The sequence below is a fragment of the Drosophila obscura genome, unplaced genomic scaffold, assembly GCF_018151105.1.
Source record: "Drosophila obscura isolate BZ-5 IFL unplaced genomic scaffold, ASM1815110v1 contig_214, whole genome shotgun sequence".
Taxonomy (NCBI): domain Eukaryota; kingdom Metazoa; phylum Arthropoda; class Insecta; order Diptera; family Drosophilidae; genus Drosophila; species Drosophila obscura.
In genome coordinates this window covers 292,431-409,171 of record NW_024542806.1, presented here as the reverse complement: position 1 = coordinate 409,171, position 116,741 = coordinate 292,431, and the positions used below count along the sequence as shown (strand labels likewise).

Sequence of the window (116,741 nt, the reverse complement as noted above, 5' to 3'; positions counted from 1 at the left end):
TGTAATTTCGACCCTGGCGTGACTGAGAGTTGTACCCCGGCTCTTCCCCTCCCTACAAGCTTGAAGAGTCCCTTTCTTTAATATTTGCTAAATTAACATTATCTAGAATATGAGAAATGCAAAAGTTTTTAATTTCCTCAATTTCATTTGGCTGCATACTTAACGCTGGTGGGTATAAAAAAATGCAGCTTTATGCTACAAACTTAAATTAGCTATCCATATATCCTCAATGTTTTGAATAATAGTATACTTTAAAATGGATATTGCAGATATATCTTCAGTGTTTGTCGTACAAAGGCTTTTAATTTTTAGAATAGATGGCAAAACATAGCAAAGCGATGGAGAACTACAAAGTTGCAATTTCTTAAAAATAATTTCAAAATTCTCGCACAAATCTACAAGGGCTTTGACAGTGGTTATATTTATATGTAGCAATCGTTGGCTTTGCTCATTATTTTTCAAAATATTATTTATTTCTCCCCAATTATCAATTATGGACTTTAACATTCTATATTGCGAGTTCCAGCGTGTTGGACATTCGCTTTTTAGAGAAGTTTGTAGGAGATGCTGCAAATTAGCCTTTTTAAAATATTTGACAATTTTTTTTGACGACTCTAAAACATCTGTAAGCTCTGGGGTGGTAGCAAACGATTTCTCCAAAACGTTGGAAAATAAATGGCTACTACAGTTAAGGCGTGTGTTCCCTTCTAATGCCTTAATCATATTAGTTCCCCGGTCAGTAATAAATTTAATTTTTTCAATAGAATGCACTCCAAACTCATTAAAAACACTTTTCAGCTTTTCAGAAATGTTTTTACCGGTGGACCTTGTAAAATCCATTGATTTCATTCCCAAAACCATGTCAACAAATTTTGTGTCTTTTTGGTAGTGGAATGTAACTCCTAAGAAGTTGCGCTTCACGTAGTTGTCCGTCCACATGTCGATTGTAGCTGATGCTCCACCGCTGCTAACAATGCCACTTATTTCGTCTTTAAGCTCCTGTTTTTTTTCATTTGCGTACTTTTTGATTTTTCGGGAAATTTTTGTTGGATCCGGCAACAAATCTTCCACATCGACGTGTTCACCATAAGTTGACCCAATCTTGATAAAAAACTGCACCATTTTAATGAAGCCAGGACCCTGGACAGCCGAAAATGGGCAGCAGATGTGTCTGTTTAAATTCGATGTCTGACTTGCTGTGTATTTTAACACACTTGCACACGTGCGGCAGAATACGAAGCTCCGCAGTACAGAATTGTCCGGCATTAGAATTTCGGATATAATATTCCAATATTCCAAACAAAACTTCGGCCCTTGCGACGACCAGTCAGAGTGTAGGTGCCATTCGCAATTTGTTCAGACACAGTTTTTGAACTAATTTCCATTATGAATCGTATATTTTAATAAAAATCCACCACCGAAAATTTATGCAGGTGTTGACACAAAAAATGTTCACTCCAATGCAAAATGGAGCCGTACATGAACCCGAAGCGTCGCTTTGGCTGGTTTAACCCGACGTTGGGTGGCGTTGGGTGGCGCACGAGCACAAACGGACAGTCAGTCTCGAACAAGCTTGATTGTGGAAAGCATGTTCGATCAGACGTTCAGACTGAACCAAAACGAACGCTCATATGCAATTACGTATGATAATTCCTTGAGTGATTGGGCTTTACCCGTTCGTGTCAAACCGGCGCAAACCAATCACTTCATGCTGCTGAACCAAATTGTTTGACTCACAAAAACTCTGAGTAAGTGTTCGAGTTTGCCCGAAAAACAATTACTCGTTGCAGGTCTCTGATAACTACATAGCAATAAAGCTATCCATAAAGGAGAAACTAGGAGGAGATCTGAACGCTAGCATATTGACGCCGGATCACCACCCGCCGCCAGTGCGGTCATCGTTGCCGAGGTTGTCGCCGCCTACGTTTGACGGCACTTATGCGAATTATAAGAATTTCATAAATTCGTTCGATCAACTTATTGTGCGTGAGTCTGGACTGTCTAACATAGAAAGGTTTAATTATTTGCTGACCTGCCTAAAGGGGCCGGCGTTAGACACAGTTCAGGCATTCCAGGTTACCAGCGAAAACTATCCGAAGGCTCTTGAAAAACTCAAAGAACGTTATGACAATTCTACTCTTATTTTTCTAGAAGGAATCGAATCATTGTTTGCACTACAACAGGGCTAAAAGGGCTAACAGTCAGCAGCTTCGTAGTGTAGTGGATAAAGCCTCCTCTATCTTCAGCTCCTTGGAATCCATCGGCAAACCTGAGAATATTGCTCAAGCTATGCTCATAGTTATGGAGAAGTGTGATCAGCCAACTCGGATTAAGTGGAAGGAATCGCTGGACTACAAGACTCTTCCGACCTAGCTAAAATGCACACAGTTGTTGGAACGCCACTGTCAGTTTCTCCATTCGTCTGGAACCTCGGCTGGTACTTCGTCGCAACGAAAGGCTGAAACCACACAACCTCATCGTTTGCCATTACTAATTTGTCTTGTACCCTTTGTTCTAGTTCTGGTCATAAAATTACGAACTGTTCGCAGTTCAAGGCTATGAACAGCAATCAACGGTTCGATAATGTGAAACGCCTCGGTCTCTGCATCGTGGTCGTACCTGTAAACAGACTCATCATTCAACCTTGCATCACTCTCAGCCGCAACAAACACCACAATCGTCAGAAGGGCAAAGCTCAACTCCAGCACAACTCCAGTCTCATCACGCTGCCTCTCATTCGCACATGGAAGTAGCAGCAGATGATCAGATACTGTTAGCGACAGCGATGGTATTGGTCAAGGATGCCTCAGGTGAATAAAAACTTAGTAGAGCATTGCTTGATTCGTGTTCTCAGGCTAATTTTGTTACTTCGCTCAAAACCTTAGCCTTCATCGTGAAAAATACCACATCGGAATCCGCAGTATCGGAGAGTCCCTTACTAACCTTAAGGCTCGTACGACGACTTTTATTAAGTCGCGCACATCTGGCTATCAGCTAACTCTCCAGTTCGGAATAACCTCTCAGATTGCCTACCAGCCAGATAGTGAGATCGACATATCAATTTGGAACCTACCTGCCAATACTCCACTGGCAGATGAATCGTTCTTTAGGTCTAAGCGCATTGATTTGTTATTGGGAACCGAAGCCTTCTATGGAGCTCTTGCTGTTGGCCAGATTCGCATTGGTCCCAAACTTCCCACGTTGCAGAAGACTCTGTTCGGTTGGGTTGTTGCTGGGAGGTACCAACACCAACAGAATATACAGCCATCGTTGTGCTTGGTGACTGTAAAAGAGTCGATCGACAAAAACTTACAGCAGTTATGGAAGGTTGACTCAATCGGCGATTCAAGAGCTAAAAGTCTCCCAAGTCATCGTCGCTGTGAGGAACACTATAGGGATACAACACAGAAGGATGCCAGTGGGCGAATTGTCGTGCGCTTGCCATTCCAAGAAGACCCAAACTGTCTTGGAAATTCAGTCGATACAGCTCGTAATCGATTTTATGCCATTGAGAGACGTCTTGCTCGTTTACCGGAGATTCGCTCGCAGTATCTATCGTTAATACAGGAATATGAAAGTCTTGGTCACATGTCCATAGTACCGAAGCGAAACTTAGAGGAACCACATTATTACATTCCTCACCATTTCGTTCTCAAGCAAAGCAGCACCTCGACGAAGCTCAGAGTCGTATTTGAAGCTCCTTGCCGTACAACATCGCAGAAGTCACTTAACGATATTCTGTTAGTCGGTCCGACCATTCAGGATGATTTGTACCTGCAATTGCTACGATTCCGCATGCATAGGTTCGGCATCACTGCTGACGTCACTAAGATGTATAGACAGGTGCTTGTGGGGGAGAAGGATAGAAAATTACAGTATATTTTGTGGCGAACGTCCCCAAAAAAACAATTCCACGATTCCCCGCCACGAGACCCACTCTCCGCCCCGTTGGTGGCTCAAGACTCGGAGACCCGGCAAATTATAAATATTTCTGTAATTTCGACCCTGGCGTGACTGAGAGTTGTACCCCGGCCTAGATCGCTTCCTTACAAGCTTGAAGAGTCCCTTTCTTTAATATTTGCTAAATTAAAATTATCTAGAATATGAGAAATGCAAAAGTTTTTAATTTCCTCAATTTCATTTGGCTGCATACTTAACGCTGGTGGGTATAAAAAAATGCAGCTTTATGCTACAAACTTAAATTAGCTATCCATATATCCTCAATGTTTTGAATAATAGTATACTTTAAAATGGATATTGCAGATATATCTTCAGTGTTTGTCGTACAAAGGCTTTTAATTTTTAGAATAGATGGCAAAACATAGCAAAGCGATGGAGAACTACAAAGTTTCAATTTCTTAAAAATAATTTCAAAATTCTCGCACAAATCTACAAGGGCTTTGACAGTGGTTATTTTTATATGTAGCAATCGTTGGCTTTGCTCATTATTTTTCAAAATATTATTTATTTCTCCCCAATTATCAATTATGGACTTTAACATTCTATATTGCGAGTTCCAGCGTGTTGGACATTCGCTTTTTAGAGAAGTTTGTAGGAGATGCTGCAAATTAGCCTTTTTAAAATATTTGACAATTTTTTTTGACGACTCTAAAACATCTGTAAGCTCTGGGGTGGTAGCAAACGATTTCTCCAAAACGTTGGAAAATAAATGGCTACTACAGTTAAGGCGTGTGTTCCCTTCTAATGCCTTAATCATATTAGTTCCCCGGTCAGTAATAAATTTAATTTTTTCAATAGAATGCACTCCAAACTCATTAAAAACACTTTTCAGCTTTTCAGAAATGTTTTTACCGGTGGACCTTGTAAAATCCATTGATTTCATTCCCAAAACCATGTCAACAAATTTTGTGTCTTTTTGGTAGTGGAATGTAACTCCTAAGAAGTTGCGCTTCACGTAGTTGTCCGTCCACATGTCGATTGTAGCTGATGCTCCACCGCTGCTAACAATGCCACTTATTTCGTCTTTAAGCTCCTGTTTTTTTTCATTTGCGTACTTTTTGATTTTTCGGGAAATTTTTGTTGGATCCGGCAACAAATCTTCCACATCGACGTGTTCACCATAAGTTGACCCAATCTTGATAAAAAACTGCACCATTTTAATGAAGCCAGGACCCTGGACAGCCGAAAATGGGCAGCAGATGTGTCTGTTTGAATTCGATGTCTGACTTGCTGTGTATTTTAACACACTTGCACACGTGCGGCAGAATACGAAGCTCCGCAGTACAGAATTGTCCGGCATTAGAATTTCGGATATAATATTCCAATATTCCAAACAAAACTTCGGCCCTTGCGACGACCAGTCAGAGTGTAGGTGCCATTCGCAATTTGTTCAGACACAGTTTTTGAACTAATTTCCATTATGAATCGTATATTTTAATAAAAATCCACCACCGAAAATTTATGCAGGTGTTGACACAAAAAATGTTCACTCCAATGCAAAATGGAGCCGTACATGAACCCGAAGCGTCGCTTTGGCTGGTTTAACCCGACGTTGGGTGGCGTTGGGTGGCGCACGAGCACAAACGGACAGTCAGTCTCGAACAAGCTTGATTGTGGAAAGCATGTTCGATCAGACGTTCAGACTGAACCAAAACGAACGCTCATATGCAATTACGTATGATAATTCCTTGAGTGATTGGGCTTTACCCGTTCGTGTCAAACCGGCGCAAACCAATCACTTCATGCTGCTGAACCAAATTGTTTGACTCACAAAAACTCTGAGTAAGTGTTCGAGTTTGCCCGAAAAACAATTACTCGTTGCAGGTCTCTGATAACTACATAGCAATAAAGCTATCCATAAAGGAGAAACTAGGAGGAGATCTGAACGCTAGCATATTGACGCCGGATCACCACCCGCCGCCAGTGCGGTCATCGTTGCCGAGGTTGTCGCCGCCTACGTTTGACGGCACTTATGCGAATTATAAGAATTTCATAAATTCGTTCGATCAACTTATTGTGCGTGAGTCTGGACTGTCTAACATAGAAAGGTTTAATTATTTGCTGACCTGCCTAAAGGGGCCGGCGTTAGACACAGTTCAGGCATTCCAGGTTACCAGCGAAAACTATCCGAAGGCTCTTGAAAAACTCAAAGAACGTTATGACAATTCTACTCTTATTTTTCTAGAAGGAATCGAATCATTGTTTGCACTACAACAGGGCTAAAAGGGCTAACAGTCAGCAGCTTCGTAGTGTAGTGGATAAAGCCTCCTCTATCTTCAGCTCCTTGGAATCCATCGGCAAACCTGAGAATATTGCTCAAGCTATGCTCATAGTTATGGAGAAGTGTGATCAGCCAACTCGGATTAAGTGGAAGGAATCGCTGGACTACAAGACTCTTCCGACCTAGCTAAAATGCACACAGTTGTTGGAACGCCACTGTCAGTTTCTCCATTCGTCTGGAACCTCGGCTGGTAGTTCGTCGCAACGAAAGGCTGAAACCACACAACCTCATCGTTTGCCATTACTAATTTGTCTTGTACCCTTTGTTCTAGTTCTGGTCATAAAATTACGAACTGTTAGCAGTTCAAGGCTATGAACAGCAATCAACGGTTCGATAATGTGAAACGCCTCGGTCTCTGCATCGTGGTCGTACCTGTAAACAGACTCATCATTCAACCTTGCATCACTCTCAGCCGCAACAAACACCACAATCGTCAGAAGGGCAAAGCTCAACTCCAGCACAACTCCAGTCTCATCACGCTGCCTCTCATTCGCACATGGAAGTAGCAGCAGATGATCAGATACTGTTAGCGACAGCGATGGTATTGGTCAAGGATGCCTCAGGTGAATAAAAACTTAGTAGAGCATTGCTTGATTCGTGTTCTCAGGCTAATTTTGTTACTTCGCTCAAAACCTTAGCCTTCATCGTGAAAAATACCACATCGGAATCCGCAGTATCGGAGAGTCCCTTACTAACCTTAAGGCTCGTACGACGACTTTTATTAAGTCGCGCACATCTGGCTATCAGCTAACTCTCCAGTTCGGAATAACCTCTCAGATTGCCTACCAGCCAGATAGTGAGATCGACATATCAATTTGGAACCTACCTGCCAATACTCCACTGGCAGATGAATCGTTCTTTAGGTCTAAGCGCATTGATTTGTTATTGGGAACCGAAGCCTTCTATGGAGCTCTTGCTGTTGGCCAGATTCGCATTGGTCCCAAACTTCCCACGTTGCAGAAGACTCTGTTCGGTTGGGTTGTTGCTGGGAGGTACCAACACCAACAGAATATACAGCCATCGTTGTGCTTGGTGACTGTAAAAGAGTCGATCGACAAAAACTTACAGCAGTTATGGAAGGTTGACTCAATCGGCGATTCAAGAGCTAAAAGTCTCCAAGTCATCGTCGCTGTGAGGAACACTATAGGGATACAACACAGAAGGATGCCAGTGGGCGAATTGTCGTGCGCTTGCCATTCCAAGAAGACCCAAACTGTCTTGGAAATTCAGTCGATACAGCTCGTAATCGATTTTATGCCATTGAGAGACGTCTTGCTCGTTTACCGGAGATTCGCTCGCAGTATCTATCGTTAATACAGGAATATGAAAGTCTTGGTCACATGTCCATAGTACCGAAGCGAAACTTAGAGGAACCACATTATTACATTCCTCACCATTTCGTTCTCAAGCAAAGCAGCACCTCGACGAAGCTCAGAGTCGTATTTGAAGCTCCTTGCCGTACAACATCGCAGAAGTCACTTAACGATATTCTGTTAGTCGGTCCGACCATTCAGGATGATTTGTACCTGCAATTGCTACGATTCCGCATGCATAGGTTCGGCATCACTGCTGACGTCACTAAGATGTATAGACAGGTGCTTGTGGGGGAGAAGGATAGAAAATTACAGTATATTTTGTGGCGAACTCCCCCAAAGCCGAGCTTCAAACCTATCAACTCAATACCGTAACATATGGGCCGCCCCCCCATACCTCGCAACTCGTTGTTTGCATCACATGGCGGATGATTGTAAGGATATGTGGCCCTTAGGAGCTGCGGCTGTTAAAAAGGCGTTTTATGTTGATGATCTTCTGGGAGGGGCTGATGAAATAGAAACTCTTCTCAAACTCAAAACAGAAATCACAGCTACCCTTGCTTATGGTCAGTTTCCCTTATGCAAATGGCATTCCAATCATCCAGGCGTGATGGAAGATGACTCTATTAAGAAACTAAACACATCAGAGAATGAGAGTAGTAGCACACTCGGCGTAACGTGGCATCAACAAATTGATGTATTTAGCTTTACCTTCACTCCCTAGGAAATCTTTGCCACCACCACAAAACGAACAATCTTATCCACTGCATCATCGCTATTCGATCCAATCGGTCTGCTGTCGCCGCTAGTCATCGTTGCTAAGATTATTCTCCCAACTGGATTGGGACAAGTCTATTTCACAGACTCTAAGCAATGCATGGAGCAACTGTTTGGAGTCATTGAATTCACTCTCGTCACTATCGGTACCGCGGTTTTGTTTGCAGCCCGACGCCAGGACAATTCAACTGCATGGATTTTGCGACGCCTCGATTCGGGCATACGGCTGCTGTATTTATGTGCGCACTGAGAATTCGCTAGGACAGGTCGCAGTGAAATTGTTCACGTCTAAGTCGAGAGTAGCACCAGTGAAGAAACAGTCTCTTTCGAAGCTTGAACTGTGCGGCGCACATTTGCTGTCTCAGCTGTTCTACAAAATCAAGGATATTTTCTCTGAACACAACATCACGTCATATTTTTGGAGCGACTCACAGCTCGTATTGCATTGGCTGCAACAACACTCAATCACTTTATCGACCTTTGTTGGGAATAGGGTTTCTGACATTCAGGAGATGACGTCTGGTGGGAAGTGGCGCTACGTTCCAACATATCCAAATCCAGCTGATCTTCTGTCGCGAGGCTGCAACGTTAGCGAGCTTATCAAATCGACATGGTTTTCTGGTCCCTTATTTCTGCTGGAAGATTCGTTGAAATGGCCCACCAGCAGTAAACAGCTTGTCATTAACATGGACGTGGTCAACTCGGAGAAGCGGAAAAGCATGTCCACCGCGGTACAGGAGAGAAATTATATCCTCGAGATAGTCGATAATGTCAGCTCGTACAGTCATAGTCTTCGTCTCATTGCCTTAATGGTAAGGTTCATAAAGAGATGTCCGAAGCAATCGACGCCTACTACATCCTCACCGACACCAAATGAGCTTCGTTTTGCTTCGCACTGCCTTATTTGGAATATTCAACAAACTCATTTCACAAAAGACATTCGTTTACTTCAGAAGCAAAAACCATTGAAGAGTAGTTTGAAGTTTCTAACTCCCTTTTTAGAACTCGTAAATGGATTCGAGCTTGTCAAGGTTGGTGGACAATTGGAATATTTAGACCTACCAGACGGTCAAAAACATCCGTTGCTGCTGCCTAGCCAGTCTAAACTTGTTTGGAATATTCGTCACTTGCATATTCGCAACTATCACGCTGGCCCTAAGGCCTTATTTATTTATTGAAAACTAGCAACTATCTGCTAACATACATTATGATTAAAATTAAAGGAAGAAAAAACGTGGATATAGGAAATAATTAAAAATTAGTGGATTGTAAGAACAGGTATATCTTACTGGCTATAATTTTAAGGGATAATTCAGGGGATAGGGTGTGATAAAGATTATTATAATTAGAGCATAAGATTCGAAAAGGGTCGTGTTGAGCGTAATTAGACCTACAGAAGGGTAAACGAAACGGACGATAGGTACGGGTAGGTCTAAGGGGAACAGAAATGTCAAGCAGGCCAAGAAGTGCTTCTGAGTCAACAAGCCCAACTAGGAGCTTGTGTACAAATATAACGCCGTTACAAATTCTGCGATGGCGCAAAGAAGGGAGGTCTAAAAGATGTAGCCTCGATTGATAAGGTGGCAAGATTCTATCCGAGTCCCAGTTAAAACTACGTAAGACAAAAATTAAAAATTGTTTTTGGACCGACCTTTTTCTGGAAAAGTTTCTGGTTTCCCGATAAAGTCCTCGTGAATTAGAAATATCTTGTAATTCAGGACCCTGGACAGGCTGATGCATACCTCAGCCTGAAATAGGACATTACAAGTGGCGCCCGAGCAGGGACTTTAAAGGATTTTTCGTGGAAACTTCAAGAAAACCGAAATCGGGGACTTCGTGGATTAAAGACCCACTGCCATCAAAAAGAAAATTGAATCAATAACAAGTCCGCGCACTTACATAATCCGGGCGCGAAAAGAAACGCGAAAGTATACGCAGTGCCGATCCTAAAAGTGCCGTTTAACAGAGACATTGCCAAAAATCAACAGAAATCAACATGGAACATAACGACGATGAAAAACCAGAGGAGGCATACCTTGCGGGACACTTTTCCAATCCAGGGGTCAGCACCGGCTGGATCCACAAACTCCGTCGGGACGAACTAGAAGTCCTCGCCGAAGAATTCGGATTCGGCAGCGAAGGAACGGTCGATGAACGCCGAAGGAAATTTGCCGCTCTAGTCGCCGGGCCACTCGCGCAAGAAGCCTGGGTCCGCCTAGGAGAGTTCGAGAGGCACTATGCCAAACCAGCCTCACGCTCTCGCTCCAAGTCACCACTGCCCACTACTCCTGGACCATCCGACACTCGCCAAATGGATCCTAAGACCGGACTACGAGTCCCCGCAGCCACCGAATACCGCACTCCTGCCGCCCCGTTTCCAAGGCCCCTAGCTACCGAGACCCACCCAGCACCCGTACCGAGGGTCTTGCCAGCGATCGACCGACCCATGGAAGGGCACCACTACAACCACGCTGCACCAATGGCGGAACGCATCCGGAATTGGGGAATCCAGTTTGACGGCCAAGATGACCCTCTATCATTCATCGAACTGCTCGAAGAACGCGCGCTCTCGTATGGGGTAGACACAAACCATCTGCCGCGGGCCATGGCCGAACTTCTCACAGACCGTGCCAGTCGTTGGTTCCGCACCAGCCGCCTACAAAGTTCCTCATGGGAAAATTTCCGCCAGGAATTCTTAACGTTCTTCTTGCCACCACGGTATTTTGAACAATTGGAAGACCGGATCCGAGCCCGCAAGCAAGTGGCTGGGGAACTGTTCAAATATTTCCTCATCGAGATACGTCTACTTATGCACCACGCTGGGTACGACACAACCAAGGAGCTAACCAGGATCTACGACAACGCCCTCCCAGCCTACCAGATGTACGTGCGCCGCCACGAACTGCAGGACTTGTCACAGCTAACACTGCTGGCCACAGAGTTTGAGAGTGTTCAAGAGCGGACCATCCCGAGCACTCTCGCACCACCACGACACACGCCCAGATGCGCACGGCCTATTACAGATCAGAGGAGCGACGATTCCAATCGGACACCATTCCGGAAGCCTCATTGGGACTCGGCAGACTCACCAAGAAGACAGCCATCCAACCCAGTGAGTACGGCAAAGCCCGAGGTAGCACATCGCATAATTACGACCCCCATCGCCAACCCACGCGCAGCCTGTCGCCGGTGTGGTGAAGCAGGGCATGCGGCATATGAATGCCAAAATCCTTCGATCCTGTTCTGTTGGGAATGTGGCAAGCGCGGCACCCGGACCATCGATTGTTGTCGCCAGAACACGTCGGGAAACGACTCGCGTCCTCGACTGACACGGGATCAGCCGGGAACGACGTCTGCCCCGACCCACGAATAAAAACCCCGCTACACATGAACGAGAACCGGATAGTGGCAATGGTAACCATAGGAGGACAGGCAACGGAAGCCACCGTCGACACAGGGGCATCCCGAAGCTTTATCAGTGCAAACCTCGCCCGGCAACTAGACAACAACACCAACCTACAAGATGCATGCGTCCGCATACGCCTGGCCGACGGCTCGGTCAGAGAGATCACCCAGATTCTACTGGCGCACATCAGACTGGATCAAAGAGAAGTTCCAATACCCCTCCGGGTCCTACCAAACATGTTGGATCAAGTTATCGTCGGCATGGACTTCCTATGCGCCATTGAAACAACGATCCAGTGCGGCACCACACTTCTACAATTACGAGATCAGTGCCACACACCACATATCCACACCGTTCCGACCAACAGAGTACAAGGCAACGAACCCCGACACCAGAAACTGAAGCCAACGGCGGCCGTCATACGTCCGCAACCTATCCCAACAATTTCGGCACCCAGCCACGCCAACATGACACCCATACAAACCTCAGCGAACACACGACCACGACCTACCCCAATGAACAAAACGACCCAGATCGCCACGAAGAACACGACACCCAGCCCAGCCCCAGCAGAGGAAAAGCGCCGGCCCACGAACATGAAGCCGAAACCAACAACACAAAACAACAATCAAGCAAACGGGAAAACGAGTCCCACGGTCACTACGGAGCAACCGCGTCCTAGGCCAACCACAGGGGACACATACCCCAAAGAAACTACGAGAATCTCACCCACGAGACAAGCACTAACGCACTGGAACCCGGCGCTCGACACAGGAAGCCCAGGTCCAAGTCCAGCAACAGAATATGTAAGTACCCTCTCCTCCCAGGAGAAAGTGAACATAAAAACACCCTCAGAGACGACAATCAGCCCTGAACCAAGACAACAACATCGACACCGACAACGGCAGCAACAGATCAACAGCCCAGCAACAAGGGAAACAGCCACGCTGGCCCCACCCTGGTCGGGGCCCATAATTGAACTGATATCCACAGAGCCCCTCAACGCGGGCCCGGAAACCAGTACGATGGCCCCACGATACACCGACCGCAGCCCTGTCGTACCCACGGCCGACGCCACACCGATCCTCGCCCACACAATGGAGTACCTTCCGCGTACTGACATGATTTTTAGCGTCATGCACCGAGCCATGCCTAGAGCCATATCCGAGATCTTCGTCGCCCATACAAGTCGTTGTTGTGATACCAGAGGCGTCATCGCGACTCACCTGTTCACGTACCAATCTGGCTGTAGTATAACACGAGTACTACACCCGGCGTACCAAAACATCATACCCATGGTCGACACCACACCCATCGTCGCCCACATAAGCGACTACCAACGGAGGATCGAACCGCCCAGCGCCTACGATACAACCCTCTTACCCGAAGACCCACGCCAACCACTTGACTCCGAAGCCGACCCAACAGAACATGAGCCTGAACCAGTCCCGGAGCCGTGGCCGCCAGACTTGCCCCCGCAGATCCAGGCATTTCTAGATGAAGAGCTACCAAAATTTGATGGCCTCCACGGGACATCGGACATCGCCAAGCACACTATTGTCATGAGGGATAACCGGCCCATAAAACAGCGGTACTATCCTAAGAACCCAGCAATGATGCGAATAATTGATGAACAAGTGGACCAATTGATTTCGGAAGGCCTCATCGAGCCCTCCCGGAGCCCCCACAGCGCCAAAATTGTACTCGTCCGTAAAAAGAATAGAAAATGGCGCATGTGCGTGGACTACCGGCAACTCAACACGCATTCCATCCCCGACGCATACCCGCTGCCGAGGATCAACTATATTCTGGAACGGTTACAAAACGCGCAGTTCATCACCACCCTCGACCTGAAAAACGGATACTGGCAGATCCCCATGGCCGACGGAAGTAGAGAAGCAACAGCTTTCACCGTACCGGGCCGGGGCCTCTACCAATGGAAGGTTATGCCCTTTGGACTGCACTCGGCACCGGCAACATTTCAGCGGGCTCTCGACACCGTGATTGGTACAGACATGGAGCCATATGCATTCGCGTACCTAGATGACATTGTCATCGTGGGGCGAGATTTCAACGAACATCTACGCAACTTGAAAGTGGTTTTGTCCCGACTCCGGAAAGCAAACATAAGGATAAATGCGGAAAAATGCGCGTTCTTTCAAACCCAAATCAAGTATCTCGGCCATATGATCAGCAATGAGGGAATCCACACCGACCCCGACAAAATTGCCGCCGTCAAAGAACTCCGGCCGCCCACCAACCTAAAAGAGCTTCGTCAATGCAAACTTCGCGACGGTCGTCCAACCGATGTCTCGCCTAATCAAGAAGGACCAACCATGGGTACACAACACAACGAAACACAACAGGCTGCTTTTGACCAACTGAAGACACTTCTCACGACCGCCCCCGTCCTTGCGTGCCCCGATTTCAACGTCAAGTTATCGCTGCAAACAGATGCGAGCAATCTAGGAGTTGGCGCAGTTCTCACCCAAGAAATCGAAGGCAAAGAACGAGTCATAGCATATGTCAGCCGACGACTGAACCAGGCGGAAGAAAACTACTCCGCTATTCGAAAACTACGCTGCTACCTGGAAGGGTACCGATTCGATGTAATCACCGATCATCTCGCGCTAAAATGGCTAAATACGCTTGACAGCCCATACGGTAGAGTGGCGAGATGGGCCCTCGAACTTCAGCAATACCAATATGACGTGCATTATCGAGCGGGCAAACAGAACGTAGTCGCAGATGCACTATCCAGGCAGCCATTAGGAACACTCGCACGGATCGAAGAGGAGAAGACAGCCTGCCCCTGGCTCCAGCACCGGATAAAACAAGTCCAGGACGAGCCTCAGAAATACCCCGACTACACCTATGCTAACGGGGAACTATATCGACATCTGGGCCATGGCGCCGACGACGACGACCATATGGTTCCCCATGGTTCGTCACAACTAAGTAAAACCTCTTTAAATATCTCTACAATTATAATCGCATAACTGAATACTAAGTAAAACCTCTTTAAATATCTCTACAATTATAATCGCATAACTGAATACTAAGTAAAACCTCTTTAAATATCTCTACATGTATAATCGAATAACTGAACACTAAGTAAAACCTCTTTAAATATCTCTACATGTATAACCATATAAATAAAAGCCAAGTAAGAATCTTAAATTTCCCTAAAGTTACATTCATTTCCCACGTTACCGGTGCATATCGATCACCTCACCGGGGACATTGGACACCTATTGGGAGGCGATTGCTTAGGTAAATCTCGACTACCAAGCAAAACCCTCCACATGCGCAAGCCAGTCAGCAGTCTCCAACTCGGACATTGACTGCAGGGCAAATGATTAGGTAACCTTCTGTTACCGATCAGCCCGTCTACACGCGCAGACTATACCTCGTAGCACAATTAAAACATAAAATAACCGGGTAGAACAATCATACGGAAGAAGACGGAAGAATAATAAAGAACCAAAAAGTGTTGTGATTTCTATTTCAGTTTCTGGCAAAGTTCCTGGTTCCCCGATAAAGTCCTCGTGAATTAGAAATATCTTGTAATTCAGGACCCTGGACAGGCTGATGCATACCTCAGCCTGAAATAGGACATAACAACATTAGTAAACAAAACACGTTGTGTGCGGTTAGAAAGATATGACGAAATCCAGTTTAGAAGATTAGTGGGGAAACCAATTAGAGAAAGCTTGTGAATGAGAAGAGAATGGTTCACGGAGTCGAAAGCCTTGCTAAAATCCGTGAAAATTACGTCTGTTTGCAGGGAGCTTTGAAGTCCTCGGTTAATTGCAGAAGAGATCTCGAGAAGGTTTGTCAATGTTGATCGATGTTTAAAAAATCCGTGTTGCGATGGAGATATCAGACTCCTGCATAGGTGTTGCAATTGCCTGGTAATAAGGAACTCAAGCAGCTTTGGAATGGCGGAAAGCTTAGCAATACCTCGGTAGTTCTCAATGTGAGATCTTGAACCCTTTTTGTGAAGCGGAATGATATAGGATTCGTTCCAAATCACTGGAAGACAGGACCGTTCCAATGATAGGTTGAAAAGATATGTCAACGGTTTGCATAAGGACTGGGCACAGTGTTTTAAAATACAACTTGGTACCTTGTCTGGACCCGCCGAGAATGATATGTCAATCGTGGACAAACCTTCTAGAACATCACTTTCCTCAAAGAAAGGCAGAAAAATGCTGTTGGCATAAGGTAAATGCTAGGGATATGGAGTAGATGCATGGTAGATATGTGACGAGTACGTTGATTGGAAGAAGGTGGCAAATAAATTTGCAATACCAGCAGCAGAAGATTCAGATTTGTTTTGATAATGGAGGGATGGAGGAAATGCATTGGACTTAAGTTTAGAATTAACGAACGAATAGAATTTTTTTGGATCACTACGAAAATGTTTACTACATCGGGAAAGGTATTGATTATAACTAAGACTATTGACAGTGAGGAATTGAGAACGAGCGGAGGAATATTGGGCGAAGACAATCATAGATCCAGTATTCTGATACTTTTTATAGAGCCTAGTTTTTCTATTCTTTAAATAAGACAGATTCTTGGAGAACCAAGGAGGTTTTGACGACAAAGATTTGATGACAGGAACATATATATTAAGGGCGTCGTTAATAGTTTCATTGAACGAGTTGACTGTTTCGTCAATGTTCGGGAACACGTGGAGAAAAGACCAGTCAATGTGCGAGAGGTGATTTAGCTCAGCAAAATTAGTTTTCCGAAAACACTGTATGCGGCTGGGTGCCATGGGATTGGCAGCGCAACTGGATCGGACACACTCAAGGGATATGGCTAAAGTTGGATGGTAGGGGTCTTCAGGAAGTGATACTGGACTTACTCTGGAGACCGTAGCAAGAGCAGCATCACAAACAAACATAAGGTCAAGTAGTCTATCCCTACTATTTCGTATGGAATTAATTTGAACTAGGGAGACATCGGTAAGCCCGTCAATAAAATCGTTGTGGTAATTTGGTAGCAACAGGTTAGACTCATCACTAGGCAGCCAAGAAAGAAGTGGTAAGTTAAAATCACCCATGACAATAATATGATCGTTGCAACCTAAAGTAGATACAATAGTCTGAATTGCAGAAAGGTGATAAGAGTAAAGTCGCTCTCATTCGTTTGGAATACTGGATCGTTAACGCCAGAGACTTGGCACGTCGAATTGTCCGCTCCTGTGTACACTGTGTTCGCTACAGACCAAAGCTGCTACACCAACTTATGGGCTCATTACCACCATCTCGACTCTCTCCTGCCCGACCGTTTGAACGCTGTGGAGTGGATTTTTGTGGACCCATTAATACCTATCTACGGATTCGTGGAAAGGGGCCTACAAAATCATACTTGGCCGTGTTCGTTTGCCTTCTCACCAAAGCCGTTCACATTGAAGTAGTTTCGGACTTATCAACGAAGGCGTTCTTGCATGCATTGAAGCGGATGGGAGGTCATCGAAAATTTCCAGCGGACATTTTCTGCGATAATGCCACTAATTTTGTCGGGGCATCAAATCAACTGTTTGAACTCAAAAGGTTTTTGTTCAAAAAGGAGACCCAAGATGAAATTTATAGATTTTGCACCACAGATTTTATTAATTTCCACTTTATTCCTCCCAGGGCACCTCACTTCGGAGGCCTTTGGGAAGCGGCCGTCAAGAGTGCGAAAGGGCTCTTGAATCGAACATTGGCAAACACAAGGTTTACGTTTGAAGAACTGAGCACCGTCGTAGTGGAGATAGAAGCCATCCTTAACTCGCGCCCGATATCACCACTCTCGTCAGACCCGAACGACTTTAACGCTCTTACGGCTGGTCACCTCTTGGTTGGCGAATCATTGCGTTCGTTGCCTGAGAGATCCCTCGAAAACGTCAAGTTGTCGAATTTGGACCGCTACGACATGATCACCGCCGTCAAGCAACGGCTTTGGCAGCAATGGTCGATGGATTACGTCAACGAATTGCGATCTCGCACGAAATGGACAGCACCCTCAACAAATCTCACTGAGGGCACAATGCATTGCAATGGTCATCATTCATGAGGACAACCTGCCCCCACTACGCTGGAAACTAGGCCGAGTGCAGTCTACAGTACTCGGAAGGGATGGTCGTGTACGTGTGGTGCACCTCCGCACCGCGAATGGAACTTGCTGCAGGCCAGTACACAAGTTGGCAATTCTTCCTGTAGTTTGAAAGCAATCCTTTCAACGGGGCCTGGATTTTCGATCAAACTCTTAATGCCATAATATAATATAATAATCACTTAAATGACCCTCGCCTTGTAGTACTGTTATGTTACAGCTCAGCGAAATAACACCGCTCTGCTTGGTGGCTTAATTCAGAATGTTTATTGAATATCTTTTTGTTCTTATCCTAGGGTACAATCGTTCTTATGTATAACGGAGAGCGAGAGTTCTCCCATGCATTATATGAAAAGAGTACCACCGCATAAGTATTAGTGCGCGTGGTCTCTGCCTGAGTCTAATGGAAATGCAAGATCAGCGTTAAGGAGCTTTTGAGAGAGAGACCCATCGCCTCAGTGTAAGGGCGTTTGGGTTCTGCCTGAGTTCGGGTAAATGCCTGCTCAGCAGTTTAGGTAGATGACCAATCTTCGTTCAAGTCTTAGGTCGTTGCTGTGCAAAAGGAATGTGTAACATAAGCATAAGTTGTTTATGTCACTGCTCATATGTACGCGCTTATATATGTATTTATATATATAACAGAGTGTTAAATATGTACATGCATGGGTTCACTACACCTCCCTTTTTAAAAAAATAACGTAATATATGAAGTTATCTAAAACAATACTTGAATTTTGTGAACTAAAATGTATGTTTATGTATAAAAAATATATATATTTTTTTTTTGTTTTGTTTTATTTATTTATATTATTTATTTATTTATTATTATTTTTTTATTATTATTATTTTTTTATTTTTTATTTCCGATGAACTATGTATGTATGTATGTATGTATGTATGTATGTATCATATACGTGTGCTTACTTAAATCATGGCTATTTACGTATGCCTACCTAAGTCATGGTTATTTTACGTATGCCTACCTAAGTCATGGTTATTTTACGTATGCCTACCTAAGTCATGGCCATGACAGGATAAAATGAAATTATTATGAAATGAAAAGTTTTAATCTATCCTTATGTTCTTTTTGTTTTTTGTCTTTTATATTTGAAATTGTTATATTATCATTTTCTCCTATACTATCTACCTTATATGGTCCAGTATATTTAAAATCTAACTTATGACCTGTTTCATTTTTCAATAAAACCTGATCTCCTGTTTTTAATTTGAAATCTAAACAGTTTTTATCATAATTAATTTTTTGTTTCTAGATTAGTTTATAGTTTCTAAATTCTATCAGTAATCTTGCTCTTTTAAAAGCTTGTTCTAGTCTAAATTTTGATTCTTTAGCGTAATCATCTATATTATAAAGAGGATCTATTCTATCTATGCTATTAAAATGTATTGGTAAGTTCGAAGGCTTACCGAAAACTAATTCATATGGACAATAATCATGTGCCATAGAGGGGGTTGTGTTGAAGCAATATACGAAGTATTGTAGCCATACATCCCAATCTGTTTTGTCAGTTGAGATGTATGAGCGTATGAACTCATTAAAAGTTCTGTGGCTTCGCTCCACGGTTTCTACAGTCTGGTGATGATGTGCAGTTGATGTTATGTTTTGAATATTTAAGTTTTTACATAAATCTTCAATTATTGAATTTTTGTATTCCGTTCCCATGTCCGTAATGAACGTCTTCATTGGACCGTACTTTAGAATAAAATCTTCAAATATAGCTTTAGCTACTGTTTTTGCACTTTTGTTCTTGATTGGTATGGCTACAAGGTATTTTGTCAAGTCACAGATTAAAGTGACTGCATATTCGTTTCCTTGTTCTGATTTAGGAAGAGGACCGATCGTATCCACAATTACCCTATCAAACGCCATTTGTGGTGTTTCAGTTATAGTCAATGGGGTCTTGATATGTTTAGTCGTTTTGGACTTTTGGCATTTGGGACACTTTCTCACATAATTTGTAATTTGATGTGCCATGTTTTCCAATAATAATGCCTTCTTATTTTCGCTAATGTTTTAGCTATACCTGTGTGACCTCCTTGGATTGGATCATCATGGAATGTAGACAGTATCTCTTCTTTTTCTTTATTTTCTTTTATTGTGGACACCGGCTTGAGTAGCGCTACTCTTAAATTCTTTAATATTTTATTGCCCTTGTTCTTAAAAGAATCTATTGAAATGTTCTCAAAGATTTCTTCGCTCGGTGCCATTTTAAGTTGGCTGATGTTATTTATACCGGCTTCTTTTTCAAGCCTTTGGAAAAATTGATCTAAGTCGAAGGTTCCATTAGTATAAAGGTCGCTAACTTTAATTCTCACAAATATCTTTTTCACATGTTTAAAGAAACATTTAGTCGAAGATAAATGTAAGGTCACTACTTTTTTAACATCATCATTTTGTATGACGTTGTATATATTGGGCTTTGAAGAGATCGATTGCTTTTGCATCTGTCCATTCGAAGTTAACATTCTTTTTACATAATCTTGTTATGTGACATGAATAACCGGAAAAATTTTTAATGTAACGTCTATAATAATTGCAAAATGCAACGAATTTTCTAGCGCTATCTGCGTCCGTTGGGACTGGGTATTTCTCTATAACGTCATACTTCTTGTCGCCTGGCAAAATACCTTTAGCAGTAAACTTATGACCTAGAAAGGTTACTTCGTGTCTGAAGAATGAGCACTTTTTAGGGTGCAAAATTAAGGTTGTGTTTCCTACACATATAAAAAACGCTGGTGAGGTTTTTAATCATGTGTTTCTCGGAACAACCGATGACAATTAGGTCATCCATATACAAGAATGCCTGAGAAGGTTCGATACCTGAAAATGCAATTGTCATCATTCTTTGAAAAGAGTTGGGCGCTATTTTTAAACCATAATCGCGTGAAGCGATAGGAGCCATTGCTCGTTGAAAACGACGTTATATTTCTTGAACTTTCTTCAAGTTCTATTTGATGAAAACCTGACATCAGATCTAGGCATGAAAAGTATTTAGCTCTACCTAATTGATCAAGAATATCATCTATTCTGGGAAGTGGAAATTTGTCTGATAAAACTTTTTTTGTTTATTTGGCGGTAGTCAATCACTAGGCGCCATCTTTTACTATCTGAATTCGGTAATGATTTTTTCGGGACAATTAATAATGGACTGTTGTATTCAGAGACTGAGGGTTCTACTATTTTGTCTTTTATTAGCTTTTCTACTTGCTTTGTTACTTCCTCTTTTTGACTGTGGGGAATTCTGTAGTTTTTTATATTGTAATGTCCTATTTCAGACTGAGGTATGCATCAGCCTGTCCAGGGTCCTGAATTACAAGATATTTCTAATTCACGAGGACTTTATCGGGAAAACCAGGAACTTTGCCAGAAACTGAAATAGAAATCACAAATCTTTTTGGTTCTTTTAATTTTAATGGTTTTCTTTATTCTTCCGTATGATTATTCTACCCCGTCTTTCCCGATGGTGGATTTGAATCTTTTTGGTTCTTTTAATTTTAATGGTTTTCTTTATTCTTCCGTATTCTTCCGTATGATTATTCTACCCGGTTATGTTATGTTTTAATTGTGCTACGACGCGTATGGTAGTTTGATTCGACTGCCGCCCGCGATGGCTGATTGACTGCTTCCCCGATGGCTGGTGGACTGGCTTTTTATAGATCGGCCGGCCTTCCATGAATGTCTTACAGATATATTATTTCTACTCCAGACCGTGGGAAGGGTTCTTACATAAATCTCTCTGGCCGAATTATAGTCTGCGCGTGCAGACGGGCTGATCGGTAACAGAAGGTTACCAAATCATTAGCCTTGCAGTCAGTGTCCAATATCCCCGGTAAGGAGAGTCGGAGACCGCTGACTGGCTCGCGCATGTGGGGGTTTTGCCCGGTAATCGAGGGTTACCTAAGCAATCGCCTCCCAACAAGGGTCCAATGTCCCAGGTAAGGTGATCGGTGTGCACCGGTACCGTGGGAAAGGAATGTAACTTTAGGGAGATTTGAGATTCTTACTTGGCTTTTATTTATATGATTATACATTTAAAGATATTTAAAGAGGTTAAGAGGTTTTTCTTAGTTGTGACGAACCATGGGGAACCATGGTTCGTTCCCCCCCCCCCCTTTCTTCCGGTAGGAGGTGGTGTTGTAGGGCGCCGCGTTTAGTCGTAGCGGCGCCTTTTCCGGCTGGGGCCAGGACTTTTACCTTTCTCCTCCGACTCTGTCCCAAATTGTTTCCGGTACAGCCCGCAGTACTTCTTTGCACTCTGTCCTGGGGGGACGAGTACATCCACCGCAGTGAGGTGGATCCGGGTCACCCGGATGCCCCAGGACGTCCTGGTGTAGTGGTACTTTTCCACTTCCTTGTAGACGCGGCGGGCATATGGTTCCTCGTCACCGGTCGGCTCCGTTTCGGGGCTCCTCTTGGGCTCAGCTGGTCGGGGCGGCGTGCGGGGGTCGCCTTGGTAGCGGTGTCCCGCCGGTCTACGGGTGAATAGCGGAGGGCTCTTCCGCCCGGGTGGTGCTGTCTCCGTTGGCGGGGCTGCTGGCCACTCCTTGGCGTCGTACGGCCTTGGCGAGTATGAAGGCGTGGTCGGCCTTGGGGAGCGGTTGGCGGTTGGTGTCCTCGGTCGTGGTGGGGGGGACCATAGAGAATATATGCGGTAGCACTTCTGATCGTCAGCACTTCTTGCAGGTGGCCGATGTGCTTAAGGTTTTTCAGGCTGAGTTCCCTCAAGAAGGGTAGACTCAGCCGTTCTCGATGGGACGTCACATTTACCTGGGTCATCGTGGACACCACGGCTTTTCGTCTCGAGTCTCCTAGGTGATTTACATACCAGGTCCCATTGAGCGCGATCCGGTTGGAATATGTCACCAGATAGGTCCCAGAGATGTTCTGTTTAGCTCCGGTCTCCTCCAGAATGGTCACTTGTGCGTCGTTCACTATGATAGTTCCATGATCTACGTGGCTGATCGCTGCTACCATCTGCTGGGCGTAGGTGGTCCCATGATGTTGTTGGCAAAATGTCGCGCCGACGGTAGCCTCGCAGTTGCCAACATTGACGGCTTCTGTTCCACATTCGGCTACAATGTTTCCCTCGCCGAAGTCCAGTATCTTCCGGTGGTGTTGTACTGGGAATATCATTAGTTTTCGGCACGATCGTTTTGGTTGGGGGAACTTTATCAGGAACGTGAGTAGGTCGCGGCTCTGAAAGACGCTCACTTTTGATACTCCTAAAAGTTCCACCAAGCTGATGTTTGTGAGATGTTGGGCCTCAAATTCTTGGATGTCGGCGCCGTCTAGTAGGGATGGGCTGATTATATGTATCCGTGCCAACGTTAGTCCGAGGATGAGGTTTTCCAGATCGGTGATAATAATCCTATTTTTAGAAAGGATTATCTCCACCAGTTGGTTGCTCTCGGCGTCGTCGGATTTGCTTATGGTGTTCATATAATGCGTCAGTTCGTTTAGCCGTCCCTGGATCTTGGTGTTGATCTCCATTTGGTTCGCTTCTGCTTCCACCAGTTGGCCTTGTTTAAAGCGAACTTGCTCCCAATCGTTGAAGTCAGGCGTGCCGGCGATGACTTTAAGGGCCGTCCCAAGTAGATTGATGCTTCGTCTTTCCCGATGGTGGATTTTCAGGGTAGCTATCAAGTTGCGAATGTGGCCTAAGTCTGTGGTGATTACCTCGGCCATCCGGTCAACGGCGAATAGTTCGGCGGCCTTCTCCGTCTGAACCACATACTCCTCGTAAGATGTTATGTTTGTTGTGTGGCGTAGGTATCCGTAGCTGTCCCAGATGACGGCTTCTCCATCCACGAGGGGAATGTAGTCGGCGTTCGTATAGTCGTGTAACTTGACTAGTGCCTGGGCCGTCGTGATCATGGTGAAAAGGATCAATGTAGTGTCCATCCTGTGGGATGTTGATGGGCTCGTTGAATTTAGTGGTGGGTGTCTCGAATATTAACTTTCACTCAAATCAAGAAGCGAACTGATTTAGTAACTGGAGAACTCAGCTATATATAGCGTTTTCCCTTTCTTGATAGGGCCGTTGCATTAGCGGGTTGAGCGACACTTTTCCAGGTAATTGGTGGTATTTCGCTGCGGGGGTGATCGCCGTTCGATGTCACGTGTGCTGAGTCCTCGACTTTTTCAGTCTGTTGGCCGCGCGTGTGCCGAGGTTGATATTTCTTTTTCTTTGTCTTGTCTCTTGCTGTGGATTTTGGTGGCGCATGTGCTGAGTGTTCATTTCTTTGGTTGTTGAACTCGTCATTTGAGAGCGTTCGTTACTTCCGTTGTAGTGGGGTTTGGTTACATATTCTGAGCCCGCGGGTTTTTGGTTCTTGGCTGCGCGTGTGCTGCGTTCTCGTCTTTAGGTTCGTTGGCTTTGGCTGGTCAGCTGCCACTATATGGAAACCAAAGTCGGGGCTAGGGGGATTGCGGGGGGCTAGTGGTAGTATTTGCCTCGTCGGTGGCATCCCTGTCCTCGTGGAATTCCTTCAGGTCGTTGATGTTAGCAACCTTCGCTTTTCGGCTGCCCGGATGCTGTAGTTTTACAATGTTCGGTGATGCAAAACCTTTGACTCGGTATGGTCCATCGTATTTCGGTGCCAGCTTAGCGGCGAATCCGTTGGCCGCGTTGGAGAGGTGGTGTTGTCGTAGAAGTACTAGGGATCCAATAGTGGGGCGCCATTGCCGCGGCGGAGGTTGTAATGCCTTCCTTGTTCTTGGCTTGCCCTCTGGATGTTATTTCTGACAATGGTGAATACTTCGCTGAGTTTGGTTGCCTTGCCGAGAGCGGTCTCTGGGGGCTTCCGGTGCCTGTCGTGACTTCGTCATAGAGGGCTCCAGGCAAACGGGGCTCTCTTCCATGCAGTAGAAAAGCTGGGCTGAATCCCGTTGTCTCCGAGACGCTGGAATTTATTGCGAGGGATATTTCCGGTAGAAGCTCATCCCAGGTATTTTGACGATCCCCTACGAATTGGGCAATCATGGTCTTGACCGTCCGATTTGCCCGTTAGGTTGGATTTTCCTGGGGGCAGTATGGTGCGGTATGTTGCAGTTCTACTCCTGCTGTCTGTAGAAATTACCGAAACGATCGACTTGTGAATTGCGTGCCGTTGTCGCACACAAAGCGTTTGGGTATGCCGAAATGGCTCAGGATTCGTTCTCGGAAAGCCAGTTCCAGGGTAGCGGTGGTGGCCTTTTTGAGTGGTACCAATTCGACCCATTTCGTGAAAGTGTCAAAGAAGACGAGCAGTATCGTGTTTCCTTTCTTTGATCGAGGTAGTGGTCCAACGAAGTCAGCGCATAGTGTAGCGAATGGCTCTTCGGCTTTGCGAGTGAGCATCTGGCCCACCGGCTTGCGTTGTTGAGCTTTGAACTTCTGGCAGCTTACGCAGCCACGGACATATTTCCTCACGTTCGGTAGAAACCTGGCCAAAACTTGGGATATTCGGGTGATGGTTTTCCTGACCCCTAGGTGGCCGGCTGTGGGTTGGTCGTGGCATTCGTGAAGTATTCTGGCTCGTTGATCTTTTGTTACGCAGAGTTTCCATGCTATATGGTCGTCGTCGTCGGCGCCATGGCCCAGATGTCGATATAGTTCCCCGTTACATAGGTGTAGTCGGGGTATTTCTGAGGCTCGTCCTGGACTTGTTTTATCCGGTGCTGGAGCCAGGGGCAGGCTGTCTTCTCCTCTTCGATCCGTGCGAGTGTTCCTAATGGCTGCCTGGATAGTGCATCTGCGACTACGTTCTGTTTGCCCGCTCGATAATGCACGTCATATTGGTATTGCTGAAGTTCGAGGGCCCATCTCGCCACTCTACCGTATGGGCTGTCAAGCGTATTTAGCCATTTTAGCGCGAGATGATCGGTGATTACATCGAATCGGTACCCTTCCAGGTAGCAGCGTAGTTTTCGAATGGCCCAAATGACCGCTAGGCACTCCTTGTCAGTAGCGGAGTAGTTTTCTTCCGCCTGGTTCAGTCGTCGGCTGACATATGCTATGACTCGTTCTTTGCCTTCGATTTCTTGGGTGAGAACTGCGCCAACTCCTAGATTGCTCGCATCTGTTTGCAGCGAGAACTTGACGTTGAAATCGGGGCACGCAAGGACGGGGGCGGTCGTGAGAAGTGTCTTCAGTTGGTCAAAAGCAGCCTGTTGTGCTTCGGACCATACCCCATGGTTGGTCCTTCTTAGTAGGCGAGACATCGGTTGGACGACCGTCGCGAAGTTTGGTACAAATCTTCGGTACCAGGACGCCATCCCGATGCAGTGACGAAGCTCTTTTAGGTTGGTGGGCGGCCGGAGTTCTTTGACGGCGGCAATTTTGTCGGGGTCGGTGTGGATTCCCTCATTGTTGATCATATGGCCGAGATACTTGATTTGGGTTTGAAAGAACGCGCATTTTTCCGCATTTATCCTTAGGTTCGCTTTCCGGAGTCGTGACAAAACCACTTTCAAGTTGCGTAGATGTTCGTTGAAATCTCGCCCCGTGATGACAATGTCATCTAGGTACGCGAATGCATATGGCTCCACGTCTGTACCAATCACTGTGTCGAGAGCCCGCTGAAATGTTGCCGGTGCCGAGTGCAGTCCAAAGGGCATAACCTTCCATTGGTAGAGGCCCCGGCCCGGTACGGTGAAAGCTGTTGCTTCTCTACTTCCGTCGGCCATGGGGATCTGCCAGTATCCGTTTTTCAGGTCGAGGGTGGTGATGATCCGCGCGTTTTGTAACCGTTCCAGAATATAGTTGATCCTCGGCAGCGGGTATGCGTCGGGGATGGAATGCGTGTTGAGTTTCCGGTAGTCCACGCACATGCGCCATGTGCGCCCTCCGGGAGGGCTCGATGAGGCCTTCCGAAATCAATTCCGGTCCACTTGTTGATCAATTATTCGCATCATTGCTGGGTTCTTAGGATAGTACCGCTGTTTTATGTTTCGGTTATCCCTCATGACAATAGTGTGCTTGGCGATGTCCGACGACCCGTGGAGGCCATCAAATTTTGGTAGCTCCTCATCTAGAAATGCTTGGATCTGCGGGGCTAAATCTGGCGGCCACGGCCCCGGACTGGTTCAGGCTCATGTTCTGTTGGGTCGGCGGCTTTGGAGTCAAGTGGTTGGCGTGGGTCTTCGGGTAAGAGGGTTGTATCGAAGGCGCTGGGCGGTTCGATCCTCCGTTGGTAGTCGCTTATGTGGGCGACGATGGGTGAGGTGTCGACCATGGGTATGATGTTTTGGTACGCCGGGTGTAGTACTCGTGTTATACTACAGCCAGACTGGTACGTGAACAGGTGAGTCGCGATGACGCCTCTGGTATCACAACAACGACTTGTATGGGCGACGAAGATCTCGGACATGGCTCTAGGCATGGCTCGGTGCATGACGCTAAAAATCATGTCAGTACGCGGGTATGTTGTGATGTGTATCTTGGTTAGGTGATGGTCTTGGGTTTTATGTTCATCTCCTGGGGGGGGTCTTACGCTGTTGCTGGATTGACTGGGTTCCGCAGGCGGGTTCCAGGGTTAGGCTGTCGTGGGTGGATCAGTTTCTTTGGGGTAGGTCCCGGGTTGCCTAGGAGGGTTGTCGTGGTGTTCCCAGTTGCTTGATTGTGTTTCGTGTTGTTGGCTTCGGCTTCATGTTCGTGGGGGGTTTGCCTCTAGCTGGGCTGGGGGGTCTTCGTGGGATCTGGGTGTTTTGTTCATTGTAGGCGTGGTGTGTGTGTGGGTTTGTATGGGGTGTTGGCTGCTGGGTGGTTGGAGGTTGGTATGACGGCCGCCGTTGGCTTCAGTTTCTGGTGTCGGGGTTCGTTGCCTTGTACTCTGTTGGTCGGAACGGTGTGGATATGTGGTGTGTGGCACTGATCTCGTAATTGTAGAAGTGTGGTACCGCACTGGATCGTTGTTTCAATGGCGCCGAAGTCCATGCGGACGATAACTTGATCCAACATGTTTGGTAGGACCCGGAGGGGTATTTGATCTTCTCTTTGATCCAGTCTGATATGCGCCAGTAGAATCTGGGTGATCTCTCTGACCGAGCCGTCGGCCAGGCGTATGCGGACGCATGCATCTTGTAGGTTGGTGTTGTTGTCTCAGTTGCCGGGCGAGGTTTGCACTGATAAAGCTTCGGGATGCCCCTGTGTCGACGGTGGCTTCCGTTGCCTGTCCTCCTATGGTTACCATTGCCACTATCCGGTTCTCGTTCATGTGTAGCGGGGTTTTTATTCGTGGGTCGGGGCAGACGTCGTTCCCGGCTGATCCCGTGTCAGTCGAGGACGCGAGTCGTTTCCCGACGTGTTCTGGCGACAACAATCGAGGGTCCGGGTGCCGCACTTGCCACATTCCCAACAGAACAGGATCGAGGGATTTTGGCATTCATATGCCGCATGCCCTGCTTCACCACACCGGCGACAGGCTGCGCGTGGGTTGGCGATGGGGGTCGTAACCATGCGATGTGCTACCTCGGGCTTTGCCGTACTCACTGGGTTGGATGGCTGTCTTCTTGGTGAGTCTGCCGAGTCCCAATGAGGCTTCCGGAATGGTGTCCGATTGGAATCGTCGCTCCTCTGATCTGTAATAGGCCGTGCGCATCTGGGCGTGTGTCGTGGTGGTGCGAGAGTGCTCGGGATGGTCCGCTCTTGAATACTCTCAAACTCTGTGGCCAGCAGTGTTAGCTGTGACAAGTCCTGCAGTTCGTGGCGGCGCACGTACATCTGGTAGGCTGGGAGGGCGTTGTCGTAGATCCTGGTTAGCTCCTTGGTTGTGTCGTACCCAGCGTGGTGCATAAGTAGACGTATCTCGATGAGGAAATCTTTGAACAGTTCCCCAGCCACTTGCTTGCGGGCTCAGATCCGGTCTTCCAATTGTTCAAAATACCGTGGTGGCAAGAAGAACGTTAAGAATTCCTGGCGGAAATTTTCCCATGAGGAACTTTGTAGGCGGCTGGTGCGGAACCAACGACTGGCACGGTCTGTGAGAAGTTCGGCCATGGCCCGCGGCAGATGGTTGGTGTCCACCCCATACGAGAGCGCGCGTTCTTCGAGCAGTTCGATGAATGATAGAGGGTCATCTTGGCCGTCAAACTGGATTCCCCACTTTCGGATGCGTTCCGCCATTGGTGCAGCGTGGTTGTAGTGGTGCCCTTCCATGGGTCGGTCGATCGCTGGCAAGACCCTCGGTACGGGTGCTGGGTGGGTCTCTGTAGCTAGGGGCCTTGGAAACGGGGCGGCAGGAGTGCGGTATTCGGTGGCTGCGGGGACTCGTAGTCCGGTCTTAGGATCCATTTGGCGAGTGTCGGATGGTCCAGGAGTAGTGGGCAGTGGTGACTTGGAACGAGAGCGTGAGGCTGGCTTGGCATAGTGCCTCTCGAACTCTCCTAGGCGGACCCAGGCTTCTTGCGCGAGTGGCCCGGCGACTAGAGCGGCAAATTTCCTTCGGCGTTCATCGACCGTTCCTTCGCTGCCGAATCCGAATTCTTCGGCGAGGACTTCTAGTTCGTCCCGAAGGGGTTTGTGGATCCAGCCGGTGCTGACCCCTGGATTGGAAAAGTGTCCCGTAGGTACTGCCTCCTCTGGTTGTTCATCGTCGTGATGTTCCATGTTGATTTCTGTTGATTTTTGGCAATGAGTCACTGTTAAACGGCACTTTTAGGATCGGCACTGCGTATACTTTCGTAAGTAAGTGTAAGTGCGCGGACTTGTTATCGATTCAATTTTCTTTTTGATGGCAGTGGGTCTTTAATCCACGAAGTCCCTGATTTCGGTTTTCTTTAAGTTTCCACGAAAAATCCTTTAAAGTCCCTGCTCGGGCGCCACTTGTAATGTCCTATTTCAGGCTGAGGTATGCATCAGCCTGTCCAGGGTCCTGAATTACAAGATATTTCTAATTCACGAGGACTTTATCGGGAAAACCAGGAACTTTGCCAGAAACTGAAATAGAAATCACAAATCTTTTTGGTTCTTTTAATTTTAATGGTTTTCTTTATTCTTCCGTATTCTTCCGTATGATTATTCTACCCCGTCTTCCCGAGATGGATTTGAATCTTTTTGGTTCTTTTAATTTTAATGGTTTTCTTTATTCTTCCGTATTCTTCCGTATGATTATTCTACCCGGTTATGTTATGTTTTAATTGTGCTACGACGCGTATGGTAGTTTGATTCGACTGCCGCCCGCGATGGCTGATTGACTGCTTCCCCGATGGCTGGTGGACTGCCTTTTTATAGATCGGCCGGCCTTCCATGAATGTCTTACAGATATCTTATTTCTACTCCAGACCGTGGGAAGGGTTCTTACATAAATCTCTCTGGCCGAATTATAGTCTGCGCGTGCAGACGGGCTGATCGGTAACAGAAGGTTACCAAATCATTAGCCTTGCAGTCAGTGTCCAATATCCCCGGTAAGGAGAGTCGGAGACCGCTGACTGGCTCGTGCATGTGGGGGTTTTGCCCGGTAATCGAGGGTTACCTAAGCAATCGCCTCCCAACAAGGGTCCAATGTCCCAGGTAAGGTGATCGGTGTGCACCGGTACCGTGGGAAAGGAATGCAACTTTAGGGAGATTTGAGATTCTTACTTGGCTTTTATTTATATGATTATACATTTAAAGATATTTAAAGAGGTTTAGAGGTTTTTCTTAGTTGTGACGAACCATGGGGAACCATGGTTCGTTACAATATATATTGGTTCATCATCTTTCATTCTTATCTTTTGTTTAGAAAAATTACACTAGTCAACACGATTTTTCCTCAAGGAACAAAACGAACTTTTTCTTAAAGATTTGGGGCTTAGAAATGGTTTGATGATATTTTTTTTTTTTCTATGGCAGAACTTTTTTTTGAAGAATTTTTGAAAACTGGTATTTTTTTTTTAAGCTTTTTTCAGAGGTAGCGCTTGTTTTTTTCACATAGCTCTAGTATCTTACGTCTGGTTGTAAAGAACTTTGCTATTTTGAAAAGATAATTAAAACAGCTAGAACTTAAGCCCAAACACTTTGTGATTACAGCTGACTTTAAAAACTCAGGAAAAGTCGAAAAGTTAGCTCCAAAGTCTCTCCATAGATTTTAATGAGCGATACCTTAAAATACGCTAAATTAACGCACCTACACAAAAAAAAATAGAGGACACAAGATATAATTTTTTTTCGAGTTTTCGTGAGTTTTTAAAGTCAAAATTGCGTAAAAAATACCGCACAAAAATCATCATTTTTGCATTTCAATGCTTTATATTTCCCAGACGGTAAGCTGTCCTGACGGACCATTCGCCTCGGATGGGTCTAGCCAAGACTTCATATACTCTGAAACTGTAGAAGTCTTATAGGGTCCCTCAGTATCTCCAATCTTCTCGACTTCGTACCTTCCATGATTCTTTACCTTGGTAACTTTATACGGCCCTAGGTACTTTCCTTTTAGTTTTAGCCCAGTAACATACTGAGTACGCTTTATAGCTGCCAAGTCATTTTCCTTATACTGTCTAACTATCTTCCTGTTTGAGTCAAAACTCTTCTTATTCTCCTGCTGTATCCGTGCTATGTTCTCTAATACTTCCTCTCTAATCTTTTCACGCTCTTTATCAAACTCTTCTATTAGCGATTGTTCTAGTATTTCTTTTATGTTCGGATCAATAGGTATGCGCATGTCTAATCCAGTTAGTATCTTAAACGGCGTTGTCTTGGTACTTCGTGGCTCAACACTATTGATAATCTGCTGTACCTTTCCTAGGTGTTTGTACCAACTCCCGGAACTACCCTGACACAATTTCGACAACATAGGAATCACTATCTTGTGCATCCTTTCAACTTGCCCATTTCCTCTTGGAACTCCTGTGGCGATCATTAAATGCTGAATTTTCTGCCCCTCACAGTACTCACGGAACAAATTGGAAGTAAATGCTGCACCTCTATCCGTCACTATTCTGTTCGGATTACCAAAGTTAGTTGCCTGAACTTCTAAACACTTGACGACCTCTTCAACGCCTGTACTACGAGTACCATACAACCAAACAAACTTGGAAAAACCATCAACGACTACCAGTATATAATTATACTGCTTTTTGGTCATTTCCATCGGTCCAACGTGATCGACGTGATAAGTTAATAGTGGCCTGTCGCCCTTGTCTATCGGTTGCAAATAACCTTCACGTTTCCCTGACTTTTCATTAACGATGATACATTGAACACAATTATTTACTACCTGCGCTACTTTATCCTTCAATTTTGGAATAAAATACGACTTTTCGATTATATCCTGTGTCTTTTTGGCTGAAAAATGCCCTTGGTTATGAGCTATCGATATAATCTCTTTTTCCATTAGAGCTGGCACTACAATAAGCTCCCTGTCTGGATCCTTAAACAAAATCTGATTCTGAATATAATAATCCTCATATTCTTTGTCCTCAACAATACCTTTAACAGCCTTCACCCAATCGTCGGTTAGCTGAGCTTCTTTGAGACGATGACTAATGCTTTCTTCCAACATAAAACAAGCTACACGACTTAACGCGTCAACGTGCCTCATCTTCGTGCCTGAGCGATGTTCAATAACATAATTGAAATCTTGCAGGTACATGGCCCAACGTGCTACTCTCAAAGAAACATCTTTCTTTTTTATCGTCATTGTAAACGCATTACAGTCTGTGACGATTTTGAACTGTATACCCAAAACATATACCATTTTACTAACGCTTTGATAATTGCCGGAACCTCGAGATCATACGAAGGATATTTTTCTTCACACGGCTTAGTCCTACGACTCATGTACTGAACAGGATGGAATTGGCCGTCTTCCAAACTCTTTTGCAATAACACGGCTCCGTATCCCCATTTTGAAGCATCAGTGTGGATTTCTGTCTCCAATTTCGGGTTGTACATTTCTAAAACAGGCCTACTAGTCAATGCTAACTTTAGCTGTTCAAACGCAACTTGATGGATCTTTTTAAACTCAAATTTAACATCCTTCCTCAACAGATCTGTCAACGGCTTTGCAATAGCAGCATAACTCTCAATAAACTTTCGGAAATAAGAAGTCAATCCTATGAAACGCTGTACTGCCTTCTTATCACCTGGCACTGGGAACTTTTCGACAGCCCATGTCTTCTCATCGCTTGGTCTTATCGTATTATTTTCTACTATATACCCTAGAAAATTAACCTTTTGTTGTAACAGCTGACACTTGTCCAATTTATACGTAGCCCATTCAATTCAGCTACCTTCAAAACTTTTCTCAGCTTTAACAAACCCTCTTCTATGTCTTGACTCGAAATGATTACGTCATCCATATAGACTGCTGCTTCGTCATTCTTCACCAAATCTCTCAAAACTGCCATTATAAATCTGGTAAATACCACTGGGGAGTTCGAAATTCCAAATGGTACATATAAAAATTCGAACTGGCCCTTTTGAGTCACAAAAGACGTATACTTTTGAGACTCCACTTCTAGTGGTACATGGAAAAAACCATTCGTTAAATCCAATGTAGTAAAAAACTTTGCACCCTGCAGCTTCTCCAACACTGTATCCATATGTGACATTGGAAAGTTATCGCGAATTATTTTCTCGTTAAGCTTTCTGTAGTCACAGCATAACCTTTTGCTGCCATTCTTTTTTCCTACCAACACTACTGGTGATGCGTACTCCGATGTACTTGGCTTTATAATCTTCTGAGCCAACCACTCTTCCACCTGCTTATCTACGATTTCTTGCTCACACATCGCTAAGCGTCTTGGATGCTGAAAAACTGGAATCTCATCCGCTAATATGATTTTCATTTTGACAGGTGCATCAACATTCCTCTGAGGCTGGTACTCTTTGACCATACTCAAAACTGATCTGGCATCTGACTCACTGAGATGCGATACGTCCACTGAGAACTCCTTCTCCACTTCATCAATACTTGACATGCAAATGCCTCCAAACTCATCAAACAATTCCTCACAAGACGACGATTCTACATTATTTGGTTTCTGATCCTTTTCCTCAATAAAAACTCTACGAACAAACTTTGTTCCTGCCTTAGAAACTTGCATATCAACATGATCAAGAATAGTCCTTCCTAAAATGGCTTCAAAACCAATATCCTCGTCAGGTATGACATGAAATTCCACCTCCATTTCAATCTCATCCACTTTCACTGGTATCGAAAAGCTACCGAAAGTCACAACTTGACTATCTCCAATACCTGTTAAACATTTCTCGCGGAAATCAGTTTAACATTTGCGAATTTCAAGAATACACCTCTACGAATTAAACACAAATCTGCTCCCGTATCAATTAAACCTTGGAATACAAATGTAGCATACTTTACATTCTTTAATTCCAAACCTGATGGAGTGAAAATACCTGTCGGCTTAGCAACGACTTCCTTATCTCGAATAATGTTCGTATTCATCCTCCTATCTTGTCCGGTTTCGACCTTAACTTCACAATTAGCAGCTCGGTGCCCTGGCTTACCACACTTAAAACAACAAAAATCATTTTTGGGACAGTCTTTCCTTAAATGTGATTTTTCCCCACACTTAAAGCATTTCTTGAAATTCTCTGCTATCGAATCTTTCGCCGAACTCTCAATTTTGATACCCTGCGACCAATTCTTGCTTACTAGCTTGGATCCGCCTCTTGATTTCTGGTATACGTCAATCTGAAATTTAAGCTCCTTTATGTTTCTAGCATGGTACAGCATTGCCTTATTTGTCCTTGCGTCTGGGATACCATCCACAAAATATTCGATCAAGCTAGAATCATCTAGTTTAATGGGCTTGGCTATCTCCATTAACGCGTACAAAAACTCATGCAACGACTCTCCCTTTTTCTGCTGACGCTTCTGCAACATCCTATGTACTTCCACTGACGATAGTTTTACACTAAACTCTTCCAACAGAGCTGCCTTCAACGAACTCCAATCACGAATATCACGCAAACTACGAGAAAACGATTTTGCGGCACCAGCCAACAACTGCTTGGCATATATGAATATTTGTAATTGACTCCACTGAACAGTAGATGCGCATTCCTCCAATTCCTCTATCCATTGATTAATGTCGGGGTTATTAGAACCAGAAAATTGTGACACGCTACCTTCCACGTCTTTCAGCGTAAACCATGATCTATTCTCTAACTGTCGTGCACCTCGTTGGTCTGCCACGGTATCGTCGATTGCTGTAACTACAGACTCATCATCTGAACCTTCATTTTCATCTTCCTCAACTTGGTAACCGAAATGAACTAACAGTCTATCTTGCAAATCGCGTTTCCGACCCGTCGTCTGTAACGCAAGCTCTCTCAACTTAACTCGCAAATCTGCGACTCTCAGTGTCATAATCTCTTCAACTTGCATCGTGACGATTTAAATACAATTTGATTAATATTAGCTTATATCTAAGAAATTTAGTTACATCAAACAATATAAATCAAACGATATAAATCAGACAATTAAGGTCTTAACGTTGGCCTGTTAACAATCTTCTATGTAAACACAGCTTCGCCTTTACAGCCTCTGGTAACGGTCGCTTCTCTGTTAACACTCACCTCCCCTTACTAGGGCTTTACCCTTGTTTCGCTCGTAGAACTTTCCAGACTCCAAATACGACGCACACACACTGCCACATCCAGATCTCGCTTGACTGTCGATGTTGCTTTGGTCGTCCTCTCTTTGTTGCCTTGCTTCTCCTCACGAATACAAGCGCGCTCGGATGGTCGTCTCTTCGCCGCTTGCTTTGCTTCGCTGTTCGTTGTTCGTCGTTGCTTATGCTCACGAATACAAGCGCGCTCGGATGGTCGTCTCTTTGCCGCTTGCCTTACTTCGCTGTTCGTTGTTCGTCGTTGCTTATGCTCACGAATACAAGCGCGCTCGGATGGTCGTCTCTTTGCCGCTTGCCTTTCGTAGCTCACGCCTCTCCTAGACGCAATGCACAACAACAACCAATGTTCTTTGATTTTTGCTGTGTCCTCTGCCGTCTCTCGTCGCTTTGTCGCTTCTGCTCTCGTTGGAACGAACGCGCTCAGATTGTCGTCTCTGTGCCGCTTGTCTCCCTGTAGCTCTAGCGTCCTCTGCCGTTTCTCGTCGCTTTGTCGCTTCTGCTTTCGTTGGAACGAACGCGCTCAGATTGTCGTCTCTGTGCCGCTTGACTCCCTGTAGCTCTAGCGTCCTTTGCTGTCTCTCGTCGCTTTGTCGCTTCTGCTTTCGTTGGAACGAACGCGCTCAGATTGTCGTCTCTGTGCCGCTTGTCTCCCTGTAGCTCTAGCGTCCTTTGCTGTCTCTCGTCGCTTTGTCGCTTCTCGTGCCCTTGAACATCTGCATACACTCTTGCGTTTTTCTTTCCGACAATTGTGGTGTTGTCTCTCTCGCACTTGTACGCCAGACTCCGCTTCAATTTCGCACAGCGACCGATTTCCAGTGCACACTGTCTCGTGTTCGCCAAATTGCTCCAAAACACACACAAACCACAGATTTAGATGTAGTCTTGGGCTTATTTCTCGGACGAGCCCCCAATTTGTAGATAGTTTGTTTGCTTAATGGCAATTTATTTATAAGTATGGATGTTGAACTTATTATATATATTTCTTAGCTCCAAGTACAATTTGTGGTACAGTTATGTTCTTAACTTATGTGTGTGATTTTCGTACGATGCGTGGCTGAATTACGACTGACTGTCTCTGACTCTCGACTTCGACTGATCTCGCTTCTTTGCTCTCGGCTCTCTCAGAGCCGAAGGCTGCCTATACAGACGACGCGACGAAACTACGGCCGCTTCGTGTCTCTCTCGGTCCTCCATATCCTACATCTATGTTACGAAATGTGTCTGTATTTTCTTTTATTAAAGATATGTCCGCACCTGTATCTACCAATAATGTATACATGTTGTGTGTTTTTTCATTTTGTAATGAAACAAAAAGGTTGAAATTAAGATTGATAGTGTGAACCGTTACTGTTTTTGTTTTCTTAAGGGGGCTTACTGGTTTTCCGGTGTGGTTTGCACCTGTCGGACATTATTATTTTGCCTTTTGGAGTTGGCTTTATTACCACTATAGAATCCACCGTTCTGACGGTTGTTTCCTCTATAGTTTGTATTGTTGTTATTACTATTGTTGTAACGTCGAAAATTTCCTCTGAAATTTCCGCGTCCTCGGCTTTGGCTACTTTGGTAACTACCTCGGTAATTACCTTGGTATCCACCTCGGCTTTCGCCTCGGTATGAGTTTCCTCTATATGAGTTATTACTCTGCCGATTATAGTACAGTACGGTATCAGTTTTACCGGTTGCATCTGTGCAACTGTTTACGAACTTGGAGACAGCTTCGTTCATGTTATTGAACTGTCCCGCTTCCATGGTAAGTTTAACTTTTTCGATGGAGCAATTCTTTGTCATATTTATATTTTGAATATTTAGTGGCAAGGGAAAGAGAAATTCCGTCTGCAATATAGGCGCTTTCTAGAGCCTTTGTCAATTGTTGAATTTCTTGAGTATAGACGTTTGCAGTTTTATTTTTCTGTTGGACGTTCAACATTTTAGCGTTTAGTACTTCAACTGACTCGCCTTTTACGTCATTTTTAAGCTTACGAATGACGTCTGCTATTGTTGTTTCTGATTCTATTAAGTTCCTGGCATGTCCTTTAAGTTTTGATTTAAGGACGGATACAGCTAAAACTTCATGAGTTCCTTTAACGGAATCTACTATTTCTAGTGCGTCTAGGAAACTTCTCAGATTTTCGTGTTTACCATCGAAATCTGGTATAAGCCTGGAGGCTGAGCTGAGAAATTCTATATTTGTTTGTGCCATTGTTGTTTCTATTTCTTGGTCAGTTTCTAGTATTACTTGTTCTGCTATATGTCTTGTATCGGGCAGAAATGATTTATTAAAGCTGGCTAGACTGGTGTAATTGCTTGGTAAGGAAAGTTGCAAGCTATGTATTGTACTGATTTTAATAAGTTTTTCTTATAGGTTTGCTAATACTTCTATAATTTGGGTTTCATGTACATCTGAAAGTCTTTCTTGGCAATTTTGATAGATAAGTACTATTTTATTATATTGTGCAATAAGTATTTCTGTATCCTTTATTATAGTTTGTATTGTGATATGCACATTTTTATTTAAACATTTAAAAGATCTATCAAATTCTGTTCTAATTCTTACAATTGCTTTTGTTATCGGTATCCAACCATTGTCCATAGATAATCGGATATTTTGAAATAATTTTATTTAAAAAATTTTGTTTTTTTTTATATTTTTTTTTGTGTTTATAAAGTGGTTGTTGCGTACTTTTTCTTTAATATCTTATTGTGCATTGCATACAATTTTAGCAAAAGCATTGTGGATAGCAAAATAATTATTATTAGTATTAGTGTCCACAGTGATCCTATGTCTTCTGTGTGATCTATTATTTCAAGTTTATTGACGACATTTTCCGTCGGATTTTCGATCTTTGATTCTGTTTTACCCATGATTGAATTATTGGGTTTTTCTGGCTGGTCATCTCGCAGGCTGATGGGGTGCCGGCGCTGGTCATCTCTTTCCGTTTCGGAAACACCCATATGCAAGTGTTGTTGCACGTCGGGCTGTAGAGTGGCCCTTGGCAGTCTCCAGGGCACTTCTTTTGTTGTTTTGGTATGGCTTTGGGGGCAGGACGGTGATTAATAAGTTGTCTATTTTGTTTTTGTGTTGTGGCACAGGGTGAGCTTTTACTTTTTAAACTCGGAAACTCGGTTTTTTTGTAACTTCATTTAGAAAAACTATTCTAAAATTTCATGGCGCCCCCGGGTGAAATTTTAGAATAGTTTTTCTAAATGAAGTTTAACAAAAAAACCGAGTTTCAGGAAGAGATCGAAAGGTTTCGTAAAGGCACCAGGTTAGGCCCCAGTCTTCAGCGATTGAATCCCTTCATCAACGAAGAAATGGGGACTTGGTGCTCCTTTTCGTTGTTGCGAGTTGGGGGGCGACTAGTTAACGCTCCTATGTCATACCATGCCAAGTTTCCTTTGCTGTTGACAAAACGCTCGCAGTTTTTGGATCAGCTCGACAATTTTGAAGTCAGTCCGTCACCAGTAGATACGATGAGGCTTTTCACAAATTGCAAGCTGACCAAAAAACAAGTATCAGAAGAGATCGAAAGGGTTCGTAAAGGCACCAGGTTAGCCCCAGTCTTCAAGTCCCCATTTCTTCGTTGATGAAGGGATTCAATCGCTGAAGACTGGGGCCTAACCTGGTGCCATTACGAACCCTTTCGATCTCTTCCTGATACTCGTTTTTTTGGATCAGCTCGATAATTTTGTGAAAAGCCTCATCGTACACTACTGGTGACGGACTGACTTCAAATTTAAGACTTTTGTCTTTACATTTTCGGATGAAGCGGAACACGTAAACGAACAATCTTAGCAGCTTGAGGTGTGACGAGTATCCCTCGATAATTTCCACTAAATCATTTGATTTAGCGGCCACGGTCAGTCCGACCGCTGTCTTCCTGGTTTCCAGCTTCAGCTCTTCGAAGTCCTCGAAGTGGGGATTTCTGGGCCAGCTCTCTTCTTCTTCCTTCAAAAACGCTGGTCCACTAAACCAGATCGACTGCGAAATCTCCTCAATGTCACAACCTCTCGAAACTATGTCTGCTGGGTTCTGTTTAGTTGGAACATGCCGCCACGTAGCATCATCTGACCACTCCTGAATCTCAGCTACTCGGTTCGCAACGAATGTTGATAACGACGAAGGGTGGGATCGGATCCAATGAAGGGTCACTTCCGAATCCGACCATACCATTCGTTCAATCGGCACCTCGAGTAGCGATTTGAGTCGGTGACAGAGATCTGCGAGAAGGTGAGCGGCACATAACTCAAGCTTTGGAAGCGTTTTCGTCTTGAGCGGCGCTACTTTCGACTTTGCGGTCAACAACGAGACCTTGAAACCTTCTGCAGTCTTACTACGGATATAGACGCATGCTCCATAAGCTCTCATGGAGGCGTCGGCAAAGGCATGTACTTGTATCGGTGACATGGGATCAGTATGCACAAAGCGAGGTATGGCAATCTTCTCCAGCTGACCCAAGGATTCTTTTAGAAAGTTCCAAGATGTTTCCAGATTCATTGGAATTGACTCATCCCAATCTAGTTTGTTAAGCCACAGCTCCTGCAGTAGGATCTTTCCCTTGATTACCAAGGGGCTTAACAAACCAAGGGGGTCAAACAGCTTTTATGTCACCGATAATATGTTCCGTTTTGTCCCTCGGAGACCCATGACTGAACTCTCAATTTGAAACCTAAAGACGTCTTCATGCGGTAGCCACGATATTCCCAACGCCTTGGTTGACTCCGAGTCCGAGATCGTTATCGGTTTAACTGTGCTCTCGGATGCTGAGACTTCAGGTGAGTTCGAGAACCACTTGATCAGCTCAAACCCTGCGGTTTGAAGAACCTGAGCCACATCAGACTTAATTGTCTTTAACTCCTCCACGCAACCAGCACAAGTCAACATATAATCGACATAAAAGTCGGACCCGATAACTTTAGCAGCCTTTGGGAATGAGAGCTTTGCAGACTCACTCAACCTTTTCAAACACCGAATAGCCAAAAATGGGGCAGGTCCAGTCCCATATGTTACAGTGTTGAGCTGGTACATTCTCAAGTACTCAGATGGGTCTCTTCTCCACACGATCAACTGAAACTGCCTGTCCGCTTCATTCACCACCACTTGGCGATACATCTTTTTTACATCGGCAGTCAGGGCGAACCTGTGCAGACGGAAGCGAAGCAGCGTTGAGTATAACTCCTCTTGAATAGTCGGTCCGACCATCAGAATGTCATTCAAGGCCACCTGAGATGACGTCTTCGACGACGCATCGAACACGACGCGAAGCTTCGTGGACGTACTTTGGGGCCGAAGGACACGCTGATGTGGAATTACGTAGTGTTCGTAGTGTGGAGCAGAAGGATAAGTATTGTCAGTCGGCGACATATGACCTAAGGAGAGGTACTCTTCCATGAATTCCAAGTACATTTTCTTCAACTCAGGGTCGCGGGACAATCTTCTTTCGAGCGACAAATCTCGAAGGAATTGCCTAAGCAATTTGGATCGGATTTAAACGGCAGCCGTACTTCAAACCGACCTGAAGGCAAGACTTGAGTAGTCTTTCTATAATGCTCCTCACATAACTTGTGTTCAGGAGTTAAAGGCTTTTTAGAAGATGGCAATTCTTCTAGTGACCAAAACTTTTGTAGTGTGTTGTCGATAGACACCACTGACTCTTCTGGACAACTCAGACAGTTCCTCGCTTCCTGGGTGACAGTCACCTTTGGACTGTATCTTCCAGACACAATCCAACCGAGAAGTGTTTTCTGCAGAGTTGGATAGTCAGGACCTTGTCTAATTTGACCAACCGATAAGAGTTCGAAAAATGACTCTGCACCTATCAACATATCTATTCTTTGTGGCTTGTAGAAATATGGGTCTGCAAGAGGTAGGTTCTTCGGGATTTTCCAGTCACTCACATTAAGTGCGTGATCAGGGTGGTATCCCGAGATTGACTTCAGAATCCAGAAATCGACCGAGAACTCACTACCATTGATTCGCGACTTCACCACCGTGTGTATCTTTTTCTTGACTTGTGAATTAGATTCTCCAATTCCAAGCAAGTTGATGCACGACTCCTCCTACGGATCTGTAAGCGCTGTACCAGGTCCTCAGTTATGAAGTTAGTTTGTGACCCAGAGTCAAGCAGTGCTCGGGCCAAAACATACTCTCCATTTTAAGTTCGGACGCTTACGATCGACGTTGCCAGAATTACTCTATCCAAAGCTGTCGCATGGAGTGCATGCGAAGTGGAAGGGCTACTCTGACTAGGAGGGGGAGAAGAATTCTCTGGGGGTGATGGTAACGCTAAACTTTTATCCACAACTGTGTACCTATGCAATAAGGCATGATGTGAGCGGCCACACACTCGACACTTGCCAGCTTTGCATCGTACCACAGTGTGTCCTTGTTGCAGACAGTTGATGCAGAGCGATGCCGATTTGACAAACTCGAACCTTTGCATCACTGCAAGCCGCGCAAATGGACTGCAAGTAGTCAACAGATGGTCTTTTGCATTGCAGTAACTACATTGTTGGTTTTTAGCATTCGCAGTAGAGCACGCGAATGAGCTCCGATTGTGAGGCTTGCTTGGCACAGCTTTCTGCTCCTGCTTTGGTTTTGCCGATTCTTCGGCCGAAAGATGCTGATATCTGCGATTAAGCATTTTTTCGCAGTCAGCCCAAAGCGGCAGCTTCTCATAATCGAGCTGTTCTTCCCATTTTTGTTTGGTCACAGGATCGACTCTGTTCAAGACGAGATGAATAAGCATTGCATTCGAGATCTTTTGGTCATCGCCTTATCGACAACAAGGAACCATATATCGATGAAGTGGTATCGATTAGGTTCCTTAAGGACGATGCAGATTGCTGGGTCATTTTGGGAAGACTAAATAGGGCAGCAATATGGTTCATAAAGATCAGACATTCGTTATCATAGACCCGTTTTAAGCTAGCCATGGCTTTCTCATAATTGCTCTCGGTTACTTGGAACGCCCTTACCGTTCCCAACGCTTCACCAGAGAGGCATGAAAGCAAATGGTTAAACTTTTCGATAACTGGAATGCTTTCGTCATTGTGAACAAGAGTCTCAAATAAAGTAATGAAGCCTTTGAATTCCGAATATTTTCCGCTGAAGTTTGGCAGGGCTAACTTCGGAAGTCGAGCACGAGTTGGGGCTACAGAAGCTGATACTGAAGGTATTGTATCACTGGCTGTCTTCAAGGCGTCGATAAGCGACATTATCTTTGCCTTGGTTACAATCGATAGTTCTTCCAACTCGGCTCCAAAGTCATCGTCACTATCTATTTCTTCGATTGATTCTTGAACTTGGCTTGCCTTGGCTATAGTTGCTTTCAGTACGTCGAGTCTGCACTCGAGCTCTGTCAACTGCAGCGGAATCTGACACGGGAGCTGAGCTTCTTTTTTAGCTCTTCAAGAATAGGCTTATGATCTGATTTGGGATTCATCTTGACTCTCGATACTTAAGTGAATCACTAATCAGGGCTGTTCTCACGATAATATTATTTGCTGCGGCGCAAAGTGTCGAAACAGGAAGGTGTACCCAAATTAGGTCGAAAGAAATATACCCGGCGACTAGAGGGTATCGCACCACTTAGCGATCGGTTTAATACGGACCTAGGGTGTTGAAGCCAAATGAGGCGAACAATCGATATACCCGACGATTAAAGGGTATCGAGGCAATTGGCGATCTGTTTAAGATGGACCTAGGGTGTCGATGCCAAATGAGGCGAAAAATCGATATACCCGACGATTAAAGGGTATCGAGGCACTTGGCGATCTGTTTACGCAGGCGTGCCAACACAAAACACACAAGAACAACAAACAGCATCGGTGACAAGCGAAAGCGAAAACGAAAAATTCACCGCTGAAGCTGTGAACATATGCACATGTGTGTGTGTCCAAGCGGTGTTGGCGATTACAGGGTAGCGCGTCGCTTGGCGAACGGTTTGACTTAAACGCGCCAAACGCAAGAAAACACCAACAACAACGACGGTCAGCAACGGTGACGAGCAAAAGCGAGAACGAAAATTCACCGCTGCAGCTGCTACGTTGGTATGCGTGCGCTTGGCCAATGACCCAACTATATATTTGCGCAACGAAAACGAGAAAGGGGGAAAGGGGCGACAGTGATTGCAGTTATAAATTATATGTATATGTTCTGCGTCCAAGATGGTATGATGTATGTGAATATGTGATATATGTAATATATGTACAAACTCTACTAAATACATGCAATCTAGCTCTACTATGTCATATGGATGTGCCAAGAATTGAAAGCGAGGTGCACTTATTTTAGCACAAGACAGTAACTACGAGATTTTAATGATTTTGTCTTTACTCGAGCTTTCAATTTTTTGCACAAATACCTCTAGTATGTTGTGAGGTCCTATATCAGGCTTAGGTATGCTTCAGTCTGTCCAGGGTCCGCTGCAAGACAATTTGTAGATCGCAGGTGACTTTTAGGTTCGGAGCGGCCGAAAGAGAGGTAGGACGCAGGGGGAGCGTTTTGTTGCTGACGAAGAATACTTCAAGAAAATCGTGGTTGTCGGTTTTGCTGGTGTTTATTATTTTTATTACTTAATTCTTTGTGGGTTTGTGTACGATGGATTACTTGCGGATCTTGTTACTTGGCCTTGGAGCCGTTGGACTGGGGTGCCGACTTTGGCCGTGCTTGGCCCTTTTATGTAGCTGGCACCCGGAAATAATTGCTAACTTATGATTATTGGATAATAATTGTAGGGTGTGGTAACTAGGTCGAAGCTGGGTGCTTCGTTGACAATTGCTTAGTGGGTCAGTGTGTTTTGATGAGAGTGTTTTTAGCTGAGGCTGCATCGCAGTAGGTGCGGGCTGCAGTTGGGAATTGGGTTTTTGCTACCTCCGCATCGCGAAGGTGATATCTGAATTTGGGTCGATGTTTCGAGGCCGAGTGGTTGCGAAATATCGCCAAGAAGTGGGTGACCGAGGATTTCGTGCTGTGGTTTTCGCTGATCGTAATTGCGTGCGTTGCTTAGAAGTATTTTTATTTCCTGGGTGCTGACACACAATATTGGTGAAGAACCGTGGCTAGAGCCATGGTTCTTCTGTTCTGCATATCTTAGTTTGCTGCCTACCGTGGAGTTGTTTGCAACGAACCATGGGTAGAACCATGGTTCGTTACACCCCCCCCTTTCTTCCGGGTGGGTGTTAGTGGCGACGGGGGCGCTTAGAGGCGAAGTTTCCGTCGTCGGCTGCCTTCCTGTTGACCGTCCTTTTGCTATCGACGACCCGCGTGTGGGTCATCGTAGTCCGGACCCCCCATGGGGTATGGACGTAGCTGGTGGTCTGGGTGTCCATGACCGGTTGGTGGATGAAGACGGTTTCTCCTTCTGACGAGGCTTCCTCCTCCTTCTCTGAGGGTGATTCCTCCCCCTCTCTGGGGAGGGTTCCTCTTCAGAGTTAAAGTCCTGATAGACCCCGTGGTGGTGTCGGGGGTCCCGCCGATAGTGGGTCGATGGTTGGCTTGACGGGGTGGAGTCTTCGTCCTCACTGGTGGGGGGCGCTTCTCCGAAGGATCCCCACGGCTGCGGTGAGTATGAGGGTGTTGGTGGCGACCATAGGTTGGCCCGCGTGAAGCGTGATGGGCGTTGCGTTGCGTCTTCCTCTTGATCCGTGTCCTGAGCGGACGCTGTTTCGGCGTCGCTCCCGGACCTTGCTCCTGATGTGGAGTCGAAAGACTCGCTGTCGGATATTCCAGTGTCCTGCGCGGACGCTGTTTCGGCGTCGCTCCAGGTCTTTGCTCCTGGTGTGGAGTCGCAAGACTCGTCGTCGGATATAAAAATGATGGTTGTCGAGTTCATGTTGTATCTGGTTGGGTTGGTGGTGTCTTCTGTTCGTTGTGCGCCCGGCGCTTACTGACGATACCTCGGGTCCACGGCTGGGTATGTTGGCGACGTGGGCAGAGGTCGTTGTCAGCTCTTTTTCTTTTCGGTGGAGTCGGCGTTCCTTAGTCGTCCCGGGTGGGCCGATGCGCCGGGCCAGCGGGGCTTTCAGAGCTGGGTCGGTTTGGCAATGTCTAGCAAATTTTTGCTTGTTGTGGTTGCCTCGTCAGCGCTACTTCGGGGCCGGTGGTGGTTGTAGGTGGGTTGTTGATGGATGGTTCTGGTGCCGCTGCTTCACAATCCGTTGCGTCGTTGTTGGTAGCTCGGTTGTAGAATCGCCGGCGTAAGCACCATATGCTTACGCAGAGTATCACGGCGACGACCCAGGTGAGGAGGTGTGAGGTGGCGCTATGGATCGTCAGCATTTCAATGTTCCTCAAGTTCTCCATGCTCAGCTCTTTCAGGAACGGCAGGCTTAGTTTGTCATGGTGCCCCGTGACGTTTACTGTTGTCATCGAGGCGACCATTGCCCTCTTCTGGGATTCCCCCAGGGGGTTCACATACCATGTCCCGTTGAGAGAGATTCGGCTGGTGTAGGCCACGAGGTATGTGCCGGAGATGGTTTGTATTTCGCCTGCTGTGTTCCCCATGGTCACGAAGGCGTCATTGATGATGAGCGTGCCATGATCCACGACGGTGATCGCGTCCAGGTGCCCGGGTAAGGTGGTGCAGTGGGCGGTTGTTCCGGCCACTAGCTGTTGGGCGCAGGTGGGTTCCCGTCGTTCTTTGCAGAACGTGACGCCGATGGTGGTTTCGCATGTCCCCAAGCTGACGACTTGGCTTCCGCATTCCGCTACGGCGTTCCCTTTGTTGAAATCCAAGATCTTGTGCTGGTGTTGCACGGGGAAGATCGTCATCCTCCGGCAGATCCGCTTAGGTTGGGGGAATTTGATGAGGAAAGTTAACAAATCAGGGCTCTGGAATACGCTAATGCAGGAAACTCCCAGTAGATCGACCAGCCTGATATCTGTCAGTTGTTGTTCCTCACATTCTTGGAGGTCGGCTCCGTCCAGTAGCGTCGGGCTGATGACGTTCATTTTGGCCAGTGTCAGACCCAGAATCAGGTTCTGTAGGTCGTTGAGGATGACGCGGTTCTTTACCAGTATCGCCTCCGTCAGCTGTAGTCGTTCGGTGTCCTCTCCTTTTACCAGGCTGTTCATGTAGCCAGTCATTGAATCGAATTTGCTCCCAGTCGTCAAAGTCCTGGGTTCCGGCGACGACCTTTAGCGCGCTTCCGAGGATGTTGAGACTCCTGGCTCGTCGGTGGTGGGTTTTTAACGTTCCCACGAGGGTCCTGACGTGCTCCAGGTCGACAGCCAGGATGGTGGCGATTCGGCTCCCAGGGAATAATGCGGCAGACTCCTCCGCCTGTGCCAAATATGCCTCGTAGGAGGTTACGTTGGTTATATGGTGAAGGTATCCCTATTTCTCCCACAGGACGGCGTCTCCGTCCACCATGGGCACATAGTTGGCGTGGGTGTAGTTGTTAACCTTTATCGTGGCCTGTGTGGTGGCGGTGAGGATGAGGACTATCAGGAGTGGTGACATCGTGGTGTTAGCTCTTTGGGTGAATACTTGGTGGGGCGTTGGCTTGTTGACCGGTGCGTCGGTGGTTAGTTAAGATGTGTTGTTTGGCTATCGTCATGGTCCAGCTATATATATAGTGTATCTTGCGCGGTGGTTTTTAGGTCATTTTTTTTCTTCCGGGATGGTTTGTCCGCGCGTGGCGTGCGGAGCTTGCATTTTAGGGGTCGGTTTTCGTTGTGGGTCCGCCGATCGTTTGTGCTCCGTCAGCCATATTTTGTGACCGGTCATGCCCCACTTACCGCTCTGTTTGTTTATAGTTCAGCCGTGGTGTCTGCTTCGTTCGCAGTTTCTCCCGCGTCGTGTTCGTGGTATTCTTTCAGATCATTGATGTTAGCGATTTTCTGCTTCCGGGTGCTGAGGTGTTGTATTTTTATGATGTTGGCTGACCTAAATCCTCGAACTTTGTAGGGCCCGTCATATTTCGGTGCCAGTTTTGCAGCGAAGCCGTCAACGGCGTTGGACAGATGATGTTGTCGCATCAGTACCAATGTGCCCACCGTAGGGTGCCATTGTCTTCGACGGAGATTATAGTGTCTTGCCTGCTCGTGGCTGGCTCGCTGGATGTTATTTTTCACTATCGCGAATACATCCTTGAGTCGCGCTGTTTTCTGGAGCGCGGTGTCTGGCGGGCTTCCTGTGCCAGGTGTAACTTCATCATACAGGGCTCCAGGTAAGCGTGGCTCCCTCCCGTATAGTAGGAAAGCTGGGCTGAATCCCGTTGTCTCCGAGACGCTGGAATTTATTGCGAGGGATATTTCCGGTAGTAGCTCATCCCAGGTATTTTGACGATCCCCTACGAATTGGGCAATCATGGTCTTGACCGTCCGATTTGCCCGTTCCGTTGGATTTTCCTGGGGGCAGTATGGTGCGGTATGTTGCAGTTCTACTCCTGCTGTCTGTAGAAATGACCGAAACGATCGACTTGTAAATTGCGCGCCGTTGTCGAAGTCAGCGCATAGTGTGGCGAATGGCTCTTCGGCTTTGCGAGTGAGCATCTGGCCCACCGGCTTGCGTTGTTGAGCTTTGAACTTCTGGCAGCTTACGCAGCCACGGACATATTTCCTCACGTCTCGGTAGAAACCTGGCCAATAGTACCGTTGGGATATTCGGGTGATGGTTTTCCTGACCCCTAGGTGGCCGGCTGTGGGTTGGTCGTGGCATTCGTGAAGTATTCTGGCTCGTTGATCTTTTGCTACGCAGAGTTTCCATGCTATATGGTCGTCGTCGTCGGCGCCATGGCCCAGATGTCGATATAGTTCCCCGTTAGCATAGGTGTAGTCGGGGTATTTCTGAGGCTCGTTCTGGACTTGTTTTATCCGGTGCTGGAGCCAGGGGCAGGCTGTCTTCTCCTCTTCGATCCGTGCGAGTGTTCCTAATGGCTGCCTGGATAGTGCATCTGCGACTACGTTCTGTTTTCCCGCTCGATAATGCACGTCATATTGGTATTGCTGAAGTTCGAGGGCCCATCTCGCCACTCTACCGTATGGGCTGTCAAGCGTATTTAACCATTTTATCGCGAGATGATCGGTGATTACGTCGAATCGGTACCCTTCCAGGTAGCAGCGTAGTTTTCGAATGGCCCAAATGACCGCTAGGCACTCCTTGTCAGTAGCGGAGTAGTTTTCTTCCGCCTGGTTCAGTCGTCGGCTGACATATGCTATGACTCGTTCTTTGCCTTCGATTTCTTGGGTGAGAACTGCGCCAACTCCTAGATTGCTCGCATCTGTTTGCAGCGAGAACTTGACGTTGAAATCGGGGCACGCAAGGACGGGGGCGGTCGTGAGAAGTGTCTTCAGTTGGTCATAAGCAGCCCGTTGTGCTTCGGACCATACCCATGGTTGGTCCTTCTTGAGTAGGCGAGACATCGGTTGGACGACCGTCGCGAAGTTTGGTACAAATCTTCGGTACCAGGACGCCATCCCGATGCATTGACGAAGCTCTTTTAGGTTGGTGGGCGGTCGGAGTTCTTTGACGGCGGCAATTTTGTCGGGGTCGGTGTGGATTCCCTCATTGCTGATGATATGGCCGGGATACCTGATTTGGGTTTGAAAGAACGCGCATTTTTCCGCATTTATCCTTAGGTTCGCTTCCCGGAGTCGGGACAAAACCACTTTCAAGTTGCGCAGATGCTCGTTGAAATCTCGCCCCACGATGACAATGTCATCTAGGTACGCGAATGCATATGGCTCCATGTCTGTACCAATCACGGTGTCGAGAGCCCGCTGAAATGTTGCCGGTGCCGAGTGCAGTCCAAAGGGCATAACCTTCCATTGGTAGAGGCCCCGGCCCGGTACGGTGAAAGCTGTTGCTTCTCTACTTCCGTCGGCCATGGGGATCTGCCAGTATCCGTTTTTCAGGTCGAGGGTGGTGATGAACCGCGCGTTTTGTAACTGTTCCAGAATATAGTTGATCCTCGGCAGCGGGTATGCGTCGGGGATGGAGTGCGTGTTGAGTTGCCGGTAGTCCACGCACATGCGCCATTTCCCATTCTTTTTACAGACGAGTACAATTGGGGCGCTGTGGGGGCTCCGGGAGGGCTCGATGAGGCCTTCCGAAATCAATTGGTCTACTTGCTCATTGATTATTCGCATCATCGCTGGATTCTTTGGATAGTACCGCTGTTTTATGGGCCGGCTATCCCGCATGACAATAGTGTGCTTGGCGATATCCGATGTCCCGTGGAGGCCATCAAATTTTGGTAGCTCTTCATCTAGAAATGCCTGGATCTGCGGGGCCAAGTCTGGCGGCCACGGCTCCGGGACTGGTTCGGGCTCATGTTCGGTCGGATCGGCGGTTTCGGAGTCAGTTGGCTGGCTGGGGTCTTCGGGTAAGAGGGTTGTATCGAAGGCGCTAGGCGGTTCGATCCTCCGTTGGTAGTCGCTTATGTGGGCGACGATGTGTGTGGTGTCGACCGTGGGTAGATATGTTTTATATCTCTGGTGTAATACGTGGGTGGTACTGGTGGTCGTTTGGCGCATGAACAGGTGAGTCTCTGTGATGCCTCTTGTGTCGCAGCGACGACTGGCGTGGGCGACGAAGATCTCGGACATGGCTCTAGGCATGGCTCGTTGCATGGCGCTAGGAATCATGTCAGTACGCGGAAGGTACTCCATTGTGTTGGCGAGGATCGGTGTGGCGTCGGCCGTGGGGAGGACCGGACGGCTGTCTGGGCATCGTGGTGGTATCGTGCTGGTTTCCGGGCCCTCGTTGAGGGGCTCTGTGGAGATCAGTTCGATTATGGGCCCCGTCCAGCGTGGGGTTAGCGTGGCTGTTTCCCGTGTGGCTGGGCTGTCGGATGGTGGTGGCCGTTGTCCTTTTTCGCTGCTGGCGGTCGGTTTTGAGGGTGTCCGTGCGTTCTCTGCTTCCGATGCGGTTTCTCTGCGTGCTTGCTCTGTTGCTTGTCTTGGACCTGGGCTTCCTGTGTCGAGCGCCGGGTTCAAGTGTGTTTGTCTCGTGTGTGAGATCCACGTGGTTTGTTTGGGGTGTGTGTCCCCTGTGGTTGGCCTAGGACGCGGTTGCTCCGTAGTGACCGTGGGACTCGTTTTCCCGATTGCTTGATTATGGTTGGCTTGTGTTGGCCTCGGATTCGTGTTCTCCGTTGTGGGCCGGCGTTTCGTTTTCGTTGTCATTGGTTTGGGTGTCGAGTACTGCGTTGCATTATTGGGTTTCGTGAGCGTTGGGGTAGGTTGGGTACGTGGTGGCGTTGTGGTTGGCGTACGTTTCTGGCTTCTGGGCGCGGTGTCTGGTATGTGATTGGTCGGATCTTCGGGTGCGGTTGGCGTGGCCGACTGATTGCTTAGTTGCAGTTGTGTGCTGCCGCATTTGATCGTGGCTTCGATGGCGCATAGGAAATCCATGCCGACAATGACTTGCTTCAACATGTTAGGCAAAACTAGGAGCGGTATTTGTACCTCTCGTTGGTCCAGCTTGATGGGCTTTATAAAGCTTTTGGAGGCCCCGGTGTCTAGGGTAGCCTCCGTTACGTGTCCTCCTATGGTTACCGTTGCCACTATCCGACCGTTGTTCACATGTAGCAAGTTTTTTAGTCGCGGTTCGGGAAAGGCGTCGTTCCCGGCTGATCCCGTGTCAGCTGGGGACGCGTGTCGTTTCCCGACGTGTTCTGGCGGCAGCATTTGAAGGTCCGTACGCCGCGCTTGCCACATTCCCAGCAAAATAGGATCGAAGGGTTCTGGCAGTCGTATTCCACATGCCCCGCTTCACCACACCGGCGACAGGCTGCGCGTGGGTTGGCGATAGGGGTGGTGATCATGCGGTGCGCCACCTCGGGCGTTGTCTGGCTGCTGGAGGGGGCTTGCTGCCTCCTTGGCGAGTCTGCCGCCTCCCAGTGGGGTTGCCGAAATGGTGGCCGGGGTGGGCCGCCGTTCCTTGGCTCGGTGGCCGGCCTTGGGTATCTTGGGGCGCTTCGTGGCGGTGCGAAAGTGGGCTGGATGGTACGCTCTTGGATGCTCTCGAACTCGGTGGCCAACATTGTAAGCTGTGCCAAGCTTTGTAGTTCGTGTCGCCGCACGTACATCTGGTATGCTTGCAGGGCGTTATCGTAGATCCTGTTCAGTTCCTTGGCTGCGTCGTACCTGGCGTGGTGCATGAGTAGACGTATCTCGATGAGGTAATCCTTGAACAATTCTCCTACCGCTTGCTTGCGGGCTCGGACCTGGTCTTCCAATTGTTCAAAATACCGTGGCGGCAAGAAGAAAGTCAAGAATTCTTGGCGGAAATATGCCCATGAGCTGCCTTGTAGTTGGCTGGTGCGGTACCAGCGACTGGCCCGATCGGTGAGAAGCTCTGTCATGGCCCGAGGTAGCTGATTTGTGTCCACCCCATATGAGAGAGCACGTTCCTCGAGTAGTTCCAGAAACGCTAGTGGATCGTCCTGTCCGTCGAACCTGATCCCCCATTTCCGAATCTGTTCCGCGATGTGGGCGGTGGAAGAGTCCATGGCTGGCACGATCCTCTGGATGGGCGAGCGGCTGGTCTCCGTAACTGGAGGTCTGGGCAGATCGGCTGGCGTTACGATGCGTGGTGGGCAGGGTGTGCTGTATTCGGCCGCTGTGGGGACTTGTAACCCGGCTTTTGGGTCGGTTTTCCGCTGGTCCGACGGCCCAGGAGTGGTGGGCATGGGCGACTTGGAGCGTCCTGCTGGTCTGGCGTATTGCCGTTCGAGGTCGGCCAATCGAACCCAGGCATCCTGCGAGAGTGTTCCGGCGACTAGTGTGGCGAATCTCTTTCGTCGTTCCTCGACTGTTCCGTCGTTTCCGAATCCGAATTCCTCGGCCAGGGTTTCCAGCTCGTCCCGCCGGAGTTTGTAGATCCAGCCGGTTGTGACTCCTGGATTGGTATGGAGTCCCTCCGGGTAAAATTCGTCGGGTTGACCGGCTCCGTGGGCTTCCATGGTGTGTTTCGGCGGTTAGTAGCACTGACTTACGTGTTGTTTGTGGTATTTCTGCTTGTAGCACTTTTGCTCGCGACTGGATTTTGCGTTTTGGGCTTGACGGTTATTGATCCTTGCTAGCCTAGTCTCTTTCAGTGGCTGTGGGTCTTTACTCCACAAAGCTCCGTATTAAGGTGTTTGTCTCCTTAAAGTCACCAAAAAGTCCCTGCTCGGGCGCCACTTGTGAGGTCCTATTTCAGGCTGAGGTATGCTTCAGTCTGTCCAGGGTCCGCTACAAGACAATTTGTAGATCGCAGGTGACTTTTAGGTTCGGAGCGGCCGAAAGAGAGGTAGGACGCAGGGGGAGCGTTTTGTTGCTGACGAAGAATACTTCAAGAAAATCGTGGTTGTCGGTTTTGCTGGTGTTTATTATTTTTATTACTTAATTCTTTGTGGGTTTGTGTACGATGGATTACTTGCGGATCTTGTTACTTGGCCTTGGAGCCGTTGGACTGGGGTGCCGACTTTGGCCGTGCTTGGCCCTTTTATGTAGCTGGCACCCGGAAATAATTGCTAACTTATGATTATTGGATAATAATTGTAGGGTGTGGTAACTAGGTCGAAGCTGGGTGCTTCGTTGACAATTGCTTAGTGGGTCAGTGTGTTTTGATGAGAGTGTTTTTAGCTGAGGCTGCATCGCAGTAGGTGCGGGCTGCAGTTGGGAATTGGGTTTTTGCTACCTCCGCATCGCGAAGGTGATATCTGAATTTGGGTCGATGTTTCGAGGCCGAGTGGTTGCGAAATATCGCCAAGAAGTGGGTGACCGAGAATTTCGTGCTGTGGTTTTCGCTGATCGAGAGTTCTTAATTTTAGTAATTGCGTGCGTTGCTTAGAAGTATTTTTATTTCCTGGGTGCTGACACACAATATTGGTGAAGAACCGTGGCTAGAGCCATGGTTCTTCTGTTCTGCATATCTTAGTTTGCTGCCTACCGTGGAGTTGTTTGCAACGAACCATGGGTAGAACCATGGTTCGTTACAATGTATGTAAGAGATCCTGGGAATTCCACTATCCTTGGCAGGTGGCAAATGTCTTTTGGAATGGATATCCCTCGGTGGTTGAGATCGCTAGGTATTTGTGTTGTATGTTTGTTAGCCGTCCGTCGCGGTAGTTTTAGGTGTGTTATTTGGGGGTTGATCTTGCACACACACGCGACTCGGGCAGGTGTATATTATATACACTTAATATTCAATATGATTTACATATATTTTGTTCACCACTCGTGTCACTGTCACTTTCTGCCTTTTTTGCGAGTCCACCCGGGGGCGCCATGAAATTTTAGAATAGTTTTTCTAAATGAAGTTTAACAAAAAAACCGAGTTTGGTGGCTGCAAATTTTATATATTTAACGAAATACGGAGGGAGACTAAAAAGGGACGTGCGCTCGAATTCAATAATCTTTATCGACTCTTTTTTCCTTCTCGTTATAAAATATTCTTAAGCCTAACTTATCTAGGGCGGCGAAGCGGGGCGAATTCGCCAAGAGCGAGAGAGAGCTTTATTGCGCTCCCGCTTCGCCCTAAACTATCTTACACTAGACTTCAAATTTTCTCCAAATAAAAACATTGCGTCTTGACACGACACCGGCCCCGTTGAAGGCCTGTGGGACTTCAACACATCGGCAGAAGCGCCAATTTATGGATCGGCCTCCTGTAGACCGCTCCGCTGCTCGTCCTGAGGTCGACCACCCTGACCTTTCCGTCCTGCCCGGCGTGTGTTGCGACGACCCTTCCGAGGAGCCACTGTTGGGGCGGAAGGTTGTCCTCTGCGACGATGACGAGGTCGCCTTCCTCGACGTTGGGCTGCTCCTGGTGCCACTTGCATCTTATTTGCAAGCCCAGCACACACTCCCGGGACCATTGCTGCCAAAACATTTGCCTGGCTGACGAGACAAGCCGCCATCGCCTTAAGCAACTCAGACCCTCCTGGTCCGTGGTCCGGGGTGCTGGGGGTGCGATTAACGGCCCGCCTGTCAGCAGGTGCCCGGGAGTCAGGGCGTCTGGCGCCCTGCTAAGAGTGTTCGTTTACGTGTTCCGCTTCATCCGAAAATGTAAAGACAAAAGTCTTAAATTTGAAGTCAGTCCGTCACCAGTAGAGTACGATGAGGCTTTTCACAAAATTGTCGAGCTGATCCAAAAAAACGAGTATCAGGAAGAGATCGAAAGGGTTCGTAAAGGCACCAGGTTAGGCCCCAGTCTTCAGCGATTGAATCCCTTCATCAACGAAGAAATGGGGACTTGGTGCTCCTTTTCGTTGTTGCGAGTTGGGGGGCGACTAGTTAACGCTCCTATGTCATACCATGCCAAGTTTCCTTTGCTGTTGACAAAACGGTCGCAGTTTGTGACCTATGTTCGCTATCTGCATCAAACGAATTTTCATGCCGGCCCACGAGCACTTGTGAGCATCCTTAGGCAGCGTGTTTGGATAGTAAACGCTCAGGAGGTCTGCAGGGCAATGGTCAGGTCGTGCATTCGCTGCTTTAAATGCAAGCCTGGACTCCAGACCCAAATGATGGGAAATCTACCCGCAGACCGGCTCCGTGCTCTCCGCCCATTCGCAGTATGTGGCGTTGATTTTTGTGGCCCAGTCTATACGACACTAAAAATTCGTGGTAGGCCCCCTTATAAGACCTACATAGCGTTATTTGTCTGTTTTGCGTCCAAGGCGGTTCATCTAGAAATTGTCTCCGATCTAACGACTAACTCCTTCTTATTGGCTTTTCAAAGTTTCGTTGGTCGTCGAGGATGTCCGCTCCGCGTGAACTGCGACAACGCGACAAATTTCGTCGGAGCAAGTCGCCACTTCGACGAACTGAGGAGGACGCTGGAGACGGAAGCGGACTCAATTCGAGAGTTCGTCAAGACGCAATGTTGTTATTTGGAGAAAGTTTGAAGTCTAGTGTAAGATAGTTTAGGGCGAAGCGGGAGCGCAATAAAGCTCTCTCTCGCTCTTGGCGAATTCGCCCCGCTTCGCCGCCCTAGATAAGTTAGGCTTAAGAATATTTTATAACGAGAAGGAAAAAAAAGTCGATAAGATTATTGAATTCGAGCGCACGTCCCTTTTTAGTCTCCCTCCGTATTTCGTTAAATATATAAAATTTGCAGCCACCAAACTCGGTTTTTTTGTTAAAGTTCAAGTTAAAGTTAATGTTTAGTTAAAGAAAAACTATTCTAAAATTTCACATAGCACGGAACACAATAATGCAATCACGCAATTTAACTGTTCCTTTGGCATGGCCACAACCTTTAATATGATTTGATTAGGTTGTTGAAATTATTAAGTTGTTTTAATCGAGCAGTGTCCAATTTGTCACGGTCGCCATGTTATGTTACAGCTCAGCGAAACAATACCGCTGTGCTTGGTGGCTTAATTCAGAATGTTTATTGAATATCTTTTTGTTCTTATCCTAGGGTACAATCGTTCTTATGTATAACGGAGAGCGAGAGTTCTCCCATGCATTATATGAAAAGAGTACCACCGCATAAGTATTAGTGCGCGTGGTCTCTGCCTGAGTCTAATGGAAATGCAAGATCAGCGTTAAGGAGCTTTTGAGAGAGAGACCCATCGCCTCAGTGTTAGGGCGTTTGGGTTCTGCCAGAGTTCGGGTAAATGCATGCTCAGCAGTTGTGGTAGATGACCGATCTGCGTTCAAGTCTTAGATCGTTGCTGTGCAAAAGGAATGTGTAACATAAACATAAGTTGTTTATGTCACTGCTCATATGTACGCGCTTATATATGTATTTATATGTATAACAGAGTGTTACATATGTACATGCATGGGTTCACTACAGTACCTTACGCTCATTTTTACTCACTTTGTTACGCTCTTGCACTAAATTTGTAATTGAATTCACCACACTAGAAGCCCGCTTATGCTCAGTGCTCATGCACTTAGAAACCAAATGAATAGTCTTTGGCTAGTACTCAACTGAACCCCCTCGACTTTTCAGATTATTATTGGATTCCAGCAAAATTCTTCGCATCGAGTTTAATTAGCTCACTTGGAGATTGACACACCCCCATCCTTGAACAACTATATTGAGGAAAACGCTCCTCGATCAAACAGCCGAATTATAGTCTGCGCGTGTAGACAGTAAGAGAAGGTTACCTAATCATTAGCCCTGCAGTGAGTGTCCAATATTCCCGGTAAGGAAAGTCGGAGATTGCTGACTGGCTCGCGTATTTCGGGGGTTTGGTAATCGAGGGTTACCTAAGCAATCCCCTGCCAACAAGTGTCCAATGTCCCAGGTAAGGTGATCTGTGAACCCCCCCCCCCCCCCTCCCACCAACCCTTTCTTCCGGGTGGGTGATGGAGAGATTTGTGGCGTGGCTTGGCAGGTGCTGAGGTTCGCCTTTTTCCGGGCTATCCTGTCCTTTGGCTTGTGCCGAGTCTCCGGATTCGTCGCTGTTAATCTCGTCACTTTAGCGTGGCGTCGGTAACGTTATATTTTCTACTGCTGCTGTGATCGTGGCCTTTCTGCTGTTCTGGGTGCTTTATAGTTGATGTACTTGATGCTTGGTGGGTCGATTATCCCATATGACGATGGTTTTCTCGGCAGTTTTCTTTGGTAGTTATTTGTCCAGGCATTCTCGAATCTGAGGTGCTCCGGGGTCAAAGGTTTGATTCAGGTTTTTCGGAAGGATGGGTTTGTCGAATGTGCTTGACGGATCGATGCTCCGGTGGTGCGAAAGTGGTCGGAATGGTCCGCCCTTGGATGCTCTCGAACTCTGTGGCCAACAGTGTGAGCTGTGCTAAGCTTTGTAGTTCGTGTCGCCGCACGTACATCTGGTATGCTGGCAGGGCGTTATCGTAGATCCTGTTCAGTTCCTTGGCTGCGTCGTACCTGGCGTGGTGCATGAGTAGACGTATCTCGATGAGGAAATCTTTGAACATTTCCCCCGCCACTTGCTGGCGGGATCGGATCTGGTCTTCCAATTGTTCAAAATACCGTGGTGGCAAGAAGAACGTTAAAAATTCCTGGCGAAATTGTCCCATGAGGAACTTTGTAGGCGGCTGGTGCGGAACCAAGGACTGGCACGGTCTGTGAGAAGTTCGGCCATGGCCCGCGGCAGATGGTTTGTGTCCACCCCATACGAGAGCGCGCGTTCTTCGAGCAGTTCGATGAATGATAGAGGGTCATCTTGGCCGTCAAACTGGATTGCCCACTTTCGGATGCGTTCCGCCATTGGTGCAGCGTGGTTGTAGTGGTGCCCTTCCATGGGTCGGTCGATCGCTGGCAAGACCCTCGGTACGGGTGCTGGGTGGGTCTCGGTAGCTAGGGGCCTTGGAAACGGGGCTGCAGGAGTGCGGTATTCGCGGCTGCGGGGACTCGTAATCCGGTCTTAGGATCCATTTGGCGAGTGTCGGATGGTCCAGGAGTAGTGGGCAGTGGTGACTTGGAGCGAGAGCGTGAGGCTGGTTTGGCATAGTGCCTCTCGAACTCTCCAAGGCGAACCCAGGCTTCTTGCGCGAGTGGCCCGGCGACTAGTGCGGCAAATTTCTTTCGGCGTTCATCGACCGTTCCTTCGCTGCCGAATCCGAATTCTTCGGCGAAGACTTCTAGTTCGTCCCGACGGAGTTTGTGGATCCAGCCGGTGCTGACCCCTGGATTGGTAAAGTGTCCCGCAGGGTATGCCTCCTCTGGTTGTTCATCGTCGTGATGTTCCATGTTGATTTCTGTTGATTTTTGGCACTGAGTCACTGTTGAACGGCACTTTTAGGATCGGCACTGCGTATACTTTTGCGATTGTTTTCGCGCACGGATTATGTAAGTGCACGGACTTGTTATTGATTCAATTTGCTTTTTGATGGCAGTGGGTCTTTAATCCACGAAGTAACTGATTTCGGTTTTCTTAAAGTTTCCACGAAAAATCCTTTAAAGTCCCTGCTCGGGCGCCACTTGTAATGTCCTATCTCAGGCTGAGGTATGTATCAGTCTGTCCAGGGTCCTGAATTACAAGTTATTTATAATTCACGAGGACTTTATCGGGAAAACCAGGAACTTTGCCAACAACTGAAATAGAAATCACAACACTTTTTGGTTCTTTTAATTTTAATGGATTTCTTTATTCTTCCGTATTATTATTCTACCCGGTTATGTTATGTTTCATTGTTTGACGACGCGTATGGTGGTTTGACTGCCCTCTACGATGGCTGGTGGACTGCCTCCGACGATGGCTCGTGGACTGCCTCCTACGATGGCTGGTGGACTGCCCTTTTTCTTCATGCAAGGCAGTGCCTTTTCTAGATCGGGCGGCCTTCCATTTTCCCATGAATGTCTTACAGATATCTTATTTCTACTCCAGAATGTGGGAAGGGTTCTTACATAAATATATATTGCCGAATTATAGTCTGCGCGTGCAGACGGGCTGATCGGTAACAGAAGGTTACCTAATCATTAACCCTGCAGTCAGTGTCCAATATTCCCGGTAAGGTGATCGGAGACTGCTGACTGGCTCGCGTATTTCGGTGGTTTGGGGGGTTTGGTAATCGAGGGTTACCTAAGCAAGCGCCTGCCAACAAGTGTCCAATGTCCCAGGTAAGGTGATCGGTGTGCACCGGTACCGTGGGAAAGGAATTTCGTTGGCACTTCGGGAATATATATTGTTAGGACGATTTATTTATTTAATATTATTTTAGCCCCTTGTGCTGGTCTCCTGTCTTTTGGCGTGTGCTGAGTTTGCATTTTTGCTGGGTGTTGATCGCTTCACCTGGGAGTAGCGTTGGCTGCGTCGTCTGCTTGTGACGAGCTATGGGATCCATGGTTCGTTACAAAAGCCAAAGTATTTTATTTAAATTACTCTTCTGCTTTTCCTTTGGATCCCAGCATATGCTGGCTTGCTGGTTGGGTTTGTGTCTGCTTTCAGTTAAGGATTTTCATTTTGCTGGTAGTATTTCTGAAAAGCCAGCAAATACTTCCGACGAGAAATTATTGTGCCGGAGGCTGTTTAACCTATTGAAAGTTTAAGCCACTAAAACACCCTGACCCCTGACCCTCACCTCACTCTTACACCTCGACCTAGACCTCGAGCTCTTTTTCAACCTTCCTCTAACGTTCTGATGCCCCCAAACATATTGCGTACCAGTCAGTCAACAGGCAGCATTTAAGAAGTGCATACATTACAGGTCACAGCCAACTTCCATGAGTATTTAGCAAGAAAGAGAATTAATTAAGTATGTGATCAAAAATCGCATTTTATATTTTTTCAATTTTAGTTTTAGATTCCGATTGCTCCAATTTTGAAGTCCATGGACATCATAAAATGTACATAGTCTACAAAAAAAAAGAGAAAAAAGCATTCTGTCTCATAAGGCCCATCTTAAAAAAAACAGACATTCGAACTTTAACTTGCAAAGTAATATGTACGCATTGTTTTCTATTGATTTTGCGAAATGGAGCAGGAAACATCGGGACACATCCTTTGTGAATGTCCTGCACTTTGCAGGAGATCTAAACATTTTTTGGGTGAAACCGTATTATGGCAATAATACTTACCAAAGTACTTCATTTTATGAAAGCCTAAACAAGCGATGCCCAGGCCCATTGCCCTGCGAGCCATTTTGTTTTTGTAATTGCCCTCAGCATAGGAAACCAATTCTTGTATGCATACACAGTTTGTGCTGTGTACCAGCATACCGAAAGCCCAACACATGCAAACAACTTTGTGTGTGTGCGATTCGTCCAGAAAAAAACGGTTTTGTCTTTTATCTGATTGGTGTAACACAACTTTTGTTATGATTTTGTTGTTGTCTTTTCTTCGAGATTGCACTGTTCCCTATTCGTATTTTTGTTTTTGTTTGAGAGTATTGGTGAGTGCTCTGCCGTAAGCTGACTTTGGGCACCCCTGGCCTAAACAGACAACATACGGTACAAAAGAGGAACTTATGGTTTTGGAATAAATTGTAAAAAAAAGGCAAATAAAATGTTCTTTGAACTAGATAGAAAAATCTAAATTGCAGTTTAAAGTAGGTTTAGTGAAAATATGGCATATAGTTTCGAGCTCTACTCCAATACAGAATTACAAAATTTCTCGTATAAATATTTTTGATGTTACAATTTTTTGTTTGTGTTTAGAATGCTCTAAAACATAAAGGGTTAGGTTAGGTTTATAGGGCTGCTCGACTGAAGTCGAGGTCACTCGGAGGCAAGTCTGCCCATTGTGATGCCCACACTCGTCACGGGATATTGTCCGGTGCCTAGGGAGGTTTCGCGAACCATCCCGAGGCCTCTATAAGAGCACCAGTTTCTCTAGAGGCATGTTTGCCAGGCTGTCCAGATCTTCGTAGAAGGCGCCACCGAGTATTCGGTGACGCCTCCCCATGAGTGCAGGACAGTTGCAGAGAAGGTGCTGGATGCTCTCTATTTCCTCCTCGTCCGTGCAGCTGCGGCAGAAGTCATGGTGGGGCAGTCTGTACCTTGTGGCCATGCGGCCGATGACACAGTGCCCCGTTATAACTCCCGTCAGTGTTCGCACCCGACTCTTCCTGAAGCTTAGGAGAGTCTTGGTGCGTTTAAGGTCATAGTGGGGCCAGAGCGAGCGAGAGATCTCACAGTTGGGTGTGGTGTTCCACCTCCTGTCCGATCTCGTTCTGGCTCGGCCCATCATCTGCGAGATGATGTCTCGTAGTGGTCTCCTTATGTCGCTGACTGCGTCCGCCATTGGTTTGGCCGATCCAGTTCTGGCACACTCGTCCGCACTCTCGTTGCCCGCTATGTCGGTGTGACCCGGAACCCACGTGAGTGTGATTGAGTGCGCGCTGATCTGGTTTAGTGCGTCCACCGTATCACGTACGAGTCTGCTTGTGGTCTTGCAGGATACTAGGGCTTTGAAGGCAGCTTGACTGTCAACGCAGATTGCTATGTTCCTCGGAGGTATCTCCAAGGTGTATACCAACTTTGCCGCTTGCCATACTGCATATATCTCCGCCTGGAATACACTGCACCAGTCTGGTAGTCTTAGGGATATGTTGGTTGCTAGTTCTTCGGAGAAGATTCCAGCTCCTGTCCCTTCGGCCGTCTTTGACCCGTCGGTGAAAATGGAGAGCTCGTTCTGCCCCAGGACAGTGTTACTCTTCCATTTCTCCCTATCCGGTATGTGTCCTTTAAAGTTTCTTTTCCATGAGAACTCTGAGACACAGTAGTCACTCCACCTGGCCGTGCCACTATCTTCCATACGGAGTATAGTGGCGTGGCCATAAGGCGATGGCTTGAAGAACTGCGCGGCTAATAGCTTAGCGGCACTTGTCTCAGCCTTGCACTTAAGATGAAGGTCTATCGGTTCCAGGCCTAACATGGTATCCAGAGCTGCCTGTGGGGTGGATTTGAGAGATCCGGTGACCCCAAGGCATGCTGTCCGTTGGACTCTTCGGAGGTTCTCCAGGTGGGATTTGGTGTTAACCGCTTCCCACCATACCATGCCTCCGTATGTCAGGATGGGTCTTATTACCGCTGTATACATCCAATGGATGATGTGCGGCTGTAAGCCCCATGTTCGTCCAAAAGTCTTCCTACAGGTGTAGAAAGCTGCCATTGCCTTTTTCTTCCTTTCCTCCGTGTTTCTCTTCCAGGAGAGTTTGGAGTCAAGGATGACACCAAGATACTTGGCTTCGCTCGATAGCTCGAGTGTCGTTCCACCGATTGCTGGTAGTTTGAAACTCGGTATTTTATCTTCGTGAGAACAGCACCAGTTCTGTTTTTTGAGGATTGACCCGCAAACCGTTCTGGCGTGCCCAGCTGGCGGTAGTGCCCAGTGCAGATTCTAGAAGGTCACTGATTGTGGGCAGAAATTTACCCATTACCAGTATTACTAGATCGTCTGCATAGGCCGTAACCTTATATCCGCTCCTCCCCAGCTGAAGAAGGAGGTCGTTGAGGACCAGGTTCCACAGGAGAGGGGATATAACTCCCCCTTGCGGAGTACCTCATGTGACCGTCTTTCTTGACGAGGAGGAGCCTAGATTGGCGCTTATCGTTCTGCTCCTGAGAACGCTGTCTAGCCATCCGGTTACCGTCGGATGTGTACCAATCTTGGCCAGTGCGGCCGTTATTGACTCGATCCTGACGTTGTTGAAGGCCCCTTCTATATCTAGAAAGGTCGCCAAGGCATATTCCTTATAGCTTAGATTCTTTTCGAAATGCCCAACAACTTCGTTTAGTGCGGTCTCAACTGATCTACCTTTGAGGTAGGCGTGCTGAGCTCCACTGAACACTTGTTTGTCTAGCTTGGTTCTTATATATAGATCCATTAGTCGCTCCATCGTTTTAAGCAAAAATGACGACAGACTGATGGGTCTGTAGTCCTTTGGGGAGATGTGGTTTATCTTCCCGGCCTTGGGGATGAAGACCACTCTCACCTCCCCTCCACCCATGGGGGACGTACCCAGTTAGGAGGCATCCTTCGAATATTTTTCTTCAGCCATGGTAGTAGGTGCAGGCAAGTTGCTTGCAGCATGGCTGGTCGGATATCATCCGGTCCCGGTGACTTGTAGGGACTGAATGATTTAATGGCCCAGATAATCTTGTCTGGTGCCATTATATTTCGGATGAGATCCTCGATTTCCTCTCCTGGATGATCCTCAGTGTCGTTGGTGGCGTTGGATTCGTCACCGGTGACATCTGAGCAACCCGGGAAGTGAGTACTCATGAGGAGCTCCAGGGATTCTTGGCTGCTCTCTGCGAAGGTACCGTCCTGGCTGCGGAGCAGGCCTGGTGTGGTGGGTGCCTTCGACAGTACGCGTCGAAGCCTTGAGGCCTCAGTGGTACCATCTATGGCATCGCAGAAGGCTGCCCATGATTCCCTTTTCGCCCTCCTACAGGTGTTTTTGTAGGTATTGAAGCTGCGGCGATACTCGTCCCAACTTTCCTGTGTGTTTGTCACTTTTGCTTTATTGAAGAGTTTCCTCGATTCCTTTCTGACTTCGCTCAACTCCCGTGTCCACCACGGGTTGTGATTGGACTTTGGGGGTCGGCTGATCGGGCAGGATTTGAGAAACGCCATCTGTAGAGCATTAGTGACGGTCTGCGTAGCTTTCTCTAGTGCTTCCGTTTGAATTATGTCCCCTTCCGGTGGGTTAGGCAGCACCTTCTGTACGGTTGCGGAGAAGCGGTTCCAGTCTGTCCGCTTGGGATTGCGGTAGGCCTTGGGCCTCTCCTTGTTCCATTTGATGCTGTACACTATCCTGTAGTGGTCCGAAAAGGAACACTCACTGGACACGTGCCAGTCATCGATGGTAAGGGAGTCGCTATTCGAGGCCAGTGTTATATCTATAACCTCTGCACGGTTCCTGTTGCGGAAGGTGGGGTGGTCTCCCCGGTTGCACACAACAAGATTTGTGGACAGAATGTACTCGAACAGCGACTCTCCTCTAGAATTTGTGCACGTACTTCCCCAGAGGGAGTGATGGGCATTCGCGTCACAGCCTAAGACAATATCAAGTCCCTCCCTCCGCGCTTGGTGGATCAGGGCCCTGACATCCTCCGATGGTGGGTCTTCCTCTTCGTACGGCAGGTATGCAGAGGCTAGGTATAGGTTTTTCCCGTCCTCCCTCTCACATAGTGCCACCGTTAGGTCCGGAGTGCTGTACCTGGAAGAAAACAGAACATTAAGCTCGTTCCTTACCACGATACAGGTTCTTGGCTTACCCGCGGGGTGTGGCGTGAGAAGGCGGTATCCGCGACCGTTCAGTCCCCGAACCCTTTCACTTACGATCCAGGGCTCTTGGATGAGGGCCACGTCCACCGCTTTCTCCTCCATAAACCGCAGCAGGTCCGCCGATGGTACACTTGAGTGATGCAGATTAATCTGCACCACCTTCATGCTATTCAGCAGACCTGGGGTGTCGCGGTACTGCTACCGCCAGGGTGCCCATACCAAAGGATATGCGGCAGTCCGTTGCAAGGAGTTTGGCCAGGCTTTCTTGACCAATGCTGATCCAGAGTTCCTTGCCGTTCCCTTTGTCTCGCGCTATCGCTCTTGTGATGGTCCAGTCCGATGTCTCCAGGATCCGGTTCTGTGCCTTGATCAGAACGAGTGTGTCCTCATCCGCCTTAATCGGGGGAGGAATCCATACCTTCATGATCGTTCTCCTGGAAATCTGATCCGTCGGGACCACGCGGAGTGCCGCTCCTGGCCAAAGTTCACCAAAACCTTGGACCGTGGTTTTGAGAAACTCAAGAGTTTCTGCATTGCCACAGGCCACTGCTTTGGCTCCCTTATACCACTTGATACCCTTGAACTCGCAGACAAACGGGTTATCTGCGCGCACAATGGCATCCTTCATGGCGGTCAGGATCTCCGATTCTGCCTTCAGCCAATTGACGTCCGATATCTTCCCCTCGGGGTGACTTTGGTCGATGATGTCTACCTGCAGCTCGGCCGGCGATCCTAGGCTGGCCAGAATGTCCTCTGGTTTCGCCTTCTTCGACTCGGAAGCTTTTGTGGAGTCGTCCGTTCTCTGTCGCTTGAACCTTGGCTTTCGACCAGTCGGTTCCACCGGTGCCTTCTGTACAGAGGGCGTTGGTGGTGCCTTGGCACTCGCCGTGTTCTGCGTCAGAGGTGTGGTCTTCCCCCTCTGCTTCCCGGACAACTTTTTCCCCTTTCTCCCTCGCGCGTTCGCAGACGATGACTTTGAGGGTTGGTCCACCTTCGTCTTCGTGCCAGCTGATGCTGACGCTGAAGTCGACGGTTTGGGGTCCTCAGTCACCGCCGCGTGTGCGCTTGGGGGGCTTTGTCTCCGTTGGTAGGAGCGACTCCGTTAAGCCGCTCGTACCTCCGCACGTTTTGCTCGTGCTTCTTCTTGAGGCTCCTTTCCCTCGCCGTCAGCGTATCGGGGGGTCTTTGGCTAATACCACGGAGGTATTTTGCCGATGCCCTGTATCCCGACGGCCGTTTGCGTAGGGTCTCAGCCTCCGTCTTCTCATCCGGCACAGGTAGTGGACCCGAGTCGACCTGGATATTGGGAGCCGTGACTTGTGGCTCCGCCTTCTGCGGCTCCTCGTTGTATCCGAGTCGAGAGAAGGCGGTAGCCAACTCTGCCTCCGACACTGAGGGACCAGTGAAGACGAAGCTTCCGTCTGTGGTTCCCGGTTCCAGATCCTCTATCGTCCCTTTCTGTCTGCGGATCCTTCTGTTGCTTGTGGCATTACACGATTTGGCAGCCAAGCACTCCACTGCCATCTCGGGTTTCCTGCAGTCACAGGGTATCGACGCCGGGGGGCCTGCGCTCGCACTCCCAATCACCGCCGGTACTGGGTCTCCGACTCCCTGCACCTTAACTGTTTTTACGTTATTGGACATTCCCCCTAAGGGATGCGTTTTATCCCTACCGCCAGGGTGAACTACTTTTAGCTTCGGCGCTCCCCCAAGACCTGCCCGGCTTGGGTGGCCCTTCTGGCAGCATTACGCTACCGCCGGTAAAGCTCTTGGGTTCCTTACGCTTACTAAGCCCCCTCATCGCGGCAAGATGGTAGTTCTCCGAGGGGGTGGGCCAGTCAGTTATAACTTCTTGAATTTCTTTGCTTGCTCTTTTAAAATTTGTTCCATTATCCGAATACATTTCAATTGGAAAACCACGTCGACAACCAAACTGACGAAATAAATGCATAAATGCGTTGCATGAAAGGTCTTCGGCTACCTCAAGATGTACTGCGCGAGAGGCCATACATGTAAATATTACACCATATCGCTTGACATGACTCCCCTTTTACTGTTATTTCTATCGGACCAAAATAATCTACGCCCACTTGCTCTCTCCGTTGGTTCTATCCTACATTTTGGAAGTTGCCCTATTATAGCTTTGTGTGGCTGTCCTCTTTTGTTTTTGCAATACTGGCAATTACGTATAATTTTTTTTAGTGTATTTCGACACTTTGTGATCCAAAATTTATGTCTAAGATTTGATAAAACTGTCTCTACCCCAATATGACAATTTTTTTGATGATAATGGTATACTAAAAGATTTGTGATCGGGTGATCTTTGCTTAGAACAATGGGATTTTTCGAGTTGAAGTCATAGTCGCTGTCATTAAGATTGTCCAGTCTACCTTTGAGTCTAATTAAGCCGTCATCTGACATTTTTAAGAGTAGTGATTTTAAACTACTTGAATTATCAACAGATTCACCTTTGGTCAATTTTTCAACTTCACGTTGATAACTATCAAGTTGCATTTTTTTAAATATTAAAATTTCTGCCCTATATATTTCCTTGGCTGTCAGTTCCTTACAATTTTGTCTCTTGAGCTTTAAATGGTCTACATAACGTAGTGTCCAAGCTGTGGTTCTTAAGAACCGCAACCAGTTCGAGAATCGAAGAACGTCTGGTAAGTCAATATCATTTCTCAGAAGCGAAGTGACATTAACATAGCCTTTGTCAATTGGATCGATATCCTGTGACCCAACTGAAATCTTTCCTACTGGCCAGTGATCACTATTATTATGCAAAAACTGTGGAACTGTCAACCACAAATTGTTGTTTGTAAAATCTATTTTAGTGATTTTGGTTGCCTCATCGGCTGGGTTTAATTTCGATGGAACATACTTCCAATCTCCTACATTTGATATCTCCTGTATTTCTCCTAAGCGTTGGGAAACAAAGGTTTTGAAGCGTTTGCTGCTCGACTTGAGCCAATACAAAACAATTTCCGAGTCTGTCCATAAATGCGTTCTGCCTATTTTTAAATTTAAAGTTTCTTTAATCATTTTACTCATTCTTGGAGTAAAGGATGACACCAAGATACTTGGCTTCGCTCGATAGCTCGAGTGTCGTTCCACCGATTGCTGGTAGTTTGAAACTCGGTATCTTATATCTTCGTGAGAACAGCACCAGTTCTGTTTTTTGAGGATTGACCCCCAAACCGTTCTGGCGTGCCCAGCTGACGGTAGTGCCCAGTGCAGATTCTAGAAGGTCACTGATTGTGGGCAGAAATTTACCCATTACCAGTATTACTAGATCGTCTGCATAGGCCGTAACCTTATATCCGCTCCTCCCCAGCTGAAGAAGGAGGTCGTTGAGGACCAGGTTCCACAGGAGAGGGGATATAACTCCCCCTTGCGGAGTACCTCGTGTGACCGTCTTTCTTGACGAGGAGGAGCCTAGATTGGCGCTTATCGTTCTGCTCCTGAGAACGCTGTCTAGCCATCCGGTTACCGTCGGATGTGTACCAATCTTGGCCAGTGCGGCCGTTATTGACTCGATCCTGACGTTGTTGAAGGCCCCTTCTATATCTAGAAAGGTCGCCAAGGCATATTCCTTATAGCTTAGATTCTTTTCGAAATGCCCAACAACTTCGTTTAGTGCGGTCTCAACTGATCTACCTTTGAGGTAGGCGTGCTGAGCTCCACTGAACACTTGTTTGTCTAGCTTGGTTCTTATATATAGATCCATTAGTCGCTCCATCGTTTTAAGCAAAAATGACGACAGACTGATGGGTCTGTAGTCCTTTGGGGAGATGTGGTTTATCTTCCCGGCCTTTGGGGATGAAGACCACTCTCACCTCCCTCCACCCATGGGGGACGTACCCAGTTAGGAGGCATCCTTCGAATATTTTCTTCAGCCATGGTAGTAGGTGCAGGCAAGTTGCTTGCAGCATGGCTGGTCGGATATCATCCGGTCCCGGTGACTTGTAGGGACTGAATGATTTAATGGCCCAGATAATCTTGTCTGGTGCCATTATATTTCGGATGAGATCCTCGATTTCCTCTCCTGGATGATCCTCAGTGTCGTTGGTGGCGTTGGATTCGTCACCGGTGACATCTGAGCAACCCGGGAAGTGAGTACTCATGAGGAGCTCCAGGGATTCTTGGCTGCTCTCTGCGAAGGTACCGTCCTGGCTGCGGAGCAGGCCTGGTGTGGTGGGTGCCTTCGACAGTACGCGTCGAAGCCTTGAGGCCTCAGTGGTACCATCTATGGCATCGCAGAAGGCTGCCCATGATTCCCTTTTCGCCCTCCTACAGGTGTTTTTGTAGGTATTGAAGCTGCGGCGATACTCGTCCCAACTTTCCTGTGTGTTTGTCACTTTTGCTTTATTGAAGAGTTTCCTCGATTCCTTTCTGACTTCGCTCAACTCCCGTGTCCACCACGGGTTGTGATTGGACTTTGGGGGTCGGCTGATCGGGCAGGATTTGAGAAACGCCATCTGTAGAGCATTAGTGACGGTCTGCGTAGCTTTCTCTAGTGCTTCCGTTTGAATTATGTCCCCTTCCGGTGGGTTAGGCAGCACCTTCTGTACGGTTGCGGAGAAGCGGTTCCAGTCTGTCCGCTTGGGATTGCGGTAGGCCTTGGGCCTCTCCTTGTTCCATTTGATGCTGTACACTATCCTGTAGTGGTCCGAAAAGGAACACTCACTGGACACGTGCCAGTCATCGATGGTAAGGGAGTCGCTATTCGAGGCCAGTGTTATATCTATAACCTCTGCACGGTTCCTGTTGCGGAAGGTGGGGTGGTCTCCCCGGTTGCACACAACAAGATTTGTGGACAGAATGTACTCGAACAGCGACTCTCCTCTAGAATTTGTGCACGTACTTCCCCAGAGGGAGTGATGGGCATTCGCGTCACAGCCTAAGACAATATCAAGTCCCTCCCTCCGCGCTTGGTGGATCAGGGACCTGACATCCTCCGAGGGTGGGTCTTCCTCTTCGTACGGCAGGTATGCAGAGGCTAGGTATAGGTTTTTCCCGTCCTCCCTCTCACATAGTGCCACCGTTAGGTCCGGAGTGCTGTACCTGGAAGAAAACAGAACATTAAGCTCGTTCCTTACCACGATACAGGTTCTTGGCTTACCCGCGGGGTGTGGCGTGAGAAGGCGGTATCCGCGACCGTTCAGTCCCCGAACCCTTTCACTTACGATCCAGGGCTCTTGGATGAGGGCCACGTCCACCGCTTTCTCCTCCATAAACCGCAGCAGGTCCGCCGATGGTACACTTGAGTGATGCAGATTAATCTGCACCACCTTCATGCTATTCAGCAGACCTGGGGTGTCGCGGTACTGCTACCGCCAGGGTGCCCATACCAAAGGATATGCGGCAGTCCGTTGCAAGGAGTTTGGCCAGGCTTTCTTGGCCAATGCTGATCCAGAGTTCCTTGCCGTTCCCCTTGTCTCGCGCTATCGCTCTTGTGATGTTCTAGTCAGATTTCTCCAGGATCCGGTTCTGTGCCTTGATCAGAACGAGTGTGTCCTCATCCGCCTTAATCGGGGGAGGAACATGAAGGGTAATAATAACCAATTTAACATGAAGGGTAATAATAACCAATTTAACGACCGCACTTGTACATCAATGTAAATTTATATTTAGACACAAACTCATAAATTGTCTAGTTCTTAAGTGCACAGCCGAGAAATCTCTTAAAAAGGTCCCACGCTGACAGATGTCTGCGATGCGTTGGTCGCCGATGTCACACAAATTGTACACACATGTGTTATCTTATTTTGTTACCAGAGCTCCAGTGTGCTCACACACAAACACATACCACTGCGTTGGCACTAGACCTAAGCCTAGTGTTGCTTCACAGTAGAGCTACCTAATCTCATACAATTTTAATAAAGAACCAGTTTTAATATTAAACTCAATAAATGTGGATGTCTTTTCATCTTGGTTTGGTCAAGGCATTTACATTTTGGTCCTTCGACATCTTTGCAGTTGCAGACTCTATGGTAACGCAACTCAGAGAATAAACCAGCACCTTAAAGATTCTGTCAAGTACAAGTGCTTACAGCTACAGGTTGCCAAATAAGTAACTCTTGTATCCCCCCTTGTTGGTAAGGTACAGAGTATAAAAAAAAGCAAAAAGATATACAAGATTCTTTTATGTTTTTGTGTAAAAAAAAAAAAAATATAATACAATTTTTTTGTGAAATAACAGTCGAGAAATCGACAAATTTAAATAATAATTTGCCACCGTGCAAAATATTCTTAAAGTGGCGCGTTCAAGGCCGAAACATCGTATACAAATTGTGACATTGTGGTCGAGAAATCGGCAATTAAAATAAAAGTGAACTTACAGAGAACCCCGTCAACAAAAAATTAAAAGAAAAAGTCATCATCATTCGTTTACAAAAATAAAATCATCAGTGACAGAAAAGAAATCAACCAACACCAAAATAACAAAGTTAAAAAAGAAAACAGTGTAACAATAAATTGCAGCCGCAACTACACCATCTGCAACACCGAAAAAAAAAACTAAGATCTGCAACCCCCCAGCGACGACTTCAATCTGCAGCCACAGAAACTACAGCAACAACTACAAACTGCAGCCCCATCGACTACAAACTGCAGTCAGCATCGACTTCCGACTAGAACCTCAGATTCTTCAGCTAAGTTTCATTTAAGATTCAAAAAAAATATATCTTATATATATAAAAGAAAGTCGTGTTTGTTACAACACTTATAACTCGAGAACGGCTGGACCGATTGCCATGGTTTTTGATTTGTTGTATTTGTTTCCGAATAGCAGAATACATCTTAAAAACAATGAAAACTCGATATGTGTAATGAATAGATGCATTTCAATAGATGCTGATTTGTTTATTACACATATCGAGTTTTCAGTGTTTTTCTTTCTCCATGTCAAAAATTTGTTGTCCAATCCTGTCAAATAGTCAAATTCCCGAAAATAATACCTAAGATTTATTCTACAGTAAAAACATAAAATCATCGGAAAGGAACGGATCTGATGGAGAACGAGAAATTGCACGAGAACAGCGCCGTGTTAGTATGGAGCAAAGAAGGGCCTTAATTCGTGCTTCTCAAACACAAGAGCAAAGAGAGGCAGCCCGTGAAACGGCTAGGTTAGAAAGGAGAAATCGTCGAGCTTATCGTACAGATGAACAGAGGAATAATCTTCGAAGTGCAAGAAGAAATGGTTCAAGTATTGATTTGAATCGAGCAGCGTTTCTGTATGATTGCACCATCGACTACAGCTTGCATCGTCTATCAAGTTGGTAGATATGTGAACTGCAATGAAGCAATTTGGCGTATATTTTCATTCCCTATTCACGAACGTCATCCCACTGTTTTACATTTGGGGGCGCATCTAGAGAACGGTCAGAGATATATTTCACAGCGTCGAATGCTGCTCAACGTGCCGACAATACTGACCAGTTTCTTTGCGATTTGTCAAAGCGATCCGTTCGCACGAACTTTGCTTTACTCAGAAATGCCACGTTATTACACTTGGAACGCTACATCGAAGAAATTTCAACGTCGGAAGCAAGGCGATGCAGTTCCTGGTCATCCAGATATGCGTTCTACTGATGCTCTTGGTCGTATTTACACAGTTCATCCGAAGAATGATGAATTCACAAACGGCGGAGAGTCAGCATATCCACGCTGGCATGAGACAATAATCAAACTGATATCCACAGAGCTAACGAACCCTGGCTCTAGCCACGGTTTTCCACAAAATAGCGGTGTGAGCACCTCCGGGAAATAAAATAGTCTTAAGCAACGCACACAATTAATTAAGAACTCTCGATCAACAACTCTACACATTCTTGTCCACACAACAATTTAAAACACCCCACCTCTTGAGACATTTCGCAATCGACGGCCTACATAAGAAATATCATTTGCGTTATTTCACAATAAGTCAAGCTAGCATAAAATTACCGACCTACCGGCCCAAATTCAGCCAGCACCCTCCGCCTGGTCAAGTTCGCAAAAGCTAATTTCGGAACCCAATTTCCAACTGCAGCCCGTACCTTCTGCGATGCAGTCTCAGCAAAACACTCTCATAAAACACACTGACCCACTAACAATTGTCAACGAAGCACCAAGCTTCGACCCACTTACCACGCCCCACAATTATTGTCAAAAATAATCATAAGTTAGCAATAAGCAATTATTTCCGGGTCTCAGGTGCGATCGCCAGCTGCATAAAAGGGCCAAGATCGGCCGAATGAGTAGGCAGTCCATCAGCCCGAATACAAGAGAGAGGCAGTCCATCAGCCCGAACACAAGACACTGCACTAGGCAGTCCATCAGCCCGAACACAAGACACTGCACCAGGTAGTCCATCAGCCCGAACACAAGACACTGCACTAGGCAGTCCATCAGACCAAACACAAGACACTGCACAAGGCAGTCCCTCAGTCACACACCCAAGACACTGTACTACGCATTCAACTACGAGTCAAAGAAGTAACCTAAAAGAATTTAAGTGAATGAAAAAAAAGAATACAGAATAAAACCAAGAAACCAGCAAACAAAAACTCTCGATTCATCATTTCTCGCTTGCCTACTGCATATTTCAAGCCAGCCCGACACCTGAAAACCGGCACCCTCGCAACATCCGGTCGCAAGCAGAAATACCACAAACAACACGTAAGTCAGTGCTACTAACCACAGAAACACACCATGGAAGCCCACGAAGCCGGTCAACCCGACGAATTTTACCCGGAGGGACACCATACCACTCCAGGAGTCACCACCGGCTGGATTTACAAACTCCGGCGGGATGAGCTGGAAGCCCTTGCCGAGGAATTCGGATTTGGCAACGAAGGAACAGTCGAAGAACGACGAAAGAGATTCGCCGCACTAGTCGCCGGAACACTCTCGCAGGACGCTTGGGTTCGACTGGGAGACCTCGAACGGCAATACGCCAAACCAGCAGGACGATCTAAGTCCCCCATGCCCACCACTCCTGGGCCATCTGACCAGCGGAAAACGGACCCAAAAGCTGGGTTACAAGTCCCCACCGCGTCCGAATACAGCACACCCGGCCCACCACGCATCGTAACGCCAGCCGATTTGCCCAGACCTCCAGTTACGGAGAGCAGTCGCTCGCCAACACAGAGGATCGTGCCAGCCATGGACCCTTCCATAGATGGACGACACCACAGCCACACCGCCCACATCGCGGAACAGATTCGGAAATGAAGAATCAGGTTCGACGGACATTTCTTACATTTCTGGAACTACTCGAAGAACGTGCGCTCTCATATGGGGTGGACACAAATCAGCTACCTCGGGCCATGACGGAGCTTCTCACCGATAGGGCCAGTCTTTGGTACCGCACCAGCCAACTACAAGGCAGCTCATGGGCATATTTCCGCCAAGAATGCTTGATTTTCTTCTTGCCGCCAAGGTATTTTAAACAATTGGAAGACCGGTTCAAGGATTACCTCATCGAGATACGTCTACTCATGCACCACGCCAGGTACGACGCAGCCAAGGAGCTGAACAGGATCTACGATAACTGCCAGCATACCAGATGTACGTGCGGCGACACGAACTACAGAGCTTAGCACAGCTTACAATGTTGGCCACCGAGTTCGAGAGCATCCAAGAGCGGACCATCCAGCCCACTTTCGCACCACCACGAAGCACCCCAAGATACCCAAGGCCGGCCACCGAGCCAAGGAACGGCGGCCCACCCCGGCCACCATTTCGGCAACCCCACTGGGAGGCGGCAGACTCGCCAAGGAGGCAGCAAGCCCCCTCCAGCAGCCAGACAACGCCCGAGGTGGCGCACCGCATGATCACCACCCCTATCGCCAACCCACGCGCAGCCTGTCGCCGGTATGGTGAAGCGGGGCATGCGGCATACGACTGCCATAATCCCTCCATCCTATTCTGCTGGGAATGTGGAAAACGCTGCACACGGACCGTAAATTGCTGCCGTCAAAACACGACGGGAAACGACATCCGTCCCCAACTGACACGGGATCAGCCGGGAACGACGCCTCCTCCAACCCGCGACTAAGTAACTCTCTACACGTACGAAACGGCCGGATAGTGGCGATGGTGACCATAGGAGGACACGCAACGGAAGCCACAATCGACACCGGGGCATCCAGAAGCTTCATCAGCGCAAACCTCGCCCGACTACCAGAAAACAACACCAACCTGTAAGATGCATGCGTCCGCATACGCCTGGCCGATGGCACGGTCAGAGAGATCTCACAAGTCCTACTGGCGCACATCAAGCTGGATCAATGAGAGGTTCAAATCCCGCTCCTGGTCCTGCCAAACATGTTGGGACAAGTCATTGTCCGCATGGACTTCCTAGGTGCCACCGAAACGACGATCCAATGCGGATCCACGCTGCTACAGCTACGAGACCGTCACCCCATGCCCACTGAACCCGTGCTTACTACCATCCACGTACAAGACGCCGAACCCCGATACCAGAAACCCCAACAAATCGCAACGCACCTACGTCCACGACCTACCACAACGCACACGGCACCCAATAACGCAACGCAGCACTTGACACCCAAACCAATCGCAACGAATACGAAGCAACGGCACACTACGGAGAACACGAATCCAAGGTCAACACCAGCAAACCGCAATCAAGCAATCGGGAAAACGAGTTCCATGGTCACTACGGAGCAACCGCGTCCTAGGCCAACCACAGGTTACACATACCCCAAAGAACCTACGAGAATCTCACCCTCGAGACAAGCACTAACGCACTTGAACCCTGCGCTCGACACAGGAAGCCCAGGTCCAAGACAAGCAACAGAGCAAGCACGCACAGAATCCGCAACGGAAGAATTGAACACACGGACACCCTCAAAGCCAACCAGCAGCATCGAACAAGGACAACGGCAGCCACCATCCGACAGCCCAGCAACACGGGAAACAGCCACGCTAACCCCACGCTGGTCGGGGCCCATAATTGAACTGATATCCACAGAGCCCCTCAACGCGGGCCCGGAAACCAGGACGATACCCCCACGATGCACCGACCGCCGCCCTGTCGTACCAACGGCCGACGCCACACCGATCCTCGCCAACACAATGGAGTACCTTCCGCGTACTGACATGATTCTTAGCGCCATGTCCGAGATCTTCGTCGCCCCCACAAGTCGTTGCTGCGATACCAGAGGCGTCATCGCGACTCACCTGTTCACGTACCAGTCTGGCTGTAGTATAACACGGGTACTACCCCCGGCATACCAAAATATAGTACCCATGGTCGACACCACACCGGAGCCGTGGCCGCCGGACTTGGCCCCACAGACCCAAGCATCCGTCGCCCAAACAAGCCATTGGTCCAACAAAAGAGACATCGTCGAGACCAGCCAGTTCATGCACCAGTCTGGAGACAATACCACCCAAGTGTTCCGCCAGAGCTACAAAACTACTCTACCCACGTCCAACGCCATCCCGATCATCGCCCACATAAGCGGTTACCACCGGAGCATCGATCCGTCAAGCACATTTGACAAACCCATCCTTCCGAAAAACCCGAATCAAACCTTTGACCCCGGAGCCACCGAAGACGACCCAGAACTACCGACGGATCCTTGGCCACCCGACATAGCACCGCAGATTCGAGAATGCCTGGACAAATAACTACCAAAGAAAACTGCCGAGAAAACCATCGTCATATGGGAAAATCGACCCACCAAGCACCAACTACACCAACTACAAAGCACCCAGAACAGCAGAAAGGCCACGATCACAACAGCAGTAGAAAATATAACGTTACCGACGCCACGCTAAGGGGACGAGATTAACAGCGACGAATTCGGAGAAAGGATAGGATAAACCGGAAAAGCCTCAGCACCCGCCAAGCGCCACAAATCTCTCCATCACCCACCCGGAAGAAATGGGGGGGGTTGTAACGAATCCCATGTTCGTTACAAGCAGACGACGCAGCCAACGCTACTCCCAGGTGAAGCGATCAACACCCAGCAAAAATGCAAACTCAGCACACGCCAAAAGACAGGAGACCAGCACAAGGGGCTTACGCAATAAGTACCTAAAATAATATTTAATAAATAAATATTCCTAACAAAATATATTCCCGAAGTGCCAACGAAATTCCTTTCCCACGGTACCGGTGCACACCGATCACCTTACCTGGGACATTGGACACTTGTTGGGAGGCGATTGCATCGGTAACCCTCGATTACCGGGCAAATCCCCCACATGCGCGAGCCAGTCAGCAGTCTCCGACTTTCCTTACCGGGAATATTGGACACTGACTGCAGGGCTAATGATTAGGTAACCTTCTGTTACCGATCAGCCCGTCTGCACGCGCAGACTATAATTCGGCAATATATATTTATGTAAGAACCTTTCCCACATTCTGGAGTAGAAATAAGATATCTGTAAGACATTCATGGGAAAATGGAAGGCCGCCCGATCTATAAAAGGCACTGCCTTGCATGAAGAAACGGGCAGTCCATCGGCCATCGGGAGGCAGTCCACCAGCCATCGTCGGAGGCAGTCCACCAGCCATCGTAGAGGGCAGTCAAACCACCATACCCGTCGTCAAACAATCAAACATAACATAACCGGGTAGAATAATAATACGGAAGAATAAAGATGTCCATTAAAATTAAAAGAACCAAAAAGTGTTGTGATTTCTATTTCAGTTGTTGGCAAAGTTTCTGGTTTTCCCGATAAAGTCCTCGTGAATTATAAATAACTTGTAATTCAGGACCCTGGACAGACTGATACATACCTCAGCCTGAGATAGGACATTACAGCATCTCATTGCATATTTTGGTTTATCAACCTTAGGTGATGCGTTAGAAAATTGACAACTTAATATAAATAACAACATGGCCATTATAAACCCGAGTTTTGACATTATCGATGAATTTCTAGTCTGCCTTTTTTGCTGGATCTCTTCAGTATCAGCCTCAACCTTGGCGACAGACTTAATTCCGTCTAAGGGACAAATTTTGCCGAATCTGAATCAGATCGGGTCATAATTATAGCCAGAATGAAGAAATTAATTTTCAGTGGCTTCCCCTGCCCCCTCCAGCAAACGACATCGCGACTCATTTTCCTTCTCGCTCGCACACTCTGCCGCGTTCAGTGCGCGAGCAACCAATAGCGGGACGATGTAGAATCAAAATGAAACATGTACAATCTACATGTTAGATGTAAAATATACATTGTAGCAAAAAAAAATAAAATTTTTTTTTTATTTCTCAAACTCTAAAAAATCATATGCTCAATAATATGTATACTGACTGAGTACGGGTATAAGTAGAGTCGCGTCCCGAAAAGCGACTCACACGTTCCTTCTCGTTATCTTTTGGATTAGTTTCCACCTATCTAGATTTCCAATTTTTTCATCTGTCATTGGCTCCACTATATCTAATGGTGGTCTTCCAATCAAAAAATGACCTGGGGTAAGAACCTCTTGTTGATCAACTCCATTTTCTGCAGAATATAAAGGTCTTGAGTTCAAACATGCCTCTATTTGACACAAGAGCGTTGACATCTCTTCGTATGTTAGGCTGTTGTCCCCGATAACCCTTTTAAGATGATACTTCATGGATTTTACTCCAGCCTCCCAGATACCTCCGAAGTTTGGTCCTGCCGGGGGGATAAAATGCCAATCAATTCTATCTTTTTCAAGTTGCGCAGCAATCATAGTATTTTCTTGGATTGCTTTAACGACATCTTGATCTAACATTCTTGAAGCTCCTACGAAATTGGTTCCGTTGTCGGAATAGATGTTGGCCTAGCGATAAATCTTCTAAGTGCTGCTAAAAATGCATCAGAAGTTAAGCCACTGACCATTTCTAAATGTATTGCTTTGGTAGCCATACAAACAAATACAGCTATATGTTATATGTTAGCAACATAAGTATTATTTCACCATCCATTGAAATGTATTCACATACACACTAACACTACCTCACCCGAATGTATGTATGCTCAGAGAGCGCTTGAGAGAGTAATAAAGTCAGTTCGATTTTAGTTCTCACCCTGAACACAACGTTTTCTCCATACCGAAACACAACATTTTGGCGACGAGGATAAAACAACAACAATGGATAGAAATTCCACAGACATAAGTGCATTGTTGGCTCAACAGCAACAATTCACAGAAAAGTTAATGCAACAGCAACAACAATGGATGGAAGCCATGCTCGCACAAAACAATGGTGTTAATAGATCAGCAGAATTAACAGCTTGTCCGATCGTTCCCAAGTTTTAATAAGGATCAACAAAATTGGGAGACGTATTTACAACAAATTTCGCAGCATTTCGCCGCGTATTCCGTTACCTCCGTCGAGAAACAAAAAGCATATCTTCTATCGTGGGTAGGCTGAAAAGTTTTTGAACTTGTAAAAAATCTGTTTGGTAGCGAACATTTGGACCAGCAGTCATATACACAAATCACAGACAAATTATCGGAGCACTTCAAACAGAAGCGTCACATTGTTGCTGTTCGATATGAATTTTTTAAACGTCAGATGCGGGACTCACAATCACATAAGGAATGGGTAGCTGATCTACGTGGTATAGCTCGTGAGTGTCAGTTTGCTTGCAACGCCAATGGGTGTACATACAATTATGTTGACGAAATGATACGCGATCAAATAATTGTACACACGCCATTCGAAGCCGTACGCACAGCCGCTTTGCAAAAGCTTCAGCCTTCCCTCGCTGACGTACTCGCAATTGCCGAAACGTACGAGGCAACAACGAAAACAGTCGCGGTCATAAAGGAGAGAGAGAACAAAGCACTGGACATGAACGCTGTACACACACATAAGCAACATCAACAGAAACGAAGTGGTATGGAAACAAAAGAAGGCAAGAACACTCTCAAATCTTACTCCGGTTGTGGAAACACGCACACTCGTGAAAATTGTAAATTTCGCGAGGCTACTTGCCATAAATGTGGAAGAAAGGGACACATAGCTATCGGTTGCATGTCAAAGCAGTGCAAAGATATGAAAGAAAAAACCTGGAAAGAGAATGATCACCAAAAATACCAAAACAAAGCAAAACATGCAGAATCAGTTCAAACAATTCACATCGTGTCAAACCTGGTGCAGTTGGATGGAAATAAAAATTTAATCGACCTGCAAATCTTCAACGAAATCATTCCTTTCCAAATGGATTCTGGCGCAACTGTGTCTGTTATGAATTTGAAAACTTACAAACAACTCAAAAGTCCAAAGCTGCGGAAGTGTGATCGCATTTTGCATGCGTTTGGCCAACAACAATTCCCCGTGCTGGGTGAATTGCACACTGTGGCAAAGTGTGGCAATAAATTGGCAAATGTTGTCATAATCGTGACAAATGTAGAAAACTCAAACAATCTGTTCGGAATGGATTTGTTTCAGACATTCAATTTCGAAATTCAACAAATTTCAAATGTGAGTCAAGTGCAGGGTTCTCAAATGACTGATCTTTGTAACAAGTACAAAGAAGTATTTGAACCGGCTATCGGTACAATAAAAAACTTTAAGGCAAGCATCTACTTAAAGCAAAATTTCGTGCCGAAATTCTACAAAAGCAGACCAATTCCATTTGCTCAAATGGAAAAGTTCAAGGAGGAAGTTAAGCGTCTCACAGATGCCGGTATTTGGAAAGCAGTCAAATTCAGCAACTGGGCATCACCAATAGTACTAGCACCCAAGCCAGGTGGAGCACTACGGATCTGTGGCGACTTCAAACAAGGTGTCAATTCACAATTGGACATCGAGCAATATCCACTGCCAACACGTGAGTTTTATTACATACGATCCGTCACGGCACCCATTTCTCCAAAATCGACTTGAGAGACGCATATCTTCAAATGGAGTTAGATGATGCGGCAAAAGAACTTATGGTCGTCAGCACGCCATTGGGTCTCTTCCAATACCAACGTTTACCATATGGAATAGCGAGCGCTCCAGCTATATTCCAGCGTCATCTTGAACAACTTCTGAGTGGCATAGAAGGTTGTGGAAATTACCTAGACGACATAATAATCTCAGCTCCAACAGTTGAGCAGGACCTTGCCCGCCTCGATAAACGAAATTGAGTATCTCGGAAAAAGAGTAAGCATCAAGGGCATCCTTCCGGATACCTCGGGACTAGAAGCTGTCAAGCAATTAAAACCCCCCATTAATCTACAGCAGCTGGATGCTTTCATGGGAAAAGTTAACTACTACTGCAATTTCATCCCCAATTTTTCTCAGCTAGCGTCTCCGCTCAATCAGCTTCGAAGGAAGAACGTAGTCTTCAAATTCGGTCGGAGTCAGCAGCAGGCTTTTACAGCTTTAAAAGCACACATTCTCAACGCTACAGAACTAGCACATTTCAACGAGCATCTACCGCTTGTTCTAGCCACCGATGCATCTTCATATGGCATTGGTGCGGTCTTGTCACACACTCAAGCAGATGGTAAGGAAAGACCAATAGCATTTGCATCTAAAACCTTAGATGTCCACCAGGTTCGATACAGCCAAATAGAAAAGGAAGCACTTTCGATTGTATTTGGGGTAAAGAAATTCCATCAGTACCTTTACGGCAGAAAGTTTATTCTCATTACGGATCACAAGCCATTGGTCACGATATTCAACCCAAGCAAGCATCTGCCTACGATGACTTCGAACAGGCTTCAACGTTGGGCTATAATCTTGATGGCATACAACTTTGAAATAAGGTATCGCAGCACCACAGCTCATGGAAATGCAGACGCGCTCTCACGTCTTCCTATCAGCTCGGATGAAAAGTTCGACACAGAAGAGGCATGCTACAATGTCGTCGAGATGTCATGTCCAATAAATGCCGACATAATCTTGCAACATCTTCAAAACGACCGTACTCTAAAAAAGGTCTATCAATTCGTATCTACTGGTTGGCCAGAACAACAGCAGGATCTCGAAATGTTGCCATATTATAATCGTAGATTCGCCCTGACGATTAACAACAAGCTACTATGTCTCCATTCTGACGTAAATAGAATCATCATTCCTCAAACACTACGGAATAAGATTGTAAATATCCTCCACGAGGGTCATTGGGGAATAGTACGCATGAAACAACTGGCACGACAACACGTGTGGTGGCCAGGTATCGACGATGATATCGCAACAATTGCAAAGGATTGTAGCGTTTGCAAGATAGGCAATCCAGCCCCAGTAAAGGAATTCCAGAGCTGGCCAAAAACGACATCCGCCTGGGAAAGAATACACATCGACTTTGCCGGTCCTATATTTGACTCCATGTGGTTAATTTGCGTCGATGCACATTCTCAGTTTCCGTTCGTAGTACAAATGACAGCGACAACAACAGAAAACACTATAGCCGCACTTATAGCCATTTTTGCCATTGAGGGTTATCCTAAAACTTTAGTCAGTGATAACGGGCCTCAACTTACATCCGGCTCGTTTAATCAGTTCTGTCAGCTACATGGAATAAGCCACTTCACAACCGCCCCATTTCATCCAGCATCAAATGGACTTGCTGAGCGCTTCGTCCAAACATTCAAAACGTCCGTCAGCAAAAATATAAAGGATGGATATCGAGTCAACACAGCCGTAACAAAGTACCTCAGCACGTATCGTTTCACACCTAACTCTGAAGGAAAAACACCTGCAGAACTTCTTCATGGTCGTCCGGTTCGAACGATCTTAAGTCAACTCTTCGAGAAGAGATCTGAAAGCAAGCAGACGCAGCAAACAAAGTATTCTCCTAATCAGAAAGTTTTTGCCAGAAACTATGCAAGGGGAGAAAAGTGGATAAAAGCTATCATTGATCGGCCTATAGGTCGTATGTTATTTATCCTTCGTTCATCCACAGGTTTCATCAAGCGCCACATAAACCAGATAATGCCAAGATCTGACCCTGATAACTGCAGCTCCAGCTACAACGAGGACAACAATAAGTTTTGGTGGGCTCCTGAAGTCTCAAGTTCGCCCGCAACTCCGACGACACTAACCCAAGAATAAGAACCGTCATCCGATCCAGTACAGAATTCTCAATCTTTTGCCGGCTCCAACGAAGTGCCTGCAGCATCTACACAAAACGTTCTACAACAACCCTAACAACGACGTTCGGGTATCCCCATCCGTAGCAGCACTCGCCAACGCAGAGTCCCCAGCCGCTACTCTTCTTAGACTTAGAGGAAACGAAAAAATCATTAACAAACCGTAATTTAAGGGGAGAGATGTGTTATATGTTAGCAACATAAGTATTATTTCATTATTATATGTTAGCAACATAAGTATTATTTCACCATCCATTGAAATGTATTCACATACACACTAACACTACCTCACCCGAATGTATGTATGCTCAGAGAGCGCTTGAGAGAGTAATAAAGTCAGTTCGATTTTAGTTCTCACCCTGAACACAACGTTTTCTCCATACCGAAACACAACACTATATATCCTTTATATGTCTTTTGCCCTCGAGTTTTGGAACATTTGACGTAATAAGGACCTGCATAATCTATTCCAGTATTTAAGAACGGGTATGTCATTGTAACTCTGTATTGAGGCAAATTTCCCATTATTTGATGAGCTGTCTGTTGAGATATTGAGATTTTTCAATAGCGTAGAGTTAAATCGACAATTTGTACTTTGATTAATTCACAACACAGTTTGTTTGATTATGTTAGTTTCTTTATTTTCCATGCAAGGCGAGTGGGAATTAGAGGTGGAAAAACATCGATGTTTGGAGACATCGATGTTTTCGATGTTTTAGTGAAAAACATCGATGAAACATCGATGTTTTGCAAGATAACAAAAAAAATTTTAAAAAATACATACAATACTGCAAAGCATATGATTAAAATTATAAAAAATAACAGTTTTATTTCATTTGAGATCAAAATCCATTCAGAACAATATACAAAAAAAAAAAGGTAATTTTCCCAGATTTTAAAACAAGTCCTGATTCTTGTTTAGAAATAATAACTGGTCCACCACTTCCGGCTTAAGGCGACTATGACGTTCGGAAATAATTTGTCCAGCCTTGCTGAACATCTTCTCTGACTCGCAGGATGTTGCCGGGATGCAAAAATATTTTCGGGCTGCAGCTTTAAATGGCATCATGCCGCCTGTATTCATCCACTAAAAATGTAACTATGAATTTAAAAGTATTTCAATTGAAATATTAGTATTACCTTCCAATATAAGAGAGGATCAGTTTCCTTGGGCTCGTTAAGGTTTTCCAGATGTTGTCTTAAAGTCATAATGGCATCCGCGCGAGTTGATTTAACTTTAACCTTTACTTTGTTTTGCAGAAAAGAAAATGTTGGATTCGGTGGAGGTTCGGATAGTGTTTGAAGTTCCTGTGGAGTTTTCGACAAGAAATTATCAATTTCCTTCTCCAAAGCAGTAGCTGCTTGATCTGCATTCGTAATCGTTAAAAATCCCTCCTTTTTAAAGCGTGGATCAATTATTGTTGCTATTTGAGTAACAGTTCGTGTTTCGTAGTGAAGGAACCTTGTGTTTAAACGAGTACATAAGAATTTTAAGGCACTCAGAACTTCTACAGTTTTTAGTTTCGATTTTAAGTTGTTCAGCTTTTGCTGTATTTCGCAAGTAAGTGGAATAACCAGAGATATGGTTACATACTTGCTGCCGGAAATTGCGACAGTTGCTTCTTGGAACGAAGAAAGGAGTTCAGCTAATTCCTTCATAATATCAATTTCCTCTACGGAAAATGGTAGTGGCGCCTTAGGCAAACTAAGCAAGACGGTTGATAATGTGTCGTTAGTATCTAAGAGCCTTTTAACCATGGCGAACGCACTGTTCCAACGAGTAGCCACTTCTTGAATTAAACCCATCGGATTTTCAACATCCTGTGCCTGTTTAAATTTTGCCATTCCAATAGGGCTGCGTTTCATAAAAGTAACAATAGCTTTACATTTTGACAAAACTGGATCAAGAATGTCTATTTTTAGCACATCTTGAATCAGCAAGTTAAGTGTATGGGCAAAACAAGGGAAATGTGTAATTCCGAGACGCTCACAAGCCTTTTTCATCGAAGCGTCATTGTCTGTCACAATGCAAACAACTTCTCCACTAGACCCCACTCTACTAAAACCACTCGAATCGATTCTGCGATATTGGCAGCCGTGTGGTTAGTTTGGTTTATCAGAGTCGTTGTGGACAGTACGGCTGAATTTAGCTGGAATTCCGAATTTATAAAATGGCAAGTTATGGTTAAGTAGCCCTCATTTGCCATGGACGTCCATCCGTCGGCTGTGATCGCCACATTTTCCACGCAATCCAAGGCAAATTTAAGTTTTGTTTTCAAATCTGCATATGCGTTTGGAATCGCTACGTTACGGAGATGGGTTTTGCTTGGTAACTTGTAGCGGGGGTCCATTTCTGCTAACAACTCACGAAATCCTCTATCATTGACAACACTAAACGGTTGCACGTCAATTGCGATCATTCGCAATCATTGAGTATTCACGTTTGCTTTTCAAAGGTCCAGCCTCACAGTTTTCCTTTGAAGTTCCTATGATATAGAAATAATATATTTATTAATATTTTATGCATACATATGTATGTATGTGTGTGCATGTGAAAAAGCACATGTGCGTTTACTCTATTGTTGAATAACGTGAATAACTTACTCTTAAGATTTTTTTCCATCGCTCAATAATTGCACACTGCACAGGCTACTTCCAATCCAAACGAAGACAATTTATAAGCTATATATAAAAGAGGGTTTTAATATAAATAACAAATAGCTCCATTAACGACATACATTTTGCGCTTAATCTTCTTCTCTCTTTATGTTTTTCTTTCATAGAGACGGCAAAAACATAACAACAAAACATCGATGTTTAGACAAAAAACATCGATGCTTATAAAAATTTTAAAAACATCGATGCATCGATGGTCTCATCGATGTTTTTCCACCTCTAGTGGGAATAGTATGGGCAGGAGTTAGCAACAGGCGGACCCGTAGTGGACTGTGTTGAAGCGAGAACAATAATGGGTTTTTGTATAAAGGGTAATAACGATGTAGCAGGTCACTGTGCCAACCGACGATATGTTGTACGTTTGATGATGCTAGATTTCGAAGTGTCTCTGCTGCGCAGACGAGCCTCCCTCACAGCCTTCGTCGGCTGACGATTTTCGGGAAGGGGAAAATGACTCAAGAGCGCAGAGTCAGGTAGGCAATGTTGTGCATAAGAGCTTAGCTCTGCTCTCTTTGCGCTGCCATGGGCCGGCGCTTAGCCGAACATTCTCCCCCCGTTGAAGAGCACGGGTCGTCGACATCCTTCTTTGGCAGCATACACAGCTTTGCGATAGCCCTCGTGGTGCTCCCAGTAGCCGTTTTGAGCTCAGCTACCCTGGAAACGCCATCTCTGCCGGCGATCAGTTTCGTCACCCTTCCCAGCGGCCACTTAAGTGGAGGCAAGTTCTCGTTCTTTACGAGGACCACGTCGCCGACGCTGAGGTTAGGCTGCTCAGTCCTCCATTTTGCCCTCTCCTGCAGAAGCGTGAGGTACTCCTCTCGCCAGCGGGACCAGAAAGTCTGCTGCAGGAAGTTGACCTGCTGCCAGCGATCAAGACGATTGAAGTTGAGTCCGGTCACATCTGGTTCTGCGAAGGTACGGATTGGAGCAGTACCTAAGAAATGCGCAGGTGTTAGCATGTCTAAATCGTCAGGATGCTCTGAAATGGGAAGCAATGGCCTTGAGTTTATTATGGCAGTGATATGGCACACAAGCGTTCTCAGGTCATCAAAGCACAGCAAGGAGCTGGAAGCGGAACGGTAGAAATGATGTTTGGCTGTTTTAACCGCAGCCTCCCAGAGTCCGCCAAAGTGGGGAGAGCGAGGGGGAATAAACCGCCAGTCAATATGATCCGCAACGCAAAACTCCTGAACTTCCTTCATATGCCTTTCTGCCAGGAACAGCTTCTTCAACTCTGCCAACTCGTTCTTTGCTCCCACAAAGTTGGTTGCGTTATCGGACCAAATTTTCCTGGGCCGACCGCGAGTTAAAATGAATCGCTTTAGAGCGCTTATGAACGCTGGCATCGATAGATCCTGCACAAGCTCCAAGTGAACGGCCTTGGTGGCAAAGCATATGAAGAGGCATATGTAGCATTTGATGGGTGGTCTGGTCCGCACCTCACTCTTATAAAAGAACGGACCACAAAAATCTACACCGGTGACTGCAAAAACGTACGACGCATTCACACGATCCTTCGGCAAGTCGGCCATAATATGCTGCAGCAGGCGCGGCTTGGCCTTAAAACATCTGGTGCAGCGATTTACGACGCTGGCCACTGTCTTGCGCCCTCCAATCGGCCAATATTCATGCCGAATTAGTGCGAGCAATGACCGAGGCCCAGCGTGCAAATTCTGCTCATGGACATGCACAATTACAGCAGATGTGACGGGATGACGCCTTGGAAGAATGACTGGGTGCCGTGCGTTGAAATCAAGTGATGAATTTTCCAACCGCCCACCGACGCGTAACAAGCCATGGTCATCCAGGAATGGCGCGAGTGACGAGATAGAGCTCGACGACTGCACCTGCTGTTCGTCACGCAGAGTCTTGTAGTCAGGCCACAAATGCACTCGCTGAATCGAACGAAGAAGTATCCGCCAAACACCAACGATGTCAGCTACTGTTAATCCGGACGACTTTATGCGCTGCACAAACTTGAAGACGTATCCAAATGTGCGCTGGATCTTTCCGAAGGAATTGGAGAACTTTCGGCCGTCAGATAAGTCTACGAATGGACAAACTGCAATCAGGACTCTCTTGCGCAACTCAAGTGTTGGCGCGGATTGAATAGACGCTGCTGGCCACAGGGGTTGCTCATCTTGAAGAAAGGGTGGCCCGTGGGCCTAAAGATGCGATTGTCTGGACGTTGATATGCAATGACTGCACCATCAAGTGGCCCATGCGACACCAAGCCGAAGACTGTTACGCGCGGAACCCAGGCAGAAACGCAGCCCTCCTCCCGCCCAACCGACCGAGGGGCGCTGCCGCCGACGCGCGACGCGTGTTACCGAACCGATCGCGAGCATGCAGGAAAGATAGGTGTTAGACTAAAATTCGAGGAAAATTAGAGCTAAACACAACTCAAAGAGCTAAGCATGCAAAGATAGCTAAAAAATATAACTAATTACGGGAAAGGTATGTTAGTATTAGTGATTTAAGAAGAGGAAGGGAATTAGTAGTTGATATTATGTGGTAAAGGGAATTGAAGTCCGAGCAAAGTACCCTAAATGGTTCGTGCAAGGAATAATTCGATCTACAAAGCGGAAGGAAAAGAGGAATGAAGTTTCTAGTGGATCTAATAGGAATCGTAAAGTTTATGCGGCTCAACAAGTCAGGGCTATCTACGTCACCCTTGATCAGGTTGTGCATAAAAATCACACCAAGCATTTTTCTACGACTAACTAAGGTTGGAAGGTTTATTAAAAGCAATCTACGAGGATAAGATGGCAGTCTCACACCTGCATCCCAGTTAAGGCCACGCAGAGCAAAAAGTAAAAAGTTTTTCTGGACTGATTCTATACGGTCCTGGTGTACTTTGTACTGGGGGCACCATACACAAGAGCCGTATTCTAAAATCGGACGAACAAGCGAGATATAGAGAGTCTTCGTTATATAGGGGTCGTCAAATTCCTTTGACCACCTCTTTATAAACCCAAGCACACCCATGGCCTTATTTACCATGGTAGAAATGTGTTCAGAAAACTTCAACTTTGGGTCTAATTTAACACCAAGATCATCAACCAAGGTAATTCTCTCAAGAGAACCACCGCAGAGACTATAAGGAGCCAATAGGGGGCTGGAGCGATGAAATGTCATTACTTTGCATTTCGAGGCATTTAGGTGTAACATATTTGCACAACACCATGATTGAAAGTTATTGAGATCGGATTGCAAGCGAGAGTGAAATGAAATGTCCTTATACTGGACACAAAGTTTTAACATCATCCGCATACATGAGTACTCGAGAGTTTGTTAATACTGAAGGCAGATCATTAATAAAGAGTGTGAATAGTAGGGGGCCTAGATGGCTGCCCTGTGGTACTCCAGAAGTAACCTTAACAGGTGAAGAGAAGGAGTTTTTGAAGAGGACTCTTTGAGACCTAGAACAAAGGTAGCTAGAAATCCATCTCAAGAGATTAGGCGGAAACCCTAAAAGGTCAAGTTTTTGTGCTAAAAGGGAATGGTTTACAGAATCAAATGCTTTACTAAAATCAGTGTAAATGACATCCGTCTGCAAGTTACCTTGAAAGCCTTTAATGATAAAAGAGGTAAACTCTAATAAATTTTTGGTCGTTGATCGTCGCCTTATAAATCCGTGCTGGGACGGAGATATAAGTGATTTGCAGAGATGTTGCAAGTGCGGAGTTAAAATTTTTTCAAACATTTTAGGAATAGCGGATAACTTAGATATACCCCTATAATTATTTGCATCAGACTTGCTACCTTTCTTATGGAGCGGAATAATAAAAGATTCCTTCCAGATGGGGGGGAAGCATGAAGAGTTAATAGATAGGGTGAATAGTTTAAGCAAGGGTCCACACAGAGCGTCGGAACAGTACCTGAGTACACAGCCGGGAACTCCGTCGGGACGATTCCAGAAGCTCTGACGGCAAAGCGCCTCTGGACAATATATCAGCAGGGTTCTGGGCGGTGGGCACGTAGCGTCACTTCATCTGAGCAGTCCGCTCATGAATGGCTGAGCCCCGATTTGCAACGAATACGTTAAAACTGATGAGTCATGGCGCACACAAGACAAGGCAGTTGTGGAATCGGACCAGCAATAGAAGATTCCAGTGAACAATTTAAGTTGCTGTATCTCACTGATCAATTGAGAAAGCAAGTCAGCGCCACATAACTCCAACTTGGGCATCGTCAATACCTTAAGAGAGGCGACACGAGACTTCGCACACAGAAGTTGAACGTGCGCGCGATTATTTGTCCTTGACACAACGTAAATACATGCGCCATAGGCGTCTAGGCTGGCGTCACAAAACCCGTGAACTTCCACTGTTGAATTGGGGAGCACTGCCAGACGAGGAAATCTAAACAGCTAAGGGGTGGACAAACTCTCGCAGAAAATGGTCACCGCTGATGAATGGGACTCTGGCAGACTCTCATTCCATTGGAGCTGCTCCTTCCATACCAACTGAAGGAAAATCTTTGCCTTTGCGATGACAGGCCCAATCAGTCCCAATAAAGGATCATAAAAACGGGCAATCGTTGACAACATTGAACATTTCGTCGAATGCACACGAAGTTGGTTCTTTGCCGATGCGACAGCCGAGCCGAGTCATCGCGACGACTGTATGTGTGCACATGCATACGTTTTTTACAGCGCTGTCGAAATATACCCTTCACTTTATAAGTGTAAGTTAATTTTGCAAGACGCTTACCACCCCAATATTAAAAAACTGTTATATTGTATATATCCCCCCAACGATAATTTATTTTAAGATGGTATATTCGATAATAATGATCGGAAATACATATATAAAAATACTTAATATATTTAATACATGAAATTTCATGAATCAGATTGGAATAATTGCCATTAGGGTATTCAGGATGCGACGTATTCAACGCCTGTATATAATTTCGTTTCTCAACTCATAAAAAGGTTTCCGTCTCGAAAATCGTCCGCTTCGCACAAGTACGCACACATACGCACTTGCTGTTCTGTGTGTACTCACACATGCAAGCGGATTCTATTTTTAGATTCGTACGCTCTCAAATTTGTGCGAGCGAGATGGCGCGAATTTCGTCGCTGGCCGAAAAATTGTCTTGCATATGGCAATTGAAATGTATGAGCGTTACGCATCTTATACTTATATTGTCTTTGGTCGAACCTTAGCAGCGTTTCCTTATCCTTGTCAGGAATCCCCTCAAGTACGTCAGGGACGTTGGAGCACCATTTCCGAATTGGGAACCTTCCCCGAGCCAATAACTGAGCAGTCTTCTCTTCTTCTGCCAATTGGAGCATGGAACGAATTGCAAGATAGGAAGCCGGTTTGGTTCCATATGTTACTGTGTCGAGCTTGAACGCCTTCACATCCTCGTGAGGGGAATCCCTCCATAAGATGCACTGCAGGTAATTGTCCGGCTCAGATACTCGGACACACCTGTACATCTTGCAAATGTCACCAGTCAGCGCAATGAGGAACGTACGAAAACGAAGCAGCGTATGTAGCAGATTTGGCTGGATAGTAGGCCCCGCCATTAGGACCTCGTTTAACGAAAAACCTGTTGATGTTGTGGCAGATCCATCGAACACGACCCGCAATTTGGTGGTCGTGCTGTCCTCCTTAAACACGCAATGATGCGGTAGAAAATAGCGACAACGACTGAGCAGTTCTGATTCCACCAACGACATATGATTAAGCTCTTGGTACTCCCTAACGAAAGATGCGTACTGAGCCTTCAGCTGCGGACGACGCTCAAGTTTCCGCTCCAAGTTGAGGAACCGCCGATATGCTTGCGTTATGAGTCGCCCAAGATCTCCAAACTTTTCTTGATGGGCAGCTTCACGGCAAACTCTCCAGATGACAGGCGCGAGAAATTTGCTTTGAAGTGATCTTCACAATCGACATCCTCCTGCTTGACCATTACCGAATCTTCAGTGGAACTTTCAACCTCCCAGAAACGCCTCAGTAACAGTTCCACTTGATCAAGAGACTCCTGCCTGGCGTCAGATGAGGCCTGAGCCCCAAGTAAGGCTGTCCTACGCGTTTGCTGACCACCTCCTGAAACCACCCATCCAAGGCGAGTCTTCTGAACCGATGGCAAGCCAACATCCAATTTGATTTGGCCAATGCACAGCAGCTCGAAGAATAGGCTAGCCCCAATGAGCAGGTCAATACGCTGTGGCCTGAAGAACTGCGGATCTGCCGATGGTAAATTCGGCGGAATTTTCCAACCAGAAACGTCAACTGAAAAGCTGGGCTGCTGCTTGGTGATTGTGGGAGCTACCAACGCGACGAAACTGGTACTGTAGTCAGAGGCTTGGGACTGCAAGTTGAGTCCCACAGTATAGCCCTCCCATACAAAACTGGAATCCCCAAGACCCGATACTGCGGCCGACGACATGGTCCTTTTCAGTCTAAGTTGTTGGGCGAGGCTGGAGGTTATAAGGTGCATTTGTGATCCGGAGTCCAAGAGTGCCCGACATGGTACGAGCGATCCAGCACGATCCCTCAGCAGAACAACTGCAGTGGCTAAGAGCACAACATCCCTGCAAGAGTTCTGTGCAACCAGAGAGGCAGCTGAGGACTGTGGCTGCGCTTCAGGGTGCGGGAATGAAGATACAACGGGTTCGTTGGCGAGGGTCTGGCGTTTAAATGCAATAAGGTGTGATGTTTGCTACCACAGTGACGACAAGTTGATGACCTGCAAGTGCGCAATTGATGGCCAGCCTTCAGGCAATTCAGGCAAAGACCAAGCTTTTTCACCTCAATTAGGCGAAGGGACGGCGAAAGATTCCCAAACAGCGCGCATGTATATATGCTATGGCCAGCAGTATTGCAAAATAGACACTCAAGAGAAACAGACTCAGTGGCTACAAATGAACTTCTAGGGTTGCTCTGTACTTTTTTTATCTTTCCCACCTGAATGCCAGGCGTATACATTGCCATAGCGGGCTCCCGATTCTCCAACTTCTGACATCTTTGCTCCAGAAAAGCGGTGAATTGTTGGCTTGTGGGTATGCTGTCCAGCGATGACGTTTCCTCCCACTTGGCTTGCGTAGCGCTGTCCACCTTCTGCAGCAGGCTGTGTATCAAGATACAGTCTGCAATCTGCTCCGTTGTTCCCATACTCTGCAAAGCCCGAAGATTAGCATTCACAGTGTCCGACAAAGACCGAAGTTGCGACACAGACGAAGCCTCTACGCGCGGAACACCCAGAATGTCCGTGACATGCGCCTGAAAAATTAAACGTTTGTTATTAAAACGCTTATCAAGGAGGTCTAGCGCGATGGGATAGCTGGCGTGCGTGAACTCTAGAGACGAAATAGTGTCTAGTGCTGGTCCTTTCAGGCAGGAACGCAGGTGCTGCAGCTTCTCCACATTTGACAAATCAGTATCCTTGTCTATTATGGAGGAAAACATGCTCCAAAACGAGGAATACTGAGCGTAGCCACCACTGAACTCAGGAAGCTTCAACTCCGGCAGGCGTGGCCGACTTTGCACTACGACCGTAGTTGGGGCTTCTCCTACATGGTCCGTCCGCATTGTTGAGCATGGTAGCATTGTGGGCTGCCGCTTATTTAACTCCCGTTTCATGCGAATCTCCAGCATGACCACGCACTCGTCAATTTCCTCCCTCAAGGGACTACCGATCTCATCGAGATCAATCCTTTCCAGAGCATTATGGTGCTCGTTGAATGAAACTACAAGCTCCGCTAGCAATTTCAGCCTCACGTTCAGCTCCTCCTCACTGAGCTCGCCAATTCTCTCCTTGCCAACGGCAGTTTCGATTCTCCGGGCTGCCCCTACCATGGATTGCACCTTGCGCTTGTAGAATGCAGCTTCCGAATCGACGAACAATGGTGAGGGGGGCAAGAGTGAGGGGGTGCTATTAGAAGCCATTGGGTATGTTTACGACGCACAGGGTTACAGTTTCTGAAGCACGGAGAGGTTAATAACCGGTGAATAACCTCGAACAGTTTGATAGGAACAGTACACTCGATCGCAGCGCTCAATCACACGGGCTCACAGTTCTACAGGCCAGCAGCGAAAGTTCACAGTTTTAAAAGAACTGAGTAGGTGCAGCTGACAACAACAATGGCATGCACACTTCGAGACCAAAACCGAAAACGAAACAACCGCAAGACAAACCGCAAAGCAGATGACGCGAGAACCGTTTATGTTGCTTGTGCACAAACGCCGAATCGCAAAACCGTGGTACAAAGCGAATTAAACAACCGACAAGTGTTATTTGCGAGGCATATATAGGTGTATTGTGAGGTCCTATTTCAGGCTGAGGTAAGCATCAGTCTGTCCAAGGTCCGCTACAAGACAATTTGTAGTTTGTAGGTGACTTCAGGTGTCGGGCTGGCTCGTAAAAGAATGTAGTAGGCAGCGAGAAATGATGAGGCGACGGTTTTGTTGGATTGTTCTTGGTTTTTATTTAGTATTCTGGTTTCTTTTCATTCACTTTCCTCATTCACTTAAATTCTGCTGCTTCAACTCGTGGTTGAATGGTGCGCTGGTGGACTGCGTAGTACAGTGTCTTGGGTGGGTGACTGAGGGACTGTGTAGTACAGTGTCTTGGGTGTGTGACTGAGGGACTGCGTAGTACAGTGTCTTGGGTGTGTGACTGAGGGACTGCGTAGTACAGTGTCTTGGGTGTGTGACTGAGGGACTGCCTTGTGCAGTGTCTTGTGTTTGGGCTGATGGACTGCCTGTACTTGGTGGGCTGATGGACTGCCTGCTCTTTCAGCCGATCTTGGCCCTTTTATGCAGCTGGCGATAGCACCTGAGACCCGGAAATAATTAATTCTTGCTGACTTAAGGTTATTGGATAACAATAATTGTGGAGCGCGGTAAGTGGGTCGAAGCTTTGTGCTTCGTTGACAATTGTTAGTGGGTCAGGGTGGTTTTGCTGAGGCTGCATCCCGGAAGGTGCAGGCTGCAGTTGGGAAAGGTGATATCTGAATTTGGGTCGGTAGGTCGATAATTTTATGCTAGCTTGACTTATTGTGAAATAACGCCAATGATATCTCTTATTGCGAAATTGTGTCGGCTTGGCTTATTGCGACATTGTAGGCTGCTGATTTCACAATTGTCTCAAGAGGTGAGGTGTTGTTGATCGAGAGTTCTTAATTAATTGTGCGCTGAAGACTATTTTATTTCCGGGGTGCTGACACACCGCTATTTGTGGAGAACCGTGGCTAGAGCCATGGTTCGCTAGCTCTGTGTATATCAGTTAGATTACTGTCTCCCGCCAGCGTGGATGCGCCGACCCTTCGCCGTTTGTGACGAGCCATGGCTAGAACCATGGTTCGTTACACCCCCCCCTTTCTTCTGGGAGGGTGATGGAGAGATTAGTGGCGTTGCTTGGCGGGTGCTTAGGTTCGCCTTTTTCCTGTCCTTTGGCTTGTGCCGAGTCTTTGGATTCGTCGGTGTTAATCTAGTCACTTTAGCGTGGCGTCGGTAACGTTATATTTTCTACTGCTGCTGTGATCGTGGCCTTTCTGCTGTTCTGGGTGCTTTGTAGTTGGTGTCTGCTTGGTGGGTCGATTACCCATATGACGATGGTTTTCTCGGCAGTTTTCTTTGGTAGTTCTTTGTCCAGGCATTCTTGAATCGGCGGTGCTATGTCGGGTGGCCAAGGATCCGTCGGTAGTTCTGGGTCGTCTTTGGTAGGTTCGGTGGCTCCGGGGTCAAACGTTTGATTCGGGTCTTTCGGTAGGATGGGTCTGTCGAATGTAAATGCTTGGATCTGCGGGGCCAAGTCCGGCGGCCACGGCTCCGGGACTGGTTCGGGCTCATGTTCGGTTGGATCGGCGGCTTCGGAGTCAAATGGCTGGCTGGGGTCTTCGGGTAAGAGGGTTGTGTCGAAGGCGCTGGGCGTTTCGATCCTCCGTTGGTAGTCGCTTATGTGGGCGACGATGGGTGTGGTGTCGACCATGGGTATGATGTTTTGGTACGCCTGGTGTAGTACTCGTGTTATACTACAGCCAGACTGGTACGTGAACAGGTGAGTCGCGATGACCCCTCTGGTATCGCAGCAACGACTTGTGTGGGCGACGAAGATCTCTGACAAGGTTCTAGGCATGGCTCGCTGCATGGCGCTAAGAATCATGTCAGTACGCGGAAGGTACTCCGTTGTGTTGGCGAGGATCGGTGTGGCGTCGGCCGTGGGTCGGACAGGACGGCTGTCTGGGCATCGTGGGGGCATCGTGCTGGTTTCCGGGCCCTCGTTGAGGGGCTCTGTGGAGATCAGTTCGATTATGGGCCCCGTCCAGCGTGGGGTTAGCGTGGCTGTTTCCCGTGTGGCTGGGCTGTCGGATGGTGGTGGCCGTTGTCCTTTTTCGCTGCTGGCGGTCGGTTTTGAGGGTGTCCGTGCGTTCCCTGCTTCCGATGCGGTTTCTCTGCGTGCTTGCTCTGTTGCTTGTCTTGGACCTGGGCTTCCTGTGTCGAGCGCCGGGTTCAAGTGTGTTTGTCTCGTGTGTGAGATCCTCGTGGTTTGTTTGGGGGTGTGTCCCCTGTGGTTGGCCTAGGACGCGGTTGCTCCGTAGTGACCGTGGGACTCGTTTTCCCGATTGCTTGGTTGTGGTTGGCTTGTGTTGGCCTCGGATTTGTGTTCTCCGTTGTGGGCCGGCGTTTCGTATTCGTTGCGATTGGTTTGGGTGTCAAGTGCTGCGTTGCGTTATTGGGTGCCGTGTGCGTTGTGGTAGGTCGTGGACGTAGGTTCGTTGCGATTTGTTGGGGTTTCTGGTATCGGGGTTCGGCGTCTTGTACGTGGATGGTAGCAAGCACGGGTTCAGTGGGCATGGTGTGACGGTCTCGTAGCTGTAGCAGCGTGAATCCGCATTGGATCGTCGTTTCGGTGGCACCTAGGAAGTCCATGCCGACAATGACTTGTTCCAACATGTTTGGCAGGACCAGGAGCGGGATTTGAACCTCTCGTTGATCCAGCTTGATGTGCGCCAGTAGAACTTGTGAGATCTCTCTGACCGAGCCATCGGCCAGGCGTATGCGGACGCATGCATCTTGCAGGTTGGTGTTGTTGTCTAGTTGTCGGGCGAGGTTTGCGCTGATGAAGCTTCTGGATGCCCCGGTGTCGATTGTGGCTTCCGTTGCGTGTCCTCCTATGGTCACCATCGCCACTATCCGGCCGTTGCTTACGTGTAGAGAGTTATTTAGTCGCGGGTTGGAGGAGGCGTCGTTCCCGGCTGATCCCGTGTCAGTTGGGGACGCATGTCGTTTCCCGACGTGTTTTGGCGGCAGCAATTTACGGTCCGTGTGCCGCGTTTGCCACATTCCCAGCAGAATAGGATGGAGGGATTATGGCAGTCGTATGCCGCATGCCCTTCTTCACCACACCGGCGACAGGCTGCGCGTGGGTTGGTGATGGGGGTCGTGATCATGTGATGGGCTACGTCGGGATTCGCCGTACTGTTTGGATGAGCTGGTGGTCTCCCTGGTGTGTCTGTCGATTGCCAATGAGGACTCAGAAATGGCGTCTGGTGCGAGTCGCAATTCCTCGGCTCTGAAGCCGGCCTTGCGTATCTTGGAGTGTTACGCGGGGGTGCGAAAGTGGTCGGGATAGTCCGCTCTTGGATGCTCTCGAACTCGGTGGCCAACATTGTGAGCTGTGCTAAGCTTTGTAGTTCGTGTCGCCGCACGTACATCTGGTATGCTGGCAGGGCGTTATCGTAGATCCTGTTCAGTTCCTTGGCAGCGTCATACCTGGCGTGGTGCATGAGTAGACGTATCTCGATGAGGTAATCCTTGAACAATTCTCCTACCGCTTGCTTGCGGGCTCGGATCTGGTCTTCCAATTGTTCAAAATACCGTGGCGGCAAGAAGAAAGTCAAGAATTCTTGGCGGAAATATGCTCATGAGCTGCCTTGTAGTTGGCTGGTGCGGTACCAGCGACTGGCCCGATCGGTGAGAAGCTCTGTCATGGCCCGAGGTAGCTGATTTGTGTCCACCCCATATGAGAGAGCACGTTCCTCGAGTAGTTCCAGAAACGCGAGTGGATCGTCCTGTCCGTCGAACCTGATCCCCTATTTCCGAATCTGTTCCGCGATGTGGGCGGTGGAAGAGTCCATGGCTGGCACGATCCTCTGTGTGGGCGAGCGGCTGGTCTCCGTAACTGGAGGTCTGGGCAGATCGGCTGGCGTTACGATGCGTGGTGGGCAGGGTGTGCTGAATTCGGCCGCGGTGGGGACTTGTAACCCGGCTTTTGGGTCGGTTTTCCGCTGGTCAGACGGCCCAGGAGTGGTGGGCATGGGCGACTTGGAGCGTCCTGCTGGTCTGGCGTATTGCCGTTCGAGGTCGGCCAGTCGAACCCAGGCATCCTGCGAGAGTGTTCCGGCGACTAGTGCGGCGAATCTCTTTCTTCGTTCCTCGACTGTTCCGTCGTTTCCGAATCCGAATTCCTCAGCCAGGACTTCCAGCTCATCCCGCCGGAGTTTGTAGATCCAGCCGGTGGTGACTCCTGGATTGGTATGGTGTCCCTCCGGGCAAAATTCGTCGGGTTGACCGGCTCCGTGGGCTTCCATGGTGTGTTTCTGTGGTTAGTAGCACTGACTTACGTGTTGTTGGTGGTATTTCTGCTTGCGACCGGATTTTGCGTTTTGTGCTTGACGGTTATTGATCCTTGCTAACCTAGTCTCTTTCAGTGGCCGTGGGTCTTTACTCCACAAAGCTCCGTATTAAGGTGTTAGTCTCCTTAAAGTCACCAAAAAGTCCCTGCTCGGGCGCCACTTGTGAGGTCCTATTTCAGGCTGAGGTAAGCATCAGTCTGTCCAGGGTCCGCTACAAGACAATTTGTAGTTTGTAGGTGACTTCAGGTGTCGGGCTGGCTCGTAAAAGAATGTAGTAGGCAGCGAGAAATGATGAGGCGACGGTTTTGTTGGATTGTTCTTGGTTTTTTATTTAGTATTCTGGTTTCTTTTCATTCACTTTCCTCATTCACTTAAATTCTGCTGCTTCAACTCGTGGTTGAATGGTGCGCTGGTGGACTGCGTAGTACAGTGTCTTGGGTGGGTGACTGAGGGACTGTGCAGTACAGTGTAAATCTTCACTTTTAATTTGAAGATTTACTTTGTGCTTTGATATGCACTTCCCCATGGACGATACGCCACTGATCTCTGTTTGAGATCGAATTTTTTTAAATTTCAGAATCTGAGCAGATTCTTCTGAAATAATTGTGCTTTGTGACCCACTGTCAATCAAAGCCCTAAATGTTTCAAATTCTCCAATAGAAGATTTTATTTGAACACGCGCTGTAGCTAACAACGCTTGTTCCAACGTCATGCAAGTGTTAACTTTTTCACTTTTTTAATTGTTTACATAATTAATATTAATTATTTAATTAATATGTAGCATGCTATGGTGATTTCTTTTGCACAGCGAACATGATGTTTTGCTAGTGCATTTTTTACTATGTGTGTTTTTTAGGCATTTAAAACACAGAAACGCTTTTTTAACTTTATCCATTCTTTCAGATGGTTTTAAAGCCTTAAATTTGTGAGATTGAAATATTGTGTGTCCCATACCTTTGCAAATAGGACAACTATTAGCAGACAACTCTTTTATGTTGTTGCTAAATATTTTTTTAACAGGTTTTTCCTCCTGAATCGAGCTTATCGAATTTAATCGTTGCTCGCAAAAATCCATGACGTCGGATAATTTTTGAATTTCCTTGTTTTTCTTAACATGGCTCTCATATAATTGCAGAGCCTCTTTATTTAATTTTCTGATAATTATATGTGCAAAGATTACATCAACCTCGTCAGATAATTGTGCCTTTAATTTTATCATGTGAATTGACTCATTTATAGTGTCAATAAACATTTTTAACTGCCTAACTGAGTCCAAACTTAAATTTTGTAGTTCAAGAAGGCGGTTCAATTGATCGGAAAATAGTTTCCTTTTATTTTCATACCGCTTGGTTAACAATTCCCAAGCGGTCACATAATTTTCCCCTGAACCTAACAATAATTAAATTTTAAGGTAGGACTTAGATCCTCACTTAAATGAATAAGTTCGGTAAATAACTCATAAAACAGGTCCCAGTCTTTGGAATCCCCAAAGAATTTCTGGAAGTGTTGGCAAATCATCAATTTTTTTATTTGTAACTTCTCCCATTTTTGGCACATTATCCTTAAGTTTTTTCTTATGATTTTAGTTACAGTTAACACATCAAATTCTAATTCATTTAAAACATCATCATACATATCAATAGATTCAATCATTTCGTCTTCTTTCATACCAACTACCTTTCTCCAATAAAACATTAACTTTTCTATCCTGAATTCCAAATTTTCATTTTTTCCGTCATTAAAAGCATTAAAAGGCATTAAAAGCTTCATCTAAATACCTTTTTAACTGCTCTATTGATTTTGAAAGTTTGCTAACAGTTTACGTACCATCCATATCGGAACCAGAAATCTTTTGCTTCTGCTTAGAACATAATTCTTTCTGTTCTTGTTCCATATCGACACTTTCACTCATCTGATTCTGACTATCCACTATACTTTGTATTCTTCCTATTATACCCATCAAAGCTGCATAGTGGTTTATCTTAAAATAGTCGTGATCGACTACACCAATTTTTAAGAGCATATCGTTGTTATTCATACTGTGAGGTCCTATTTCAGGCTGAGTTATACATCAGTCTGTCCAGGGTCCGCTACAAGAAAATTTGTAGATTGTAGGTGACTTCAGGTGTCGGTCTGGCATGAAATATGCAGTACGCAAGCGAGAAATGATGATGCAAGAGTTTTTGTTGTTCTTGGATTATTCAGTATTTATTCATTCACCTTAATTCTTTTACGTTGCTACTCTGGCTTGTAGTTGTATGGTGTTCTGGTGGACTGGGTAGTGCAGTGTCTTGGGTGTGTGACTGAGGGACTGCGTAGTGCAGTGTCTTGGGTGTGTGACTGAGGGACTGCCTTGTGCAGTGTATTGTGTTTGCGCTGATGGACTGCCTACTCTTTCGGCCGATCTTGGCAATTTCATGCAGCTGGCGATCGCACCTGAGTCCCGGAAATAATTGCTTATTGCTAACTTATGATTATTTGTGACAATAATTGTGGGGCGTGGTAAGTGGGTCGAAGCTTGGTGCTTCGTTGACAATTGTTAGTGGGTCAGTGTGTTTTATGAGAGTGTTTTGCTGAGACTGCATTGCAGAAGGTACGGGCTGCAGTTGGAAATTGGGTTCCAAAATTAGGTTTTGCGAACTTGACCAGGCGGAGGGTGCTGGCTGAATTTGGGCCGGTAGGTCGGTAATTTTATGCTAGCTTGACTTATTGTGAAATAACGCAGATGATATTTCTTATGTAGGCCGTCGATTGCGAAATGTCCCAAGAGGTGGGGTGTTTTAAATTGTTGTGTGGACAAGAATGTGTAGAGTTGTTGATCGAGAGTTCTTAAATAATTGTGTGCGTTGCTAAAGACTATTTTATTTCCGGAGTTTCTGACACACCGCTATTTTGTGGAGAACCGTGGCTAGAGCCATGGTTCGTTAGCTCTGTGGATATCACTTTGATTATTGTCTCAGGCCAGCGTGGATACGCTGACTCTCCGCCGTTTGTGACGAGACATGGCTAGAACCATGGTTCGTTACACCCCCCCCCTTTCTTCCGGGTGGGTGATGGGGAGATTTGTGGCGTCGCTTGGCGTGTGCTGAGGTTCGCCTTTTTCCGGGTTATCCTGTCCTTTGGCTTGTGCTGAGTTTCCGGATTAGTCGCTGTTAATCTCGTCACTTTAGCGTGGCGTCGGTAACGTTATATTTTCTACTGCTGCTGTGATCGTGGCCTTTTTGCTGTTCTGGGTGCTTTGTAGTTGGTGTCTGCTTGGTGGGTCGATTATCCCATATGACGATGGTTTTCTCGGCAGTTTTCTTTGGTAGTTCTGTGTCCAGGCATTCTTGGATCGGCGATACTATGTGGCCAAGGATCCGTGGGCAGTTCTGGATCGTCTTCGTTGGGTTCGGTGTCTCCGGGGCCAAACGTTTGATTCGGGTCCTTCGGTAGAATGGGTCTGTCGAATGTAAATGCTTGGATCTGCGGGGTTAAGTCCGGAGGCCACGGCTCCGGGACTGGTTCGGGCTCATGTTCGGTTGGATCGGCGGCTTCGGAGTCAAATGGGTGGCTGGGGTCTTCGGGTAAGAGGGTTGTGTCGAAGGCACTGGGCGTTTCGATCCTCCGTTGGTAGTCCCTTATGTGGGCGACGATGGGTGTGGCGTTGGCCGTGGCAAAGACAATATAAGTATAAGATGCGTAACGCCATACGAAATTTCTGCACACGAATTTTCGGGGCTGGCTCTAGAGCTGGCTCCAGGCTCTCTTGAAATTTTTTAGAGAGAGAGAGCGCTCTAGAGCCAGCCGCTCTCTTTTATGCATACAGCATACGAAGGCACACGAAGTTGGTTCTTTGCCGATGCGACAGCCGAGCCGAGTCGTCGCGACGACTGTATGTGTGCACATGCATACGTTTTTTACAGCGCTGTCGAAATATACCCTTCACTTTATAAGTGTAAGTTAATTTTGCAAGACGCTTACCACCCCAATATTAAAAAACTGTTATATTGTATATATCCATCCAACGATAATTTATTTTAAGATGGTATATTCGATAATAATGATCGGATATACATATATAAAAATACATAATATATTTAATACATAAAATTCTATGAATTGCCATTAGGGTATTCAGGATGCGACGTACTCAACGCCGGTATAAAATTTCGTTTCTCAACTCATAAAAAGGTTTCCGTCTCGAAAATCGTCCGCTTAGCACAAGTACGCACACATACGCACTTGCTGTTCTGTGTGTACTCACACATGCAAGCGGATTCTATTTTTAGATTCGTACGCTCTCAAATTTGTGCGAGCGAGATGGCGCGAATTTCGTCGCTGGCCGCAAAATTGTCTTGCATATGGCAATTGAAATGTATGAGCGTTACGCATCTTATACTTATATTGTCTTTGGCCGTGGGTAGATATGTTTCATATCTCTGATGCAATACTTGGGTGGTATTGGCGGTCGTTTGGCGCATGAACAGGTGAGTCTCGGTGATGCCTCTTGTTTTGGACCAACAGCTGGTACGGGCGGCGAAGATCTCGGATCTGGCTCTAGGCATGGCTCGGTGCATGGCGCTAGCAGTCGAGTCGGTACGCGGAAGGTACTCCATTGTGTTGGCGAGGATCGGTGTGGAGTCGGCCGTGGGTACGACAGGGCGGCGGTCAGTGCATCGTGGGGGTATCGTCATGGTTTCTGGGCCCGCGTTGAGGGGCTCTGTGGAGATCACTTCGATTATGGGCCCCGTCCAGCGTGGGGTTAGCGTGGCTGTTTCCCGTGTGGCTGGGCTGTTGGATGGTGGTGGCCGTTGTCCTTTTTAGCTGCTGGCGGTCGGTTTTGAGGGTGTCCGTGCGTTCCCTGCTTCCGATGTGGTTTCTCTGCGTGCTTGCTCTGTTGCTTGTCTTGGACCTGGGCTTCCTGTGTCGAGCGCCGGGTTCAAGTGTGTTTGTCTCGTGTGTGAGATCCTCGTGGTTTGCTTGGGGTAAGTGTCCCCTGTGGTTGGCCTAGGACGCGGTTGATCCATAGTGACCGTGGGACTCGTTTTCCCGATTGCTTGATTGCGGTTTGCTGGTGTTGACCTTGGATTCGTGTTCTCCGTAGTGTGCCGTTGCTTCGTATTCGTTGCGATTGGTTTGGGTGTCAAGTGCTGCGTTGCTTTATTGGGTGCCGTGTGCGTTGTGGTAGGTCGTGGACGTAGGTGCGTTGCGATTTGTTGGAGTTTCTGGTATCGGGGTTCGGCGTCTTGTACGTGGATGGTAGTAAGCACGGGTTCAGTGAGCATGGGGCGACGGTCTCGTAGCTGTAGCAGCGTGGAGCCGCATTGGATCGTCGTTTCGGTGGCACCTAGGAAGTCCATGCCGACAATAACTTGTCCCAACATGTTTGGCAGGACCAGGAGCGGGATTTGAACCTCTCGTTGATCCAGCTTGATGTGCGCCAGTAGGACTTGTGAGATCTCTCTGACCGAGCCATCGGCCAGGCGTATGCGGACGCATGCATCTTGCAGGTTGGTGTTGTTGTTTAGTTTTCGTGCGAGGTTTGCGCTGATAAAGCTTCTGGATGCCCCGGTGTCGATTGTGGCTTCCGTTGCGTGCCCTCCTATGGTCACCATCGCCACTATCCGGCCGTTGCTTACGTGTAGAGAGTCGGCGTCGTTCCCGGCTGATCCCGTGTCAGTTGGGGACGCATGTCGTTTCCCGACGTGTTTTGGCGGCAGCAATTTACGGTCCGTGTACCGCGTTTGCCACATTCCCAGCAGAATAGGATGGAGGGATTATGGCAGTCGTATGCCGCATGCCCCGGTTCACCACACCGGCGACAGGCTGCGCGTGGGTTGATGATGGGGGTCGTGATCATGTGATGGGCTACTTCGGGATTCGTCGTACTGTTTGGATGAGCTGGTGGTCTCCCTGGTGTGTCTGTCGATTCCCAATGGGGACTCAGAAATGGCGTCTGGTGCGAGTCGCAATTCCTCTGCTCTGAAGCCGGTCTTGCGTATCTTGGAGTGTAACGCGGGGGTGAGAAAGTGGTCGGGATGGTCCGCTCTTGGATGCTCTCGAACTCGGTGGCCAACATTGTGAGCTGTGCTAAGCTCTGTAGTTCGTGTCGCCGCACGTACATCTGGTATGCTGGCAGTTATCGTAGATCCTGTTCAGCTCCTTGGCTGCGTCGTACCTGGCGTGGTGCATGAGTAGACGTATCTCGATGAGGTAATCCTTGAACAATTCTCCTACCGCTTGCTTGCGGGCTCGGATCTGGTCTTCCAATTGTTCAAAATACCGTGGCGGCAAGAAGAAAGTCAAGAATTCTTAGCGGAAATATGCCCATGAGCTGCCTTGTAGTTGGCTGGTGCGGTACCAGCGACTGGCCCGATCGGTAAGAAGCTCTGTCATGGCCCGAGATAGCTGATTTGTGTCCCCCCCATATGAGAGCGCACGTTTTTCGAGTAGTTCCAGAAATGTAAGTGGTTCGTCCTGTCCGTCGAACCTGATTCCCCATTTCCGAATCTGTTCCGCGATGTGGGCGGTGTGGCTGCGGTGTCGTCCATCTATGGAAGGGTCCATGGCTGGCACGATCCTCTGTGTTGGCGAGCGACTGGTCTCCGTAACTGGAGGTCTGGGCAAATCGGCTGGCGTTACGATGCGTGGTGGGACAGGTGTGCTGTATTCCGACGCGGTGGGGACTTGTAACCCGGCTTTTGGGTCGGTTTTCCGCTGGTCAGATGTCCTAGGAGTGGTGGGCATTGGTGACCTGGAGCGTACTGCTGGTTTGGCGTATTGCCGTTCGAGGTCTCCCAGTCGAACCCAGGCATCCTGCGAGAGTGTTCCGGCGACTAGTGTGGCGAATCTCTTTCGTCGTTCTTCGACTGTTCCTTCGTTGCCAAATCCGAATTCCTCGGCCAAGGCTTCCAGCTCGTCCCGCCGGAGTTTGTAGATCCAGCCGGTGGTGACTCCTATGGTGTCACTCCGGTTAAAATTCGTCGGGTTAACCGGCTTCGTGGGCTTCCATGGTGTGTTTCTGCGGTTTAGTGGCACTGACTTACGTTGTGTTGGTGGTACTTCTGTACTGTTGCACTTTTGCTTGCGACCGGATTTTGCGAGGGTGCCGGTTTTTGTGCTGGACGGGTTTTAGTCCTTGCTAGCCTAGTTTTCTTTCAGTGGCCGTGGGTCTTTACTCCACAAAGCTCCGTATTGAGGTGTTAGTCTCCTTAAAGTCACCAAAAAGTCCCTGCTCGGGCGCCACTTGTGAGGTCCAATTTCAGGCTGAGGTATGCATCAGTCTGTCCAGGGTCCGCTACAAGAAAATTTGTAGATTGTGGGTGACTTCAGGTGTCGGGCTGGCTTTCAAAATTCAGTAGGCAAGCGAGAAATGATGATGCGAGTATTTTGTTTTGTTGGTTCTTGGTTTTATTCAATATTTTTCCATTCACTAAATTCTTTGACGTTGCTACCCAGGCTTGTAGTTGTATGGTGCCCTGGTGGACTGCGTAGTGCAGTGTCTTGGGTGTGTGACTGAGGGACTGCGTAGTGCAGTGTCTTGGGTGTGTGACTGAGGGACTGCCTTGTGCAGTGTCTTGTGTTTGGGCTGATGGACTGCCTACTCTTTCGGCCGATCTTGGCCCTTTTATGCAGCTGAAAATAATTGTGGGGCGTGGTAAGTGGGTCGAAGCTTGGTGCTTCGTTGACAATTGCTTAGTGCGTCAGTGTGTTTTGATGAGAGTGTTTTTAGCTGAGGCCGCAGTTGGGGATTGGGTTTCGAAATGAGGATTTGCGAACTCGGCCTGGCGGAGGGTGCTTGCTGAATTTGGGCAGGTAGGTCGATAATTTTATGCTAGCTTGACTTATTGTGAAATAACGCAAATGATATTTCTTATGTAGGCCGTCGATTGCGAAATGTCCCAATAGGTGGGGTGTTTTAAATTGTTGTGTGGACAAGAATGTGTAGAGTTGTTGATCGAGAGTTCTTAAATAATTGTGTGCGTTGCTTAAGACTATTTTATTTCCCGGAGGTGCTGACACACCGCTATTTATGGAGAACCGTGGCTAGAGCCATTGTTCGTTAGCTCTGTGTATATCAGTTAGATTATTGTCTCCCGCCAGCGTGGATGCGCTGACCCTCCGCCGTTTGTGACGAGCCATGGCTAGAACCATGGTTCGTTACAATAGTTTCTGAGATCTAGGCGCTCATCAAGACGGACAGACGGACAGGCGGACAGGTGGATATGGCTATATCGACTCGGCTATTGATGCTGATCAAGAATATATATACTTTATGCAGTCGGAAACGTTTTCTTGTCTTCGTTACACACATCCCCTTTTACCACAAATCTAATATACCCCTTAACTCTTTTTTGAGTACGGGTATAAAAATTCAAAAACCATGAAAATCAGTCTAGGCGTTCTCGAGTTACAAGCGGTCTAACGGACACGAGTTTGTTTTATATATATAGATATCCTGTGTCATTTCCCATGAAATTGTAGGAGCCTTTACAAAATTTGTTCGGTTTTGTTTGAACCGAATTTACTTACATTTTATAAATAATAAGAACACAATATACAGTTACCTACTACATGACATTGAAGATGTGCCTAGAGCCGCGCATCGGCCTCAGAAGAATCAGAAAAAAAATGTACAAGTGGCTATATCGAACATTTCAAACCTCTGTCCAGTATCATGAGCCACCGGATAAATCTGATGGCGACAGAAAACTCTACCGAGCTCTAAGTCTATCGAATGGATTACGTGCCATGCTGATATCAGATCCTACATATAATATAGAACACACCTCAGATGTGCGCCACCATCCACCTACAGATGGGGCCAGGAGTAGTGAGAGCTCCAATCCATCCATAGAGAATTTTCATGGAAAATTAGCTGCCTGCGCGGTACTTGTGAACGTCGGCTCCTTTAGTGAACCGCGGCAATATCAGGGAATGGCACATTTTCTGGAGCATATGATATTTATGGGTTCCGAGAAGTATCCCATTGAAAACGAATTTGATGCATTTATAACGAAAAACGGGGGTTTCAGTAACGCTCATACAGAAAACGAAGAAACGTGTTTTTACTTTGAGGTAGAAGATACCCATTTAGATAGAGGTATGGATATATTCATGAACCTAATAAGAGCACCGCTTTTTCTTCCCGATGCCATGGCTCGAGAACGTTCTGCAGTTCAATCAGAGTTCGAACAGACATACATGCGGGATGAAGTACGACGTGATCAGATATTGGCGAGCTTGGCTAGTGAAAATTATCCCCATGGCACTTTCAGTTGGGGGAATCGGAAATCTCTTGAAGATCATGTAGATGACAAACTGCTGCACGATGCGCTTCATGATTTTCGACGAAAACATTATGGATCAAATCGTATGATTGTCTGCATTCAGTCGCAGCAATCGTTGGATGAATTGGAAGACCTACTAGTTCGTCATTGTGCAGATATACCCAAAAGCCAGGAGAATGCAAAAGATATGGATAGTTTGTGTTATCATAAAGCCTTTAATGAAAAGTTATTTCACGAAGTCTTTCTTGTGCAGCCTGTGGAAGACGTGTGCAAATTGGAGTTGACCTGGGTTCTTCCACCAATGAGGCATTATTATAGATGTAAGCCAGAGGCTTTTCTATCGCAACTGATCGGATATGAGGGTGTGGGAAGCCTATGCTCTTATTTACGTCGCCGTCTATGGTGCATGAGCATTATGGCGGGCATTGGGGGTAGTAGTTTCGAATCAAACTCCATCTACTCTCTGTTCAATATGTGCATATACCTTACAGACGATGGGTTCGAGCATATAGATGCGGTATTGGAAGCTACATTTGCATGGATTAAATTGCTAAATGAGAGCGCTGAGCATCGAGAAGATATGTATAAGGAGTTTCAACAGATTGCAGAAAATAATTTTCGATTTCAAATCGAACTACCTTCGATGGACAATGTACAGAATGTGGTGGAGAGCATTGGGTATCTTCCACCAAAAGATGTCCTTACAGGATCACAGCTGTATTTTGAATTTGATAAAGCTGCTTTACTGCTACTGAAAGAACACCTGAGTGCATTTAATTTTAATATAATGATCTCTTCGCACATACCATATTTAGATCATGAATACGATCAGAGGGAAAAATGGTTTGGTACGCAGTACACGACGATTCCTATGCCCTCAAAATGGATAGCCATGTGGCATGATCCGCCATTATTGAAAGAATTGAGCTTTCCACAATCGAATCCCTTCATAACCACGGACTTCACGTTGCACTGGCAAGAAGCTGGTAGGCTACATATACCACGTCGTCCAAAAATCCTCAAAAGGGATGATCTTTGTGAGTTGTGGTTTCGGCAAGATGATATTTTCCAACTACCTGATGGCTACATAAATTTATACTTTATTACTCCTTTGGTTCGTGAAAGTGCACGGAATTATATGCTTGGCGTGCTCTTTACCTACTTGGTGGAATTTAGCATCGCCGAGCAATTATATCCAGCTTTAGAAGCTGGTTTAACTTATGGCCTATATATAGGTGACAAGGGATTGGTTCTACGTGTTAGTGGTTACAACCAAAAACTACCTCTTTTGGTAGAAATTATCATGAAGGTGATGTGCACTCTAGAGCTGGATCCAGCTCAAGTGATTTCTTTTAAAGATCTCAAAAAGCGTCAAATTTTCAATGCTCTTATTAGTGGAAAGATTTTAAATCTTGATTTACGATTAATGGTTTTGGAGAATAAACGATTTAGTATGCTACAGAAATATGAATCAATCGATAAAATAAATGTGGATGACATCAAGCACTTTAAGGATAATTTTCACAAGAAAATGTACATCCAGGCACTCATACAGGGAAATTTTACCCAAGAAGAGGCACGTGAGGTAATGCAAAAAGTAATTTCCACGTTTAGTAGCCAAAAATTAGATAATCCATCCTCATTGGACAATAGCTTAGTGCAGCTTCCACTTGGATCGTATTATTTGCGTGCGAAAACTTTAAATCAGGAAGATACAAATACAATTGTAACAAACTACTATCAAATTGGGCCAAGTGATCTAAAATTGGAGTGCCTGATGGATCTGGTAGAATTAATTGTGGAAGAACCTTTCTTTAATCAGCTGCGTACTCAAGAACAGTTGGGATACAGTCTGGGCATACATCAACGCATTGGCTACGGCGTGCTGGCCTATGTAATTACAATAAATACTCAGGAGACTAAGCATTCGGCTGACTATGTTGAACGACGTATGGAGGCATTTAGGTCTTGCATACCAGACCTTGTGTCACAGCTCACTGAAATAGAGTTCAATGATGTGCGCGAAACGCTCATCAGTAGCAAGAGGCTGGGTGACACTAGCCTAGATGAAGAAGTTATGCGGAATTGGAGTGAAATCGTAACCACTGAGTACTTCTTTAATCGCAAGGAAATGGAAATACAAACGCTAAATGGTATCTCAAAGCAGCACGTTTTGGATTTCTTATTAGACTATGAAAACAAGAACTTTCGAAAGCTTTCAGTCCAAGTGGTTGGTCAAAATAAGCTACCATCTCGGTCTCCAACACTGTCTATTTCGGATGCTATGGCTCTTAGGCAGAGCTCAGGAACAGGATTCGGTAGACGACCTGGTTCTTTGGCCGACCTATTGGATGAAGTGCAGCGTAACATTTCCGATGAACAACTCTTGTTTGAACAGATGGGCAGTAAGATCAAAATAGAGCTTATGGGACATGGCGATGATCCAACAAACATAGTGGATATTTCGGCTTTTAAAAACACGCTATATGTTTATCCTTTATTTATCACAAATCCAAAGTCCGCTAAAAAGTCGTAATACACACAGAATACTTTTATGATTTGTTAAAAGAAATCAAAAAGTGTACAGCTATCTAGTGATCGGCCTCGCATATCATTCCTTTCCTCATTAGTGCCACCAAGGCTTTGAGGATTTTGTTTACGTTATTCCCTTCCGTCACTGCAGGGTTCAGCATATCAGCATTCCATATGGTTGAATGCGTTGAGATCCTTTCAATTCAGCATATTTCAGTAAAGCGAGTGTAGAGAATGAACACATATAATAAAATTAAATATATTTAATAGTGTTTATTGGAGTTTAATGAAATATACTTTTGTTCAAATGATTCCAAACACAGCCCTGTTCAGAGAAATTATGGAAGGCTCCCTGGACCTAAACTCGGAGCTGAGGACCACCGAGGAAGTGGAAGAGGCCATTGACTTATTTGTGTCCAAGGTCTGCGAGGGTGCTGCAGCTGCTGCTCCTCAAGGTCACCAAGTCACTCAATCGTCCCGTACTGGAAGATACAATAGCGTGACATCGAGTAAAGTAGAAGGACAACTGCTCCAAAAAAAGGCTTAGGAAAGAATTCCTCCGCACCAATGACTGTCAATAGACTCTTCAGGAGAGTAGCCAACGGGCTGAGGAAAAAGCTGTTCAAGTTAAAGTCTGAAGCCAACGACAAACTAATATCTGAGGCGTCTGCAGACGTGCACTCGAACTACACCCTATCGAAGCTCACGATCCGGTACAAACGGCAATCCACCCCTAACTTCCCAGTAAGAAAGGCAGATGGCTCATGAGCAAGGTCAGCAGCGGACCGTGTGGATGAGCAAGCCTAATGGCTGCTAAGATGGCTGAATTCCATCAAATGGAGCTCCCGGTGGCCCCAATGACGCTCCAGGAACTCAAGACGGATATCCACTTTCTCAAAGCTAAAAAGGCCCCAGGAAAGGACAATATAGATAACAGAGTGGCAAAAGTGCTGCCACTCCGCAAAGCATGTAAAGCCGCGCAGGTTGTAACGAACCATGGTTCTAGCCATGTCTCGTCACAAATGGCGGAGGGTCAGCGCATCCACGCTGGCCGGAGACAATAATCAAACTGATGTACACAGAGCCAACGAACCATGGCTCTAGCTATGGTTCTCCACAAATAGCGGTGTGTCAGCACCTCCGGAAATAAAATAGTCTTAAGCAACGCACACAATTAATTAAGAACTCTTGATCAACAACTCTATACATTCTTGTACACGAAACAATTAAAAACACCCCACCTCTTGGGACATTTCGCAATCGACGGCCTACATAAGAAATATCATTTGCGTTATTTCACAATAAGTCAAGCCAGCATAAAATTATCGACCTACCGGCCCAAATTCAGCTATCACCTTCCGCGATGCCGAGTTAGCAAAATCAATCCTAAACCCAATTCCCAACTGCAACTTCCGGGATGCAGCCTCAGCAAAACCACCCTGACCCACTAAAAATTGTCAACGAAGCACCAAGTTCGACCTAGTTACCACACCCCACAATTATTGTTATCCAATAACCTTAAGTCAGCAAGAATTAATTATTTCCGGGTCTCAGGTGCGATCGCCAGCTGCCAGACTGATGCATACCTCAGCCTGAAATAGGACCTCACAAGTGGCGCCCGAGCAGGGACTTTTTGGTGACTTTAAGGAGACTAACACCTTAATACGGACCTTTGTGGAGTAAAGACCCACGGCCACTGAAAGAGAATATGCTAGCAAGGATCAATAACCGTCAAGCACAAAAAACCGCAAAATCCGGTCGCAAGCAAAAGTGCTACAGTACAAAAGTACCAACAACACAACGTAAGTCAGTGATACTAACCGCAGGAACACACCATGGAAGCCCACGAAGCCGCCCAACCCGACGAATTTTACCCGAAGGGACACCATACCAATCCAGGAGTCACCACCGGCTGCATTTACAAACTCCGGCGAGACGAGCTAGAAGCCCTGGCCGAGGAATTCGGATTCGGCAACGAAGGAACAGTCGAGGAACGACGAAAGAGATTCGCCGCACTAGTCGCCGGAACACTCTCGCAGGATGCCTGGGTACGACTGGGAGACCTCGAACGGCAATACGCCAAACCAGCAGGACGCTCCAAGTCGCCCATGCCCACCACTCCTGGGCCATCTGACCAGCGGAAAACGGACCCAAAAGCCGGGTTACAAGTCCCCACAGCGTCGGAATACAGCACACCCGGCCCACCACGCATCGTAACGCCAGCCGATTTGCCCAGACCTCCAGTTACGGAGACCAGCCGCTCGCCCACACAGAGGATAGTGCCAGCCATGGACCCTTCCATAGATGGACGACACCACAGCCACACCGCCCACATCGCGGAACCGATTCGGAAATGGGGAATCAGGTTCGACGGACAGGACGACCCACTTACATTTCTGGAACTACTCGAAAAACGTGCGCTCTCATATGGGGTGGACACAAATCAGCTACCTCGGGCCATGACAGAGCTTCTCACCGATCGGGCCAGTCGCTGGTACCGCACCAGCCAACTACAAGGCAGCTCATGGGCATATTTCCGCCAAGAATTCTTGACTTTCTTCTTGCCGCCACGGTATTTTGAACAATTGGAAGACCAGATCCGAGCCCGCAAGCAAGCGGTAGGAGAATTGTTCAAGGATTACCTCATCGAGATACGTCTCACTCATGCACCACGCCAGGTACGTCGCAGCCAAGGAACTGAACAGGATCTACGATAACGCCCTGCCAGCATACCAGATGTACGTGCGGCGACACGAACTACAAAGCTTAGCACAGCTCACAATGTTGGCCACCGAGAACACGTCGGGAAACGACATGCGTCCCCAAATGGCACGGGATCAGCCGGGAATGACGCCTCCCCCAACCCGCGACTAAATAACTCTCTACACGTTAGCAACGGCCGGATAGTGGCGATGGTAAGCATAGGAGGATACGCAACGGAAGCCACAATCGACACCGGGGCATCCAGAAACTTCATCAGCGCAAACCTCGCCCGACAACTAGACAACAACACCAACCTGCAAGATGCATGCGTCCGCATACGCCTGGCCGATGGCTCGGTCAGAGAGATCTCACAAGTTCTACTGGCGCACATCAAGCTGGATCAACGAGAGGTTCAAATCCCGCTCCTGGTCCTGCCAAACATGTTGGGACAAGTTATTGTCGGCATGGACTTCCTAGGTGCCACCGAAATGACGATCCAATGCGGCACCACGCTGCTACAGCTTCGAAACCGTCGCCCCATGCCCACTGAACCCGTGCTAACTACCATCCACGTACAAGACGCCGAACCCCGATGCCAGAAACCCCAACAAATCGCAACGAACCTACCTCCATGACCTACCACAACGCTCACGGCACACTACGGAGAACACGAATCCAAGGTCAACACCAGCAAACCGCAACCAAGCAATCGGGAAAACGAGCCCCACGGTCACTACGGAGCAAGCGCGTCCTAGGCCAACAACAGGGAACACGCATCCCAAACAAACCACGAGGATCTCACACACGAGACAAACACACTTGAACCCGGCGCTCGACACAGGAAGACCAGGTCCAAGACAAGCAACAGAGCAAGCACGCAGAGAAACCGCATCGGAAGCAGGGAACGCACGGACACCCTCAAAACCGGATCGCCAGCAGCGAAAAAGGACAACGGCCACCACCATCCGACCGCCCAGCCACACGGGAAACAGCCACGCTAACTCCACGCTGGACGGGGCCCGTAATTGAACTGACATCCACAGAGCCCCTCAACGCGGGCCCGGAAACCAGGACGATACCCCCAAGATGCACCGACCGCCGCCCTGTCGTACCCACGGCCGCCGCCACCCCGATCCTCGCCAATACACTGCAGTACCTTCCGCGTCCCGACATGATTCTTAGCGCCATGCACCGAGCCATGCCTAGTGTCAGGTCCGACATCTTCGTCGCCCGTACCAGCTGTTGGTCCAAAACAAGAGGCATCACCGAGACTCACCTGTTCATGCGCCAAACGACCGCCAATACCACCCAAGTATTGCATGAGAGATATGAACCATATCTACCCACGGCCAACGCCACACCGATCGTCGCCCACATAAGCGACTACCAACGGAGGATCCAACCGTCCAGCACACTCGACAAACCCATCCTTCCGAAAGACCCGAATCAAACCTTTGACCCCGGAGTCACCGAACCCACTGAAGACGACCCAGAACTACTGACGGATCCGCAGATCCGCAGATTCGAGAATGCCTGGACAAATAACTACCAAAGAAAACTGCCGAGAAAACCATCGTCATATGGGATAATCGACCCACCAAGCACCAACTACACCAACTACAAAGCAGCCAGAACAGCAGAAAGGCCACGATCACAGCAGCAGTAGAAAATATAACGTTACCGACGCCACGATAAAGTGACGAGATTAACAGCGACGAATCCGGAGACTCGGCAGGACAGGAAAACCAGAAAAAAAGGCGAACCTTACCACCCGCCAAGCGACGCCACAAATCTCTCCATCACTCACCCTGAAGAAAGGGGGGGGGGTAACGAACCATGGTTCTAGCCATGTCTCGTCACAAACGGCGGAGAGTCAGCGTATCCACGCTGGCCTGAGACAATAATCAAAGTGATATCCACAGAGCTAACGAACCATGGCTCTAGCCACGGTTCTCCACAAATAGCGGTGTGTCAGAAACTCCGGAAATAAAATAGTCTTAAGCAACGCACACAATTAATTAAGAACTCTTGATCAACAACTCTATACATTCTTGTACACGCAACAATTTAAAACACCCCACCTCTTGGGACATTTCGCAATCGACGGCCTACATAAGAAATATCATTTGCGTTATTTCACAATAAGTCATGCCAGCATAAAATTATCGACTTACCACTCAACTTCCGCAATGCAGAGTTAGCAAAAACTCATTTTTGAAACCAAATATCCATTCTGCATTATTTCGCAATCAGCGAAGATAGCACAAAATGTTCGGTCACTCACCTCCTGGCGATCTTTCGCAACCATTCGGCCTCAGGTCATAAACTTACCAATCAACTTCCGCGATGCAGAGTTAGCTAAAACTCATTTTGAAACCAAATACCCAATTCCCAACTGCACCTTCCGGGATGCAGCATCAGCAAAACCACCCCGACGTACTAGAAATTGTCAACGAAGCACCAAGCTTCGACCTAGTTACCACACCCCACAATTATTGTTATTAAATAACCTTAAGTCAGCAAGAACTAATTATTTCCGGGTCTCAGGTGCGATCGCCAGCTGCATAAAAGTGCCAAGATCGGCCGAAAGAATAGGCAGTCCATCAGCCTAAACACAAGATAATGTACGAGGCAGTCCATCAGCCCGAATACAAGTCACAGGCAGTCCATCAGCCCGAGCACAAGACACTGACTAAGCAATCCACCAGCGCACCATACAACTACAAGCCAGAGTAACAACGTAAAAGAACTAAGTGAATGAAAAAGAATACTGAATAAAACCAAGAAACCAACAAACAAAAACTCTCGCATCATCATTTCTCGCTTGCCTACTGCATTTTTCCAGCCAGCCAGCCCGACACCTGAAGTTCTTGTAGCGGACCCTGGACAGACTGATGCATACCTCAGCCTGAAATAGGACCTCACAATTGGAATGGCCTCCTGGTACCGAAGGTTCGTCCCAAACTTCGCCACGGTGGTCCAGCCAATGACCAAGCTGTTGAAGAAGGCCCAGAAATGGGATTGGATGGAAGAGCAGCAACAGGCATTTGACAGCCTCAAAGAAAAGTTGACCTAGGCGCCAGTTTTGGCGTGTGCCGATTTCACTGAACGGTTTGTACTACAAACAGACGCAACTGTTACCAGGAGGGAGGATAACCAGCTGTCGGACCTGGGAAGCTGCGTTTCCATGAGAGAAAGCATCGCACGCGTACTTGGCGACGCAGCGGCAGTGCGTGCACTGACAGAGGACTCGAAGGTGGTCGTCTTGGAGATCCGCGATCTCGACTCCCTCGCGACAGAGCGTGAGATCTGTACCGCCATCGCGAGCCAGTTCGGGATTGAGGAGGGACGAGTCAGGGTGCGAAGCCTGCGACGTGGCTACGCGGAGTCCCAAACGGCGGTGGTCAGCCTGCCTTTTTCCCTGGGCAAAGCAGTAATGCAGCGGGGACAGGTGCGGATCGGCTGGACCGTCTGCAGGATCCGAGAAAGAGAGGGTCTCCCAAGATGCTACAGGTGCCTGGAACCCGGGCATATTGCAAGTAATTGCAAGAGCTCGGTGGACAGGAGCGGCTGCTGCATCAAATGCGGTGGACAGGGGCACAAGGCAGCCGAGTGCAGCAAGGAGCCATCGTGCTTTATCTGCTCAGCAGCTGGGATGAAGGAGACAAGGCATCAGGCAGGCAGTAGGAGCTGCCCAGCCGCAAGCAGCGGGGTCAAGAACGCCAGATCCTCATGCAGTTGATCCAACTAAATTTGAATCACTGCAAGGCGGCGCAGGATCTCCTGGCGCAGACGGTGCGTGAGCTGGGCTCGGAGGTGGCAATCCTCAGCGAACCCTACAAGGTGGGGAGCAGCAGCGTGTGGGCCACGGACAGCACTGGCAAAACTTCCCTGTGGCTCTGCGGAGTGAATGCTCCACAGATGCGCGACGCCAAGTCAGCAGAAGGATTCGTCCGGGCGAACGTTGGAGGTACGTGGCTGTACAGCTGCTACCTGGCGCCCAGTCTCTGGCTGGAGAGCTTCAGCAGGATCCTGGACGATCTGTGCAGCGACCTGAGAGGACGGAGCAACGTCGTGGTCGGGGGCGACTTCAATGCCTGGGCCCAGGAATGGGGGTCCTCCCGTACCAATGCCAGAGGTCGCACGGTGCTAGAAGCTTTCGCCACGCTGGACATCGTCCTGCTAAACGAAGGGTCCCGGCAAACCTTCAGCAGGGCAGGCACGGGGTCAGTCATTGACATCACATACGCCAGCAGCGCGCTGGCACGCCACGCTCGATGGAAGGTCAGCGAGGTCTACACCGCCAGCGACCACGAGGCAATCCAGTGCTCGGTGGGCGTGCCTGGGCGAGGGGCAGAACCTCCCCCCCAAAGGAAGGCATACCGGCAGGACACGCTGAGGCCGCAGATCTTCGCAGACGCACTGGGGAGCTTCTCGGCTACAGAAGCGGATGGAGCCAATGAGAGGGCCAACAAACTGGCCTCCGCATTGGAGGGCGCATGCGACCAAAGCATGCTCCCGAGGCGGACATTCCGGTCGCACCAAGTGCCGGTGTTCTGGTGGAGCGAGGAGATCGCTGAACTCCGCAGAACATGCCTCCGCGCCAGAAGGCTTCTGCAACGGGCTAGGGGCACTTCGCGCCTGGACAGCTGCAGCGAGCGCTACAAGGCGGCAAAAAAGGAGCTGAAGACAGCCATCAGGAGCAGCAAGAGGGAATGCTTCCTCAAGCTGTGCGATGCAGTTGAAGAAGATCCCTGGGGACGTGCGTACCAGATGGTGGTAAAGAGGATCAACGCGGGAGGCAAAGCCCCAACTGATCCCGAGGAGCTGGAGGGGATAGTTAGCGCCCTGTTCCCACGAGGGCAACGGGTCGTGAGCTCTCCACGGTCAGAGTTAAGACGAGGCGAGAT

The 116,741-nt window shown here is 47.1% G+C and overlaps 3 protein-coding genes and 1 long non-coding RNA gene across 4 annotated transcripts; 2 read left to right on the top strand and 2 right to left on the bottom strand.

Annotated features, from left to right (window-relative positions):
- The first annotated feature begins 47,391 nt into the window (after positions 1–47,391).
- Positions 47,392–80,758, top strand: LOC121404561. Its single transcript, XM_041594215.1, has 3 exons — positions 47,392–47,594; positions 80,119–80,465; positions 80,516–80,758. The coding sequence occupies exons 1-3, from the start codon at positions 47,392–47,394 to the stop codon at positions 80,719–80,721; spliced, it is 756 nt and encodes a 251-aa protein (XP_041450149.1). The 3' UTR covers positions 80,722–80,758.
- A 3,325-nt stretch (positions 80,759–84,083) lies between these two features.
- On the bottom strand, positions 84,084–84,822 carry LOC121404564. Its single transcript, XR_005968077.1, has 3 exons — positions 84,792–84,822; positions 84,658–84,735; positions 84,084–84,539 (listed from the first exon to the last, which is right to left on the bottom strand). It is a non-coding gene; the product is annotated as an uncharacterized LOC121404564 (long non-coding RNA).
- A 126-nt stretch (positions 84,823–84,948) lies between these two features.
- On the bottom strand, positions 84,949–86,261 carry LOC121404560. Its single transcript, XM_041594214.1, has 2 exons — positions 85,383–86,261; positions 84,949–84,999 (listed from the first exon to the last, which is right to left on the bottom strand). Exons 1-2 carry the CDS (start codon positions 86,259–86,261, stop codon positions 84,949–84,951), a joined length of 930 nt encoding a protein of 309 aa, XP_041450148.1.
- A 19,562-nt stretch (positions 86,262–105,823) lies between these two features.
- On the top strand, positions 105,824–109,386 carry LOC121404556 (nardilysin). The gene has a single exon (XM_041594210.1). It carries the CDS (start codon positions 105,881–105,883, stop codon positions 109,130–109,132), a length of 3,252 nt encoding a protein of 1,083 aa, XP_041450144.1. The 5' UTR covers positions 105,824–105,880; the 3' UTR covers positions 109,133–109,386.
- The last annotated feature ends 7,355 nt before the right edge of the window (positions 109,387–116,741 follow it).

Excerpts from the sequence above, each read along its gene's own strand:
- LOC121404561 (XM_041594215.1), top strand. The coding sequence starts at position 47,392 with ATGTTGTCGCATCAGTACCAATGTGCCCACCGTAGGGTGCCATTGTCT. Across the intron at positions 47,595-80,118 it reads TTCATCATACAGGGCTCCAG|AGTAAGCATCAAGGGCATCC; the intron begins GTAAGCGTGGCT and ends TCTCGGAAAAAG. Across the intron at positions 80,466-80,515 it reads GTCACACACTCAAGCAGATG|GTTCGATACAGCCAAATAGA; the intron begins GTAAGGAAAGAC and ends GATGTCCACCAG.
- LOC121404560 (XM_041594214.1), bottom strand. The coding sequence starts at position 86,261 with ATGGCCGACTTGCCGAAGGATCGTGTGAATGCGTCGTACGTTTTTGCA. Across the intron at positions 85,000-85,382 it reads GCAGAGATGGCGTTTCCAGG|TCCACTACGGGTCCGCCTGT; the intron begins GTAGCTGAGCTC and ends GCTTCAACACAG.
- LOC121404556 (XM_041594210.1), top strand. The coding sequence starts at position 105,881 with ATGACATTGAAGATGTGCCTAGAGCCGCGCATCGGCCTCAGAAGAATC.